Raw genomic sequence first — 138,353 nt, 5'->3', positions numbered from 1 at the left:
TGCCTCTGAGCAGGATGTGACGGTGCCAGTTCCACCACTGAGCACCTACTACGCGCCGGGCCCGAGCTGAGAGGTGACCCACAGCCCACAGAGGCAGGAAGCATCATCCCCAGTGTCATACAAGAACAGCCAGGCTCAGGACAGAAAGTGACTTGTCATGTCTCACAACAAGGAGACGTGAACTTGGGTCTGTCTGTCCAGACAGTGCAGGAACTTAACGAGCACACTCGATGGGCGGGTTGGAGGAGAAAGTCCTGGACTCCTGGGCGTGAGCCCAGACTCGGTGACCACCATGATGACCTCCACCCTCAGCCACCAGAGGGCAGTGTTGACTCAGAGGCCACCATGATGACCTCCACTCTCAGCCACCAGAGGGCAGTGTTGACTTGGTGGCCACCATGATGATCTTCACCCTCGGCCACCAGAGGGCAGTGTTGACTCGGTAGCCACCATGATGACTTCCACCTTCGGCCACCAGAGGGCAGTGTTGGACCAGCTGCGCCTCTGTGCACCTGTAGGAGCCTAGAGGCTCACTGAACACCCACTTCCTGGGTGGGTGCCGAGGTTGAGAAGCCAAGCTGGCCCAGGCCCAAGCTGTTGGTGGGACAGTGTGGAGAGGCAGACGGAGCAGCAGATGCAGCGTGGTGTGAGCTCAGTTCAAATCCTGACCATGCCACGTGGTGGGCTGCTTGCTGTGTCTGCGGTTTCTTCTCGCCGTTGCCACCACTCTCGTTGCAACCTCCATCATCTCTTGCTTGGATTATTGGAAGGGGTCCTCAGGTCTCCCTGTGTCCTTTCCTACCGCCTCGACTCCTGTCTCCAGAGAGTAGCTGGTAAAATCTGAAATGAACATCTGATCATGTCACTCCCTGTATAAGCCCTTCTCTGGCTCCCCATTTCCCTCTGGGTACAGTCAGTCTCGTTGGTGGCTCACGAGCCCCTCCACGTCCTGGCCACTGCACCCTCGTTCTAGCTTCCCCCACCTGCCTGAAATTCCACCAACTCCTTCCCACCTCCCTGCCTTTGCTCAGGCTGTGCCCTCAGCTTAGGACTCCCTCCCCGACCTCAAGGCCGCTAGAGCCCTCCTAAAGGAGGCCTCCCTGGGCCCCACCCGACCCGGCCCCGGACAGGGCTAGGGCTGCACAGGTGGCTCATGTCTGTCACCTACTCACCCAGCAGCTAGGCCAGGGCTAGCTCCAAACCCTCAAGAAAGGCTTGCAGGGAAGCAGATGTGGCTCAAGCAATTGGGCTCCCATCTACCATATAGGAGGCCCAGGGTTCGATACGAGGGCCTCCTGGTGAAGGCGAGCTGGCCCGTGTGGTGAGCTGGCCTGCGCAGGAGTGTCAGCCCACACGGAGAGCTGACGCAGCCAGATGATGCAACAAAAAGAGACACAGAGGAGAGACAATAAGAGACACAGCAGTCCAGAGAGCTGAGGTGGCACAAGAGAGTGATCGCCTCTCACTCTGGAAGATCCCAGGAGCGTTTTCCGGAAACTTCCAAATGAGAATACAAGCAGACACAGAAGAACATACAGCGAATGAACACAAAGAGCAGATGATGGGGGGCAGGAGGAGGGAGAAATAAATAAATAAATCTTTTTTAAAAAAAGGAAGGTTGCAAATGAGGATGCAATGCACCGAGCGCCCGTCATAGACCTTTCTACTCCACCTTGTTTAGCCTTCATGGCAGCTCTGCAAAATCAATAAGGTCATTCCCGTTTTGTAAGGGAGGAAAGCGAGGCCCAGGGACACAGAGCCTGGCTGGCGCCAGGACTGCAGCCTGCGCTAACTCTGGAGCCATGTGCCTCACCCCACCCCGTGCCCATCAGCCCCCAGTGGTTGGGTCGCAGTGGGGGTGCTGCCAAAGGGCAGAGCCAGCGGCATGACTCAGCACTTGGAGGAGACCCAAGGAGAGGGCCGGGCGGGGCAGCCACAGACCAGGGCGGAAGGAGCCAGAGAGGACGGGCTGGCGAGCGGCGGCCTCGTTCTGGAGCTGAGGGTGCCTGCCCGGGTGACCTGGTGACGATTATAACAATGATAGCCATAAGGGCCGGTGCTATTGATCATTTACCGTGTGCCTGGCGGCGGGCGAGGTACGTTATTGGCCTCTTCCAACCATCTCAGTAACCCCATAAAGAGTGAGAATGTGCAGTGAGATGCACAGTGAGAAAACTGAGGCTCAAGGTCACGCAGCCCATTAGAAGTGAAACCAGGAGTCAAACCCAGGCATCCTGGCCTGGGTCTCAGCACCTTCTGAACTATTTACAGATTATCCGCTCAGTGTTGGAAGAGGAATGACAGCTGCTTTGGGCTGCTTTGTTTGTGGTCACCCCAGTCCCAGCCCCACCCTCCTCATTAGCCTTGGGTACTCTGTGCTCCCCAAGGAGGCAATAAAAGCAGAAAGCAGTTTGGCATGAAGAACTTGGGACACTTGTTTTTTTGTTGTTATTTTATTTTATTTTATTATTTTTTTTTTTCTTGGGAACTTGGGACACTTGATGTCCTCGAGAAGCCAGGCACTGTGGGAGGGGACGGGCCAGTTCCAGCCCTGGACAGTGTCTGTATAAGGGGTCATCCACTTTGCAGCATCCTTTGTGATCCTCCCCCAGTCTCCTATCACCATAGCAACCACCTTCCTATGAAATGTTATATGAGAAAGGAAAGGAAGAGCCTTTGAACTTGACCAGGAGATTGTGTCTCCAACTCAGAGCTCTTTGGGGTCCCTTGAGTAAGAATCTTGATTTCTTCTTGGGAGGTCTTGGCACTGCTTGGCACACGTCATCATCCTCATCCTCATCATCATCATCATCATAGTTATAGACATCATCATTATTATCACACCTAATTTTATTTTCTGATCACAAAAGGAGATGAAACTGACTCCTAAAGAATCCACACACTTGCACGAAAAGCTATTATACATAATAAACAAGTTCAGCAAGGTTGCAAGATATAAGGTCGATATGCAAAAAAATCAGGTGTATTTTTATACCTTAACAATGAGTGATCTGAAAATGAAATTAAGAAAAGAATTCCAATTATATTAGCATTAGAAAGAATAAAGTACCTTGGAGTAAATTTTAAATGGCAGTACAAGGCTTGTATATTGAAAACAAAAGAAATTAAGAAAGACTTAAATAAATGGAAAGATATTCAGTTTTCATGGATTGAAAGATTTGATGTTGTTAAGATGGCAATATTATCTAAAACAATCTACGGATTCAGTGCTATCCCTACCAAAATTCCCCATTTCCTGGGGAGAAGGTTTAGCTCAGTGGTTGAGCACCTGCCTTATTTGTATGAGGTCCTGGGTTCAATCTCCGGTACCTCCTTAAATAAAGTTTTTTTTTTAATTCCCACCTCCTTTTTTCCCCCCAGAAATGGACCAGCTGAACTTAAAATATACACAGAAATGCAAAGAAACCACTATTGCCCAAACAGTTTTGAAAAAGAACAAAGCTGGAGGAGGTCTCAAGCTTCTCAATTTCAAAACTTAATAAAAAGCAACAAGGCAGAGTGGCACTGCCATAAGGATAGACATCTAGACCGGTGGAATAGTATTGAGAGTCCACAATAAAGCCACATCTATGATCAATTGATTTTTCAAAAAGGATACCAAGACCATTCGATGGTGAAAGAACAGTTTCTTCAACAAATAGTGCTGGGACAATTATATATCCATTACCTCACACCATATACAAAAACTAACTCAAAATGGATCAAAGATCTCTGGACTGACAATATGATAGCCAGGCCCTGAGCCTCAACAGACTTCAGCTCCTACAGTGATTTATTGGACTTACCCCACTCAGCTAACATGGAGTTGAAGAAGGGCAACCACCACACCATGGAGCCTAGAGTGCCTACAACTGAAAGCAGGAGGATTGCATCCAGTATCCATGCGGAATCTAAGCCTCCTCTTGACATAGATGTGCAATGGACACAACCAAGCCAAGGTCCACAGAGAAAATGTGGCATTGGTGTGGGAAATGTGGCCATGGTGGCTGCTGGGTGCGGGGAATGGGAGGAAGAGATGAGATGCGGAGGAGTTTTCGGGACTTGGAGTTGTCCTGGGTGGTGCTTCAGGGACAATTATTGGACATTGTAGATCCTCCCAGGGCCCACTGGATGGAACGTGGGAGAGTGTGGGCTATGATGTGGACCACTGACCATGAGGTGCAGCGATGCCCAGAGATATACTTACCAAATGCAATGGATGTGTCATGATGATGGGACAGAGTGTTGCTGTGGGGGCGGTGGGGTTGAATGGGACCTCATATTTTTTGAATGTAATATTTTTAAAAAATGAATAAAAAAAGTAAAAAAAAAAAGGATCAAAGGCTTAAATATAAGAGCTAAAACCATAAAACACTTAGAAGAAATTCTGCTTTCACTTTATGACCTTGGGTTTGGCAATGGATTCTGAAACATGAGGGGAAAAGCACAAGCAACCAAGAGAAAAAAGAGAGAAATTGGACTGCATTAAAAATTTTAAATTTTTATACTGAATGATTGTGTTACTATGAATATGAACCAAATGTATTGTGTAATATATTGTATGATTTAAAATTTTTTAATTAATTTTTGTGCATCAAAACACACTATTAGGGAAGCAGATTTGGCTCAACAGAGTGTCTGCCTACCACATGGGAGGTCCAGGGTTCAAACCCAGGGCCTCCTTGACCTGTGTGGAGCTGGCCCATGCGCAGTGCTGATGCACGCAAGGAGTGCCGTGCCATGCAGGGGTGTCCCCCACATAGGGGAGTCCCATGTGCAAGGAGTATGCCCCGTATGGAGAGCCACCCCATGTGAAAAAGCACAGCCTGCCCAGGAGTGGTACCGCATACACAGAGAGCTGACGCAGCAAGATGACGTAACAAAAAGTGACACAGATTCCCAGTGACAATGTCAAGAATACAAGCGGACACAGAAGAACACACAGTGAATGGACACAGAGAGCAGACAACGGGGGGGGGGAGGGGAGAGAAAGAAATAATAAAATCTTAAAAAAAAAACAAAAACACACACTATCAGGGCAGATGTGGCTTAAGCAGCTGGGCACCCATCTCCCACACTGGAGGTTCCAGGTTTAGTTACTGGTGCCTCCTAAAGAAGACAAGCAGATGCAACAAGCTGGTGCAATGAGCAGGGTGTGGGCATGGCTCAAGTGGTTGGGCACCCACCTCCCACATGGGAGGTCCTGGGTTCAGTTCATCGTGCCTCCTAAAAGAAGACATGTAGACAACAAGTGGACACAATGAGCAGACAGTGAGCAGACACAGCAAGCAGACCATGAGCAGAAACAACAAACAGACAGATGAAGGAGTCATCTCAGGGGTGGGGGGTGAGAAGGACACTATCAAGAAAAAGACAAACCATCGAATGGGAGAAAATATTTGCAAATCATATAAGGTCTAGTATGCAAAGCACCTATATAAAGAACTCTTGCAACTCAACAATAAACACCCAACTGAAAAGTAGACGAAGGATTTGAACAGACATTTCTCCAAAGAAGATAAGCACTTGAAAATATGCTCAGCATCATTAGTGATTAGAGAAATGCAAATCAAAACCACAATGAGACAACTTGACTATAAAAAATACTTTTTAAAAAAAAGAAAACAGAAAATAACAAGTGTGAGCAAGGATGAGGAGGAATTAGAACCTTCGTACATTGCTAATGGGAATTGTAAATGGTGCAGGCACCGTGGAAACCAGTTGGTGGCTCTTCAAAAAGTTAAACTGGGGAAGGCGGATGTGGCTCAACTGATAAGAGCGTTGCCTACCATATAGGAGGTCCAGGGTTCAAACCCAGGGCCTCCTGGCCTGTGTGGTGAGCTGGCCCATGCGCAGTGCTGCCGCACACAAGGAGTGCCATGCCATACAGGGGAGTCCCTGTGGAGGGGAGCCCCACATGCAAGAAGTGCGCCCCACAAGGAGAGCCGCCCATGTGAAAAAAGTGCAGCCCGCCCAGGAGAGGCACTGCACACACGGAGAGCTGACGCAGCAAGATGGCATAACAAAAAGAGATACAGATTCCCAGTGCCATCTGACAAGAATGCAAGCAGACGCAGAAGAACACACAGCGTATGGACACAGAGAGCAGACAACAGGGGGAAAGGGGAGAGAAATAAATAAATAAAATAAATCTTTTTAAAAAAGGAAAGTTAAACAGAAGAGCTTATAACCTAGCAATCCCACGCCTAAATATGTACCCAAGGGAACTGAAAACAGGAGTTTAAACAAAAATTTGTACACAAATGTTCACAGCAGCATTATTCTTTTTCTTTTATGTTTTTCCTTCATTTGCTTTTTTTCTTTTATTTATTTATTTTTGGGGGCAGCATTATTCTTAATAGCCCAAAAGTCGAAACAATCCAAATATACATCAACAGATGAATAGACAAACAAAATGTGGTATATACATACATTAGAATATTACTCCATTATAAATAGGAATGAAGCCCTGGGAGCGGGTGTAACTCAGCAGGTTGAGCTCCTGCTTTGCACGTACGAGGTCCTGGGTTCAATCCATGGTACTTCCTAAAGAAAAAGAAAGGAATGAAGCAAAAGTGATCAGTTGCAAAAGGTCACATATTGTATGGTTCGATTTATATGAAATATCCAGAATAGGCAAGCCATAGATATAGAAAACAGATTAGTAGTTACCAGGGGCTGGGGGAAGGGGGAAGTAGAATGACTGCTTAATGGTGTAGTTTCCTGTATCTTTTGGGGTGATGAAAAAGTTCTGGAATTAGATGGTGGTGATGGTTGCATGACATTGTGAATGTACTAAATGCCACTGAACTGTATTTTTTTTTAAAGATTTATTTATTTATTTCTCTCCCCTCCCCCCCCCCCCACCCTGGTTGTCTGTCCTCTGTGTCTATTTACTGCGTCTTCTTTGTCTGCTTCTGCTGTTGTCAGCGGCACGGGAATCTGTGTTTCTTTTTGTTGCGTCATCTTGTTGTGTCAGCTCTCCGTGTGTGCGGCACCATTTCTGGGCAGGCTGCACTTTCTTTCGTGCTGGGTGGCTCTCCTTACGGGGCGCATTCCTTGCGCGTGGGGCTCCCCTACGCAGGGGACACCCCTGGATGGCACGGCACTCCTTGCGCGCATCAGCACTGCGCATGGGCCAGCTCCACACAGGTCAAGGAGGCCCGGGGTTTGAACCGTGGACCTCCCGTGTGGTAGACGGACGCCCTAACCACTGGGCCAAGTCCGCCGCCCACTGAAGTGTATTGTATACTTAAATGGAAATGGTTTATGCTTGTTATATGTATTGTAACAAGTATAAATAATTATATGTAATTTTAAAAAATTAATAGATGGGAGAAAGCTGGGAGCTGATGTTTAATTTGTGCATATTTTCTGTTTAGGTGGACTGTAAAAGTTTGGAAATGGATGCTGGTGACGTTGACACATTTTTGTGAGTGTAACTAACTGCACTGAATTACACAGATAAAGAGGTTAAAAGGGGAAGTTTTGGGTCATATATGTTACTAGAATGAAAGGTAGAAGATAAAACATGGGACTGTATAACAACCCTGTTGTAGATGATGGACTGGGGTTAATTGTACAAATTAAAGAATGTTCTTTCATTAATTATAACAAATATACAACACTAAAACAAGGTGTTAATAATAGGGTGGTATATGGAAAAAATATACTTGGTGTAAACTATGGACTATAGTTAATTGCACTATTTTAATATTCTTTCATCAATTGTAACAAAGGTACCACACTAATGCAAAATGTCAACAATAGAATATACAGTAACACAGTATTTTTCACGTGACATTTCTGTAAACCTACAACTTCTCTAATTAAAAAAATAATAATAGCAGCAATGGAAGGAAGTAATGATAGATGCTACAACATGGATGAAACTTTAAAATAATATGTGCTAAGTGAAAGAAGTCAGGCACAAAAGGTTATAAATTGTATGATTCCACTTACATGAAATGTCCAGAACAGGCAAATAAATGTATAGAGTCCAAAAATAGATTAGCTGTTACCAGGGACTTGGAGAAGAGGGAGAATGGAGAGTGCCGCTAACAAGGTGTGGAGTTTCTTTGGGGGATAATGGAAATGTTCTGGAATTGGATAGTGATGATGGTTGCACAACCGAGTGAATATACTAAAAGCCACTGAATCATACCCTTTATAATGGTGGATTTTATGGGGTGTGAATTATATCTTAATAAAAATTTTTAATTAAAAAAGGAGATGAGATTTCCCCTCCCCTAAAATGGGCTATCCCAGATGTCACCCAGAACACCGCTAGGACTCTGATGATGTGCCCCAATTCCCTTCCTATCTCCCCTCTCTAGGACACCCCCACTTCACTTTCCCGCGGCCCCCTCTCCCCACTTGCCTCTTCCCAGCTCCCTCTGCGTCTCTTTTGTACTTACCAACTGGTTCTGGCAGGATCTGTAGGGGGAGGCAGAGAGGAATGTGCCTGGGCATTGGGGCCTGAGGCTCTGCCCCTCTAATTTCTTAGTAACGGCCTGGAAAGGAGAGAGGGGTGGGGGTGGCTCTCCAGGGTGGCGGGGCGGGGTGGTTTGCTTGCTTTCCTTGTGGTTGTCACCATGGTCCCCTGAGAGCTGGGCCCAGGAGAAGCTAAACACAAGCTGGGGCCACATTTGGAGAGGGTGTGTGCTGGGGGTGGGGGTGGAGGCTCTAGCAAGTGAATGCTGCTGCCCCCCAGATGCCCAAGCCTCCTACCACACGGACCGGACGGAGGGACAGGGGTGCTTTAGCTCTCATCATGCACGGTGTTAAGTTCTGCAAGGGGAGACTGGGCTGTGGTTGGGGTGCAGGTGCCAGAATCACACAGTCTGGGGTTCAAACCCCAGCTCCCCACTTATTGGTTGTGTGACCTCGGAAAACTTTCCTAACCTCTCTGAGTTTCCATTTCTTTATCTGTAAAATGAGGCTACTCATACTTGCTTCCAAATGATTTGGTAGTTCATGTAAAGATCTCAACACAGAGATGTTCCATAAGTGGGAGACTCTGAGCTCTGTGCAGGCGGGGAGAGAAGCCCCCTTGATTGTAATAGCCCCAGCATGGGGCCTGGTGTGTCATAAAATGTTCAAGCCACAGAGGTGGGGAAAATCCATGTATGAAATATTCTTCCAGCACTTTCAACCGTGATGGGTTTAATTAGCCTCGTTTTATAGCTACAGGGTCTGAGGCTAGGAGACGTTCTAAAGCAAGCTAGTTAGGAATAAAGAGATTAATCTGGAACCTAGCAGAAAAACCCTCTGCCATTAAACACGTGGCCGTGTCTACCCAACAAGATGACGGCTGGAAGGACCTTGAGAGAAACCCCATTCAGAATAGGATTTCCTCTGGAATCCAGGAGGAGCCCCGGATGTTCTCAAGGGGCCTTGCTGGGCCCTCCCAGGGACTGGGGGGTGGAATAATCAATCAAAAATGGTGCACCTGTTCTGGAAAACAATTTGGCTGTTCCTCAAAAAGTTAAACATAGCATTACCATATGACCCGGGAATTCTACTCTTAAATATATACCCCAAAGAATTGAAAAGAGGGACTCAGACAACTTGTACACCAAAGTTCATAGCAGCATGCTTCACAATTGTCAAAAGGTGGAAAAATACCAAATGATCACCAACAAATGGAGAGACAAAACACAGTCTACCCGGACAATGGAATGTTATTCAGCTGTAAAAAGGACTGAAGTGATGAATCTTGAAAACACTCTGCTGCTAAGTGAAATAAGCCAGGCACAAAAGGACAAACACCATATGATTCCACTTACTTGAAGTATCTAGAATAAGCAATTCCTAGAGACAGAAAGTGGATCAGAGGTTAGCAGAGCAGGGGGGAGGGGAGGAAAGAGAAGTTACAGCTTAATGGGAACAGTTTCTATTTGAGGTGATGAAAAAATATGGGGGAAGCGGACTTGGCCCAAGGGATAGGGCTTGGCCCAATGGATAGGCCACATGGCCACATGGGAAGTCCATGGTTCAAACCCCGGGCCTCCTTGACCCGTGTGGAGCTGGCCCATGCGCAGTGCTGATGCACGCAAGGAGTGCCCTGCCACGCAGGGGTGTCCCCCACGTAACGGAACCCCACGTGCAAGGAGTGCGCCCCGTAAGGAGAGCCGCCCAGCGCAAAAGAAAGCACAGCCTGCCCAAGAATGGCGCCACACACACGGAGAGCTGACATGACAAGATGACACGAGAGAGAGACACAGATTCCCAGTGCCACTGATGAGGACAGAAGCGGTCACAGAGGAACACACAGCGAATGGACACAGAGCAGACAACGGTGGGAGGAGGGGTTGGGAGAGAAATAAATTTAAAAATCTTTAAAAAAATTTTGGAAATTAAAAATTAAAAAATAAAATCAAGCTTTGGAAACAGATAGTGGCAATAGTTGCTCACTTTTGTCAATGTCATCAGTGCCGCTGAATGAAACTCTTAAAGATGGTTCAAAGGACAAATACTGTGTTATCTATATTTTGCCACAGTAAGTCTGTTTTTTTTTTCCCTGAGGTACCAGGGCCGGGGATTGAACTTGGGACCTCATATGTGGGAAGCCGGCGCTCCACCATTGAGCCACATTGGCTCCCCATTAAATCATTTTTACTTAAATTAAATTCCCGTCATTGCAGAACATTCTAATGGGCACATTAAATATGCACACATTATCTAGGCGTATCTGGGACCTGGGTCAGGAAAAGTGCTTGGGGTGCGTTTGAAGGTCCTGGGAGGACCCCCCCACCTCTGTCCAGCCTCTGCTTCCCCCGCCAGGAACTGGGATGCTTCACGTTAGAGGGATCAGGACTAGAAAGGGGACTGGGAGGGACAGGCAAGATTAGGGTTAACAGAGCACAAGGAACCCAATCTCCGAGCACCAGGAAGTGGGTGTGAGCGTCAGGCGGGGGCATTACAGAAATCAAGGCTGGAATGTCAAGTGCCCTGACACTGGGGCGTGGAGAGTTACCTAACTGCCCTCAGCTCGTGGGTCATTTCCCTCCCTCCTGGGTGGCTGCCCCCAACTCCATCTGGGTCCCAGAGCAAGGAGGGTGTTAAGCGCTACCCCACATCAACGAGTCCAAAGAGGCCCTGAGATAGCCCAAAATAGAGGCCCAGGATATCCCAGGGATGGGGCTCCACCCGAGATGGTCCAGTAGTAGGGGACCCAGGAGAGCCCTGGGTGGACCAGCTCGGGCTAGCCCAGCTCTTGGGGCCTAGGCTCATCCAGGGGTGGTTTCAAAGCTGTGGTCCCAAGCTGATGGGCCATCCTGGGTCACCTCGCCAATACCTTTTCAAGGCCCCTCCTCGGGTGTTCATTCGTCCATCAGCTACTGGTCCCCAGACCCTGCTCCATGGCCCTGTCCTCCCAGAGCTTCGACGGCTGGAGGAAAAGAATCCCTTAGACATGCACAACCGCTGACAGTCTGTGTCTTGTTAGAGCTCCCCGCCAACCAAGCGAGGCGGGCAGGGCAGGTGGCACTCAGAGATGCAGCCTCGAAGGGGACGTTTGATGGAGGAGAGGGGAGCACAACGGGGTCTTGCAGGCCCCCCAGGTGGTGGGAACGTCAGGCTTCTTGACAGAAGCCAGAGGACAGTGACCCTTCCGGGCTTGCCTCATCACCTGCACAGATGACCCAACACCCCTCCTCCCAGAGGGCCCCCCACCAGCTGGTCAGTTGTTTAAAATTCCATGACCTCAGCGATGGGAAAGGAGGCAGGAGGGTGGGGTGTTATGGGGGAGGACCCAAGCCCCCCAATCCCCTAATCATGGGAATTTACCAGGCAAATCCAAGCCCCCAGACTCTTTACTCTCAGAGGCAGGTGGGGGTGACTCTGGAAGATCCTTAGGTGTCGTTTATGGGGTGGGGAAACCGAGGCTCAGAGAGGGAGCAGGCTTCGCTCCCTCTCAAAATCCACCTCCCAGGAGGGTGGGCGCTGCAAGCCTGAGGGGACCGAAGGGGCTCCTGCAGGCACCCGTCCTGGGCACCCAGGCCATGGGACGCCAGCCCCAGTCCCTCCCAGGCTCTTCCTGCTGGCTGGGGGCCCCTGGCACGCCCTGCTGCGCCCGCCTGTCTCCCAGACCTTTCCCCGAGCCAAGCACGGGACCTCACTTAATCCCAATTATGTAATGTGCAATCCAAACAGTTGGCTGAGGAGGAGGCGCTAGGAGCCACACCCAGGAGGGGACGCAAAAGGCCTCGGCTGGGTCAGGGCTGGGAGACGAGGTCTGGCTTCCGCCTGCAGTGGCCACCACTCCTCGAGCCTCAGCCAACACCATGAGCGGCCGAGTCGGAGACCTGAGCCCCAAGCAGGCAGAGACCCTGGCCAAGGTGAGAGTCTCTCCCCTGCAGAACTCCAGGGCAAAGAGGCCAAGGGGCAGGCGGGTGTCTGGGGCTCTGCCCCACTCCATTGGCTCAGCAGGTCTTACCCCACCTTGGAGCATCCCCCTGACGATTCGTCTCTTGACTGTCACCTCCCTCAGAGTCAGGGGCCACAGAGCCTGGTGGTATCAGCCCTGTCCAGGGCAGAGGTGGGGTAGCAGCAGAGCGATCTGCCAGGCAATGCCCACCCAAGACCAAGCCTGACTTCTCACCCAGGAGCCAGGCTCGGAGCTTGTCTGGCAGCTGGACCCCTCTCCCTTGCTTCCATGCCCCTTAGTGGGAGATGAAGGATGCCGGTGGGTGCCTCTAGCTCTGCTCCTCCCTCCTCCCTGGGACACAAAACTGAAGTATACGAGCCAGAGAGACAGAGCAGGGTGCATTGGCCTCCTGTCAGGCAATGGGTAAGGGTACACATAGTCACTAACCATGTTTTTGTGGAAAATGGATATAAAAAGGCAGATGTTTTATGGGCTAACACATGGAGAGATGTAAGACTATATCCACACCCAACCACTTACCCTTTCTTCCGTGCACCCATCCAGCTATACATCTACCCATCTGTCCTCTCACCCACCTATCCTATATCTCTCCTACCTACTCATCCACCAATCGCTCCTTCCTTCCACTCACATATCTATCCATCCACCCATCTGTCCACCCAACCATCCATCCATTAATCTAGCCTTCTTTTCTTCCATGCACCTATCCAATCACCCATCTCTCCTTTTATCCATCCATCCACCCATTCATCCATTCTTCCTTCTATCCATTTGCTCACCCAGTTCTCCTTTCTCCCATCTACCCACCCATCTATTCATCCCCCATCTGCCCACCCACACATCCAATCATCCATCTGTCCTCCCACTGTTCAGCGTGGACCAGACTGCATGTGGGAGGGAAAGCTTGATGAAAACAATCATCGAGTCCAGGGCCAAGGCTCAGCATGTCAGAGCCGCTTTAACCAGCCTCTCTCTTCCCAGTTTCGAGAAAATGTCCAGGACGTGCTACCTGCCCTACCCAACCCTGATGACTATTTCCTTCTGCGCTGGCTCCGAGGTGAGGGCAGAGGTGGGGGAGATCAGGGGGTGAGACCTCAGTGACAGGGTCTCGGTCCCAGACAACTGCTCTGGGATGACCCATGATCTTTGGGATCTGACCGCACCATCTTCTTTCCCATGTTCAGGTCCAGAAGATGACGGTGGCAGGGAAGGGAGGTTCCCACTTGGGTACCCAGTGCCCTCCATAGCTCCTACTGCCCGGAAGTAGGGCAAGGTGGCTGCAAGGCAGTCTCTGTCCCCATCTCATGCATTCTTCTCATTGTCCCACAGCTCGGAACTTCGACCTGCAAAAATCAGAGGCCATGCTACGCAAGGTAAGACCTGCCCGCCTTGGGGATTTGAGGAAGGGTTTCCTGGAGCAATCTGTGGCCCAAGCCCCTACCTCCGCCCACTCCTCGGGAGTGCTGGGAGCCCAGCAGGTCTCACCACGCTTTCCTTTCAGTACATGGAGTTCCGGAAGACCATGGATATTGACCACATCCTTGATTGGCAGCCTCCAGAGGTGAGGCTACCACCCTACCCCCCCCCCCCAGTCTTTCAGCCTCTGGTCACTGGAGACCACAAGAGAAGGGCGGCAAGCCTCAGATACCTGCGGAACCCCCCTGAGCCTGTAATGATAATGAACTATACTAATGCCCATGGTAATAGAGTAAGAATGGACATTTACTGGCAGCTTGCATGATCTAGGGTTAAAGTTAAGAATGACCGACCTGAGCTCATTCAATCATCGCAGCACTATGAGCTGGCCACTATTGTCCCATTTTACAGATGAGGAGACTGAGGCTCCCTACAGGTTAAGCACTTTGCCCAAAGTCCCACAGTCCCAAGGTGGGGCTGGGGTTTCAGCTCAGACCTGTCTGGCCCTTGAGATCAGGCTCTTAATCACTGTACTTAGCCTGTTCATCTGAGCCTCTGCTCCTCCGGGCCTTGCTTGAAGCTTCCTGTCTGAGTGGGAAATAAGTTCATCCCACCGAGGCAAAGGTGAGGACAGTTCCACCACTGGCATCTTAGCAAAGTAACAAACACAGGTTCATTGGTGGCGCACGCGCTCTGGGCCAGGTGCTATACTTGACCAACATTGTCTCAAGGACTTTTCCCAGCATGAGGGAGGGATTACCCGAACCAGTTTACTGATGAGGAGGTGGAATGGGCTCGGGGCAGCCACGGAGTCTATATTTGAACCAAATCTGTTGCTCTTCAGAATTCATGGTCACTAAGCCCAATCCCAGTCCACGGCCAGGGGCATGGGGGCCGTCAGAACTGAGGAGGCCAGGGGCCTCCAGCCAGGTCTGGGCTGAGGCTCGGCTTTGCCACTCACCCGCTGGGAGCGAGCCCTTCCCCTGCGGGACCCTCAGGTGTCTCACCTAGGACAGGCATATGCTTTGTACTATGGCGCATGCAGGCTCACAGGCCCCACGTCAGCCAGGTTCCATGTGTCTTTTCTTGCCCAGGTGATCCAGAAGTACATGCCTGGGGGCCTGTGCGGCTATGACCGGGACGGCTGCCCCGTGTGGTATGACATCATCGGGCCACTCGACCCCAAGGGGCTGCTCTTCTCCGTCACCAAGCAGGACCTGCTCAAGACCAAGATGCGGGACTGCGAGCGCATCCTGCACGAGTGTGACCTGCAGACCGAGCGGGTGAGACCCAGGCCAAGGGGGGGGCGGGGTTTGGTGGGGGTTGGGGGGCATGGCCCAGGACACCCCTGTGCTCTCCACCAGTCAGAAAGCTCTGGGATAGAATCCAGATCTGCCATGTACCAGCTGGGTGGCCTTGGGAAGTCACTTCACCTCTGAGCCTCAGTTTCCTCACCTCTGAAATAAGGATAAGAAATATATAGGATTAAATGAGATCATATAAATCAGTGGCTTAGCAGAGGGCCCAACACATATTTCTCAACAATAGTAGTTAATGTGAATCCCTCTGAGCCTTTGCCCTTGTCATTCCTTCTGTCTGCACCACCCTACCCCCCACCACACACCCCTACCACTCACAATTTTACTTGGCTCTCTCCTATTTATCCCTCAGGTCTCAAACTACATGTCACCTTCTCCAAGTGCCCCGTCCGGGTTAAGTACCCTGATTCTGGGTTCCCGCAGCCCTGTGCTGTCTCATCATAGCACTTAACAGAGGACCATGATGACCTGGGTGTTTGTCAGTCTCCCCAACCCCACTGTGAACTCTTTAAGGACCACACCCATGTGTTGAGCTATATACACTATACTCTCAGTGTTTTGGGCAAAACTGGTGATTAATAAATATCAGATGGGCAAATGGAAGGAGGGATGGAAAGAGGGAGGATGGATGGATGGATGGATGGATGGGTAATGGATTGATAGGTAAATGGATGGATGGATGGATGGATGGATGGATGGATGGATAGGGAGATACATTCACTATTTTATCTACTCACTCCTCTGAGGATAGAGCGAGGGGCTGGGAGAAGCCCTGAGGGGTCATATGATTGGGTTACAAACCCCCAAATCCTGAGCCTGAACGCTGGAACTGCTCCTTGCTCTCACCTCACAGCTGGGGAAGAAGATTGAGACCATCGTGATGCTATTTGATTGCGAGGGCCTGGGCTTGAAACACTTCTGGAAACCTCTGGTGGAGGTATACCAGGAGGTAAGTAGGCACGTGGGAAATACCCGCCCACACACACACTTGCTTGAATGACCAACTTGGCCTGCTGTGACCTGGCCCACTCAGACCAAGGATTTTGTAAAAGATAGGTGCCTTCCTGGGTCCTTTCACTGTGACTCAAGGGCCAAAGGGACTTCATCTGTTTCCCAGAAGATCCCACTGAACAGGCCTCAAGGATAACATTGTCCTGAGACCATAGGTTGACTTCCAGCACTGTCACCCTTAACTCTGTGACTTGGGCAAATCACTCACCTCTCTCTGCCACTATTTCCTCACTCACAAAGTAGAGATAGTCATAGTCTGCTTCTCAGAGGGATACCAGGATACTTCAATGAGTTGGTATGTAAGCCATATACACAGTGCTTGGCAAGTAAAGAGCATTTAATAAACAGTAGTCATTATTATACTATTGTTTCTATGACATGGACTCTAAGAACCATAATTGCAATGTAATTACTATTAGAGTGTGGTTGTAATAGTCTAAGGGGGGGAAAGTCCCCTCCAGAACCAGTGGAGGTGACAGAAAAAGAGAACCCCTCCACAGCCCTCTGTAACCTCCAGAGGGGAGAGTGCAAAGGTGATGTGGTAGAAGATGATGTGTAGGTTCTGATGGGTCTCTTTCGGTTCTATAGTTCTTTGGCCTCCTTGAAGCGAATTACCCGGAGACCCTGAAGTTCATGCTCATCGTGAAAGGTGTGTAGCAAGTGATTTCACTTCCCTGAGCCTATTTCCTCATCTGTACAGTGGACATAATAATAGTCTCTTCTTCCCAGAGGTATTAGTCAGGGTTCTCTAGGGAAACAGAACTAACAGGAGATACCTGTAAATATTATGGAGTTTCTATAATTGTCTCACCCAACCATGGGGATGCAAGAGTCCAAATTCCATTGTAGGCTGCAAGCCGGGAACTCTGATGGAAGGTCTTCAGTGAGTTCCCCAGGAGAAGGAAGCTGTCTGAAGTAGAGATGGAATTTCTCTCTCTAACTGTTGAAATCATTTCTCCTTTTAAGGTCTTCAACTGATTGGATGAGACATCTCCCATTGCTGAAGGCAATCTCCTCACTTGATTGTAGATATAATCAGCATAGATGCAATCAACTCACAGATAATTTTAAGTCCACAAAATGTCCTCACGGTACAATTAGACCAGTGTTTGCTTAGCCAAACAACTGGGCACCATTTCCCGGCCAAGTTGACACATGAGCCTAAACATCATACCAGGGATGTTTTTGTGAGGCAGGTAGGTTGCTTGGCAGCATGCAAATCACTTAGAGCACCTGGCCTGGAATAAGCACTGGATAAATGGTAACTGCTATGGTCGGCCTTACTGCAAGTAGAGGCAGCTCCATCCTCAGCTCCTCCAGGAATCCCCCATCATTTCTCCTGCCTATGTTCTCTCCCTTTCCAGATTGCCTCTGGCACTGGCAGCCAGTGCAGCCCAATCTGGCCTTTCCTGACTGCTTGTACCTTATGGGGACCTCCAGTTGTGTTATTTGTGTTCATCCTATTTTCCTAGCTGAGTTGTGTTCTCTGATTCTCCACTTCCATTGTATACCCCACATTCCTGGGGCTATTGTGGGTGCTCAATAGTCACTTAAATATTTAAGTGGTTATTGTTTGGGTAGGTGAGTGGATGGATAAATGAACGGACAGATGTTTGATGTTTGGTTGATTGGTTGCTTGGCTGGTTTGCTAGTTGACTAGCCACTTGATTGGCTGGCTGGTTGGTTGACTGGTTGGTTGGTTGGTGGGTTGACTAGTTAATTGGCTTGTTGTTACTTTGATTGACTGATTGAGTGACTGGTTGACAGTTTTATTAATTGGTTGACTATTAGGAAGATTGGCTGCTTACTTATCTGGTTAGTTTGTTGTTTGCCTGGATCTTGGATAATTGGCTGGCTGGTTTTTGGAAGGTTGACTGACTGAAGAGAGCAGCTAGTTGACTAACTGGTTGTTTAGTTAGCTGATTGGTTGGCTTGTTGGAAGGTGATTTGGTTAGCTGTTTGACTACTTTATTGCATAGTTGGTTGGCTGTTTGGTAGGTTGCCTGGTTTGTTAGTTGGTTGAATGGGTGATTGATTAGCAGTTTGGTTGGTTAGCTGGTTGTTGGCTGGTTGAAGAGTTGGTTGGGTGGGTGGGTGGGTGCAGGGCATTGAAACTGGCCAGGGTTATTCATGACTCCTCCATATTTTTGGTTATGACTGGCATGATGAGCATGGCTCAATGGAATTATTTTTCCCCACTATCCTTGCTTGTGTCTCTCCAGCCACCAAACTGTTCCCCGTGGGCTACAACCTCATGAAGCCTTTCCTCAGTGAGGACACTCGCAGAAAAATCATAGTGCTGGGAAGTAAGTAGTCCGGGTCCATCCCCTGATCTCTGTGCCATGAGCTTCGGAGTGAGGTTTTTCCATCGCTCCGTTCACAGCTCCACACATCACCTAGAAACGAAGGCTCTCGTGAGGTGGATATTAAGCCTGTAGCATCTAGCCAGCTGCCCATGCCTTATTTTCTGCCATACCCCTTTGGTGACTAAAGCCTTCACCCTAACCTCCTTATCGGTTTCAGTTTGTTTGCTAAACAACCTCTGGCCTGTGGTCCTTGGTTTCCTTTTAACACTCGTCACCTCAGTACTTGTAAACTCATCCTGAACTGAGGAGGATAAGGAAGAAGAGTGGGAGAGGAGCTGTGACTCAGAGAAGGGAGGCCCAAGAGGGCCTGAACAGGAAGGGACTTGATAAGAAAATCATTATACACCCATTTGATAAATTAATGGGCAGCCATGAAAAACGATGCTGTGGGTGAATATTTAATGTCATGGGAAATGTTATTAAGTCAAAATTATATATATTATAAAGTGGTATATGAACATATGGTCTTATTTATTAAAAAATAGAAAGAGATATTTCCAGAAGGAAATTTTTCATTTAATTTTACTTTATTATTCATATTTTTCTACATTTTAAAAATTTTGTACAGTAAATTTGTATTACATTTGTAAGTAGGAAAATAGCTGTTTTTAAAAGTGAGAGAAATATGTGATTGTCCCAAATACCATTGATTGTACACTTTGTATGAATTACATGCTTCATTAATATGTACCAATAAAATTGATTTGCTTTTTTTTAAAGAAGAAAAATAATAAACACCTCAAGTAAAAAAAAAAAGGTGAGAAAGAGAGAAGAGAAATAGTTGAGTTTGCAGGGTAATTTCTCCCAATGAGAATAGTCAAATCACAGAATCAAGGCATCTAAGGATTGTGGGGAAAAGGAATCCTTACAAATCTCTGCTTTCTTTCCATTCCTGATACCTGGGTTTTCTGCTTCTGCTCAGTTCCACTGGGAGGAGAGCTTAATGGATCCCAGAGTAGCCTGGTTTGAGGGGCCCAGACCCTGTTTTCTAAAACCCCCCAAATCCTGGAGAAGTGTGGATTGCTACCATAGTTCAGACCCCAAGTCCAAGGCCTCTGTCCCATCTGATGTGCCAAGGGGCTCTGCACATTTGTTCCTGGCATGCCAAGCACTGTGGTCTTTGCCCAAACCCCCATCAAAGACAAGGACTGACTTGTGCCCATGGAGTGGGGGTAGGGATAGCCTGGATTAGCCACAGGGCCGGGGCCATATTGACACCCCAGACCCCAGAACTCCCAGAGCTTTGCACAGGACATGAGGAACAGCAGTGAGCCTTATGGCTGTGGTTATTAAGCTATAGATGAGGGGTCCTCGCAAAGGCCCAGGGCTACCTATCCCTTCCAAAAGATCTGACTTGGGGATGCAACTTACTTGCTATATGACAAAGCCCTTGACTTCACTGGACCTTAATGTCTCCTTGAGACAATTAGACAAGCTCTTGTCTTTACTACTTACAACTGGGAGACCCTCAACAATGTGCAAACCCATCATCCAGGGGGGTCCTTTTTCCATAGCAACACGATGCTAGAAAAGACATTTCCTGTTGCATCTTGAGGCCTAGGATGCTGGTAAATTGGCTTCCCCCCAAGCTTAGGCTCTCCTAGTGGGCTTGAGAGTTGATGAGTCCCTTCCATGCCTGGTAACCCCCTTTCATTTTCCCCCACCTCCAGGCAACTGGAAGGAAAGTTTGCAGAAACTCATCAGTCCAGAGGAACTGCCTGCCCAGTTTGGGGGGACCATGACCGACCCAGATGGGAACCCCAAATGTTTAACCAAGGTATGAAGAACCCCAGGATAGAGAAGCGGAGGGGAGTAGAGCAGGATTCCCTTAACATCCACTCGTTCATTCTACAAATATCTATGGAGAGACACCACGCGATGAACTAGACTGTCCCCGCCCAAACCTCACAAGACTCTTGGCAACTGTGCAGGCAAACAAGAAATGAGAGAATCCTGACACAAGGCTGAGCAGGAAGGAGAAGCTGTGTATCTGTGAAGACCTAGAGGAGGCCCTGACGCAACCTGGAGGGTCAGGGATTTCTTTCTAGAGGAAGTCAGAGAAGAAGGATGAGTAGGTTATTTCCAGGAGATAATGAAAGTTCCTCAGGCAGGAGAAACAGCATGATTGGTGGTTGGGAGAAAGGAGTAAGACCATCCTGTCCTATATCTGCAGATCAACTACGGCGGGGAGATCCCCAAGTCCATGTACGTGCGGGACCAGGTGAAGACTCAGTACGAGCACTCGGTGCAGATAAACCGCGGCTCCTCGCACCAGGTGGAATATGAGATCCTGTTTCCAGGCTGTGTCCTCAGGTAGGAATAGGTCATCGTCCCACTCCTGGATGGGCCCTAGCCCTTGTGGACCCATCGGGCTGAGCAGCAACCTGTCCCACAACCCCCTACAGGTGGCAGTTTGCCTCCGACGGGGGGGACCTCGGCTTCGGGGTGTTCCTGAAGACCAAGATGGGGGAGCGGCAGCGGGCGGGCGAGATGACAGAGGTGCTGCCCAGCCAGCGCTACAACGCGCACATGGTGCCCGAGGATGGGAGCCTCACCTGCGCAGAAGCTGGCGTCTGTAAGTCTGCCCCACCTGAGTCCTGGCACTGGAAGGCTGAAGCCAACAGTCCCTCGGTTTAGGGGAGGAACAGAGGGGCAGTGGCTCCCCAAGGGAGGCATGACCTAGGTTAGTGCCATTTGTTCACAGTCACTCATTCAGTTCATGCTGGTGAACACCTACTGTGCCCCAAGAGTCAGAGATGATGCAGCCCATGGGACTCAAAGGCCCATAGGGCAGGTGCAATTGTCCCCACAAGAAGTAAAGTGACTTGTCCAGAGCTGCACAGCTCAGAGTGGGGCTAGGGTCCTGCCTCAGCTTGGGGTAGCTGCATAACCTGGGCAAATGTCTTACCCATCTGGAGCCTTGCTTTGCTCACCTGTGAATAGGTCACTACCCCTGTTCCTGGGGTGGCTGTGAAGCAGGCAGAGGGCAGTGAAAGGCCTGGCTCAGCACACCACTTCATCCAAGGGGGCTGGGCCACCTCTGATGGTTCCCAGCTTGCCCGTCCCCCATCACGCAAACGTCCAGGTGCGGCGACAATGGAAGGCAGTTGCCATTGTTCTCAACTACCTGTTGGTGCAACTAAAGCCAGGCCTGGGCACGTGCCAGGAGGAGGCCAGTGTCTGTTTACAGGCCCTGCTCTTGGGTGGCAGTTCCCATGGGGAAGAAAACAGGAGTGGTGGGAACTTGGCCCAGATTGGCAAACAAAGCCCGTGGGAAGGGCAGGGACTCTGGTAGTGTGAAGTTGGACTCAACTGTCCATCTGTCCCCCAGACGTTCTGCGCTTCGACAACACCTATAGCTTCGTCCACGCCAAGAAGGTCAGCTTCACGGTGGAGGTGCTGCTTCCAGACGAGGGCATGCAGAAATATGACAAGGAGCTCACCCCTGTCTAGGTGGCTCCCTCAATTCTCAGACCTCTGCCCCTCTGCTTTCTCCCTATATATTCTCCCCTGCCCCACCCTCCTGAGTGATCATTAGTCCTCCAGATTCTGGGACATTAACATGGAGAAAAGTCTGCCTTGGGGAAGACCCATCTGCTGTGAACAGATCGGGAAAGGCATAAGATGTTACAGCCTTGGAGGTTGCCAAGGTTGCAGAAGAAGACACAGGGGTGAAAGAGACAGGATGTACCAAACCCCCCAAGAAATAGGAAAATCATTCCCCTAGGCTTGGTCCTCACCTCTCTTAAGGCATTTGAATTACCTTCCCTACAAGCTGTGAGCTCCTTGGCCTGGAGCTATATCTAAATTCTTTTTACTTTCCCTGCCTGTAGATGAGAAGCTCAGTGTATGCTTGTGGAGGTCAATGCAGGAGATAGGGAGCGGGCAATTTGTGGGAGGAACCCAGAGCAGATTTCAGCACCCTGGACAGGGGCAGATGCAGGTTGGGAAGGGACTCCTGGAGACCCAAGCCACCTAAGCCGTCCAGGCCCTAGATCTCCAGCAGTGGCTGCCCCTTGGGAGCCCCAGCCACAAGAGCCAAGCCCCTTGATAGGAGTTGCCCGCGTTAGGCTCGGTCTGGCTCGGGGCACACAGCTTCCGCCTTCCCCCATTCCTGCACCCTTCCCTCGGAGTGCACTGCTTATCTTTTAAGCAATTAAAGGAACTTTCCTGGAAGCAAAGGAAGTCATTTATGGCTTTAGGTGGCTGCCTGGCAATAGTAAAATAAAAAGTCGTGGCTGTCATTTGGCGAGTGCTCTCTATGTACCAAAAATGGGTTCATTTCATTCTCCCACCTGTCCCTGAGGACAAGGAAACAAAGACTCAAAGAGGTGAAATAACCCACCCAGTGTCACACAGCTCTTAAGTGGCAGACCCAGAGCCCAGTTTTTTCCCCTGTATTCCAAAGAGATTGCTCATAATTGCCCCATTATACCCCTTTCTACGAGCTGCCTTTTGCAAAAGAGAGAAGTCACTTACTGGTCCTAGATCACCCAGTAAAAGTGACTTGGTGACACCCCTCCAGTCCCTGGCTGTAGGAAGAGGAGATGTTAGGCCCATTCACCAGCTGAGGCAAATGTTCGAGCAGCTGGACAGGGCCTGTGCGTCTGAGCCCAGCATCTTGTCCACTGCTCATATGGGACACTGCCAGGACCCAGGGAGAAGCCAGGCCTCCAGAGCTTTCCTCCCAGCTTCCTGGTCTGAGATGGGGACACCGGGACTTTGGCCTAAGCCCCAGGTTCTGACAGTTCTTGCCAGAGGAGAGTCAGATTACACGAGAGAACATGGATGGGCAGGAACGAAATTCTTGGTGGAGGGCCACAAAGGGCTCGTTGGCAGGGAGCTATGGGCTGAGTGCCCTGGGTGTGAGCCCACGGGCAGAGAATGAGGCCTGACTCTGAGAACACTCAGCAGCTGCGAGCACTTTCCCACCTGTGCTGGTGGGCATGGGATCTTATCCCCATTATACAGTTGGGAAATTGAGCCCCTGAAGAAACTGCACCTGCTTCCTTCAGCCCATGGGTGGCACGAGGAGGCCTAAATCTAAGGCTGAGCCCCCCGCCCCCAACATACCTCCTCACTCCCATCACTAATTCACATTACCACAGCAACGTGCCAGAAAATAGGACAAGACTGATTTCTTCCTGAGCTAGAGGGCTGGGGTGGTGGGGTGGCGAGAGGAGGAAGGAGGAAAAGAGGAAGAAAAATGCTGTCAGATTTAGCAAACACACACACACAATGCAACATCCAGGACATACTTATGCTAAAGAATTATTGTTCATCTGAAATTCAAGTTCAGTTAGGAAGTCCTGTGTTTTACCTGGCAACCCCGCAAGCGAGGGTTGAGGTGGGAAAGACAGCCTCACCTTCTTGGAGGATGGTGGCAGCACCCACAGTTTGGGCCAAGTGTGTCATGGGACACTTGGGGCTGGACAGCTCAGCTGTCCTTGGGGCAGTGTGGAGGGACAGGGTGGCTCTCACTCTTGTGCACTGAGGGAAAGACACCCAAGCAAGACCTGAGGACGAGGTGGTGGACGCTTGGCGCTGTTAGGGCGAAGGATGCCGCGAGCAGTGCTGTCAGATACCTGTTCCTCATTGCAGCTAACAGAACCCAACTTTGAGCAGGAGAACTTTGAGTGGCTGGAGCCCAAGGTCAAGGCTGGAGCCGAGAACCTAAAGTGCTTCTCTACACCTACCAATTCCCAGCCCTGGCAGACCAGCTCCCGGGGTCAGTGGGAGGCAACCCCCCCATGGCTCCCAGTCGCCAGCTCCCATTCTGAATGCCCAGAGGGGAGGCATGGGAGAGGGAGAGAGAACAACTTTGTAGGCTTGGCTGACGAGCTACCCCCCTCCCACTCCAGCAGTGGGGTCACCAGGAGTATAGGGACAAGATGACCAAGGCCTACAGGCTCTCCAGGGGTGTGTGAAGGGAAGGGCTCAGCCGTTTCACCTCCAGCATTCTAGAAAAGCTGGGAAAGAGCCAGGGAAGGAATGCCTTGCAGCTTTGGCAGGTAAAGGCTGTCTCCCACAACAGAGGTCAAGTTTGGCAGCTGGGGTGCTAGGTAGTCAAAGGCCTCACAATGCCAAAAGGTCAGAGCTCCTACTGTGCAGGCCCCAGACCAGGGCAACCCATAGACCTCGAATGAATCAACACACAGCACAGACCCCACATTTACTTCTTTCCCGGGAGCCCCACAGCTGGGGGTGGGTGGGGGCTTCTCCAGCAAATACACGCTCAGACCACACAGTTACGAGGCCGGATGTGTCTTCTAACCCATAGCGCCAACACACTCAAGGGCCAGAGAAAAATTAAGACCAGACCAGGCAGCTAGAGAAATAGAAAGCTTTCTTATAGCTACATAAAAGGGGGTATTTAGTTGTTCTCTGGAGGGGGCAGGGTCTCCAAGCTAGATCGAGATGTAAGAGGGGCAGAGTGGGGGGACAAATGTTCCGTGTCTGTCTCGGCCACCCAGTCCATCTCCCAGGCCTCGTTCGGCATTCTGCACCAGCGGCGGAGACGGAAGGGGAGTAGGAAATCCTCGAGAACCCTCCTCAGGGGCAGGAGGAAGGAGCCCAGCAGCAGAACGAGGCCGGTGGCGGCCAGTGTGGCCACCAGCAGGTCCTGCAGCGTCTTGCAGGAGGCTGGGAGGGAGGGGGCAGGCAGCACCTCAGGACTGCCCAGACGTGTGGGGCAGGCCATGAGGGATGGCTGGAGCCAACCGGAAGGCCAGAGCTCTTCACCAGGGGAAGGAGAGGGGCCAGGAGCAGGTGGCGAAGCAGGGATGTGAGTGGAGATGGGGCCGGGGAGCAGTGGCAGGACCACAAACAAATGGACGGGTGTGCCTCTTCTAGGGCCCAGGCTGCCCCCCAACTCCCAGACTCACCTTGAAACCATGACACTGGTAGCTTCCTGACCTTCACCGGCCCCATGACCACCAGGTAGCTCTCGCCTTCCTCCGGGAACGTTGTGGGAAAGAAACTTCTAGTTCCGGGGTCTTCTTTCCTTCTCTCTAGGAAGAAGGACAATTTCTCCTCCCTGCCCCTAGCAGAGTCCCAGAGCCAGGTGTCTGCCCTAAGCAACTTTGTGTTCATCTGCTAAAAGGGGGCAGGGGAGCTGTCATCTAACAGGATTTAAGATAAAATAATGGGGGAAACGGACTTTGGCCCAGTGGTTAGGGCGTCCGTCTACCATATGGGAGGTCCGCGGTTCAAACCCCGGGCCTCCTTGACCCGTGTGGAGCTGGCCGTGCGCAGTGCTGATGCGCGCAAGGAGTGCCGTGCCACGCAAGGGTGTCCCCCGCGTGGGGGAGCCCCACGCGCAAGGAGTGCGCCTGTGAGGAGAGCCGCCCAGCGTGAAAGAAAGTGTAGCCTGCCCAGGAATGGCGCCACCCACACTTCCCGTGCCGCTGACAACAGAAGCGGACAAAGAAACAAGACGCAGCAAATAGACACCAAGAACAGACAACCAGGGGAGGGGGGGAAATTAAATAAATAAATAATTCTTTAAAAAAAAAAAAAGATAAAATAATGGAAGAACACAAATACCCATTAAGTCAGGACTGGTTAAATTCTAGCACCTCTATTCCGCGGATTTTTTTTTTTTTTTTAAGAATTTTTTTAAAGATTTATTTATTTCTCTCCCCTCCCCCCCCCCCACCCCGGTTGTCTGTTCGCTGCGTCTTCTTTGTCTGCTTCTGTTGTCAGCGGCACCGGAATCTGTGTTTCTCTTTGTTGCGTCATCTTGTTGTGTCAGCTCTCCGTGTGTGTGCAGCACCATTCCTGGGCAGGCTGCTCTTTCTGTTGAGCTGGGTGGCTCTCCTTACCGGGCGCACTCCTTGCGCGTGGGGCTCCCCTACGCGGGGGACACCCTGAGTGGCACGGCACCCCTTGAGCGCATCAGCACTGCGCATGGGCCAGCTCCACATGGGTCAAGGAGGCCCAGGGTTTGAACCGCGGACCTCCCATGTGGTAGACGGACGCCCTAACCACTGGGCCAAGTCCGCTTCCATATTCCACGGATTATTATACCACCATAGACGTAAACGATATGTGACCTACAGAGCTGTCCATAAAGCACTATACAAGAAATATTAGATTATCGTAAAAAACTGGTCCATTACACTCATGTGCATATCTAGCCAAGCCACTTGGAGGAGCCTGCACTAAGATACTAATTAACAATGATCTAGGTGACTGGATACATCTTTTTGAAGTATCTGAACTTTCTAGGATGATTATATAACTGATTTATTATGGGTCTTGGTGAAGGGAGGGGGAGAGGACAAGTTATTAGAAGACACATCATAAGACCTGACACACAACAGGACACAAATCACACGCGCTTCTTCCTCAAAGCACCGTAGGGCAGAAGAGGTAGCTAGAGGCCACCAGTTCAGCCTGCAGCCGACCCCAGCCCAGCCAGTCTCTACATGCCCCTCCTGCCTGGCCCCCCAACTCTTCATCTTGCAACCCCCCAACCCAGTGTCTGTCCCAGTGGTGGATTCAGCAACAAACATCTGCTCACACAAGGCAAAGCCCCCCCACAGCAGGACACCCCCTCCCCAGGCCTTTCTGACCTCTCCTGACCCCTCGCCCCCACCATACCTTTGTATGGCTCTTTCTTTGGGTTGGAGCATTCAGAGTCACAGCAGTTACAGACCCAGCTTTCCCATTCATCGTCTGCAAGTTGCCAGCTGCCGATGGCGCAGGCAGAAAGAAATGCCCAGTTAGGGCAGGGGAGGGGGCCTGCCCAGAATCCACGTTAGCTGTGACAGCAGGTGGTCACTTGGCCTCTCCGGACCTTCCTTTCCCTGGTTTGCCTGTACCAGGGAAAGGCCACCTACGTTTCCAGGATAGGGATGCCCCATGATGCAGGTGAAACAACCGAGCACAGGGCCAGCTGTGGTCTACTTCTCTCCCCATTGCTCAGCTTCCAGAACTCATGCCCCATGGCCAAAGCTTTCATGTCAGAAACGGGGCCCAGAAAGGGGAAGGGACCTGCCCGATGTGTCCCCTCCCTCCCCACTTGAAGCAGGGAAGGCTCACCTGTTGGAGGAAGTGTTGTAAAAACAAGATTTCCGGCCAGGCTCGAAGGGTCTCGCCCAACTCCAGATTCTTGCCCAGCAGATGATATAAACCTGGAAGGAAGGACCAAGGAAGAATTTGGGACATCTCAGCCCTGGGAGAAGGCTCCTCCTGGGCTCCCAAGGCCCCCAGTACAGCACATGCCACCCCATGTCGAACTCCATTATACCACATTCATTCCCCACCAGCTGAGTACCACCAGGGAGGCAGCCAGGCCAGCCTGTGACTGTCACAGCCCAGCCCATAACAGGTCCTTAGAGGTAGAGAAAATTCTGATTTTCTCTAACCCATGTGCTTACTCTCAGGTATAAGGAGTACTGCAGCGCTAGTTTAGAGTAGAGACAAATAAGACCCTTGGGGAATTTCTGCAAAAGGGGACTGGTTGAGTTGGCCAGATAGAGTGAGTTCTACATAACTATTACCTTTCATGGAGAATAAACTTACTTGATATAAAGTATGTGTGTGGAGAGGGGTTCTAAAATGGCACATATAATCCTCTTTTACAAAATAAAATCTAAAATGCAAATGCATAAAAGCAACAATAGATCCATGGTTTGGGATGCATGATATATATAATTTGTAACAAGTACAACAAAAAAGTAGGGTGATGGAGGAGTATAGGAACAGTATGTGTGTATGCTATTGTAGTTAAGTTGATATCAAATCAATTGTGATTGCTATAGATCTAGGATGTTAAACTTAGGACCCATGGTAACCACAAACAAACAAAAAATCTGACACTGTATCCAGAAAGAAATTAAAAGGGACACAAAATGACACAATACTAAAAAAAGTCAAATAAATAAGAAAGTAGGCATTAACAGAATTGCGGTACAAAAAAGGTATAGGACCTACAAAGACTAAAGGGGAAAATGGCAGAAGAAAGTCCTGCCATATCAGTAGTTACTTAATGTAAGTGGATTAAACTTTCCAGTCAAAAGGCAGAGATTGGCAGAATGGAAAACAGCTTGGTGATTCCTAAGAAAGTTAAGAATAGAATTATCATAGACCAGAAATCTTACTTTAAGGAATATACCCCAAAGAGTTGAAAACAAGGATTCACACAGATATTTGTACACTCATGTTCATAGAGGCATTATTCACAATTGCTCAAAGATAGGAGAAACCCAAGTATCCATCATTACATAAATAAATAATATATAATGATATATATAATGGAATATTATTCTGCCCTTAAAAAGGAATGAAATTCTGATACATGCAATATATCAGAACCTTGAAAGCATCACTCACAAGTTAGACACAAAAGGCAAATATTGTATCATCTCTCTGATATAGAATAGTTAGAATCAGCAGATTCATGGACTCAGAAACTAGAACATAATTTGCCAGGAATTGGTAGGTGGTAGTGAATAGAGAATTAATGCTTAATTGGTTCAGAGTTTTTGTTTGGGATGATGGAAATGTTTTGGTAATGAATGGTGTTGATGGAAACAACACTGAATGTAATTAGTACCACTGAATTATATATTTGAATGTGGCTAAAAAGGGAACATTTTAGGCTTTACATATTACTAGAATAAAGATTTCAAAAATAGGACTGTACAGTGAACCTTAAACTGTGAACTATAGTTAACAATATAATTATAATATCGTGTTACCAATTGTAATAAAGGCACCACACTAATGCTAATAGGGAAATCAAGGGTGGAGGAATGTATGAGAATTCTATATTATCTCCATGATTTTCTTCTCTAGTAAACATTTAATTTTTTTTAAAAAGAAAATCTCTTAAAAGGAAAAAGCAGAGCCAAGTGTAAATTATGGCTCTTACAGCGACAGAGACTTCATCTCAGGAAATTCCAGCATCATTTTGGGATGGTTTCCAAGGGTTTCAGTTGTCTTTTGTACAATTGCATTTCTGTGATGTCCGTATCATAGGAAGCTAAGCTTCAATGTAAGGAAGCTTCAGTACTTGGTCATATTTTCCATTTTAAAATTTAAAAACCCACAGGCACCAAATAAGCTGCCAAAAATGGTCTGTTCAAGATATTTTCTTGCAATGGAATATAACTAAGAAAGTTTTACACATCTAGAAGGTAAGAGGAAAAATGGTTTCAACCCTGAGTGTAGTAGACAGGAATCATTTAAGGATTCATGTATAGATAATTTGGGAAAGAACATTCAGTGGCACACTGTTCAAAAACTACAATGTCTGTCCCCAGAGGGACAAAGTCTACAGGACCAGGTTCCCCCACCCAGAGTCCCACCTACAGAGAACTCTGTAGTCCTTGCAGGTTCTCTGTGGGATGTGTGGTCATTGCCAACCCCTCTGCAAGATTCTCAGGCCAGGCCTGACCCCAGATTTGATCCCTCACAGGGGAAACTTCAGACCCTGAAGTGTGACCTCTCCATGAGCCACGAGCCAAAGCCAGGGCTGTGGTTTTCAAGTCCTACCTCGGGTTCCCTCATCCCCATGGTCTAACCCCATGGGGTTTGAGTTGCCTCATATAATATAGGACACCCAGTTAAGTTCTTTTAAAATTTATCATATGGGAAACGGACTTTGGCCCAGTGGTTAGGGCGTCCGTCTACCACATGGGAGGTCCGTGGTTCAAGCCCCGGGCCTCCTTGACCCGTGTGGAGCTGGCCCATGCGCAGTGCTGATGCGCGCAAGGAGTGCCCTGCCACACAGAGGTGTCCCCCGCGTAGGGGAGCCCCACGCGCAAGGAGTGCACCCATAAGGAGAGCCGCCCAGCGCAAAGGAGGGAGCAGCCTGCCGAGGAATGGTGCCGCCCAAACTTCCCGTGCCGCTGACGACAACAGAAGCGGACAAAGAAACAAGACGCAGCAACAAGACACGGAAAACAGACAACTGGGGGAGGGGAGGGGAATTAAATAAATAAAAATAAATCTTTAAAAAAAATAAATAAATAAAATAAAATAAAATTTAGCATAAGTATGTCCCATGCAATATTTGGGATATGCTTACACTAAACATCTATTCGTTGCTTATCTGAAATTTGAGTTTAATTGGGTATCCTGTATTTTTGTGAAATCAGGCAACCCTATCAGGGGACCCAGTATCCCAACCCCAGCCTGACTCCAACTTGGCCCAAGATATCCTTGGGAGGGGAAACAGAGCCCACAGATCTCCAGTGGGGCCTGGGGCATCCCCAGAGCACACTTACCTCATCCTCCTCCACATCATCGTTGAGCAGGAAGGCCTCCACGCTGAACTGCAATGTCTCATTATCCTGCCGGTACCAAGGGCCAGATGTGGGGCCTACTGAGAGGCACCTGCAGGAACAGCCAAGGGGACCACTGGTTAGGAGATGGGTGGGAGCAGGCTCTCTGGGAGGCCAGGAGAGTGTCACACTATGGCACCTCCTTACTCCTCTAGCATCTCCCCCTGGATAGAGTTTTGGGGGCCAACATGCTTAGCCTGAGCAGATGCCAGCAGTTGCAAAGGCAGCTTTGAGTGACAAGACTGAGGCCACAGCCCTGTCCTCTGCCAAGCCACTCTCACAACCGAGGTGGACAGGTTCAGATGCAGCTCAGACTGAGCAGCAGGCCAGACCTAAAAAAGAAAAAAAGGCTTGGTCACCTATGACCAACTTTCTAGCCACGGATTTTTTAATATCTTCATGAGTAAGCAAGGCAGAACTCTATGCATGATGCCACCAATGGCTCAGGCCAGCAAGACCCCAGGGTAGGGCTGGGTTTCAAGTTGTCCGCAGACCCCACCCCCCGCCCCCCACCTCCCTCCCCAGGCAGCCCCACTGACCCCCAGCTGAAGACAAGGGTGTATATCCTCTGGGAACGGTTCAGTAACTGGCTGTGGGCGCCCACACACTTGTCCACGTAGAGCTTCATGGCCCCTTTTGACGGTGACCGGATGTGAGCCTGTAGGGTCAGCCACGAGCCTTCCACATAGGAAGATGGCGAGGCATCTAAGGTTCAAAGAGGAAGGGTGCTTCCAGCAGTGGTCGTGGCTCTCCTCCAACAAGAACAGTCGATTATGTGTAGTGGTGATGTTCTGGACAGTCACTGCAAGTCCTGAACTAGTCAACACTGAACCGTTTGGTTTGCAGGATTAGGTTCCTGCAAGCCTCTGGGCACATTTGGGCAAGTGATCAATATATAGCCTTGTTTTACATGTGTAACATATAATAACATTATTTAATATATATTGTTGACTCATTAACATTGAACTCACAGCACGCTAACCAAATCCTGAACAAAGCTTCTCTAACACCCATATTCTCTCCATAAGGCGCAGCCCAGGCTTCTTGTATTTAGGAACACTGGGCGGCACCTCTGTGCTGCTTGTGGGGGCCATTTTAACTGGGGAAATCAACAGGAAGCACAAAAATGCCGAACTTGTTTACAGTTTGAGAGCTGAAAAAAGGAGGCAGAGCGTTGCCTGGTTCAAGCTCAAGCAGCAACTTGTATGCCAGGTAACTCAAGCCTTTCATGTTCTGCATGTCTTCAGACTGTGAAACCACTGACTATTGACCTTGGTTGCAAACAAAGCTTACGAGTAAGCAAATTCGTGAATACGGAATCCATGAATAACGAGGATCAGCTATACATACTGCATGCCAGGTAGGTGACGGCCACAGTTCCATTTAATCCTCAATGGTCCTTGAGGGGTTTGCTACACCCATTTTACAGATGGGAGAGGACGGAGGCACTGAGAGGTGTCAAATGGGCACAGACAGGTGCCACCATGAGTGGGAAACTGAGGCCAGTTTGCCTCCTTGGCAGGAAGCAGGGGATAGCACGGGCGCCTCGTGCTGCCCTCCTCCTTCTCTGGCAATCCTTGGGGGTGGGCAGGGGTCGCATTTCTTCTTCTCTGCACACACACATATTCCAGTCCAGGACTCACCACGCAGCACTTGGAGGACCACCGTCAGGGGCTGTGTGGTGGCGGGTGACGGTGCTTCTAAGGAGCATCTTGGAGGGCCAGGCGGGGCCCCTGGCCGGCCGGCCGCAGGGGAGCTGTTCGCCTCCTGCCAGAGGGGCAGCTCGGAGTGGGGGGCTGCAGGCAGGAGAGACGGCAGGTCAGGGGCGTCTTTTACCATTGGGCTCCTAAACCCCTTGCCATGCTGCCTCTAAGAGGGATGATCTCGGGCCACAGGGCCTGGGGCAGACCAAGGAAAGGAAAAGGGAAGGAATTCTGGTTTTCAAAAGGAGTCGGATTTAAGGCGTTCCTTCATTCGCTGTTTGCTAAGCACCTTCGGCATGCCTGCATTAGAGGCCAGGGGTGCAGGGTGGGAGTGGACCCCTTCACCCCAGAGTTCAGACTGCCTGGGAGGGACGGAATCACCAGCAGAGAGACTGCGCTGGACCCCGGGAGTGACAAGCCAGAAAGGGTCCCCAGAGGCGGTGGGAAGGTAGGGGAAGGGAGAACGACGACCCAGGGGCCTCGTGTCCTCGGCCCTTAAGAGGGCATGAGCAGGGGACCCCAGGAGTGGGCAGCCTTGGGAGGTGGGGCCGAGAGCTGAAGGGCACCCCCTAGAGTGACTCACAGGCCATCAGAAGGGATGTGCGCTCCTCCTCGGGGCCCCAGGGTGCCAAGGCCAGCTCCTGCTGCTGCCCAGGCTGGACGGGGTGGGACGAGTTAGCCTGCAGGGGGCTCACCAGGTACACGGCTGCCAGGGGGAAGAAGCTCAGCTCAGGGGCGGGGAGGGCAGGAGGAGAACCCCCACCCGGCCACCCCAACACCCAAGGAGCCCACATGCCCAGGCCTTACCAAGCAGCTCGGCTGAAACAACGAGCAGAAACCTCCCGGGGGCGGCCATAGTGAGCAGGTGAGCCCTTACCTGCCCCCTGAGAGCCTCTTCCTTAAATTGGCCTCAAGGAGACCAGGAAGCAACGAGCCTCACCTGCAGCCTCCAGGTGAGCCTGGCGCAGGGGGAGCTGGGCCCAGGTCAGATGCGGCCACAACGCCCCACCTGCCACGCCCCTCCCCTTCCTACGGTGTCTCCAGATTTTAGCAAAGACTCCAAAGCGCCCTTCGCTCCCGTCGGGTTTAGTACAGGCCGTGAGAGTGGGCGCTGCCCGGCGGCATTCTTTCTCTCCCTCGGCAGCCCTCGTGGCAGCTCCCGCTTAGCGACACTTAGCCCGTGCCTGGCGCACGGCGAGGGCTCCGTCCACGTCCACCATCGGGGTCGTTGGCTACACTGTCCAAGCGGAGGCATGAGCACAGTGATGAAAGCCGCCTCACGGCAGGATGGTCCCGACCGGGCGAAGGAGCGGAGAAGGAATCGTGGAGCTGGACCTTAAAGGCTAGGGGAGGGCTCAAGAGAGGGAAATGAGGCTGGGGGCGGGGCACTCCTGGCAGACGGCATGGCCTGCGCCGAGGCACCCCGGGGGCTGGATGTGCAGGCCACATGCAGAGAACCGCAAGTAGTGGGGGAGGCAAGAAGATGGGTCCAGGCATGTCTCATGTGAGAGATGAGCCTGCCAAGTCTGGAGGCTCTGCATACCGGCTGGAGCCTGAGGGCCATAGGGAGCCACGGAAGGTATCAGAATGAAGGAGGGACGCAGTCACCAGCATGATCAAACCAAAATGCCCCTTTATACACTAGGCACTTGAGGACAAAATGTCCCTTTATGCACTGGGCACTCAAGGAGCTCCTAAGTTTACTTTGTATAAATAAGACCACGATGATCACCCTCAGATATCTGTCTTTGAACAGTTATCCAATTTACGTCCTCAGAATAAATTCTTAGGAGTGGAATCACTGGACCACATGGTTGGTATATTTTATATTTGGGTTGATCATCAGATGGAACAATTCGATCATCTGCCCTTCAAGTGGATACCATTTGCTAAAGTAATAATGACTGGTATTTGTGGATCTCTATGAGCTCTGCCCTGGCCCGGTGCTTTTTGAGCAATTTCTCCTGTAATCATCCCGGAAGTTTCAGGAAGTCATCACTGAGAATAATCTTTATTTTACAGCGAGGAAACTAAGACTCAGAGAGGTTATGTAGCTAGCCCAAGCTAACACAGCCTGTGTGTAGAGGGCCACGGGCTGGAAGGCTTTAGGCATGGAAGCAGTCCAGGACCCTGATTCTACCCCAGCCTCCTGCTCACCCTCAGGGTCTCTGTGAGCTCCAGCCAGGTAACCCAGCTCTCAGAACCTGGGTGCCTCTTTAAGAAACAGGGACCTAGTAATACCTGTCTTGCAACATGGTTGCAAAGATTAAAGGTAACTCTTAGCTGAAGACCCGGCACTGGCACAACCCTCAAGACCTTGTGAGCATGTTGGAGACGTGCTGCCCCCTTGTGGGGGTGCTGAGCTTTGCATGGAGCTGGCTACTCCCAGCACCCAACTTCCAGCATGCTCCAGGGCAAAAGCCATAAGGCCTTAGGGTGGAAAAAGACTTCTTTTTTACCACATCCCAGCAGAGGTGGGCTCCACTCTCATGTGGGGGAGTGCCTAGGGAGGGAGGGAATAGCAATTTCCCATCACACCCAGCATCTGCTACCTTCTGTCTTGTTGCTCTCTCAGCACCTGTTTTCCACCCATCAAATGACTGATAGTTACCCAGGAAAGAGGCGGGCTGGAGAGAGGGCTCCTTCATCTATTTGATCGTTGTATCTACTCATTGTTTCTGCTCGTTGTGCTCCTTTAGGAGGCATTGGGAATGAACCCTGAACTTCCCATGTGGGAGGCGGTGCCCAACTCCTTGAACCACCTCCTCTGCCTTATATATTTTTTAAAAGTATGAGTTTTAGGGAAGCGGATTTGGACCAACGGATAGGGCATCCACCTACCACATGGGAGGTCCACGGTTCAAACCAAGGATCTCCTGACCCATGTGATGACCTAGCCCATGCACGGTGCTGATGTGCACAAGGAGCGCCGTGCCATGCAGGGGTGTCCCCCGCATAGGGGAGCCCCATGCGCAAGGAGGGCGCCCCGTAAGGAGAGCCACCCAGCATGAAAAAAGTGCAGCCTGCCCAGGAATGGTGCCGCACACACGGAGAGCTGACGCAGCAAGATGACGCAACAAAAAGAAACAGATCCCAGGTGCTGCTGACAAGAATGCAAGCGGACACAGAAGAACACACAGCGAATGGACACAGAGAGCAGACAACGGGGGTGGGGGGGAAGGGGAGAAAAATAAATCTTTTAAAAAAGGTATGAGTTTTGGGAAGCAGATTCGGCTCAACTGATAGAGTGTCCGTCCACCATATAGGAGGTCCAGGGTTCAAACCCAGGGCCTCCTGACCCATGTGGTGAGCTGGCCCATGTGCAGTGCTGACGCGTGCAAGGAATGCCGTGCCACACAGGGATGTCCCCTGTGTAGGGAAGCCCCACGTGCAAGGAGTGTGCCCCACAAAGAGAGCTGTCTCGCATGGAAAAAGCGCAGCCTGCCCAGGAGGGGCACCGTACACATGGAGAGCTGACTCAGCAAGATGATGCAACAGAAACACAGATTCCTGGTGCTGCTGACAAGAAAGCAAACAGACACAGAAAAACACACAGCAAATGGACACAGAGAGCAGACAATGGGGGGGAGTAAGGAGAGGAAGGGGAGAGAAATAAATAAATCTTTTTAAAATATAAAAGTTTTTTTTTTTAATCTGAAATACAAATTTAACTGGGTATCCTATCTCTTTATTTGCTAATCTGGCAACACTACCCCAGAGGACTCACGGTAGAGGCTGGGGCTGGGTTGCCTGGGAGGGGGAAAACTACCCACTCTGTGCCAGGGGCTTCTCATTCCAGCCCTCGCAAGCCAGTGGGGCGGGTCTCTGTCAGTACCCACACACACACACTCCATTCTCGGACGAGACCGCCGAAGCTCCCGCTCACTCGAAGTGAGTGCCCAGAGCAAATGTCAGTCCCCCAGGCAAGAGCTGGGGCTACAGCCTCCAGGACAGACACAGGCCGCCCTCAAGAGGCTCCACTAGGGAAAGAGGGAGACATCTCCGGGCCTTTACCACGGTGACGCAGGCAGCATTCCCCCCGAGAGCGGCAGAGGCAGGCGGCGGCCTGAGCCCAGCCTGCCCTAGGCAGGCCACAGGCTTGGAGGGAAGCACGTGCTGCCACCCCACTCCCCACTGTCCCCAGATGGCAGGCACGGGTCCAGCCCAAAACTCGTGGGGCATCAGCTCACAGGAGGCCCAACACGGCCTCTGCTCGGGGGGCCTGGTTTCCCCAGCCCTGCCTCAGGAAAACCACAAAAGCTGGGGCCGTTGGCAAATATCTCTTTACTGGAAAAGCCCGGGCGGGTGTGGGCAGCTCCAGGGCCTGCAGCCGGAGGCGCTCCCAGGCTCCCGACCCTGCTCCAGAGGCAGCGGGTGGAGACACAGAGGCCACGCCCAGGGCACACACCGCTGCCACCTCTGTGAGCAGGGTCCCTGCCCCCCGGCATCAGCAAGCTGGGGAGGCTTCCTGGCACGAAAGGAAGAGGCTGGTTAGGGCCTAGGGAGGCAGGAAGCACGCCAGCAGGGACAGGGAGGCAGCTGGGAAACAGCCTTGGGGGAGCAGTGGAACTGTGGGTCTACGCGGGAGCAGCAGTCCAGGGGTACTGGGCTCCTCCCGTGCCTCGATGGCCTCAATTTCCTCATCTCCAAAATGGGACTGATTACATCAGCTGCATAGGTAGGATGATAGGGAGGATGAAACAAGATCAGGCGCAGAAAAAATTGGAAGCCCTGGCCTGTTCCTGGGTGGGCGGGCAACGAAGGGGAGCGTTTATGAACAAGCTGGAGTGGAGGCGGTTGACCTTCTTCAGGATAAGGAACTCAGAGGGTTCCATGGCGGCCAAGCTCACGGCCAGCCTGCCTGAGGCCTCCGGTGGTGCCCTGGCAGGGCTGGAGGGGGGTAGACGAGGAGGCTCGGGGTCAGAGTGGAGGGGATCCCAAGGGGGGCCTGGCTCTGGGAGGAGGCCTCCCTCCCTCACCTCTGGCCCCCCTGGAGTCAGAAGCCGGACTCAAGTTGGAGGACAAGGCAGCCTCTTCTTCACCTGGTGGGAAGTCTCCTCCAGAGCCTGGTCAGAGGCTGGAAGACAAACACACCCTGCCCGAGGCAGTTTTAAGTCACCACCCACATCACAAGCACACATCTACCCTAGTATTTGCTCACTGATGTTGAAAGGTAAGAGGGAAAGAGAACAAGGGAAGCTATTTGTTCCAAGGAGAAAAAGAATAAAGTGTTGTTTATACTATGGTGTGAATGACTACAAGACCCTCTCTCTTCTCTAACAGTCTCAGAAGGGTCCATGTCAGGGGCGGTAAGAGCAGAGATGAGGGGGTCTCCAAGTACCTGTATGATAAAATTAGTCGAGAAATTCAAAAGTGGCAAACCAATCTAATGCTCTTATTTTACACATGGGGAAATGGAGACCTGGAAACAGAAGGGATTTGCCCAAGATCACACATAGTAGGCAGCTTTCCAGGCAGGGTCCAGGGACTGGATCCCTGGCTGATCAATGGGTTACCTCCAGGGGGTCTGTGTGGCTCAGGAGGCCAGTGTCAGTTCCAGTAACAAGGCGGTATACCTTCCGCAGCCATCTACTCAAGACAGTGATGGCTGCTGGGGCCAGCTGCCTCCCCTGCCCCAGAGCCCACCACCCCCAAACTGGGGGGCTCCTACCTGCCAGGGCCCTTCAATGGGCTGACAGGGGGGCTGGGCAGATCCCCCCACACCAATCACACATACTGCTCAAGGAGGCATCGTCCAGAAGTTTCCACCTATAAGAAAGATAGGGATGGAGCAGAGGGTCTGTTTAAATCAGCGCACCAGACACTGAGCGCCCCACAGGCCAGGCACGCATTCTCCAGGAAAAGAAACAGGCTCCGAAGGGTTCCCCGACTTGCCCACGAGGTCAGAGCCGCCAACGAGAGCTGGAGCTGGGATTCGAATCTGGGTCTAGGTTAGAGCCCAAAATCTGCATTCCCAACATACTCCCACTGCCCACGCTGGGTCGAGGCTGGTCTGACCGGCCGTGGGGAACTACGCAGGGCGACCAAGCTTTTTGGAAAGTTAATCTGAGCAAACCCAGCCGACCAAGTAAGTGAATGAGGTCACGGGCATCCAATGCCCATTGCAGGCATTTGATGGACCTTCGGTGAAAGCAACTCACCTGTTTGTGTTCCCATGGAAGGAACAGGCTTCCTTGGCAGCGCCAGGCAGAACCTTTGAGTCTGGCAGTGGGACATAAACCTATGGGGACAGAGACCCCGGGCTGAGGAATCTTGGGGAGGTGATGGTGGGAGTGGGCTGCAGACCCTGGAGTCACCTGCCTCCATTCACGTCGTCAGGACTGGCAGTAGAGCCAAAGGCCTGGAAGGAGGGCTCCAGTTTCTCAGGGACCTCTCAGGGCAGGAAGTGGGGACGAGCACCCTTGCCATCCCCCAGGCACCTGGAAGGCCCAGGTTGGGGGTTAACGCAGTTCAGAGGACAACCCTGCTAGGACACCATCACACAGCATCATTTGTTGAGAATTCTACAAATTCTCAAATGGGGCTAAGCATTGCCCCATTCAATCTACACAACATGCCCTGAAGATCCCGGCGCTATGCCCATTTCACAGAGTGGCAATCAGAGGCAACTGAGGTGAGAGAGCTGGAAAAGGCTCCTGGTCCCCATGCCTGGAGAGGGTCACCCCAAAACCCCAGAGGGCACCATCTGAGCGTCTGTCCCTTCCAGCCCTGGAGAGGGTCCCAGCCCTCCCAGCGATGCCACCCACTGGATAGTGCCCATCCTCCCCCAGGTCCAGGGCCCACGATGCCTGGCAAGGCTGCTGCTGCGCTCAAGGGCCACTTCAGATCCCGGCCGGAGCGGGTCACACACTCGTCCACACACAGCTGTGAAGGCTGATGGGAGCTGCTCACCACAGAAAATACCACGTGCAGCTCAGAGCCCAGGAAAAGTGCTGCCGTTGTGGGGTCTGGAGCTGCCAGCATGGCCCCATCCTGGGCTGGAATGAAAACAGAAAGCTCAGCGACGCTGAGGGGCTTTCCCAGGGCAACACAGCAAGGGAAAGCAGGCAAAACTGGGACAAGGCCACCTGCAGCCCAGTGCCCTGCCCACCCGGCCCCCTGCCTCAGAACTGGAGGCACAGGAACCCCTGAGCCTGGGGCCCTCCTCCTCGAGGCACTTAGCCCAGGGATCCCCCCACCACCACGTGTGGGAAGGGACGAACCAGGACAAAGCCTCACACCGAAGTCCAGACGTCCAACCCCAGCCAGCGAGCCAGTGACCAAGGAGGCTGGGGCTTCCGGGCTGGCAGAGAAACAAGAAGGGCTTACTGCAAGTCTGGCATTTCGGGGGACACAGAAAACAAACCCCGAAGGCTCCGAACAAGCCCCCAGGACATCCCAAGCCGGAGAAGAGAACAGAAGAGGAAAACCTGACCATTGCAAATTCAGATGATGAGCCTGCCCCGGCCTGAAGGGCTCCCACACCCGGGGCCAGTGCCACCTGCCCGCTGGCTGGAGGGGCAGCCCCCGTCCAGCCAGCCCTCCTGCGGAACCTCCGGGGCTGCAGGGCTGGAGACGGGCTAAGGCGCTGGGCGGTGCTCAGGATTGGCAAATGGGTGGCTGTTCCAGAGTCTAGGTAGGGGGACGTAGACAAGGCCGGCAAAGAATTCCACCATCTTCCCTGAGATCTGGGGGTGCATAGTGGCTCTTTAAGAGGGTGGAAGAGGCCACGCCAGGGGCATCCCCTGTTTGTGGCCTACTTTGTGCCCTTGAAGTCACTTGCCCTCTCTGGGCCTCAGTTTCCCACTTGCCCAAGGTCCTTTTCAGCCCAAAAGCCTGGTCTTTGGAGAATGATGTGCTAAACCTCCATCCAGTGGGACCTTCTCTTCTGTGAACCTCAGTTTCTTCATCTGGAAAATGGGGATGATGGTTCTACCTCCCTCAAAGGGTGACTGAAGATGCAAAGAACAAACACAAGCAAAGGGCATGTGGCAAATGCATGATAAGGATGATAAGTGGGGAGCCAAGGCATGGGAAAAAGCCTAAAAAAGATCTTCTAGGGCTTAGGACACCAGGCAAAGGCTGGACACCACCCAAAGAAGAAAGGGACCAAGGAGCGAAATCAGGATGACAGAACTGTGAATTGAAACTGATATGGGCTATGGGTGGGGGCTGTGCGTCTCTTCATGAACAACCTGGGCTGTGTGTGTCGAACAATAAGCACTGCAGCCCCACCTTTCGTAACCATGCCAACCGCTCCAGTCCCAGGAAGCCAACTAAGCGATACAGGCTCTACAGACTTTGACTGTTCAGGGAGGATGCAAACTAAATACGTTAATTCAAGCTTAGCTGGAATGTGGGAAATATATGTTAACTCAAGCTTATCTAGCACTCAAACAAAGCACCATTTAACTCTTCACTTCTACATCCTCCGTATAAAAGAAACCCAAAAACCTTATTTGGGGCTCCGGGTTTTCAACAAGAGTTCCCGAGCCGGGCTGGTTGTTAATAAATTTTCCTTCCCAAAATTTTTACCGAGTCCTGGCCTTTCATATGCAATCATTGAATTTCTCTGCTTCCACAACATTTCTGGGGATGCATCCAGGATCGCCATGAAGGCCAGAGATGGGGGCACTTCACTGCCCCTTTTGAATATCTCTGAGGAAGCTGGGAGGGCTCAGGTGAACCCCAAATCTGGGCACCCCTGGAACTCCTTTCAGCCCAAAAAAAGGATGTGGGCTTTCCCAGAGTCCTCCCGGGAACAATCGGACAAAACAGAAGGTCTAAAAAAAATTCTGGGAACAAAAAAACTCCAAACACCAAAAAAGGTAAGACTCCCCCGGGGGGGCATAATGTCAGGAAAACCTACCTTTAAACGTTAAATGGGAGCCTGATCACCCAAGAAGACCCCAGTACCTCCAGAATACCTCCTGGAGAAGAAGCTGTCTTCTCCAGGTCTGAAAGGAAAGAGGAAAAAAGCCTGATGTTCAGGTTAGCTAACTGCAGGTTGGCATCTGGTTCCACCTTCACTAAGATAGTGAAGTTTTGATTACAGTGGAAAAGGACGTTACTGGGGTTAAGTCCTAATGCATTCTGAAAAATTGGTCTGGATTTGGAAAATCTTCGTTACAGAAAAATGGATTGGTTTTTGTAATAAAAGCTTGGTCTGGATATAAGTTAAACAGTGAAAAGGTTTAGCCAGAAATCAGTCTTTGTTTTGGTGCTGGACGGCAAATGAGCTTGCTTTGTAAACAGCAAGGGTAAGCAAAAAGTCCTGCTCAGAGTTTGGTGTTGGAAGTTCCCTCTTCCTAAGGTTGCAATAGTTGCTCAGGGGCAGCCATGCCAGAGTGATAAGAATTATGAGTCAGATTGATGGACTTTGTGCTTCTATCTGTGTTTATTCAATGCAGGTGTGAGTTTTCATGCCTGCAGACAGTAATGTTAAATTGTGTGATTGTGTGAAATGGTGAACTTTGGTTAAGCTGGAGCCCTCCCTTGCCAATGGCAAAGGAGTGGAATGATTATAGTTTATAAAATAGACCCACAGAGTTGAACATGCGTGCATGCTCTCAGAAATTCTCCACATCCATGTCTGCGCCTCGCACCCAGGTTTATTAAATCTGGCCCAGCAGGATGGCTGGGGCATAGAACAATAGCTTAAATCATTACCCTGCCAAGACAGAGGTCCCCAGGAAAGCACGAGCCCTGGGAATTCCTTCGGCTGTTTTGGCAGCCTGGGGCTTGCCCGCCATTGCCTTCTCCCACCTCCTCCCCTGGGGGATGTGTGGCAATGGCAGAGAGCTGAGGGCTTACCCCTCAGGTGGGTCCACACCTTTGTAAACCTCATTCCTGTCTAACCACACCCAGCTACCTGAGAAGGAAAAAAAAAAAGGAAAATAGTGCAAGGCAGAGCCAAAATGAATGCAATGGAAGGGCCTTCCCAGGGCGGTCAGCAGGTCTGTGTTAAAATGTTTTGAAATGTTTTAAAAACTGTAAAACTGGTAAAGTGCCTTTATCTAAAAAAAAACTATTGCCTCAGAAACCCTGTTAGCTGAAACAATGAATCTCTGATCACTTAATAGCCTTTTAATGGCTGGTTTAACTGGGAAACTGTCAGACAATAAAGTCATAAAAAACTGCAGAGGAAAAAACAGTTCGACTTTGCAACTTCATGACAAATTTAGTCAGCCTGTCTCCCAGTGCCCTGGAAATGCAAAGGAATAAAAAGTTCACCTGTTACAAGTTGGATAACAGTAAAAGGTAACCTGAAAATGAATCTTTAAATGCCAATACTGTCTTGCTGGTAAGTTTAATGCATAACTCATGAGTAAAATTTATTTAGTTATTGAAAAAGGTGGAAAAACTGCACAGAATTGTTACTAATAAAATTATTTTAATTGCATAATTAATAAATAAAGATACAATTTTATTAATTTATTAATTTTAAGTAAATGCTTTCTAGAAACTATGAGTTTAAATCATTGTATAAATACATTTATATATATAAAAACTGATAACTGAAATTATTACAGCAAATTAAATGTAGCCTAAATTTCAGCTATTGTAGTAGTAATCTTAAACTAATTTACCTCTGTTTATGGCTACTCCAAGTTTATCTAGTGCTTACTATAATAATAATAATTATAACTTAAACTTAAAGTTATTTTATAACTAATTTCACCCCTAGACTTCAACTATTGTAATGGTATCTATAAACTGAATTTGCCTTTGCTTACAGTTACTGCAGGTCTGGCCCACCCCTTGCCTCTACTTATGGTTCTAAAGCAAAGAAAAAATGCACCATAGCATTAGAAACATTTTGGTTATAAGCCATTAATTAAAAGGAGCCACAAAGGGGGGAAAGCGAGAACCCCTAATCTGGAAAAGCCAGCAAAAGAAAGCCCTCAGAAAAATCTTTCATCTGTTGTTTCACAGTTAAACTTGTTTTATAAAAAAAAGGAAGGAAAGTTTTAAGTAACTAAGTTGTGTTTCCACGTGGGGCTATTCATAACATGGCCTGTGCATAAATTCAAACTTATTATATATCCAAGTATGTCTAGTTCCCTGAAAAGCTAATTGAGAAGTATAAACTCTATAGGCTTTGGATATTCAGGGAGGATGCAAGCCAAATGTGTTAATTAAAGCTTACCTGAAATGTGGGGTTCATGTTAAAAGCTTACCTGGAATGTGGGGGATATGTGTTAATTCAAGCTTACCTGGAGGATATAACCGATATGATACTCAGATGAAACACTTGAAGAAACTAACAAAAAGTCCTTTTGCATATAAGCACCGTTTGACTCCCCACTCCTACATCCTCTGTATAAAAGGGAACCAAAAATCCTATTTGGGGTTGGTTTTTATTAGGACAAGAGTTCGCCAAGTCCAGCCAGTCATAATAAATCTTACTTCTCAGAATTCTCATGTCCTGGCCTTCAATACCACGTACACCCGCCTTCTCTCTGCTACAACATTCATGTCTGCCTATTTGCTCAAATTGTTAAAATTAAATATGCAATTATACAGGTGATGAATGTTCCTAAAACCCAAATTAAACTAAGTGGTATGAAACTCATGTAAAAATCTGAATAAAAAACTATTGGGAAAGCTATTAAAAAATCCTTATTAAATTATAATTGGAACAAATTAAGTGATTGCTTTATATTCCAAAGACTAGAAGTCAGTATGCTCTTAAAATTATTCAGTTTTAAAATTTTAACAAAAACAAAAGGTTTTAAGCTCCCGTAAAGAAAAAAACAACATTCTTTGTTTAAACAATAACAATTTCAACTTATTTAGCTTAAGTGTTATCTTTTTGGTTTATACAATACCAGGTTAATAGGTTAACATTATATGTATTGAATCTTTAAAATGATAGAAGCTGTAAGTTCATGTTTAATAAAGCTAAGTTAAATGTAGGGCTGCCTGCTCTTAAATGCATAAAGTAAATTCCATTGGTTGTTAATTGTAATCTAAAGTAAATTTACCAGTCTGTGGTTGTGGTCAATTATAAAGAGTTTGTAAAAGCATCTTCCAAACTGAAGCATTTAAATGGCTCATTCTAAAAGGCCACTATTAATTAAAAATCTAAATTGGTATTAATGAAAAAAAATAACTTCATAACAATAAAACCTGTCTAATGGTCACCTCAATGTGAATATTCAAATGGTGGAATCACCTCGATTCCATTGGGAATCTTCAGTTTTCATTTTAAAAATAGGAAAAAGTTATTTTCCCCTCTATCGCTAAAGTAAAATACTTGCTAATTAACATCTTCATAATAAAAGTGTAGAAATAAAAAGCGAAGTACTAAAAAGTTAAGTTCATATGATATGTAACACATTGCATTGGAAATGTTTAAAAGGCATATAAAAATCAAGAGATAAACTTCAACATTGTCAAAATCTCTTGGGCATTCAAACCAGGTGTCCAGTACATGCAGAATACTTCTCCATGTGAGTTATTGGTTAGGTTGGTCACTGACCCCTAAAACTATAAAAGTATCTACGACATCTCTGGTCGTGCTCCTGTAGTGGATGGAAACTAATTTGCAGTTTCGAACTCCTGCAGCAGCCAGCAGTGGCTAAGTACAGCCAAATGTACAATAAATATTGTCTCCAAACTGGCACTGTTTCATAGTGCCAGAGAGCACTATGCACCAGGCCAGTAAAATCTACTCCCTAGTTTCTCTCTAGGGTCAACGGTGCTGCAGCTTCTGTGAAGAACATACGAAGCGGAGCAGTAAATACCAGAATACTGTAAGTAGAACTTGAATACAATTGGCACTATAGCGTGCTCCCATGGAAAAATAACCTGTATGGTATTTCAAACCTGAAGCTTGACGCTATTAATTACAGCTCAAAAAACTTATATATTAAGTAATACATTAAGTACTGTACCTTTATCCTCTTCTAGATATATGCCTGATGATATAGTGTTATCTTTTCTATTCTAAATCATGTGCAAAAGTACATTGAACGTGTTAAAAATCCTGGTAAGCTTCATTTTCTAAGTAGTTAATAAACATGTCTATAAGATAAAAAATAGCCATCTTGCCTGAGAGCAGTGAGGCCAACAGCCCTTTTAATCTAAAAAGCCACCAAACTAACTTGAGGGCAACCTCTCCAAGTCTTCACCCCATACCAGGTAAAGGATGTGCTTAAAGTCAGAGGCTACCAGTGCTTACAGGTAGCTGGTTAATTAAATACCAGACTCAATTACTAGAAACCCCTGAAGTGCAAATAAGAGTGTGTCAAACTCCTAACCCAGCCACATAACGACTGGTAGAGAGCCCAAAGTCAAATCCTGAGGGACCCCTTCTCCACTCCTGCCTCGAAACTCTTAACCAAACCTAGTCAAGCAGGCCAAATTTAAAAAGAATGAGCCTCTTATAAACCCAGATGTTAAATGGTTTACAGATGAAAACAGTTTTATTTAAAATTTTTAAAAAAACAAGCCATGCAGTGGTTTCTCAATTTGCAACCATAGAGGCCAAAGCTCTTCCCCCTTGTAGCAGTTTGATATGGTTATGAATTCCAAAAATAGATATTGGACTATATTTGTAATCTGATCTGTACCTGGGCATGACTGAGTTATGATTAGGGCATTGAGTCCCCACCCCTTGGTGGGTGGAGACTCACAAATGAAAGGCATGGTGAAGAAGAGAGATGAGGGTTTCTGATGTTGATTAAAAAATGTTGGAGCTGAAGACTTAAGCTGGAGCCCTAGGGAGAGAGAGTCTTTTGACTGATAGTCTACAGCTGACCTTGTGGAGTAACAAAGGAGCTGAGCCTAGAGGAACCCAGGAAGTCTGAACCCTCACAGACGTTGGCAGTCATCTTGCTCCAACACGTGAAAATAGACTTTGGTGAGGGAAGTAATTTACGCTTTATGACCAGGTATCTGTAAGCTTCTACCCCAAATAAATACCCTTTATAAAAACCAACCCGTTTCTGGTATTTTGCATCAGCACTCTTGGCTGACTAATACACCCCTGGAACTTCAGCCCAAAAAGCAGAGCTAATTGTCCTTACCCAAAATTTAAAACTAGCAGCTGGAAAATGGGCTAATATTTACACAGACTCTAAGTATGCTTTCCTTGTCCTTCATGCTCACTCTGCTGTGTGGTCAAAACGAGGCTTGCTTACTAACAGTGGGTCACCTATTAAGCATAAACAAGAAATCCTAGATTTAGTAAAAGCCATACTGTTACCTCAAAAATTAACAATTATGGGCGGTGGACTTGGCCCAGTGGTTACGGCGTCCGCCTACCACATGGGAGGTCCGCGGTTCAAACCCCGGGCCTCCTTAACCCGTATGGAGCTGGCCCATGCGCGGTGCTGAAGCGCACAAGGAGTGCCATGCCACACAGGGGTGTCCCCCGCGTAGGGGAGCCCCACGCGCGAGAAGTGCACCCCGTAAGGAGAGCCGCCCAGTGTGAAAGAAAGTACAGCCTGCCAAAGAATGGCACCGCCCACACGGAGAGCTGACACAACAAGATGATGCAACAAAAAGAAACACAGATTCCCATGCTGCTGACAACAACAGAAGCGGACAAAGAAGATGCAGCAAATAGACACAGAGAACAGACAATCGGGGTGGGGGGAAAGGGGAGAGAAATAAATAAATAAATAAATCTTAAAAAAAAAAATTAACAATAATGCATTGTCCAGGGCATCAGAAAACAAACACTGCTATAGCAAAGGGAAATGCTTGAGCTGATGCAGCTGCTAAAGCAGCAGCACAAGCGCAGGCCTCCCTCCTACACCTTATTCCAACACCTGTACAGTAGTTAAAGTTCCATAGTATACCCAGGATAAACAAACCAGGGCAGCTAGCCTGGATTTCGCCCTGGAGACTGATAGGTGGCTTGCTAAGGATACTCAGGTCTACCTGCCAGGAGCGGTGCAATGTAAAATCCTTCATAGACTTCACCAAGCCACTCATCTGGGGAAAAATACCCTGGCCAGCTTGACCAAATAGATTTTCAGGGAACAAAGCCTGGTAAAAACAGTTGGGAAATTTTTCAGGAGTTATTCAGTTAAAGCCAAAATGTAAAAAACTTTACTCTGTAGGTCTAATCACTCCCACAGCTATTAAAGTTAAAGGAATTTCCAACTTGGTGCACTAATCCTGAATGAAACCAGCTGCCCAAGAAAGTGCCAGTTCACCAGAAGCACCTGATGAAGCACATGAATACCAGTCATTGGACAGCCTAGAAAGCATCTTCAAAAACAAAGCTAAGGGAAGCGGACTTGGCCCAGTGGTTAGGGCATCCACCTACCACATGGGGGGTCTGTAGTTCAAACCCCGGGCTTCCTTGACCTGTGTGAAGCTGGCCCATGCACAGTGCTGATGCCCGCAAGGAGTGCCGTGCCACGCAGCGGTGGCCCCCACGTAAGGGAGCCCCACGTGCAAGGAGTGCGCCCCGTAAGGAGAGCTACCCAGCGCGAAAGAAAGTGCAGCCTGCCCAAGAATGGCCCAACAAAAAGAAACATAGATTCCCAGTGTCTCTGATGAGGATAGAAGCGGTCACAGAAGAACACACAGTGAATGGACACAGAGAGCAGACAACTGGGGGGGCGGGGAGGGGAGAGAAATAAATAAAAAATAAATCTTTAAAAAATAAATAAATAAATAAATAAATAAATAAAACAAAGCTAAGTACCTAATACCATTATCTACTACAATTTCTCTCTGGGGGTTAACCAAAAACATAAAATAACTTTAAAAAACTATATGTGTGTATATACATATATATATATACATATATATATATATACTGTTCCCCACCAACTTTAAAAAGGTGCCATCTTTGCAAGCACCTAACCTTTTCTACCTCTGTAATCCAGTGTCCTCTTAAAAAACCATGTATTCCCAAAATTCTAATTAAGTTTGTTTCTCTCAGAATAAGCATCTTGTTAACTGTGTGAAAACCTTATCCATATTCATACAGAATGCCAGATCCATCTTCCTTCAGTCAAAATAAAATAACAAAGTTTTTTCACCTTGTCAGGTAGGAACTATAGCACATGGCCAGCAGGCAGTAGCTACAGAAAACAGATCATCTCCCTTAAGCACCCCTTTAAGATTAAAGGTGTAAACTCTCAAAAGGGAAGATAAAAATTAATAAATGGATCTGAAGCCTGGCAAAAAAAATCCACATAAGCACCAGTAACCGCCAGTATGGCTGCTGGGCTGGCCCCACCCCCAGGATTCTGCTGTCCAGGACAAGGAGTTCTTCTGGAAACAGGAAAAAGCCCCAGATGTTACCCAGGGGCTTTGTCTTTGGGCCCTCACTGGAAAATTGATGAGTGGGGTAATCAATCAAAACAATAAACAGCCACTCACCTTGTAACTCCAACAACAGTAATGCCAAAGCTTAGCAAGTCAAGCCGGCATAAAGGGGGGAATGACATGGGCTATGGTGGGGGCTGTGCGTCTCTTCATGAATAACTGGGCTGTGTGGGTCAAACAGTGAAAAACTGCAGCCCCACCTTTCGTAATCATGCCAACCACTCCAGTCCCAGAAAGCTAATTAAGAGATATAAGCTCTATAGACTTTGACTGTTCAGGGAGGATGCAAACTAAATATGTTAACTGAAGCTTACCTGGAATGTGGGAAAGCTGTGTTAACTCAAGCAAAGCACTATTTAACTCTTCACTCCTACATCCTCTATATAAAAAGAACCCAAAAATCTTATTCAGGGCTCGGGATTTTCAACAAAAGTTCCCAAGCCCAGCTGGTCATTAATAAATTTTCCTTCCCAAAATTATTACTGAGTCCCTCCTTCCACACACAATCATTGAATCTCTCTGCTTCTACAATAAAACTAGCGGCTGCTGCTGCCGGCACCCTCCCCTACACTAAAGACACTTTAGAATTCTCAGGCCTCTGAGCCTGCAGCTACAGACAAAGGGGGCTCTGGGGACCCACCTGGAAAGGGGAGAGAGAGGGACACAGCCTAAGGCTAACTCAGTTTCTGACACACAAATTTGGTCTGTTGTGTCCCACCAGTCCTTCCAGACTGGGTAGGGCTGCGCCATTGTTTGCCTTGGAGCCAGCAAGAGGCTAAAAACATACAACCCTCCCAATCTCCTCTTCTAGTAACAGGGACTGATTGTTGAGGACTCAGAGGGGAGTGGGAATATTTCCGACCTGGGAAAAGGGAGGAGGCCACCAGACAAGACTGGAGAACTGTCACTGAGAAAGTTTGAATTACAAGGCTCTTAGCCTCCAGGTAGGAAGCTCTATCACATTGATTTGGTCTGTGTTGCAACAAATACACTCCGACCAGGCATTGAACTGAGAGCTGACAAAGCACGCCATCTGATGGCAGACCAAGGAAGTGCATGCAAGAAAATTAAAAATAAGTAGGAGAGGCTTTTCAGGCCTCTATAGCCTCCCCGCCAAGGCCCTAGGAAGTGACTCTACACCAATTACTGGGTCCAGTGCCCAGTTTTGAGCAACCAGCAGGGACAAGCCTAACAATCGAGGTCGAGCCAAGAATCAAAGAGCAGTGGTAACACACAGCCTCCTTCCACTAAATCCTTACAAAAGAGAAAGAAATTGAGCATCTGGGTAAATTACATTCTAAACAGATGCCTAGATATCAGCAAAAAGTTATGAGCCATACTAAGAAAACAGAAGACATGACCCAGGAAAAGGAATACATAAAGGCCCCAGAAGAGATGCAGAATTTGAGAGAACTAATCAGTGAGATGCCCACAAATTTCCAAAATCAAATTAATGAGTTGAAAGACAATATGGTCATAGAGATAAATGACATGAAGAAGACATTGAGTGAGGGAAGTGGATGTGGCTCAACTGATAGAGCATCTGCCTATGATGTAGGAGGTCCAGGGTTCAAATCCAGGGCCTCCTGGCCCATGTGGTGAGCTGACCCACACGCAGTGCTGCTGTGCACAAGGAGTGCCGTGCAAGGGTGTCCCCCACATAGGGGAGCCCCACGCACAAGGAGTGCACCCCAAAAGGAGAGCTGCCCTGTGCAAAAAAAGCATAGCCTGCCCCGGAGTGGTGCCACACACATGGAGAGCTGATGCAGCAAGATGATGCAACAAAAAGAAACACAGATTCCTGGTGCCGCCAAGAATGCAAGTGGACACAGAAGAATACACAGCAAATGGACACAAGAGAGCAGATAATGGAGGGGAGCCTGGGGAAGGGAGATAAATAAATAAACAAATAAATAAAGTTAATTAGAAAAAAAAAAGAAGATATTGAATGAGCACAAAGAAGAATTTGAAATCCTGAACAGAAAAGTAACAGAGCTCATGGTAGTGGAAAAGCACAATAGGTGAGATAAAAAACACACTAGAGGCATACACCAGCAGACTCTAAATAATAGAAGAAACAATAAGTGATACTGAAGACAGAATAGCTAAAATTGAAGAGAGAAAAGAAAGGAAAAAATTGAGCAGGGGCTCAGAGAGTTGAATGACAACACAAAACACAACAACATACATGTCATGGGAATTCCAGAAGGAGAAGAGAAGGGAAAAGGGGTAGAAAGAGTATTTGAGGAAATTATAGCAGAAAATTTCCCAACTCTTATGAAAGAAATGAACTTACATGTCCAAGAAGCTCACTGCACTCCAGTCAGAATAAATCCAAATAGACCTACTCCAAGACACATACTACTCAGAATGTCAAATGTCAAAGATAAAAGAGAAAATTCTCAGAGCAGGAAGGGAGAAAGAAACCATCATGTACAAGGAATGTCCAGTAAGACTTAGCACAGATTTCTCTTCAGAAACCATGGAGACAAGAAGACAGTGGTGATACAATTTTTTTTAAAGATTTATTTATTTATTCCTCCCCCTGCTCCCAATTGTCTGCTCTCTGTGTCCATTTGCTGTGTGTTCCTCTGTGTCTGCTTGTATTCTCAATGGGCAGCTCCAGAAAGCAATCCTGGGCCCTTCCTGAGTGGGAGAGAGGCAATTAGTGTCTTGCACCACCTCAAATCCCTGATCTGCTGCATCTCTTATTATCTCTTCTCTGTGTCTCTTTTTGTTGTGTCATCTTGCTGCGCCAGCTCTCTGAGTGGGCCAGCACTCCTTTGCAGGGCAGAACTCTGCGCAGGCCAGCACTCTGCATCGGCCCGCTCACCACACGGGCCAGCTTGCCTTTACCAGGAGACCCAGGCATTGAAGCCTGGACCTCCTATATGGTAAACAGGAGGCTAATTGCTTGAACCACATCTGCTTCCCTGGTAATACAATTTGGATATTGAAAGAGAAAAACTGCCAGTCGAGAATTCTTTATCCAGCAAAATTGTCCTTCGGATATGAAGGTGAGCATAAAATATTCACAAACAAACAGAAATTAAGGGAGTTTGCAAGAAAGAATCCACCTTTACAGGAAATATTAATGGAAGCCTTAGAACCTGAAAGAAAAAGATGGAAGAGACAGGCTTGAAGAAAAGTATAGAAGAATAGCAGAAAGTATAACCAAAAGAGTAGAAATCAGACAAAAAAAGTGGGGAGCCTACATCATGGCTTTGGCTACCAAACTATATAGGAACCCAGGCCTCTGCTTCTTTTAGAGAAGAAAACTTCTTTTAGGCTCAGAGAGGCTATGGTTTGCCCGAGGACACACAGCAAGTCAATACGATACCAGCTTTGTGCCTGCCCCTTCCCCACCCAAATTTCCCAGGTACCCCAAGGCTGGTAGCCTTGTCCCTCCAGACTCAACAGTTGGGTGAAGCCACAAGCCTTGAATGGGGCAGCAAAGGCCACATAGCCAGGTATGACGGGAACCAGGGAGGGCAGGCAGGTGCTGCGGCACTAGGGGTGGGCATTGAGCTGGGGCTCCATCCTCACGGCCAGGAAGACGTCTGTCTGATGACATTCCTGCAGGCTGGCATGGGCAGAGAAGAGCCCCAGTGAGGGCACGGCCTCACTCAACGTGCCCCCCACCCCCAGCTCCCATTCAATCCATTGCATTTCCAGAATGGAGCAAGAAGGCGGGTAACCAAGGGCCTGAGGGGCAACATTGGAAGGAACATGGGAGCCAATCCTGAGGATGCTCAGAGCAGGCCAAAAGGAAAAGAATTTCCAACAGAGGAGCAGCATGTAGGGAAGCTCAGAGATACAGGAGGGCTGATCCTGGGGAGGCTGGGGCCAGGCTGAGGCTTAGACTGGAGCCTGAGAGCACAAGAGCTAGAATCTGGCCTGGTCTGCTCCAGCTTTACGGAGGGCCCTCAGTGTGGATGCTGCAGAGGGAGTGAGCCGGGAATTGGTGGAGCCCCGAGGAGACCACCGCACCAGGACGCAGTAGGGGGTGTGGCTGGCCTCCAGCTAGGCTCATGGGGGTAGGAGGGAGGGTCTGGGAGAGCAGTGGACTGGAGAGAGACGTGGGAGTGAGGGAAGAGAGAAAAGGGGCGATGGGGAGAAGGGGATTTAAGGCAGCGGGGAGGGAGCAGCAGGAGACTGGGCGGGGGAGGTGAGGGGGTACTTCAGCTAATGTGGGGGTGAGGTGGGCAGCCTGGGAGGGGCCATCAGACTCACCCTGCAGCTGCAGACACCCCCAGAGCAGGAGCCACGACCCCAGCACCCCCAAAGGACTTCCGGACACTTACGGACCCCATAAGGGGCCGGCCCAGGTGCAGGTGGTCCCGTGGGGTGGGGTCAGCCCTCCTGGCTGCACCTGGGCAGAGGGGCAGGGCCCGGGGCCTGGCCAGGCCTGGTTGGTGGCTTGGGGCCAGGCTGAGTGAGAGGAGCCTCAGCCTGCCTCATACCAGCCCCACCCCCATACCTGACTGTTGTCTGGGGGACCCCCCGCCCCCCAGGCGGGAAGCACAGTGGCGGAATCCCAGGCACCTGCAGGGGGGTGCTGGTGGACTGGGAGGCACCAGCCAGGTCCAGGCCGAGGCCCTGTGAGTGACAGTGGCTGGAGAAGTCGGCCTCCCCAGTCCTGCGCCCCATTCCCACATCCCCACTCACCCCCAACAGAAAAGGAGATTGCAACTCAACTTCTCATGGCTTTATTGGGCCCCGGAGGAGGGCCTGGCCAGGCCTCAGCAGCCCCGGCACCAGCAGAGGCTGCCGGAGGACCCGCCCTCAGGCGTCCCCACCAAGGTGGCCCCACGCTAACGCCCACCCCGCTCCGTCCAGCCACCCTGCCATGGGCGACTCGGCTGAGCAGCTGGGAGTTTTGGGTCTTGGGCTTTGGCCTCTTCCTCTACCAGTTGGGAGGATGTTACTTTTCTGTCATGGAGTCCGTGGACCAATGCCACTTAGTATCTTGGATTCCGTGGACCACTGCCACTTAGTATCACGGATCCATGGAAGCAGACGGGAGTCAGGTCTTGCCTTTGCCTGTGACGTGCTGCAGCCGCTCTTCCTCTAAGCTTTGGTCTCGAAGCTTCTGTCCAGCTCAAACCCCCTTGGGTGCCAGGGCCCAGGACCCCAGGGAGCCAGGCATCCGCATCCCCGGGCAGGGGAAAGAACGTGGCATGGAGCAGGGAGTGGGCCAACGCACAGGGTGGGGTCAGGAGGAGCTGGACTTCACCGACGGGTACAGCTTGCGCAGGCTGGAGTCCAGGAGGAAGTCCACAGACCTGTGGGGAGGTTGAAGGTGGTAAGCAGGTGGCCGAGGGGGTGCCAACGGGAGGACGGGAAGCAGGAGGCCAGAGCTAGGGGAAGGGACAACTGCCTGCAAGCTACAAACGCCGTCCAGGTGGAGAAGGCCTGTCCCCTGCCCCCTCTCCTCTCACCTTGGGCTACCTAAGGAAGCCAGTAACGAATCCTCAGGGTGGCAGCCATTCTCCTCCTCTTTATTCAGTTGGGTAAACTGAGGCACAGAGAGGGTAAAGGACTTGCTCAGGACCTCAGGGTCAGCTCTGTTCCCCCTGAGGAACAACTCCTCCTCCCACTCTATGTTGGTCTGGTTGGGTTGACCCCGTCTCTGGTTCTAAGAGCAGGCACATGACCCAAGCCTGGCCAATCAGAAAAGAGAAACCAGCTCAGGGCTGGGCACCTGGTCCAGGATGGACCAATGACAGCCTTCCTTGGAATTTTTGCTGTCACAATTAAGACGCTTCCCATGGGTCTTGCTGAGCTGGCGGGATGTCAGCTGGGAGCTGCTGGGGGCCCTCCCTGCTACCACGAGGGGTGGATGAGTGAAGCCAACACGGAAAGGGACTGGGTAGGGAGAAGGGCAGCAGGAAGAGGAGACCGAGACTCCTAATGACATTTGGGTGCCTAGATCCAGCCATACCTGAAAGCAGCACAACCCTGGATTCCTCAGTTGATAAGACAATTAGTTCCTATTTTACTTAACCCAGTTTAGTTGAGCTTCTGTCACCAACACACCCCAATCCCTCCCCTCCAGGTGTGCCTCTCCTGCCTTGCCCTGGCGGTTTTGTAACCCTAGACTTTCTTGCTGGGAATGTATTCGTCCTATGTCCCATACCCTCAAGGCAACCCACTTCCTTACTGCCAAAGTACCTGCCAGATCATATGACAAGGGCACAGACTGTCCTTTATCCCCCCAGGGGCCCTGAGTGCCAGCCCCACCTCTGCTGCCACTGTTCCAGGCAAAGTGGGGGAGCCCCACACCTCTCCGAGCTTATCTCCCCCTCCACCGAAGTGGACGATCCCACCTGTCGATGGGATGGACAATGACAGGGATGACCAGCAGCCCCAGGGCGGTGGTGGTCCACTTGCGGACGGCCAGAGGCCAGCGGGTGGCGGTGCCCAGGACGTAGAGGGAGGCGGCACACACGCGGTTGATAGTAAAGCCCGGGATGGCCACAGAGGCCAGAGCCTGCCACACGAAGGTGTCCACCACGGCGATGGTCACTCTGGTGCTGTGGCCTGCCTCGGGGCCTGGTACCTGTGGGGACAGGGAGCACTGACGCCAGGTGGGGTGGGGGCAGGACACTCTGTGGACAAGGGACAGGAGGCTGGACCAGGGAGGGAGAGGGGGCCAGTGCCACACGCAGGAGGAAGGATAGCCGCAACTACCACCTGCAGGGCGGGGGTCTGGACCATGCCACATGCAGAGCTGGGGGCCCGACTACCCTGCAGGACTGCAGAGTGGACTGTACCACGGGCCAGGATGTGGGGCGTGGACTGTCCCCCGGGGTAGGGGTGGGGGGCTAACACTCACCGCTCCCGCCTTCTTGCCCTTGTGGATGGCATCGGCCACCACGTAGGAACTGGACACACCGTAGCTCAGCCACACCACAGCTGCCGGCACCAAGGAACGGAAAGCCTCCCCCACCTCATTGGCGTAGCCTGAGCCGGGGGGGGGGGGGGGGGGGGGGGGGGGGGGGGAGACAGCGTTTCATTGCCAGGCCCCTGGGCTGTCCCACGAGGGCGGATGGGAGTGAGCGCCTTCTAATCTTAGAGACGCGTGACCTTAGGCAAGTGTCTTTACCTCTCTGAGCTTCGGTCTCCTGGCCTGTAAAACGGGGCCAGTGACACCCCCCTCCACCCCAACTTATTGTTGGAAGGGCTGGACAGTCACTATTATCATCACTTATTGGTCAGATGTCCTGGCCTTCCTAGCCTGGGTGCCAGGAGCATCTGCAGGAAGGGGGTACAGCCAGCCAGAGAAACTGATCACTAGCAGCTTTGCGTGCCTTATCTCATTTTACTCTTACAACCACAGTCGAAGAAGGAGGTCCTCATCTTTGCCCCATTTTGCCTCGGTGGAAACTGAGGATCAGACACAGCCAGTGAGTGGCCTGGGGTAGCCTTGGGACCCGCATACCAGCAGCAGCAGCCCTCTCACTCCTCTTCCTAGTGACCCTGGCTTTGTGCCTCCCAGCCCTGGGAGGACTGACCTACAGTCCTGGAGGGCAACTCTGGGCCTACCAGTGCTGTGTAACCTTGGGCAAGTACCTAGTGCTCTCTGAATCCAATATCCGGCTACAGAAGAATGAGAACTAAGACTCTCTTCCAGGCCCAGCATCGATGTCTGGTGACCTCTGCTTCCCCAGGCACGAGGAAGGGAAGTCTCCGCGCCACCGGCGCCCCTGGCCCCGCACTCACCCAGGTACCTCACCCACGTGTCCCGGTAGAGATCGCGCTCGGCGCCCCGTGGCAGCGGCTCGGGCATGGCGCTCCACCGCTGTCCCGGCTCCTGCAACTACGCTGCCGCCGAGCCCTTCCCTGGCGCTTCTAACCTTAAGCGCCGCAGCGGGGCAGGCGGCCGAAGGTCTGGGCTGAAGGACTGAAGGACACGCGCTGTCCCTGCCCGCAGGGAGCGTCTGCAAATAGCCCCTCTCGCTCGGGTTTTTGCTCATTGATCTTTACGTTCTCCCCGGGGCTGAGTCGGAGGCGCGATGTCTCCACCCCTTTCCCAAAACTGCATTTTGGAGCCAAAGAGCGCCACACTTTCTTACTGCGTGACCTCAGGCCGGACTCTGTCTCTACTTTTCTAGGTCTCACTTTATTCATCTGTAAAATGAGAATCAAGACAGAGTCCACTCTCTAGAAATGTTGCAAGGATTAATTATACAACCATCGTGTATTGAGCTTACTACAGACCGGTTCTTGGCTAAGGACTCCAGGTAGATTACATCATCAAACCCTCCCACCAGCCTGGGACCCTCGTTTGACAGATGAGGAAATAGAGGCACAGAGAAGGAGGGTCAATTTCCCAGTGCTGCTGAGGGGGTAAGGACAGGATTTGAATCCAGGTCCTGAGCTCTTAAGGTGAGCTCAATAAATGAGGCTGGGGTGAGCCCGCTGGCCAGGCAGAAGCCGGGGCTCAGAAGTCTCTTCCAAGCACTCTCACTAACCCAAATAGGAATGGTCTGCCCCCAGACCTAACCTCTTAGCGGCAGAACTTTGAATGAATGAACGAATGAATGGGGCAAGGGAGGCAGGATTAGGTATGGACTCCAGGAAAATGAGCGGAACAGAATGAGGGGACCTGGGAGTGAAGTGATTACAGCAGGAGACCCTTCCCCTGCTGGACCTGTTTACCCATCTATCTAGGAATGGTGGAGTTGCCCTGGGTTGCATTTCACTGGAGCTGAAGTAGCCAAGGTTTACTGAACGCTTACTTTTGGCAGGCTGTCTTCTAAGGGCTTTGCACTTATTTCCTTGAATCTTTGCAACAACCCAAGACGGTAAACACCGGGTTGTTGTGTGGGAAGCAGATGGGGAAAAATGTAGATGACTGACTCCCTGCCGAGGGCCCCGTTTTCAGCCGCCGGGCGTCGCTGTCATTGTACGGTCTTGTAGGGCAGCTGGGGCAGCAGTGAACTCACCAGAAGCCTCCCCCGGCCCCTGCAAAACCTCAGTGCTGGAGCGGAATTAGGAGACGGTCCCTAACACCACGTGACCGCCGCTCTTCCACAACCCTCCCGTGCTCCGCTGAGCCCCCGGCAGACGAGGGGTAAGCTCGCCGGGTATTGCAGGGATCTGCTCCCACGAACCGCAGGTGCCTACCGTGAAGCCCCCACGGGGCGGGGCCTCCGCCCTCACCTTGAAGGTGGCGAAGAACACCCTCAGTGCCCTTAACAAAGATGGCGGAAGACAACCTACCGCTGGGCCAATCAGGAGGCAAGTTGGCCTTTAAGCCCCATGGGAAAGCACACGCGAGAGGAGAGCGGCGGGGAGATTTTGCGCATGCGCCTCGCCTATTGGAGGAAAGCTCTTGCTGGTCACCTGAGGCAGAAGTTTGGGCTCCTGACTGAGGAGCTGCGAGGAGTGAGGCGTTGGGCATTTAATTCCATTCCTTGAGCACTGAACGTTGCTTTATTCATTGGTTAATTTTCCTAACACAGCGTTGTAAACAAAGGCCGGACGTCCTCTTGAGGGGTCTGGCTGGGGCCTGCGAGTTCACGGCCCTCTCCAATCCGCGCCCCTCCTGCCTGTCCCCGGTGTGTAGCGTCCCGAGGCTGATCCAGGGCCTGAGAGAAAGAGCTTCCCACGCGGGCCCGAAGGCGCTTCCCCCTGTCCTGTGCAGCTCCTAAGCTGGCCTTTGTTCCCAGAATGACACGTGGGTTTGGGTTAAGTGCTTCAGTTCCCCACAGGTCGGTGCCCTCCAGTCCCCCCATCGCTGTGTGTCCCCACAGCTCGTCCCTGCTTGGAGTCACCGTGGACAGAGGGGCTGGGGACCTGCGAGGCTGCCTCTGGCAGCCCCCCGCCCCTGGCTCTGCAAGATGCCCGCCTGGCGTTTTCCTTCAGGCAGGAAGAACTCATTTGCCCCTGCCCTGCGCCTCCCAGAGCTGGGACTGCCAAGGCATTGCTCAGGTCAGTCAGGAAGCGGGTTGGCGGGCACCCGTGGGGATCACAGACTGGAAAATGCCCCCTCTATGTGCTGCTGGCTTCATCCCACTTGTCATTTCTGTCTGGGGTGCTCTACTGGAAGGCTACTTAGTGAGAGGCCGTAAGCATTGAAAAGTGGGGTGGGAGCCCCTGGACTCACTCCCACCCAGCCTCCCTGGCCCTTCATGTGGTTGTGATCCCGAGAGTAATTTCTCTTGTGCTTTGTTTGCATTGGAGGACAGCTGCTCTCCCAAGAAGCTCTGAGTCACTGACAATCACTAGTAATTAAGGAGGCAGCCAGTGGGACCCAGGAGATGCTGAGGTTCTCCGGGAGAGGGAGAGGATTCAGGCCAGCTCCTGAGGCCTCGGGAAAGCCAAAAGATACCCTGCCCTCAGTGATAGGAAGTTTGGAAGAACCTTTGACCCCCACCATAATTTTAGCACCTGGCTACCTTACTACTCCTCATTATGATTTAGATTTACAGGTTCATTTGGGATCAAGCTCTTCCCCTGCAGCCAGCTCCCCTGAAGTGTCAGGTTTCAGTCTCTTCCCTTTTTCTAGTTTCTTCCCTGCAGGCACCTCAAGGTACCTCCACCCCATCTTCACTGTCATCCAGTGATGGCACTGCTTACAGGACAGAGAGATCCTATCAAGGTGCCCAGCCCCCAGGGATTCCTTAGTTAATTTGAGAGGCAAGGAGACCCACCCCAGCCACTCCTACTCCCGGTTCCGAAATGAAAGCTCCTAGATCCAGCCTGAGGTCATTCCTTCAGCCCCGCTTCTTTGGGCCACAGGGAGCTGGGAAAATAACTGCTAATAAGGGTGGAAACTGACTGGGAGACGCTGAGGGGGCCAGGCCTGCTGTGGAAGGAGGCATTACATTGGAGTGACTGCCCCCAGCTGTTGCATCTTCTCTTCTGAGGCTTTGTCTGGCAGCAGGACCTCCACGGTGAAGCTGATCTTCTTGGCATGAATGAAGCTGTAGGTGTTGTCAAACCGCAGGACATCTGAGGGGAGGCAGAAAACCAGACATTCAGGCAGTTCTGACAAAGGGCTCAGGGACAGTGATTTAAATTGACTGAGCAGGGTAGTGTGTGTGTAGGTACTAGGAATGAAGGGTGCATAAACCATATTCCCTGACCTGAAACAGCCTGGCTGGGTTGACAAGATGTGAATGGAGAGGGAAAACACAAGACAAAACACATCAAGTGCCTAACGAGTAACAGTCACTTCGGTAGCAGCTTAGAATGAGTAGCAGCAGCAGTAAAAATGATAAAAACAGTAAGAATGGCTACTTAGGAGTCTCATCTCTGCCAGACTGGGTTGGTAAGCTGCATAATATTTCACTATTCCTCATAACAACTCTATGAATTGGGCATTACAGACAAGGAAAAAGAGGTCATGTGACCCCTGCATCACAGCGAGGAAGTGATGGAGCTAGAATTTCAGATTTGGAACCCCTGCTTTCCCCTCTGTTGTGTAGTTCCAGACTCAAAAGCCTGGCCCTGTGTGGTTTCTAACAAAGTACAATATGCAAACTGTTTGAACCAGGAATTTATCCCACAGAAAAATTAATGGACAAGAATGTTCATTGTAGCACTTTTTGTAAAAATAAAAGATTGGAAAAACTCAAATGTTCATAAAGGGAGAATCATTTAAGCAGATTATGTTGTACATCCATATGACGGGATACTATTTTGATGTAATAACAAAAAGGTTAGCTCTATAAGAAGTACTGAGAAACTGGCCATAAAATATCCTTAGTCCTAAAAGCAAGTTGCAGGACAGTTTATAAAATTGTTGTGTGTGTGTGTATGTGTATTTTTTACTTTGGCTACCTGATCTACCTACTCTCCAGAGTTTTCTTTGATACCACTGAGGTATTTGTACTAAAAGGAAAGTTTTCTTTCCTCCTATGATGAATTTTATAATTTCAAAATGCCTTCCTGAATGACAGATGTAATTCCTGTGATTGTATATAGGTGTGTACATGTCCTGTATACTGTGGAAACAGGCTGTGCTTTTCAAGGCATAGAAAATATTTGGTAGGATAATAAATAAGACCTGTCTGTAGCGGTTTCCTCTGGGAAGAGAAAATGGGCATGTAGTTGGCCAAGAAAGCTTGCCAAATCTTGGTGATAGAACAGACTACTTTTAATCTAACTCCATTTCTTTGAGAAATTGATCCATTTCAGTGAAGTATCCCTTCAAGCAATGGAGTGGAAAAACGAAAACACTAGTTCTTCCCCTTCCCTATCCTGGACTTCTCTCACTTAGGAAAAAAAAAGAAAAGCAAAACTCTGTATTTCCTCCCCTTTCCTCCCCTTGAATAAAAGGCGTAGTTTACACTGAGGGTAGACACGCCACCCACTCTTTCTTCACAGTATGAATTGAGTATTAGTCATCTATTTTCCCTCTGCACCAGAGGTCTTTCAGGAGCAACAGTCCCGAGAAAGGAGCCTCTAGAAAGACGGAAGCTTCCTTTCTGCCCTGGATGATGGGTCCTTAGCAACCAGAGTCAAGTATGCTGGAGAAGAGGTCATAGAGCAACTTGGACCAAGCATCAGGACTGAGTTGGCTCTGCCTTGGCTGATATTCTGCCCTCAGAAATAAGGAAAGGGCTGTTCTAAGGGACAGGCCCCAGGGAAACAGAGGCACTGCAGTACCAGAATCTGTATTGCTCATTTCAATACAAATCATGTACTCACAGATGCATAGAGCCCCCAGAGACCCTCCAGTCTAGCGTACCCTAACCTTTTTTGGGTTAAGCTCTTAGAGAATCTGATGACAGCCCACAATTTCAGATTCCCTGGAACCCATCATGGACCCTCTGGGTAGTTGTTCCCAGTGGTAGAGGGACCACTCTGAAGAGGGTGGAGAGGATGCGATATAATCTTGCCCTGTCATTTATGTATTGAAAAAACATTTTATTGTTAGCTTTTTATTTCTCTTATATTATAAATAGGACAATACATTATTTTTTCTGTAAATTATGTGTGTGGATGGGTTATATTACTATGAATTTCACTGCAGAATAGTATATGTGATATTAGAAGCTATTTGTTATAAAGGGGAGATGTGGTCTTTAGGATTTAGAACCACTGTTGTGGGGGGCAGTCTGTGGACTCCAGATTAAGATCTCCTGCTCTAGACCATTCCTCATTTTAAGGAGGAATCTAATTATTTAGAGACACTTGCTGAAAATACTCAGGTTAGTGGCTGAACTGGGCTCAGAACCCAGGCCCCTGTGTCCTGCAGAGGCTCTCTGCACCCTCAGCACTGCCTGGAGGTTCTGTTTAACCTTCATACAGTGCTTCTGGACTTCAGGACCACATGGTACACTCCTGGTAGACCAAGTCCAGGTCTCTCTCCTGAATTCTTTTCCCTGCCATATTAGAGTACTCTACACTCAGTAGGCCTTTCAGAAAATATTATTTGAGTAAAAAAGAGTAAATTCCATTCAGACTTCGCTTCTCTCCCTCCCTAAGTTAGTAGACTTGGACAAGGGCCAGAGAGCCCTGCTGTGGTCCCAGAGGCTGGCAAAGAGTTTTGGTTTCTCCACTATGTGATTATGTTCTACTTGGCAGGGGGCCACCTGATTCTCCCAGGGCATCGTCCCTCCCCAGGTAGGCTATAACCTAACACTGGATCCTCCCTGGGCTCTGTTCTAACCTGAGCCATGCCTCCAGACAATTAGCTGATCCCACCTCACTGTCTCTATACTTAGGAAGGGTGAATGGATGCCTAGCTCCTCTTGGAAATGGGCAATAAGATCCTAGGCAAGACGCTGCAAGCAGATCAACATAGCTGTTGGGAATGTATCTAGAGGAGACGGGCTTAAATAAATTCATCGTTTACAAATCTAAGCTTGATTAAGTTAAAAGGCTCATAATCCTTTCTCGGGCCATGCCTTCAGATACAGTCGAGGCCATAGAGAGGTAGTGGGCAGTGGTGGCAAATGGGCTAAGTTCTGTTACTGGCTTTGTGACCTTGGGGACATCTCTTCCCTAGCCTGAACTCCAGTTCCTTCTCTATCAGATCAAGAGATGGACCTGATAAGAGCCTATGGCCATGAGATCTTGGACCAGGACTGGAGGATTCTCTGGCATCTTTTGTCTTTTGGTCTTTTGGTATCTATGCAAGCTTCTTATAGGAGAGATGCCTTCTCTATTCCTCAGTTTCCCCAGCCATTAAAAAGAAATAAATTCAGGCTTATGTATACGAAGGGCTTTAATCTCTGTGGATGACAGGAATGGAGCTGGTGGATGCCTTATTTTTGCAGAAGCCCATAGTATATGCCTTCTTTCCCCAGGACCTGGCTGCTCACTAACAGAACACCCCCCTCCCCGGGGAGCCATACTGTTCCACAGAACAGCTGCGAGGAGGGGGCGGGAGAGACTGAAGGTTGCCTGGAATGTGGGCGAGGAGGCAGAATCTGTGTTTGGGGTGATGCACAGAGGTCCAGATATCTGTGGGGCTAGTTCAGACCGCCTGGTGACTCTGCCATGGAAACAGGGCACAGGGCTTCTGCCATCTCCCAGACTAACTTCGATGACTGTTCTCCCCCAGGTCTTGCCCTGATAATAATAATGGTGGCTACAATGTATTGAGTGCTTACTCCATGCCAAGCATTATGCTAAGTGCTGCAAAGATCTTATCACATGTAAAGATCATCACATCCTGTGAGACAGAAAATTCGATCTGCATTTTAGCAGGCAGGAAACTGAGGCTCACGGATGTTAAGTCGCTTGCCTAAGGCCATGCAGCTAGTGAGTGGTGAAGTCCAACTCAGGACTTACGATAAAGCCTGGTACTCATTGATTTTCCACCCAGCCCCCTGGCTCTGACAGAGGAAACTGAAAGTTTGATGAGGGGTTTTTGTGTATATGTTTTCTGCTAATAAAATAGTACATGGTCATTGTAAAATATATTTGTAGGAATAGTATAAAATATGAAAACCATCTACAAACTTCATACTGCTCTAGAGATAACCACTGTTAGAGTTAGCGTAGGTTCCCCAGAATTCTTTATAATGTACACTTTTTTTAAAACCAAATTGAGAGCATACCTTACATGCTTTTTTCATACTTTGTTTAACCTCTACCAGACATCTTACACGTCCATTAATTTTGTTTAGTGAGGACATATATGGGGTTCCATTGAATGGCTGGACCAAGCTTTATTTAAGAAGACCTCATTATAGCTATGTGATTTATTGCCATTTTCCCACACTGCTAGGAATATTCTCTATGTCTTTGTGTATTTGTGTAAATATTTTTGTAGGATACATTTCCAGAAGTAGAATTGCTGAGTCAAAGAGAATTTTAGTAGATATTGAAAATCTGATGAGGTTAAACATCTTTTCAGATGCCTATTTTCCATTCTTACTCCTGTTATATGAAGTGCCTGTTCACATCCTGTGCTGATGTTTTGGTCATCCAAAATATCCTAGGGTGAGTGCGGCTCAGAGGGGTCAAAGCTGGGCTTTTCAGCACTCTGCTCACCCTGTGGTCCTTAGACCCGCCCAGCCACTTCTGCCTCTCTGACCTCTGGGGAAGGAGCATCCCCCAAAAATTTCTGGCCACAGTCACAGACCCAGCTAGTCCTGGCCAGAGAGCAGGTGATCTAATCCCTGTGATCACAAAGGACTGTGACTGACCTCTACCTGGGAGCATCAGCTCAAAGTCCCATCCTGCTTCCTGCCATTAACCAGCGGGGTCACCAGGAACAAGCCATTTCACCCCCCAAGCCTTGGTTTCTTCATCTGTGCAAGGACAGAGTTCACCTGATAGAGCGTCGCTTCTGGTTCTGACAGTCTGAGATCCTAAATCCACGAAGGAAGAGGGACCTCACAGGCAGAAAGTTACGGCAGGGGCTCTAAGGCACTGCCAAGTCAGAGATACTTACAGATGCCAGGCTCGCTGCAGGTGAGCGTCCCATCTTCAGGCACCAAATGTGCGTTGTACCTCTGGCTGGCTAGCACCTCTGTCATCTCGCCCGCCCGCTGCCGCTCCCCCATCTTGGTCTTGAGGAAGATCCCAAAGCCGATGTCCGCCCCATCTGACATGAACTGCCACCTGCAGGGGACAGCCACGCTTTAAGACATGTATGCCCTCGCTGAGTTCCTGGCATAAGTGCTTCTCCTACCCCAGCCCACACCTGGTGTCTACAGGTGTGAGCCTCAGGTCTCCTGGAAGAGCCCAGGCCCCTACCTGAGGACACAGCCGGGAAAGAGGATCTCATACTCCATTTGGTGTGAGGAACCGCGGGCAATCTGCACACTGTGTTCATACTGCTGTTTCACCTGGTCTCGCACATAGTACTTCTTGGGGATGTCGCCCCCATAATTGATCTGAAGGCAGAGCATGGAGTAAGATGGAGTGTGGATTTGAACCAGGCGACCCTTTCATCTCCAGTCCCTGGTGGCCCATACCTTGGATTTGCACTTGGGATTTCCATCAGGGTCAGTCATTTTGCCCCCATACTCCACAGGCAGCTGGTCAGGGCTGATATGTTTCAGTAAAATCTCCTTCCAGTTTGCTGGAAGGGGAGGGAAGGAAGGAGAAAGACCTGTCACTACTAGGCAAATGTGCCCTGGCAATCCATGCAAAGAGGCAGCGAAAGTCCCCCTGTTCCCGGTAGCAGGAGGGATGTGATGCATACACAGTATTGCAGGAGGTTCAGTAGGAGCCATCCCCAGAGGACTGCCCTGCCCTGAACCAGGAATCAGGAGACCAGCTTTCCTGCCCTCATTGCCTCTGAGCAGCTGCGTGAGGCACATCACTTCAGCCTGAATCCAGTGTCAGAGGACAGCCCCTGTTCCTCCTGCCCTGCAGGATGTTGGTGGGAATGGAGTGAACCACGTACTTGAGAGGGCTTTGTAAACTGTAAAGTGCTCTATATGTATAATAAGCGTGTGTTATCACCCCTAGGAAGGTGATACAAACATTTGAGGGCATTCCATGCAGAGGGAACAGCATGTGCATGGGCAGGAGCGCCTGAGTCAACCTGACCTGTTCTGGGTAGGCCGAACTCCACGAGGACGGGACCCTGTGTGCCTTGTTCCCCACATTAGCCTGCACACCATAGTGCTTGGTCATGACATACTACTGAATGCATCATTACAGAAAGAGCCCTTAAATGGGTTCCCTTGGCTTTAACCCTAGCCTCAGTTTCACTGCTGCGTCTGTTGTTTTGGGGCTATTTAGCTGCCAGTGATTTGGCGCAGTGTTTTCTAACCCAGGCATTTCCTGACTAGGGGAAGCCAGTGCCGAGAACCACTTCTGCTAAATGAATACCAGCCAAGTACCATCTTTTGATACTGGAAACCTTTCCATGCTGCCTATATAAACTACATAATAGGCATCAGCTCCAGGCCATGGGGTACAACCCAGTGTCCTCTGCCTTGGTGCTAGCTGGAAACCCAGAGACTGCCATGGTTTCCAGTCCTCCAATTTTCTAGGGACCTAAGATCATGCAACTTCTGGGAACACAATGTCTTGTGACCATGGTGTGATTTAATCTCCAGGGCTCAGCTCCATTGGCCATCCCAGTGTGAATTCATTCCCTCCTATACCTTCTCAGCCTAAGGCAGGTTTGGTTGAAAGAATTTCAGGTGTGGGTGGGAGAACAGACTGAACCTCCTACACAGCTCTGCTGCCAGGAAACCAAACCGTCTCATGCACATGGTGGGTGGTAGCCCCAGAAAAACCAAAAATCATGAAAGCATTTTGCTTAGATTTTATATTTCTTCCAGCAGCCCAGCTGGAGAATTGGGATAAAGCCAGGAAGATTTTCCCCATCTTACAGAGAGAATAACTAAGGCAACAAGAAGTAGAACTTGTTGCCAGAGCTAGGACTAGAATCGAGAAGTCCTGTACTTTCTAGACTCTTCACTCTCCACTTCAGTTGTCTCTCCTAGCACACATTTTAAAAACTTCCACTTTTGAAGTATCATCTAGGCTAAGCACTAAAGCTCTGTTGACCACTCTCCCCTAGTCAGAATCCTTCAGACTGCCCATTACCTACCCCCCAGTTCAGGTCCTTAGGCAGGAACAAGCCTTCCATGAGGCCCGCCCCACTCTACCTCTCCAGCCTTTTCTCCCACCATGCCACTCCACGCCCCAGCCAAACAGAACTGCTGTCTGTCCCTGGCTGACTTGATTCCTGTGCGTCCTCCTTGCTGAGTTTTGGGTCACACATTCCCTTGTGCCCTGGCGTTCTACCCTCTTTCCTGCATATCCAGTCCCTGCCGACCTGCCTCTCTGCCAACCTCATTAATCACCATTTCTCAGTCTCCCTGGTGGGCTCCTCTTGCTCTGCCTGGTCGTGAGCTTGGATGTTCCCTGGGGTCCCATTGCCAGCCTCTGCTCTTCCATGGCCACTCTTATCCTCGCTCAAGGTTTTAGCTACTGCCTCTATCTGATGACTCCCAAATCTCCAGACTGGAGTTCTCTCTGAAGCTTCAGGCTCATTTGTTCCCAGCATCTCTATATCTCACAGACTCCTCACATTCAACTTGCAACTTACTCTTCCATTTGTATTCCCCCGTTGAACTAATGCATCACCATCTCTTCAGTCACTTACACCAAACACCAGGAAGTCAATCTAGATTCCTCTTTCTCCTGTACTTCCCACATCTAAATCCGTCCCCTCCTATCGCCTACTGCCTCGGCCTGGTTCGGGTTTGCAGCACCTCCTTGCATGGACCATGGCAATAGTCTGCAGGCTGGCACCTGTGGCTCTGAGAAGCTGTTCTTCACAGTCTTGCTGGCATGATGATATCTCTAATTAGAACTGATCGTGATACTCCCCTGCTCTGAACTCTTCTCTGGCTCCCAGTGGCCTGCAGTGGCGTGTCTCAACTTGTTAGCATGGCACCCTGGATTCCCTCTGCCTGGCTCCTTCTCCAGCCTCATCTCCTGCCATGCCTCACCCCTACCCCCTGAAAACCACGCCATGCAGTGTGAGGTCTTTGCTCGGTGCTGTTTGTTGCACCTAATCAGATTCCTGCCTTTCTTCAACTCATTGACTCTTGCTCCTTCTGCCTCACTCAGTGTAGGCATCACTCCTCCCCCGACGCGGTGACACGAGTGCCCTGCTCAGCACTCCCAGCGCTTTGTGGTGTCACCTCTTTTACCATGTCAGGCTGATAGCTGTCTGTTTCCCAAGAGACTGTCCTATTCATCCTTGTAGCCTCGGCTCCTGGTCCAGGGCCTGGCCCGCGTAGGTGCTTGTTAAATGAAGCCACATCTAGCCTCCCCCAGCTGAAAGCGTCTTCTGCTCCTCTGCCCTCCCCTGCTCTGCATCCTCTTCTCTAGGCCTTTCTAGTGTCTTTTCTAGTTGGTATCATAGCTTTCTCTCTGCAGGTCTTCTCTGTCTTATTACACTGTAAGCTCCCTAAGGCAAGGACTGGGGTTCCATTCATCTTTGAATCTATAATGATGAGCACAGTGCCTCATTCCAGAGTGCCTGAGAGAACGAGTTCTAATGAGAGCAAATGAGGGGGTCCTGGCTCCCCCAGCTTGCTGCCGGGGCTCAGTGCTGCCTGACCACCAGAGGCGCCTCCGCCCTGTTTGCTAGGGCCACACCTCCAAAGCCAGCCCCAGTTAGGGCCACAGACCGTCCTCTGGAGCTGAGAAGAGTCTGAGCCACTCACCTCCCAGGACCATGATCTTCTTCCGCGTGTCCTCACTCAGGAAGGGTTTGATGAGGTTATAGGCCACGGGAAACAGCTTGGGGGCTGGAATAGAGGTCAGGGGACGTGAGGCCAGGCGCAGTGCCCAGTCTGTCCCTAACAGTGTCCTCCAACACCCCCTTTTTCCAGCCCCCAGTGCCAGGGGCTAGTGCTGTGGAGCCCCAAGAGGCAGCCCAGGGTCCGAGGCCCCGCATGCCTCTTACCAGAGTGGCAGCTTCCCCATCTGTACAGTGGCCAGAGTCCAACTGTCACTATCCCACCAAGCCAGGTGGCTCAAAGGAGGTGATAAACGTTAAAAGCTTGGTGAGTTGTAAACTGTTCTGAAGATGTAAAGGTCCGACTTGCGAGCGTGTCCTTACACCACCCTCTCTTGTCTCATTCTATTTTACTCTTCTTAATCCACCCCAGGAATATTTTAACCCTCTTTCCCATTTTGCGTCATCCCTGGAAATTCCCAACTTACCTTTAACAATAAAAAGCCGCTTCAGTGTTTCAGGATAATTTTCCTCAAACATGCAGAGAAACTGCGGAAACAAAATCACCCTGATTCCAACAGGCTCAGCTCTCTGTGCAGCGAGGTGCCCTGCTTCCTCCAGGCTAGAGTCTGTTCTTACTGCTTCACCCAGCCCTCGGGGCATCCCAGCGAGGGGCCCAACTGCCCCCCCATCCTGCCACCTGGCCTCTGGGGGCCAAGCCCGCCTCCTCCCCCACCTGCCCCTCACCTCTCCGTAGGCCTCCACAGCAGGCTTCCAGAGATGCTTGAGGCCGAGCCCCTCGCAGTCGTAAACCATGGTGATGGTCTCCACCTTCCTCCCCACCTGCAGGGAACGGAGGAGCCAGCTGTCTCACCAGGCTGCTCCCCCGCACACGCCCACCCCCGGCTAGGACAAATGCTGACTGCTCCACGTGCCCAAAGAGCCGCTAGCTCCCGGCCCGGGCTGGACCCGGGGTCCTCCAAATGGAGATCACTACCCAAGGCCGCATCTGTGGCCCAGGCAAGCCACTCTTCCTGCCTGGGTCTCCGTACTCTCATCTAGTAAGCAACTGGCTGGCCCGAGATGACACCTGAGGCTCCTTCTGTTCTGCAGTCTGACCTGGCCTCCCGCTTTTCCCTGAACCAGTGTGCTCTGCCCGTACCACCTGTGTAGAGCTCAGCCGTGGGGCCTTGGGCGGCCTCATGTCTTAGATCCTCTCTGTCCACACCTAAGGCTTCTCTGCATCCCCAGCCGTGCACATAGTGGACTCTCAGTAAATGTCTGTGGATGACAGTGTTAATGTTGCAACATCCCCAGACCTATCACATCATCTCAGTGGGTCTTTACAACTGCTGAGAAGGACAGATCATGGTAGCTGCTCCCAGCTGCTCTTCAGTCTTTTTCTCAATCAAATGTCCTTATCTTTTTTTTTTTTTTTTGAGCACAGAGTTAGAAAAGCATTGAATCTGAGAGCATCTATACCAGTGGTACCCAAATACTTGTCCAAGGATAGGTTTGTCCATTACAAGATATTGCTAATCCCCCAGAGAAATAAGAAAAATCAAAGATAAGTGTAATGTAATTTTTACCAAGCTAAATTTATTCCATTCAAAGGATTGTCCTTTTTTCTGGGATTATGCCATTCCTATAGTCTTTGGTGTTATTTATAGCAATAAGAGATGGTAATTTTTTTTTAAGTCCTTCTTTGGCAAAATAAAAATTTGGTAACATTATATCCATCCCTAAAATTTTGAAATTTCCAGCAGTGGACACAAACAAACCATCAAGCAACCAAAATTTGTGAGATTTTGCTCATTGTCTTGAAGGTGGTATTATCAGCTATTTTAACCACTCTGCTATAGAGCTCAGAGGCCGAGCCTCAATGAGGCAACTTGCCAGTTTCCATAACTGGTAAATGCTTCCTAGAGGCCCATGTTTTGAGCGAAATCTGCAGTATTTGTGAAGCACTTTGCTCCAGCAGTACTTTGATAGCCTGTATTCCAGTCATTTTATTTCATTTATTTATTTTTTTTTTAAAGATTTATTTATTTATTTAATTTCCCCCCCCTCCCCTGGTTGTCTGTTCTTGGTGTCTATTTGCTGCGTCTTGTTTCTTTGTTCGCTTCCGTTGCCGTCAGCGGCACGGGAAGTGTGGGCGGCGCCATTCCTGGGCAGGCTGCTCTTTCTTTTCACGCTGGGCGGCTTTCCTCACAGGTGCACTCCTTGCGCGTGGGGCTCCCCTACGCGGGGGACACCCTTGTGTGGCAGGGCACTCCTTGCGCGCATCAGCACTGCGCATGGCCAGCTCCACACGGGTCAAGGAGGCCCGGGGTTTGAACCTCGGACCTCCCATATGGTAGACGGACGCCCTAACCACTGGGCCAAAGTCCGTTTCCCTCCAGTCATTTTAAATGACAAATTTCAGGGCAGAGTTGACGCAAAATTACCATTAGGTATTTTATTACCACGTGCATGAACAAATAGTCTGTTTTTTTAAATCACACTATCAATATGTGGTCAATTAAGGATTTCCCCACCAGCATTTCCCTGATGTTCCCAGAGTTCCTTCTGGGAGGGGGTGGGGGGGCGGGGATTAAAAACCTTAACGTGTGGGACGATTTAGCATTAAAAAGTTCTAACACCCTAAGCAAGTTATCATTTGTACACAGGGTTAGAAACTGGTCTCAATTTTTATTAAATTCTTACGATATACAATTAAAGAGTGCTTGCTTAGACTATTGTCAATACATAGGATTGCACCTTAGCCCACAGTACTTCAAGTTCATCATTTTAAATAAAGGCAAATTAAAGTAAAAAAAAAAAAAAACCTTTGAAATTTCACTGGTCTAGGAAATCCAGAAGTCTGGGCCAAAGCTTTGAGGCTGTGCTTATATCCCCACGTGACACCCCTGCTGCTTCTGCTTGAATGCCTCCACTGATGGTTGACTCATCCTCAACCCTGGTCGTCCACTCACCTTTGTGGTCTGGTTGACACACTCCCGCAGAAGCAACTCACAATCGCGCATCTTGGACCTGAGCAGATCCTGTTTGGTGGCTGAGAACAACAGCCCCTTGGCATCCAGGGGTCCAATGACATCGTACCAGACTGGGCAGCCATCCAGGTCATAACCACACATGCCCCCTGACAGATACTGTTGGATCACCTGGGCAAAGACAGAGGAGGCACCTGGTCAGCCGGCCCTGGGGCGTTCTTACCTTCCCTATATCGGAAGCCTACCCTGGGTCAGTCTCTCCCTCCACACTCCTCCCCACGCTCAGCCTTGGCAGACCTTTCCTCTGAGAGTCCCACGCCGATAGCCCCAGGACACATACTGTGGGTCTGGTAGGCCAAGAGTAGGGGTGGGAGCGGGATAATTTGTCCTCACCTCTGGAGGCTGCCAGCTAAGGATGTTGTCGATATCCTTTTGCTTTCGGAACTCCACATGCTGCAAACACAGAGAGACATGCAGTCAGGGATTAAAAAAAACAGTCGGGGTGGGGGGGTACCCCTTAATAGACATCAAGCAATCGGTGACAGCAGGAACAATCGGTGACAGCAGGTGGGTCATGGGAAGGCAATAGGTAGGAATGGAAAAGAAAGCACTACCCGTTTTTTTGCCAGCACACATAGTATTCTTGGCTGGCCCGGAACTATAAAAGCTCTCTATCCCAGAGCGATAAGGCAGTGGTGACCGGCTAATATTCAGATAGGTCACATAAGCCAAAGGCTGTGATTGGGGTGGGTGGGGTGAGCAAAAGAAGTCCCAGCAGGGTGTGGTTGTGAGGGGGAGGAATTGAGGCAACAGTGGGATGTGTGGAACCAAATGGATCTCACCTTCCGGAGCATGGCCTCCGACTTCTGCAGGTCAAAGCTTCTTGCTGGAATAGGGAAAGGTGGTCAGGGACAGGCCAGCAGACAGGACGTCCAAGGGCGGAGAGATGTCCCCATTGCTGGGCCAGCTCCTCTCAGGCATCTCCCCAGCTCACTCTCAAACCATCCCCCACACAGAAGCTAATACGCTGACCTTCAAAAGGGCTTGTGGAGAACCACAGCCTCCCAGCTCACGGGGAGAGCAGGACAAGGTTCGGGGCAGGTGGGGACAGCATTGCAACTAGAGGGTCAAAAGTTTTACCTTGGTGGATGTAATCAGGTAAAGGGTCTTATCTCCTTTCAGGGAAAGTGAACCCTGGACTCCCTTATCATTTGTCCCCCACCCCTCCCCCCATGGACAGAGCTTATCTCCTCCACCGTCTAACATCCAGTCCTGAGAACTTGGCCTACAGTTCAAAGATGAACATAGCTGCCGCAGACCGAGGTGGAGCTGCGAGAACATCCCAGTGGGGTAGAGGGGCCGAGCCTCCCAGTCGCTCTCGTCACGTGCTCCAGGGACCCATGCACTCATACTCTGAAGGGGCATTCAGGCCCTCTCCCAGGGTCCCTGCGGGGTTTCAGAATTAAAGTTCACTTGGGTCAAACCTTTATTTTATGCATGAAGGCTAACAAATGGTCCTGTCCAACCTTCAGCAAAGACCTCCCAGCCCCCCAAGGCCTCCAGCTCCCAGATAATCATTGCTACCAGTTACAGTCTGTACTCAGAATAGCACTGCTTCCTTAGCCATGTAGCAACCCTTCCTGTACTGGCAATTTCTGGGCTGACACCCGAGCCTTCCCTACTATCTCACTCCCCACCCTAGCATCCTTTAACCATTCCCCACAGCTTGGTGTCAGATCCATCCAAATAACTTCCTTTTGGATGCTTTCCAGTTTGCCAAGGCCCCCCTGAAAATGTGCGGTGTAGAGCTGAGCACAGCACCCAGGTGTTGTCCGCCCTTCTCCAATAAAGACAATGCACTTCCTTGGCACCAGTGTCACACATTTAACTCAGTTGAAGCTTATGGTCAACCGAAACCCTCAAATCCTTTTCACCTGTGCTGCTCCTAAGCCTCTATCCCATTTGTGGAGAGGTGGTTTTTCTGGGCCTTGTATGCACCCCTATCAAGTTTCATCTTGTTATAGTCAGCTTCATCTCATCTTTTAAAGACTTTTCAAGAGGCAGATTCTGGCCAGTTTTGCCATCTGTCCTATGAGCTGTCTCTCCCCAGCTCTGTGTCCCTGTGGATTTGATCTAGATCTGCTGACAGCCCTGGAAGTTTGGCCAGTCAGCCTGCCCTCTGGACTGTCCCTGGTCCCTTAATCAGTGCTTCCCGGGAGTGGCCGAGCACATTCCCTGGCTCTCCTGTGTGAAATCCAGTCCTCTCCCCATGGCCTAGAGAGTGCATCCAGAGACTCTGTCCACTCGCATGCGTGTCATCAGAGCTGGAAACACATTGGCAGAACTGGACAGCCTTTGCTATGGGGACGTTCTTCCTACCAGCACCCTTCACCTGCCATCGTGGCAGCATGGGGCAGGGTCAGAGCAATCTAATCTGCTGCACCCCGGCACCTCTACCTTCGCTATTTGACCTCAGACAAGATCCTGAGCATCTTTGCCAAAATCATCTAATGTGCTAGAAACACTTGCAAGATGCAAGGCAACATCCTCTCATGGTAGGGGACCTGGCTGGACTGTGAAAGGGGTTCTTCCATGGGAAGGACACCCCTAGGGAACAGAAGTGGTGGCGAACAGAAGTGGTGGAGTCCCATTCTCTGCCAGGGGCCAACATCCAGGGGCTTCTGTGAGGGCCCTCCCCAAGTTGCCACTTGCTCCAGCAGTACCCTACCTGGGGCCTCCCCATACCTCCTGAGTCAGGCCTCTCCCAGACACCTGTAGCCCTGGAAGGGGCCAGCTCCAGGTATGGTCTGCACAGGAAATCAACTTGGGGCACTGCAAGAGCTTGGGAGCAGCCATCCCAGGTGCTTTTTTGTCCACTTCCTAGTCTTGTAAAATGGAGAGACTTCAGACCTACTTTGCCTCCCTCACAGGGCTTCCAGGAAATGATGGAAGTAAAAAGCATTTGGAAACAGGATCATTTTGGTGGTATGTTTCCACCACCTCCTTGTTTTATCTTGCCACCTGGATCCTCCCTCCTGGGATGCCCAGAGCTCAGCCCCAGTTAGGGGGAGACTAGGGACTTGGTACCTGCTCTCCAGCCTGGCAGCCAGCAGAAAACTGAGCCTCACATGGATGAAAAGGGGAAAGAATGGAACCGCAAACTCACACCTAGGCTAGAAAAAGATATTCTGCAGCATGAAGCTTGCAAATGTTCCCTTTAGAATCAAAGGGAAAATGAGAAAAGGTTTCTGGAGGAAAAAAAAAAAAAGAAAGAAGAAAGAACAAAAACCCTAATTGAAATTCATAGTCGGTCTGAGCAGCCATAGACCAGGCCTGAGCTCCTGCCCAGGATATGTGAGGCCCAAGTAAAATGCAGAGGAGGTACTTCCTGTTTTAAGAGGCAGAGCTGCGCTTCAGCGGGCACTGTGGCTGACAGCGACCGGGTTGGCCTCGGCTTGTGGGGCCCTAGGTTTCTGCCCTCATTCTGCTTATTAACTGTGTGGCCCCAAGGCAAAACCTCCTCCCCTCTCAGAAACTCAGTTTTCTTATCTGGCAAATGAGGATGAAAGCACTCTCAAAATTCCCGTGAGGGGGAAGGTTGTGCCTGGTTAAGTGTACTTGGTGAAATGTCAAGCATCATGCAGGGAGGGGTTTTCACAGAACTGGGGCGTGGGGGTGCCCAGGAGACCAGCTGCCTGGGCTCAGGCCTGGCCTCTTCCTAGAGGAGACAGCTACATTGCTGTGCACGGGCTGTGAAGCCACATTTCTCCACCCCGCCAGCAGCTCTGAGGTTTGTTCAATCATCTTGCAGCTGGCCCTTTAAGGAGGCCACGCCGCGTTCCCACTCTCTCCGCCCACCCCCTTCTAGCTACTGCCCTTTAGCAAATGCTGGGCTGAAAATTTCCTCCAATTCTGGACCTGCTCCACTGCCATCCCCACGCTGGCCCTCCACCCTCCCTGGGTGGGTGGGTTCGCAGTTTTTTTGGGGGAAAAAGAACAAGTGGCATTTTTCAGAGGCACACCAGGCCCCCCACGCGGCTCGCCCGCTGCACCTGTGCTGTGGTGCTTGCTAGTCCCACCAGAGGTCTGGGCTCTCTTAAATTCCTGGGAAGAAAAAGAAAATGCATCTCCTCACCTGTCCCATGACTCCTAGGGTATGTATGTGTGTGTTTAAGTGGATGTGGGCATAAGTAAAGTGTCAGGCATGATTTATACTTCAATATGTGGGGCTACGATTCTACATCATAACTGCATCTCTGCTAATCTAGCAATGGGATTTTCTTTATTACTTTTATGCCTGGTAATAAAGTTGCTGTATGTATTATTTTTTAAGTGTCAGAAGAACCAGAGAGGGTGGCACATGGCTTGAATTACAGGAGAGGAGAAGAGGGTAAAGAACAGAAAGATTTCAGGGGTTTGGGGGCCAGGGTTGGGTTTGGCACTGGCTGTAACACCCCTAATGCCAGCAGAAACATATGTGTTTCATTACCACCACCAGAACTCTGTTGTGACACATCTTGCAGAGGGCAGGGCACCCCCTCTGCCATCCCAGCCCAGCTCAGAGGGGCCAGCTTCACCCAAAGGCCAGGACTGCTGGTTCTAAACTCAACTCTGCCTCCAGCTTCCCACATGCCTGGGGACTGTTTTGGCTTTTCCTCCACTCTTTTCCTCAAGTCCTGCAAGGAGTGGATTTATCAAGTGGCATGGGAAGAGCACTGAACTCAGGCCAGGATCTAGTCTCTCTGCCCGCAGCTTGCTCACTCTGTGGCTTGGGGTGAGTCACGTCACCCCTCAAAGCATACGGGAATTTAGTTAATTGCCCCTTCTGGCTCTAAAGGTTAACATTCCAGATTCTGATTGCCAGGAGCAGGGTTTCCAGAGGGTACCATTCTGTTACCCAGAACAAGCCCCTGCCCCAGCTTCCCGCAGTCCCTCTTTCCTCACCTCGGAGCCAGCGCAGGAGAAAGTAGTCGTCTGGATTCGGCAGGGTGGGCAGCACATCCTGGACATTCTCCCGAAACTGTGGGGAGACACAGCTGAGTGAGCGGCAGGCACAGGTCCCACCCTGAGCACCCTCTGCCCGGAACTCTGACTAGGGCCCCCCCCAGCATGATTCCACTCCACAGACACTGGCTGAACACTCGTGCTGCATGGGCACTTCGTTGGTCGGTGCCAGGTAACAGGGGAAGAGGTGGGAAGGGAGTAAGACATTGCCCCTGCCTCGCTGCACACACTCGCACACTCTGGTCTAGTGGGGAGGCAGACATAGTCGCAACTAACTGTGCTAGCAGGCACAGTAAAAGTCTGTTCACCAAGCCTGCGCTGTGTGCCCAGCACTGATCTTGGCATAGTATCTTTTGCACTCCTCACTCAGAATCCCTAGAGATATTACTGTCCCCATTTAACAGGTGAAGGAATTAAAGCTCAGAGAAGTTAAGTAATATGCCCAAGGTCAAACAGCTAGTAATTAGCAGAGCTGGGATGCAAACTCAGGCCTGACCGAGTCCAGAGCACACAAGTCTTTTTGCAGAGATCAGAATTCTGCCCCTTAGTGAAGGAATGGGGATCAGTATGCTGGGGTGGGGTGGGGTGGGAGAGGGAAGGAATAGGTGGGCTCATATGGCTTCACATAAAACGTGACATTTGAGCTGGCCTTGAAGGACTTCAGAGGCGGCAGCAGGTGGAGGAGGGCACTCCAGGAATGGGGATCGGTATGCTGATCCCCACTGTATCTTGCCGGGTTCAGTATGCTGAACCCGGCAAGGTACAAATATTTGGGAAGCATCAAATGTTCAGGGGTTGGACAGTGACCCCATGGCATGACCACACCACCCTCCACACCTTTCACTGCTCGGGAGCCAGCAGGCCCCCCACTCTCCCGCTCCTAGCCACTCACCTTCCTCTGGTCACTGACACACAGGGCAGTCCCAGAGGGGACCAATGAGGACTGGCCACCTCTGCCCCTCACCTTGGCCGGCCAGGGATTGAGGTCACCCACTCTCCAAACAGCTCCCAGCCAGCCAGGGGAAGTGTTCATCCATGGCCCACGCATGAAGCTACCCTCACTAAGGACCCGCCCCCACCCCCCCAGCCCCTGGTTTCCAGTCTAATCGCTACCTAATCCCTTCTCCTGCAGGACAGCAGTAAAATCTGAAGCCTCCCTGGGATGGGGGGGGCAGCCTGGGACAAAGCCTGCATAGTGCCCATGGAGTCTGGGCCCTCCTGCCAGAGTAGGCACTCTCCACCCCCCACCCCCCACCCCACCCCTCACCCCCGCCTCCCCAAGGGAAACGGCCCAGCTGTGGAGCCTGCTGTGGAGCCGGTGGGCTGGACCCACCGGGCTCTGGTCCCAGAGGGGACAGGCGAGGAGATTCTGTTGGGGAAGGGGCCGTCCCTCTTGCTGTCCCCCTCCTCTGCTGGGGCCTCCTGAGGAGCATCAGCCCCAAGGACCCGGCCAGGGAGAGGCCTGACCCCAGTGAGTCACCAGTCGAATCCTAGACTTCCTCATCCAGTCCAACCTCCTCGTTTCATCAAGGCACAAGCAGAGCCAGAGAAGGACAGGGGTTTGCCCAAGGTCGCACAGCGTCTTGGTGCGGGAGGAGCTGCCAGGGCCCTTTCCACCCCCCACCCCGGGGCCCTGCAAGAAGGAAAACCTCCCGGAAGTGGGAGGAAACCTGGGGCCATCCCCCTGCCCCCAGGGCCCAGCTGCCAGTCCCGAGAATGAATGTCGCCTTTGTGCCCTCGGCTGCCTCAGGGCTTCCAGGCAACCACTTCTTCCCAGGTGGCGCCGCCGGCGCTCGCTCGCGGCGGGGTCGGGGGCGGCGAAACTTGCCGGGGCCGGGGCGGCGGGAGGGAGGGGGCGTCCCGGGGGCGCGGGCGGCGGGGGGCGCCGGCTGCCCACCCGCCCCGCGGGCCCAGCCCCGGCCGCAGCCCCTGCCCATCGCCCCCGGGGCCCGGGCCCGCCGCGGGGCTCACCTTGGCCAGCGCCTCCTTCTGTTTGGGGCTCAGGTCGCCGACCCTGCCGCTCATCGCGCTCGGGCTCGGGCCGCGGCGGTTGCGGCAGCCGATGGGGACTCGTTGGCCGCCGCCCGAGAAAGTCCCAGCCTCCGGCCGGGCCGCGGGCTGCCGGCGAAGCCCCGCCTCTTAAAGGCTCCGGGGGCGGGGCCAGGCGGGGGCGGGGCCAGGCGGGGGCGGGGCCAGGCGGGGGCGGGGCCAAGCCCCACCCCTGCCAGGAGGGAGGTCGAGGCAGGTCGAGGCCGGCGGGCAGGAGCGGGAACGCTGGGTGCCGGTCCCAAATTTACCCTTAGCTCACTGTCGTGACCTTAGGTCTTTGGACCTCAGATTCCCCATTGGAACCGTCAGGAGACTGGACTAGGTGCTAAGGTCGGCCCCCAATAATGCTACTCAGTACCCAAACTGTGGCACTGTGGCCTTTCCCCTCCCGGGCCCCTGCCCTTCTCCTGTCCTGGTTTACAACCACCGCTGCCACCGGTTTGGTGGCTTTCAGCGTTGACAGCGGGCGAGCCGGGCAGAGAAGAGGTCCCTGCTGAGGAGACAAGAAACCGTGCAAACCCCTGGCTCCCCACCCAGGACCCCATCCTCTGCTTCTGACCTTCCTCACTCAGCGCTGCTCCTAAAGTGCTCGCATCCTCAGCTGGCGTGGAGGGGTGGTTCCTCTCCCTGGGAATCGGAAGACCTGGGTTTGAATCCCAGGTCCTCCACTTCTTTCCGTGAAATTTCAGCAAGCAACTTCACCTCTCTGAATCCCTGCCCCCGCATCCCCTAAAAAGGGGATGGAGTGAGTTAATGTACACAGTTCGCTTAGAGCACGGAGTTAGCCTCCTGTAACCACTTCCCAGGCCACCCTGCAGCCTCCCTTTGCTGCCTGCCTTGCGGAGCTTGGGCCTCTGGGTGGGGATGGAGAGTGGACTTTGAGGAAGCCACAGTGAAAGTGAAGGCCCAGTGAAAACAGGCCTTGGGCCTCTGGGTGGGGATGGAGAGTGGACTTTGAGGAAGCCACAGTGAAAGTGAAGGCCCAGTGAAAACAGGCCTGCCATCGGCTTATCTGCTCCCCAGGCTCAGGTCGCTGTAGCTGTAAGTCTGACCCGTGGAGCAGATACTCCCTCAGTATCCGGCAGCCTCCAACACACCCAGGTCACTGTCCCTTCTCCCTACAATAAAGCTCTTTGCTCCTTGCATTGCTCGCGGCTGTCCCCTTCCACCTGGCCCCCCAGAGCCCCCATCATTTTTCTCCTACCCCCGTGGTAGCCGCCATCACACTGGGCTTTGGGTCACTCTTTCTCCAACAGCATGCTGTGCCCTAGGCACTGTTCCAGAGACCCAGAAGTGAATCAGAAACCACCCTGCCCTCCCAGAGATAAGAACCAGGCACCATTAACTAGAAGACAAGAGCTAGATCCCAAGCTCCTCCACTCATAGTGCCAAGGAGAGGCAGCAAATGCCCTGGGAGTTGAAAGGGGCAGAGTTGGAGATGGAAGAATTGTAGTAGGCTTTGTGGAAGGAGTGACATTTGAGCTGGGCCTTAAAATATGGGATGGAAAGGAGACTCATTCATTCCAGGCCAGTAGAATGGCATAAGCAAAAGTTTGGGGGTTAGTGGGAAATGTGGCTATGGACGGGGTGGAGGCAGAGCAGGAGTAGGCAAGAAGAACCCAGAAAGCCTTGACGTGGCCCTTCTTAGTAGCATCTGCCCTTCTAGACCTGGAGGTCCTTGCACACAGGGCCCTGGTTTAGCCACCTCTGAACAAGCTCCCTGCCCCCAGCCCAGCATCCCGAATCCGGGGCTGTTCAATAAATATATGCTGAGTGAACACATGCAAGAAATGTTTCAGTTGAGGTGCAAAGCCAGGTTCTGGGGAGCCCTGAGAGGAAGAGATGAACAGAGAACCCAGAGATCCTGCAGCTCACCGCGTTTAACAGCCAGGGATAACTGAGGTCCAAGAGGGCATGACTTGCCTAAAGTTGATAGTGGCATGACAGATGTGAAGATGCCCAATGCCTGGCAAGTGGAAGGTCTCAGTTACATCTTTCCTCTATATCTGGGAATTAATGCAGAGCTAGGCCCAGGAACCTGGGGGTCTCCCAGAGGCGTGTCCTGGCCGCTCAACACTTGGGTCTCCAGGAGAAGAGAAAGCAGAAGGCCTCCCGCCTCTCCTTAGGTGGGGGGCAGAGGCAGGCCTGTTCAAGACACTTCGGAGGATTCCCTCTGTCCCTGGTGGTCCCCACCGTAGAGGTCTACTGCAGGATGCAGAGCAGGGGTCGTGGGTCACAGTCCTGTGGCTGGGAGGCTCCAACCCCCACCTCTGAAGAGTTTTCCGGAAGTCTCAGCAGTCCTGCCCTAGTTAAAGAATCACTGGTTTCTGGCTCTTTCCTGTTTCGTCCTGCCAGAGCCTCCCCAGCCCTCATGGTTCTGATCAAATGCTTTTTCCAGGATCTTCTCCCCGATCTCCTCAATCCAATGTAATTGCCATTGCCAGCAACCAGGAGCCCGCCTTTCCTGATCTTGAACTTTCTACCTTGCATCAGAGTGGTGAGTGAGCGTGTGTGTGCGTGTTCTCTCTACCGGGTGACAGGCAGGCCCAGGCCCTGCCACTTGTCACCTCTGTGACAGACGTGTTGTTCTGGGTACACCTTGCTGGGGACTGTGGCCGGAAGAATGGAAAGTGCGGATGACTGAAAAAGGGCTGCTGGAGCACAGAGATCTAGGAAGAGCATGGGGAGTGCTCCTTATCTCGGGAGTCAGGATCCTGGGACTAGATTCTTAGGGAGTAGCTGCAAATGTGGGAAGGAGCCCTGGACTGTGTCCTTGCCTTAACGTGCTACACTGTGGATTTTTGGAGATTCCGCTGGAGATGCCTGCCCTTGCCCTCTGGACTTGGGTTACCTCCTCTCTAAAATGCGACTGTTGGCACCAAGGTCACAGTACTGGGTGCCAGCAAGACAGGAGTGGTGCCAAGACTGGCACGGTGATTTGAGAGTCGGAGAGAATGGTCTTTTAAACTCTTCAACAAATATTTGGGGAACACTCTGCTTGCTTCCAGGGGCCAATGCAGTGGCGCTTCCTGGCAGGCCAGGCTCTTGAGCCAGTGGGCAGCTGAGCAGACAGAGATATCCGTGCAACAAAAAATCTCTGACCTGAGCAGCATCCCCCCAGCCCCAGCCTTGCCATGTGCAGCTGCCCCAAGGTGGGAAAGGAATGAAAACATCTTACTCCCTGGGATTATAAGGCCCTAACAGAGAGCTCAGAGCGGCCAATGGAGGAAGCAGTGGGGATAGACATGCACCTTGAACCTGACCCCTGCCTCCTCCAGATGGCCCAGGCTTTAGCCTCTGGCTGGAGCCTGGAATCAAAGCACCTTCCATGCCTTTTCTTAACAAGGGTTTAGGCAGCGAGGTGTGATGCCATGTGTGGGGACACCCCAGTGAATGGGGCTGACCCGGGTCCTGCCCTTGAGGGGCTCCCAGTCTGCAGGGGAGAGAGCCAAGGTAGCAGGTCATCCAGTACACTGTGGCCACTGCCGCCACGGGGGTGGGGTGCAGGTAGGAGGAGCCCACCCAGATGGGCTGGGGCAGAGTGGGCGGCCATCCACATTTCCCCGGAGGCCTGATGGCTGAGCAGGAGTCCTCCAGGACCTGGAGAAGGGCGGCAGCTTGCTTTCCCGAAGATGGGAGGGTGTAGCCCACATGAGGACTGGTTAGTGCACCGGAGTGTGGAGGCAGGAGTGGGCAGAAGAGCCAGGAAGCTTTCTAGGCTGGGCCCAGAAGTATGGCCAGGGAGGGGTGGAGGCAGCCAGCAAAGGGCAGTGGCTGGCCAGGGCTGCTTCATTTTTCATTTTCTGGGTTTGCAGAAATTCATTAAAACAATTCAGAGGCTGTTTAATCTTGTAGCGTGAGTTATTACATGAAATTGAAACAGACTCCAAATGGGTTTGCAGAAATTAAAACAATTCAGAAATTGTTTAATCTCGTAGCGTGCGTATCTATCCAGCTGTCTTTCAAATGGTCAGAGCTGCGTGGCAGCTGTCATGAAAGTCCTTGAAGTCTCTAGGTAAATGAAAAGACTACCTGTGTTCTCTGCAAAGGTGAGTTCCCAATCCTTGTGCTTTCTCCACTGGCCCATGCATTGCAGCCAAGTTGTCTCTACACCCAAGCAAGCCATAGGTAGATAAAAACATGTACCATGGACTGATACAAAGATCGCCCAGACAGGTCAGGCACGGGTCCACCCTTCCAACTTCAGGCTAAATTAGTGCCCGTTTGCTCAGGCCTAGGCTGGAGTGAAGCTTGTTTTTAGGCCAGTCTGGAGGGGGAGTTTAGAGACCATTTATTCATTTATGCACACATTCGTTCATTCCTCTATTCACTCAACAAATACTTAACTGAGCGCTCTGCTAGCCATGGAGTAAAACAAACAAAGAAACCAAAAAAAACAACCAACCAACCAACAACAACAAAAAACCTGCCTTCAAGGAACTTAGAGTATGGGGGTTTGAGGGATGGAGAATGTTCCAAGAAAGGAGGGCCTTGCCTAGACTAAGACTGGGCCGTGGAGAAGTGAGGTGGAAAACAGTCCAGCTGAATGATCAGGGCCTGGGGGTGGCCAGGTGTAGAGGGGACGGTGTCAAGAAGGACCTTTGAGTGCTCGCTTCGGCAGCACGTGTACTAAAATTGGAACAACGCAGAGAAGATGAGCATGGCCCCAGCACAAGGATGACACGTAAATTCGTGATGCATTCCATATTAAAACTGAGCCGTGGGGAGAGGCTATTTTTATTGTCCCTTGAGTTGGGGGTGCTCTGCAGGGGCTGGGTGGGGTCTTTGTCCTGTTGCGGGCCTCAGCATCCTCCGTGTTGAACGAGAATATTAATAGCACGCCTTCTGGGGTAAATTCAGCCTGTGCATGGAAGGGCCACAAACAGATCTCACCTGGGTGCACGCTGGTTGTGTGTGGGGAGGGCAGGGATGAGGAGCTCTCCTTTACAGGCCCCTTGGGCAGAGCAGGGAGAGCTACCCAGTGCATGGAAAGTGAGCCCTCTGCTCGTTGTTCTCTCTCCTCCCCCCACAAATGAAGAAGGCCAAGGCCTTCAGAGACTTCAGGCCAGTAGGCTGGCGGCCCCGGGCACCTGAAGACATCTGCCCGGCTTCCCGGCCTTTCCCTCTGTGCTAAGGCCAGGAGGAGCCCCAGAGGGGGGCCAGACCCCAGCTCAAAGTCACCCGCCTTCCCTGGGGTGTCCGTAACCTGGGGAGAAAAACAATCCTTGCCCACCCCCCACTAGGGCTGAAGTGAGAATTCCAGGTGAAATAATGGCTGGACAAGCAAGGTGCACAAAAATGTAAGGGATTATTCTTCCTGTTTTGTGTTGTTTCTGAAGGCACAACAGAAACGGAGAAACCGATCCAGTCTCGCTCCTCCCCAGGAACCCTGCTTCCTTCTCACTTCCGCAGTCTCTCCCAGCTTTGCTAAGACACAGATCCTCTCCCCGCCCCGCTTCCCACACCTGAAGTCGCCTGATTAAGGCCCTTGCCTTCCAGGGTGTCACTGTCTAATCCCTAAGCCCTTTCTCACCAGTCTCCAGTTGTCTTGGAGAGCCAAATCCCTTTAGAATGAGGCGGCCCAGTTAGCCGTGAAAGGAGAGGCTGGGGGTAGGGAGCAGGGTCCTCGGGCTCTGCTAGGGGTGAGAGGAGGGTGGCAGGGGTGCTGTAGACCCTGCTCCAGCTCTGGCACTAGCTGGCACGTTCCTGGAGACTCTCTGGGCCTCCCTGCCGTCTCTACCCACACCCGTTGCGTTAACCTGGAGTGCAGATTCTCTAACCAGGCTTGTTCCTCCCCAGGCCAGTGCCCTTGAGAAGCGATATGGCCTTGGGGTGAGTCCACTGAGTCCAGGTTAAGTCTCCAGTTCTGTCACCTACCAAAGCTACTTGACCTCTATGCCTCAGTTTCCCGTCTATAAAATGGCAGGGTGTGATGAGATTAGAACAACCTGGAGGTATATAGTACCTTAAAACGTGCCTGGTACCTAGTAACCGTATTAGCCCTTTTGACTTGCACCTCCCATTCCTTCCCCCAGACATTTTCCCCACTCAACAGACAGGCCACCTCTTCAGAGGGGCCTTTCCTTCCCCCGGACTGAAGCTGAAGCAGCCGCCAGCCCCCAGTCCTGCCTGATGCTGTTTAATCTCCTTCGCCTGGCACCTGCCACGTTCTGTCACTATCCTGCATGTGTATGTGGTTATGGGTTACTCTCTGTCCTCAAGCGCAAGGGCTGCGCTGGTCTTGGTCACAGTCCCTAGGACACTGGAGGCATTCAGCCACCATTTCTGGGCACGACCCAACACTTGCCGTGCTCCCTGAGGGACCCGGGGAAGGAGGCAGGTCCCCAGCCACCCCCAGCGTCCCAGCCCCTCTTCTCCACTGCGCTACGGCTATGGCCCCTGCTTCTCTGCCCCTGCCGTGTGTGATCATCACCCTTCTGTGGACTTCCAGGGGGAGTAGAGGGGGAGGTGGAGATGGAACTACACAAGCAAGGGACAGTCTAAGGCTTTCTTCTCTTTTGTTTGTTGTTTGGTATTTACTTTCTTTTTTCTTCTTCTTTATTTTAAAGGCACTTTAGATTACATAAATGTTACATCGAAAATACAGGGGATTCCCATATATCCCCCTCCCCCATTAACAACATCTTTCACAACATTGTGGTTATACTAAAAGCCACTGATTCTACACTTTGGATAGATTGTATGGTATATGAATATATCTCAATAAAACTGCTTAATGTATAAATAAGTAATTGTGCAAGAATAGCCAGAGATAGCAGCTATGTACAGCAGGGGAAGCATAGAGAGATTGAGAGGTGAAGAATTTTCTTCTTTGTTTGTCTGTTTTTTTGTTTATGATTATTATTGAAATAATGAAAATGCTCTAATAATGATTGAAGTGATGACTGCACAACTATTTGATTATACCAAATACCATTGATTGTACACTTTAGGTGAATTGTATGCTTTCTTAATATGTATCAATAAAATTGATTTTGTTTAAAAAAAACTTTCATTAGTTTGGTATATTCATTACAATTGAACACATACAGAAGCATTGCTACTCACCATGGTCTCTGGTTTACATTATGATTTACACTTTGCACCGCACAATTTTATACATTTTGACAAAATGTAAAATGGCTTGTATCCATCATTGCAATAACATGCAGAACAATTCCAATGTCTCAAAAATGCCCCATGCTACATCTATTCTTCCTTCTCCCTCCCCTCAGAACTTCTGGTGACCACTGTCTTTGTATCAGTGTTACAAGTTCTTCCATCACTAGAATAATAAGTCTACTTTAGTCCATAATTGCATTATGTTTCTTCATTCCTCAATCTTGAGGATTTTTTAAAAAGATTTATTTTATTTATTTATTTCTCCCCACCCCCTCATTGTTTGCACTTGCTATGTCGTTTGTCCTCCTTGTTTTTTTTAGGAGGCACCAGGAACCGACTCTGGCCCTCCGATGTGGGAGGGAGGCGCCTAATTAATTGAGCCACCTCTGTCCTCCCGCTTTGCTGTGTCTCTCGTGTTTTTTCTTCTTGTGTTTCTTGTCGTGTCGCCTTGTTGCGTCAGCTTGCTGCACCTGCCCATCGCATCAGCTCGCTGTCTTGCTCATCTTCTTTAGGAGGCATTGGGAACCTCTGCTCCCTGCTTTGTTGTGTCTCTCATTATGTTTTTTTCCTTCTTGTGCCTCTTGATGTGTCATCTTGTTGTGTCAGCTTGCCACACCTGCCCATCACGCCAGTTTGCTGTCTTCTTTAGGAGGCACCGGGAATTGACCCAGGGACCTTCCATGCAGTAGGTGGGAGCTCAATCACTTGAGTCACATCCACTTCCACCACATCTGCTCCCAAGGCTTTTTACTAAGATGTGCCTCTAAGGCAGGGGTTCTTAACAAGGGGTCCGTGAGCTTGAATTGAAATTCAGAGAAACATTATTCTTGTGGGGACATGTTGGTGCGGGTGTGATATATTTATTGAATAATACACAGTATAGTGTTGACTTAGTAAGGGGTCCGTGGTTTTCACCTGACTGGCAAAGGGGTCTGTGGAACAAAAAAGGTTAAGAATGTCTGCTCTAAGGTGAAGGGATCTCAAGGACTTCTGGATTCCAAAATTTCCCCCACCCCAAGCTTAGCTCTTTCCTGGTATCACTGGGCCTAAAGCTCCACAGGTGGTGTTCCTATGAGTTAGATATTGCCTTCCTCAAGCCCTTTTCTCTTTTTTTATTTTATTTTATTTTATTTATTCATTTTTTTAAAAATATTACATTCAAAAAATATGAGGTCCCCATTCACCCCCACCACTCCCACCCCACCACTCCCCCAACAGTAACACTCTCCCCAATCATCATGACACATCCATTGTATCTGGTGAGTACATCTCTGGGCATCGCTGCACCCCATGGCCTGTGGTCCACACCATAGCCCACACTCTCCCACGTTCCATCCAGTGGGCCATGGGAGGACATACAATGTCCGGCAATTGTCCCTGCGGCACAACCCAGGACAACTCCAAGTCCCGAAAATGCCTCCACATCTCATCTCTTCCTCCCATTCCCCGCACCCAGCAGCCACCATGGCCACTTTTTCCACACCAATGCCACATTTTCTCGATTATTAACTACAATAGTTCATGAATAGAATATCATTAAGTCCACTCTAATCCTTACTGTATTCCTCCTTCCTGTGGACCTTGGCTTGGTTGTGTCCATTGCACATCTATGTCAAGAGGGGGCTTAGATTCCACATGGATACTGGATGCAATCCTCCTGCTTTCAGTTGTAGGCACTCTAGGCTCCATGGTGTGGTGGTTGACATTCTTCAACTCCATGTTAGCTGAGTGGGGTAAGTCCAATAAATCAGAGTGTAGGAGCTGAAGTCTGTTGAGGCTCAGGGCCTGGCTATCATATTGTCAGTCCAGGCCTTTTCTCTTTCAGCAGAGTCTAACACTGAGCCCCTAATATGGCGCCGTTACCCAAGGCCCAGCCTGCCACCTAGTGGCAGATCCAGTCCAATGACCTTTTCCACCCTCTGGGCGGCTGAGGTTCTCCACTGCAGTAGACACATATCCCAGATATGGATTTGCCTTCTCTGCCCATAATACTTCTTCCAGCACCCTTGGACTCACAGAATGCTTTATCCCCTTTTTTCTTTTAAGTTTTTATTATGGTAACACTGTATATCCATTTTAACCATTTTCAAGTATACAATTAGTGCTGTTAATTACATTCACGATGACATGCCATCACCACCATCCATTACCAAAATTGTTGCATTGCCCCAGACAGAAACACTAAGTACCCATTACACATTATTTCCCCATTCTCCACCCCAGCCCTTTGCCTCTGGTACCCTGTACTCTTTCTGTCTCTATGAATTTGCATGTACTAGTTATATCATATAAGTGAAATTATACAACATCTATCCATTTGTATCTGGCTTATTTCAGCCAGCATGATGTCTTCAAGGCCCACGCGTATTGTAGCATGTATCAGAACTTCATTCCTTTGTATGGCTGAATAGTATTCCATTATATGGATATGCTGTATTTTGTTTATCCAGTCATTTGTCCATGGACAGTTAGGTTGTTTCCATCTTTCAGCTATTTTGAATAATGCTACTATGAACATTGGTGTACAGATATCTGTCCAAGTCACTCAGTTCTTTTGCAGATATACCTAGGAATGGGATTGTCACAACATAAAGTAATTTTATTATTAACTTTCTGAGGAACTGCCAAACTGTTTTCCATAGTGGCTGCACCATTTTACATCCCAACACAATACGTGAGGGTTCTTGTTTCTCCAGATCCTCACCAATACTTCTTACTTTCTGTTTTTTTAAATAGTAACCATTCTAATAGGTTTGAACTGGTATCTTATTATGGTTTTGATTTGCATTTCCCTAATGGTTAATGATGTTGCGCATCTTTTCATGTGTTTGTTAGCTATCTGTAAATCTCCTATGGAGAAATGTCTACTGGTCCTTTGCTCATTTTTAAAATTGGGTTGTTTGGTTGTAGTTGTTTTTTTTAAGATTTATTTTTTATTTCTTTTTCTCCCCTTCCCCGCCCCCCAGTTGTCTGCTCTCTGTGTCCATTTGCTGTGTGTTCTTCTGTGTCTGCTTGTATTCTTGTCGGCAGCGCCTGGAATCTGTGTCTCTTTTTCATGCACCATCTTGCTGCGTCAGCTCTCCGTGTGTGCTGCCCTACTTCTGGGCAGGCTGCACTTTTTTCGCACTGGGCGGCTCTCCTTACGGGCGCACTCCTTGTGCATGGGGCTCCCCTACGGGGGGAACACCCCTGCGTGGCACAGCACTCCTTGCACGCATCAGCACTGCCTGTGGGCCAGCTCATCACACGGGTCAGGAGGCCCTGGTTTGAACCTGGGACCTCCCATGTGGTAGGCAGATGCTTTATCCGTTGAGCCACACCTGCTTCCCATGTTTTTTGTTGTTGTTGTTGAGTTGTAGGCGTTCTTTATATATTCTGGATCTTAAACTCCTGTAAGATACATGGTTTACAAATATTTTCTCCCACTCTGTAGGTTGTCTTTTCGCTTTCTTGACAGAGTCCTTTGATGTACAAATTTTTAAATTTTGGTAAATTCCAGTTTATCTATTTTTCCTTTTCATGCTCATGTTTTTGGAGTAAAGTCTAAGAATCCATTGCCTAATGCAAGGTTCTGAAGATATTCCCCTATGTTTTCTTCTAGAGATTTATATTTTTAGTTCTTATATTTAGGTTTTTTGATACATTTTGAGTTAATTTTGTATACAGTATGAGGTAGGGGTCGGCTTTCATTACTTTGCATGAGGATGATATCCAGTTTTCCTAGCACCATTTGTTGAAGAGACTATTCTTTCTCCATTGAGTGAACTTGGCAAATTTGTCAAAAATCAGTTGGCCATGTATGTGAGGGTTTATTTTTGAACTCTGGATTCTGACCCATTGGTCTCTGGATCTGTCCTTGTGCCAGTACCACAAGGCTTTATAATATGTTTTGAAATTTGGGAGTGTGAGTCCTGTGACTTTATTCTACTTTTCCAGGATGGTTTTGGCTATTTGAGGGCCCCTTGCCCTTCCAAGTGATTTTTTTTTTTTTTTTTTTGAGGTACTAAGGCCAGGGATTGAACCCCAGACCTCACATGTGGGAAGCTGGCACTTAACCACTGAGCCGCATCGGCTCCCCTGAGTTGGTTTTTTCGTTTATTTGCTTGTTGTTTTTGTCCTTGTCTCTAGGAGGTACTGGGGACCAAACCCAGGACCTCCCATATGGCAGCAGGGGCTTAACCATTTGAGCCACATCCACTCCCCTCCATGTGATTTTTTTTTTAAGATTTATTTTATTTATTTATTTCTCCCCACCCCCTCGTTGTTTGCACTTGCTGTGTGCTGTGTCTTTGGGAGGCACTGGGAGCTGAACCCAGGACCTCCAATGTGGGAGGGAGGTGCCTAATTGCTTGAGCCACCTCCGTTCCCTGCTTGTGTCTCTCGCTGTGTTTTTCCTCTTGTGTCTTTTGTTGCATCATCTTGTTGTGTCAGCTTGCTGTGCCTGCCTGTCAAGCCAGCTCGCTGTCTTCTTTAGGAGGCACCAGGAACCAATCCACAGACCTCCCATGTGGTAGGTGGGAGCTCAGTCACCTGAGCCACATCCACTTCCCTCCATGTAATTTTTTTTCACTTTTTTTTTTAAATGGAAGTATATCATTCATACGTGAACACACATAAACAGTAAGTGTATAGTAAAGATTGCAAACTTACAAAATAAGCATTCATAACATCACACAGGGGTCTCATGTTCTACCAGGGCGTGGAGTTGCATGGGAAATCTACACATCTGTATGATTGTTTTGCAAGTTCACAATATCTTTAACAAAAATATATTTTTAAAAAATAGTATGGGTTGGGGGGAAAATACCCCAGATATAAGATCAGGAATATAGTTGGTAGAAATATTTTGATGATGCTCCTCCATGTAATTTTAATGACTGACTTTTCCAGTTCTGTGAAGAAAGCTATTGGAATTTTTATTGGGATTGTGTTGAATCTGTAAATTACTTTGGGCAGAATTGACATCTTTACAATATCTAGTTTTCCAAGAGACAAGTAGGTTGAAAGTGAAAGGATGGAAAAATACATACCATGCAAGTAGTAACCTAAAGATAGCTGGGGTAGCTACGCTAATATCAGATAAGGTAGACTTCGAGTCAAAAACTGTTACAAGGAACAAAGGATATTATATACTGATAAAGGGGTCAATTCAACAAGAAGATATAACTATTATAAACAATATGCATCTAATGGCAGAGCCCCAAAATATATGAACCAAATATTGACAGATTTGAAGGGAGAAATAGATGGTTCTGCATTAATACCAGGAGACTTCAATTCAACACTTTCAATAATAGATAGGGCATTAGACAAAAGATCAATAAGGAAAAAAGGAGACCTGGATAATACTATAAACCAACTAGACCTAACAGATCTATATAGAACACTTCCCCCAACAAAGCAGAATATACATTCTTCTCAAGTGCACATGGATCAATCTCTAGGATAGACTATATATTAGGTCACAAAACAATTTCAAAAGATTGAAATCATGCCAAGTATCTTCTCCAACCATAATGGAATGAACCTAGATCAATAACAGAGGGAGAAATGGAAACCGCAAATATATGGACATGAAACAATATGCTCTTAACTTGAGGGTCAGAGAAAAACTCGGAAACCAGGCAATATCTTGAGACAAATGAAAATGGAAACAAAATATACCACAATTATCAGCTGTCGCAAAGGCAGTGCTGAGAGGGAAAATTATAGCTGTAAATGTTTAAATTAAAAATGAAGAAGGATCTCAAATCAGTAACTTAACCTCACATCTGGAGGAACTATAAAAAAGAAGAGCAAACCAAAAGTGAGGAGAAGGAAACAGTAAAGATTTGAGTGGAGATAAATGAAAATAGAGAACAGAAAAATAATAGAGATAATCAAAGAAACCAAAAGTTGGTTCTTTAAAAAGATCAATAAAATTGACAAAACTTAAGCTAGAATGACAAAGAAAAAAAGAGAGGATGCAAATAACTAAAATCAGAAATGAAAAAGGGGACCATACCACCAAACTCACAGACATAAAAAGGATTGTAAGAGGCTACTATGAACAGTGGCACGCCAACAGGTTACATAACCTAGATGAAATAGACAAATTCCTAGAAATACTATTTACCTACACTGTAGGTCGCAACAGACCAATAACAAGAAAAGAGATTGACTTAGGAGTGACAGCCCCTGCCCACGCCAACTCCCACCCAGATCCAGAAGCGAAGCATGCTGGGCTTTGTGGGTTTGGCTCTTCTGGAGAGCCCGGCAGAGCTGAACATCCCGCCTGTCCATTCCTGGAAGTGGAGGTGCCCAAGGGTCGGCACCAGGCCCAGTGCCCTGCCTCCTCTCCCAGCTGCCATCCCTTCTACCCCTTTGGGGTCCTCCAGGCCCCTCCTTCTCAGATGCTCTGCTCCAAGGCAGAGACTTGCAGGCTCACTCACCTCCCTGCAGTAAATCTCTCCATCTCTCTACTTTCCTTCCCGGGCCCACACTCCCTCCAGTGGCAGCTCCAAAATCATCGCTCCTTCACCCCACCCTGGGAGGGAGGGTCCCAGCACACACAATAGCCCAAGGGCTGAACTAGGTGGGGTGGGCTGGGCTATACCCTCCCACCTTGAGAGTACATCCTCAAGCTCTTGTCTATTACAGGATAACCAGCAATGCATCCCACCAAGTTTACAGGGGGAGCTCCAGCTCCTGCTGATGGAAGACTAGAATGTGCGGTTTTGTAGGAAAAGGGAAATGCAAAATGCATTCTAGATGGGGGGCAAGTCTGGTTGGTGTGTGAGTGTTGGGAGAAGAGTAAGAATCTCCAGGCTGGATGAGCAGGGGTGGGGAAGGGAGCATATAGTGGGATGAGAATAAGGATAAACAGACTGTGGTGCCAACAGTCTGGCTGATTACAGGGTGTGTCCTTGCAGCCCTGTCATTGTGGCTAACGGATGGGCTAGGACAGTCACAGCTTCAGAGAAGCAAGACAGTCTGTGGGCACCAAGGGCCTCCACGGTGCCGTTGACAACTTGTAAAGAGTGATCTCATACATACAACAGGATGTTAGTAACCGACACAAAGAATAAAGAATGATGGAATGAGCACTCCTGCAGCTGAGAAAGCAGAACGGCCCCCAAGACTATTGGGGACCCCTGGGTGCCCCTCCCAGTTACATCCCACTCTGGCTGAAATGAATTTTGTGTTTCTCATTCCCTTGGTTTTCTTCATAGTTTTGTTACATCCAAATGTATCCCTGAAGAATATATTCAGTCCTTGAGCTTCAATAGCATGTATTATTTGGTGACTTGCTTTTGTGCTCTGCATTCTGTGAGAAGCAGCCATCGTAACGCACAGTACTAGTTTGTTGTTTTGGTTTTTTTTTTTCGTTTTTTCCTGTTGCTTATTTTCCACCAAAGGAGATACCACAATTTCTTTCCTCTTCTAATGATGGAGAGTTGGATTGTTTGCAGTCTTTTGCTATTCAAATAGTACATTCACTTCATGCCACCGGGTTCACAGCCACGCTCTAGCATTAGAAACATCTGGGGTGCAAGCTTTTTACTATTACCAGATACCAGGACTCAACGCCAGAGTGAATCCTTTGGCTAATTTGGAGTGTTGGGGACTATTTTTAAAAGCGTCTTTAAATGATTCTAATGTGCAATCTGTGGAGAGAACCACTGTTCTAGAGTATATACGAGTATATACCCAGGTATGGAATTCCTAGGAATGTGCATCAGCTTTATTTGATATAATGACAAAAAAAAAATTTTTTCCAAAGTAGCTGCACCTCTTTACACTCCCACCAAGAGTGTATACAGATTCTTTTGCTCCCCATTCCACCAACACTTGGTACTGTCAGACGTCTTCATTTTTGCCAGTTTGGCTTTCATTATGATTTTAATTTGTAATTCCCCTATTAATAATTAGGTTGAGCATCTTTTCATATGTATTGACCATTCTTGTTTCCTCTTAAATCAGATGCCTCCTTTGAATCTTTCATCCATATTTATATATTCCGCATATGAATCAATTGGTTGCAAATCTCTTCTCCCATTTTGTGGCTTTTCATGCCGCTTTCTTTTTTTTTTTTTTTTAAAGATTTATTTATTTATTTAATTTCCCCCCCTCCCCTGGTTGTCTGTTCTTGGTGTCTATTTGCTGCGTCTTGTTTCTTTGTCCGCTTCTGTTGTCGTCAGCGGCACTGGGAAGTGTGGGCGGCACCATTCCTCGGCAGGCTGCTCTTTCTTTTCACGCTGGGCGGCTCTCCTTATGGGTGCACTCCTTGTGCATGGGGTTCCCCTACGCGGGGGACACCCTTGCGTGGCACGGCACTCCTTGCGCGCATCAGCACTGCGCATGGCCAGCTCCACACGGGTCAAGGAGGCCTGGGGCTTGAACCGCGGACCTCCCATGTGGTAGACGGACGCCCTAACCACTGGGCCAAAGTCCGTTTCCCCATGCCGCTTTCTTATGATGTCTTGATTAACAGAAGTTTTTCATTTTAGGAGGATGGATTTCTCAGTCTTTTCCTTTACAATCTGCTTTTCTGTCTTAAGAAATCTCTCCAGACCCTGAGGTAATCAAGACATTGTCCTTTGTTTCCTCCTAAAAATGTTTTAGTTTTATTTCACACGTTTAGGTTGTTAATCCAGATGGAATTAATTTTTTATATATGGTGTGAAGTAGGGGTCTAATTTCATTTCATCTTGGTTAACCAGTGTTTCTAACATGATTCTTCAACTACTCCATCAAACCGCCCCACCCCAGCCCTGCAATGTTTCCTCTGACAGCACGAGGTTCCTAGGCGAGTCAGTTTCTCACCTTTCTGTTTCCATGCCCTATTTGTCTATATTTGGACCAGTATTAGTTGTCTCATTCCCTCCATCTTCACGAGATCCTTGGCAAATCATGGTGGTGGTTATACCAATGTTCGCTGTAAAATTTCTTTCAACCTTTCTGTATATTTGAAAATTTTCATAATGAAATATTGAGAAAACGAGTGTCTTGACGTATCTGGCCTTTGCCCTGCTATCACAGTGCAATTTTAAAGTCTCAGGTTTCAGACTGAGCCAGCTCCCAGCGGCCCCAACCCTTGGAGAAAAGGCTGAGATTTTAGGATAGTGTACGGATCTCTCACATTCTGGTAGGCATTAGAGATTGTTGGAAGAGGGGCAGTCCCATGTCACAGCGAGGACAGCGGCTTGCCCGCTGCACTGCCCCGCTGAGACGCCGTGTCCGTCCTGCTCCGTCCAGCCTCTGCCACCAGCCCGGCTCCCCGCCCCTCCGGGATGCCTGCCTCAGTCTCTCCATGTGCTTCCCACGCCCATCTCTGGAACTCTGACTCCCGGAGTTTGGGGGCTGGAAGACCCCGTGGAGAATCCCGGACCCACGCCCTACTCGGGCCGGCAAAGGGAGGCCCCCCGGGGAGAGTGGGCCCGACTTGGCCCAGACCACGGTCAGTCCCCAGGCCCCCGACCTCCCACCAGAAACTCGTTCCTGTCCTCCTCGGGTCCTGGTCGCGCCTCCGCGTCCCCAGGTCGCCCTTTCCAGCTCTCTCCCTCGGCCTCTCCTCGCATTTCCGCGGTCGGACCACCGGGACGGCCAGCAGCACCGCCTTCCTGGGACTTCCCGCCTCCGCCTCCCAGGCCTGGCCCCACCCCCTTGCAGCCCCGCCCCGGCCGCCGGCGCCGCGCTTCTCGGCACCCGCCAGGGGGCGCGCGCGGCCCGGCCTGGGCGCGGAGCCCCCGCGGCCCCGCCCCGCCCCGTCCGGCCGTGGCCCCGCCCCCGGCGCCCCGCCCCGTCCGGCCGCGGCCCCGCTCCCTGCGCTGCCCCCGCGCCCCGGGCCCCGGACCCCCGGCTCGCCCGCGCCCCGGGTCCGGCCATGGGCCCAGCGTCTCGCCCCGCGCCGAGGTCGCCGCCGCCGCCGCCGCCGCCTCCGCCGCCGCTGCTGCTGCTGCTGCCGCTGCTGCCGCTGTGGCTGGGCCTGGCGGGGCCCGGGGCCGCGGCGGACGGCGGCGAGCCCGCGGCCGGGGCGGGGCGGGGCGGGGCCCGCGCCGTGCGGGTGGACGTGCGGCTGCCGCGGCAGGACGCGCTGGTCCTGGAGGGCGTCAGGATCGGTCCCGAGGCCGGCCCCGCGCCCCCCCTGGGCGGCCGCCTGCTGCTGGTGAGCGCCACCCTGCCTCCGGGGTCCAGCAGGGCCCCGACCGCGCTTCCGGACGCCCCGCCTAAACCCCCCTTCCCACCCCCGCCGGAGCCCCGCACCCAGAGCTGGCCTTCACCCTGATCTGTCCTGACCACCCGGCGCCTCCTCCCCAGGATGACCGGGCCCCCAGCGTTCAGACTTCCAAAACCTCAGGCCGGCTGCCCTCCCCTCCAAACTCGTCCCCAAACCCTGGCCCTGGGTTCCCTGTGTGTCACACCGGCTCCCTCTTCCCGTGCCTCCCTCTGCCCACGGCTCCTCACCCCACAGATGGACATCGTGGATGCAGAGCAGGAGGTGCCTGGACAAGGCTGGATTGCAGTGACTTATGTGGGCAAGGAGCAGGAGGCTCAGTTCCACCAGGAGAACCAGGGCGGCGGCGCTCAGGCCTATCCCAAGGCCCTGGTCCAGCAGGTGCAGGGGATGTGTAAGGGGTGGGGGGCTGGAAGGAGGGGTGTGAGGACATCTGCCAGATCCTGGCTACCAGGTGGGCCCCTGAGAACCTACCAGAGAAGTTTAGAGAATCAATTCAGCATCGCGTTGATGCAAGGAGGTGGGAGGAGGCCAGAGAGAGACCGGGAAACTCGACCAGGCCCTGAGGGCATCAGATGGGGCAGTTCCTGCTGGGCCCCTAGGTGACAGCCCTGCTCTTACCAGGGAAGGAGCAGCATTGTATTGGGTCCCACAGAGCATCTGTGGATGAGTTTTTCTGTTGGCTTCTGTCCAGGGGAAACTGACTCACTGCAGAGCCAGGAGCTAAGGGTGACTCTGGCTGCAGGAGGCAGGACAGGTGTATGCTAGTCTCTGCCCTCTGCCCTCCTGCAGATGCGCCGGGCCCTCTTCCTGGGAGCTTCTGCCCTTCTCCTGCTCATCCTGAACCACAACGTGGTCCGAGAGGTAAACCGGAGCAGGCTGGGGGCAGGAGGTGCAGGCTGGGGCCCAGGGCTCCAAGGCCTGCTGACTTCCCCGTCCCCCGCAGCTGGACATATCCCAGCTTCTTCTCAGGCCGGTGGTCGTGCTCCATTATTCTGCCAATGTCACCAAGCTGTTGGAGGCACTGCTGCAGTGAGTTGGGGCTTGGGCTCCAGAGAGACTAGGAGCCTCAGTGCTCGGGTGCTCTGTTTCTGCTGTGTGCTCAGGGGTCTCCCTGTTAGCCTTAAGTCTGTTAAGTCTTCCAGTCTGGAAAAATGGGAGAGGGGACTGGAAGCAGGAGCTAGGTAGAGCCTAAACGAGAAGAGGATTGGGCCAAGGGGATTGTCCTTGGCAAAGAGGAAGCCAGATACTTGACTGAGAGGCCATCCACTGAGCTTGCGTGAGAATTAGGAAAACCAATGGCCAGGAAAGGAAATACCTGGCGGCCAATACAGAAGTGGGGGATATTCTGGGCTGTTCTTTCCCTGGGAGTGAATGGGCCTGGCCTTCGCCTCCCAAGAGCCCTTGCACCTGGCCTCTTTGTGGCTCTCCCTCCCAGGAGGACCCAGGCCACAGCTGAGATCACCAGCGGGGAGTCCCTGTCAGCCAACATCGAGTGGAAGTTGACACTGTGGACCACCTGCGGCCTCTCCAAGGACGGCTATGGTGGCTGGCAGGACCTGGTGTGCCTGGGAGGCAGCCGTTCCCAGGAGCAGGTGGGTGTCAGGGATCAGGGGGCTAAGAGATAGTTGGGGCTATACTCATAGCCTTGTCTTGCAACTCCTGTGGTCTCTCCCCGACTTGGTGGTGATGACTGATGCGCCCACCTTAGCGTCAGTAAATGTGCAGGCTATTACAAATGATGCGTATCATGATCACCATGGGATGCCACACTCAGACGTAGCTACTCTTGCCATTTGTTACTCCCGCTCAGAAGCTGCCTTTGGCTCTCCCCTGCCTGCAGAATAAAGTTCAGCCTACTTTGCCTGCCTCTCCAGGCTGTCCTGATCTGACCCTGACTTAGTTTGCCAGGGCTGCTGTAACAGAGTACCACGGACTAGTTGGCGTAAACGACAGGAATTTAGTATCTCACAGTTTTTGGAGGCTGGCAGTCTAAACCCAAGATTTGGCAGGTCATGCTTTCTCTGAAGTCCGTAGCATTCCGGCAGTGGCTGGCCAGCCAGCCAAAACTCAATCTCTGCCTCCGTCACGTGGCTTTCTCTCCCTGCCTGCCTCCTCCTGTGTCTTGCAGTTTCCTCCGCTTCTAAGGATTCTAGTCCTACTGGACGAAGGCCCACCCTGATTCAATTTGGTCTCACCTTCACCGCCATCTTCAAAAATCTTATTTACGAGTGGGTTCACGTCCACAGGACAGAGCATGTCTTTGTGGAGGACTTGATTCAATCCGTAACAGATCCACTCATCCTCTTTTTCTAGTCTTCTCTCCCTCCCACTGCTCCTCTTTGCCCTACAGCCCAGCCACCCTGTGCCATTTGCAGCCACAGGGCATTGCCCATGCTTGGATATACACATGGATCCCCTTTCTGCTCCATCTCCACGTGTCCTGGTCTAGCCAGAGCCTTGCCACCTCATCCCACCTTAGTTCTTTGGAAAGCCTTCTTCATGCCCTCTCTCCTTTTCCTTTGTAGGACCTGTAGGGCAGCCATGCTGAATGAGTTTTGGGGTGTGTGACTTTGTCTCTTGACGACAAGGACTGTGCCTTTTTTTGTCCTGGGATTTCCCAGGGCTCGGCACCCAAGGGGTTCAGTGGTGTTCGGGCCACCGACATTGAGCCCCTACTCTGCCGGGCAGGCATGCTGCGTCTCCTGTGAGTGGATGTGGGCAGTATGAGGCAGCTTCAGGTCAGGCGGCCTCAAGGGTCACACCCTGGCTTTCAGAACCTTAGCTGGGTGATCGTAGGCTGAGTGTTGGATGCCTCTGGTCTCACGTTTTCCTCCATGGAACAGGGACAGGACTGCCAGGGGAGAGTGTACATAAAGCACCGAGGTCACCCTGGGTGCTAAGGACGTGGACAGCTGTTGCTCCTCGGAATATCTTTATTGTTATAAGCACTTGAATGAATCAGCAGTCACCAAATGGGTTTTGAGATCCTAGGACACTTGGGGCTCAATACAAAGGGCTGGGGAGGATACAAAAGGCCGATGAGACCCAGTCTGTGCGCTCAAAGAGCTCAGAACAAGTGGGGAAGAAGGAATTCGTCCTTGGAGGAGACCTCTCTGACTCAGTGCAGACAGCACGTGCTCATGAGTACCTGTTTGAGCAGCACGAGCTGCGGAAGCTCTGAGGAAGCAAGCACAGGGGCTGGGGGCAGGGAAGAGCTTTCTGGAAGAGAAGGGTGCACAGCTATATATCCTCCCTAGGGGGCAGCCCACACAGTGGGCGAAGGACCCTCAGATGAGAGGCTGGGAGGAGGTGCTGGCAGAAAGGCTAAGCAAGGGGGCGAGGGGCAGGCAGGGAGACAGGAAGGCCTGCAGGGAGGGATGTGCAGAGGGCAACGCTAACGAGCCTTTGGTGAACCCCTACAGAAGTGAGGTGTCTGCATGGTGGCTGGGACAGGCGTGGCAGCTAGCAGACCTGATGGGCATCCAGCATTCGACCCTGACCCCAGGGCCCAGTCACTGTTCCTCCAGCCTCTGATGGACGGTCCCCTGGCCCCACCCTCTCTGCTTAGCTGGGGGACCCCAAGGCATGGTGCACTGATCCTGGGGAGGCTGGGTCTCCGGCCTGCAGCAGAGCTCTGGGCCAGCCACACCCTCAGCCCCATTCACTGGCTGTCCCAAAGAACAGGGGTCTAGAGCAGGGCTGGCCCCTGGGTGCTTCCTCTGTGATGGCCATTCCGCGTCTGGCATGTGTCAGCCTGCCTCGGCACCCACGGGGCCCAGTCTGGGGAGGATAGAACCCAGTTACTGTCCTGCAAGGATGGGTGCTGGGCTGGGGGTGGGCACAGGGCACTTGGGACAGAATGAAGCTCAGCCTGGGGGCTGAGGGAGTGCCTCCTGGAGTGGGTGCCACTACCCCACTGTGACTGGAGGCGACAGAGCAGGGAGCTAGGACTCAGGTACCTCTAAATCATGGCCCTCAAGTGCCTCTGTTGCAAGTAAGAGCCATGACCTGTGTCAATGGCAGTGCCCAGCCTCATCCAGAGTGGTGACCTCTTTTACAATCAAATAATTTGTCAGTCTCCTTTGCCCCCATTGCTTTGCAGCATTGGCTGGGGGAAAACATCATGGCAAAAGGTTTGAGAACTGCAGCAAGCTTTGAAAGGAACGTGTTTATTAGTGAGAGCTGCATGTACAGACCTCTTTAGGAGACTCTGCTTACTCTGCCACCTCATTACCTGAGCTAGCTGCTCAGTGGCCAATCCTCACAGCCACACTGCACAAGGTGGGAGGGAGCTAAACCAGGGTCAGGCCCCAGGGGTCCAGCTCCCTTGGGTTTTAAAGTCTCCTCTCCGTGAGTCCTTTCCAAACTCATTCATTCCACAGACAGACCTGGGGCTCTAGGCTGCTTGGGGCACCTGGGCCACAGTGGTGACCTCAGCGGATGTGGTTTCTGCCCACGAGCGCTCACAGACCCCCGAGGGGTGGCAGCAAGGAAACAGGAGTAAGAAAGCAAGGGGGAGCGTTCGCCCAGCCTGTGGTAGTCAAGGAACAAGGGGTGTCCAAGGGCAGTAGTCAAGAGTGAGTTCCCAAGGCAGGGAACTGTGCAGGAAGGCGTGGAGGTGAAAGGACACAAGGAGCACGGGACACTGGGGGGGGGAGGGGTGCAGTGGGGTGGGGGAGTGAGGTGGAGGTGGCGGGATCTTCAGCAGGGGCTTGTGGGCTGGTGGGAGGGACGGAGGGAAGGGTGTGGCACAGGGAAGTTGCTATGGAGATGCCTCTGGCTACTGGGTGGGAAATGGGCAGGGGGCCAGAAGAGCAGGGGAGGGGTCTTGGGATGGAGACAAGGAGGCTGAGGGATCTGGGAGAAAGGAGCAATCAAGCATGGGGACCAGCAGGCTCCAAGAGGGAGGGCAAGGGGCAGGACGGGTTCCTGAGAAAGCAGAGCAGGAAGAAATGCAGGATGGGGGTGGGAGTTGGGTGGCGTCCGGGGCTGGGGTCTGTGAGGCTTTCATGAGTTTATTGCTCAGGGGAGGTGCCTGGGCTGGGGAAGATGTGGGTCTCCTGGGCTTTGGGCTGGGAGCTGTGTAGCATGGAGAGAAGGCAGCTGGGGGCAGTCCCTGAGGGACATGGGCGCGGAGGAGGCCTGGAGCAATCAGACCAGCAGCCCTTAGCCACCTAGCCTGCTGGGTCCCCTGGGGCTCAACATCGCCGAGGGAAGAGGGTGGATAACCCCAGCAGGCCCTGACCCCTGCTCCCCTTCCCAGAAGCCCCTGCAGCAGCTGTGGAATGCCATCCTCCTGGTGGCCATGCTCCTGTGCACAGGCCTGGTGGTCCAGGCCCAGCGGCAGGCGTCACGGCAGAGCCTGCGAGAGCCCGGAGCCCAGGTGGGAGCCCAGGTGGGCGCCTGTGGGAGCCCCAGCACCCCCCCCCAGCCCTCTGTCCTGCAAGACTGTGCCCCCTCCCCACAGGTGGACCTGTTCAAGCGCCGTGTGGTGCAGAGACTGGCATCACTCAAGACCCGGCGCTGCCGCCTGGGCAGGGCAGCACAGGGCCCCCCGGCGCCCAGCGCTGAGACCTGCGCTGTGTGCCTGGACCACTTCTGCCACAAGCAGGTAGGCACCCTGGGCAGAGACCGGCCAGGGTGGCCCGGGGCCCTCCTTCCCCTGCCCCACTCCTGAGACCACCAGAACCACCCAGAGCCAGCTCTCTTCCTGGTGCTGCCCCTCCCCCTGCCACCACGGCATACCAGGGCCAGGGGAGCTCAGGCTGCAGGGGCTAGGGTTGCTCAGCTCAGCTGAGGGGCGCGGGCCAGGAGTCCTGCCCCTCTGGCCTGAACGCGCCCTTCCTCTGCTCACAGTGGCTCCGGGTGCTGCCCTGTAAGCACGAGTTTCACAGAGACTGTGTGGACCCCTGGCTGATGCTCCAGCAGACCTGCCCGCTGTGCAAATTCAACGTCCTGGGTGAGCACCGGGACGTGGCAGGCAGCCTTGGCTGACTCTTCCTGGCCCCTGCCTGACGCCTCTCCCTGCTTTTTTTCTTCTGGCTACTCAGATGACTAGCCCTGCCCTGTGGAGCCTCTGCAGGTGAGGACGGACCCTCCTGCTGCACTCTGGCCCCTGGCCTGGGCTCCTGGAACAGGACAGCCGGATGGACAGGAGCGGGAAGAAGGATGAAGGGCCTCCCTGGCTGGGGGTCAGGCGCCCCTCTGCATCTCCCCTGCTGGGGGTCAGGCACCCCTCTGCATCTCCCCAGCTGAGGGTCAGGCAGCCCTCTGCATCCACCGTGGGAAGGTCAGGTTGGAAGCCCTGAGGCTAAGGATGCAGGGCCGGGACCGCCAGGCAAGGGAAAGAGGCTTCTTCTGGGCCCGGTCAGGGGCCTGGGAAAGGAGGGTGTCAGATGGTGCTTTGCCCAGGGCTCGGGCGCTCCCTCTGGCCTCTCACAGCATCCCTAGAGGCTGCAGCTGCAGTGTTTTATTTATTGGAGGGTGGGGTGAGGGGCAAGCTATCTGGTCTTGGACACCCTGGCCTGAGCCTCTTTCAGGACACAGCTAGGTCAAGGTTGTGATGTTAAGCCCAGAGACCCCACCACTGCCTGCTGCTCTTGGTCCTTGGGCTCTGCCCACCCAGCTGGGCTCCCCCAGCCGGGCTGGGACCAGAGGCCTTAGAGACCATCCAGTCCTGTGCTTCTCGGTCAGGGTGATGTGTCACTGACGAGGATACTTGAAGCCACAGGATAAACGTGGTGCATCTTCCCGGGCATTGGGTTTTTTAGAGATTGTTTGGGATGGGGAGGTTTAATATTAAAATAAACATGGATATATTTTAACATAAGATGTAAACTTTGCATGGCTTTTTTAAGATAAGTCGTCTTGGGCTCTATTGCTTGTGGTGGGAAGAATTCTAGTCTAAGGTGGGCCCAAGATTCTCCCATCCCACCCCCAGATTCACACCCAGCAAAATGCCTGGAACTGTGAACATCACCGGTTTTGCCCCTGATTAGGTTGTGTTGTGTTATGTGGCAAAGTTGATCCTAAGACAGGGCAAGTATCCAGGGAGGCCTAGCCTTGACACAAGCAGGGTTTTCTCTGGCTGACGGAAGAAGAGAGAAACAGAGACTGGAAGCATGATGGGGTTTTGACATGCGAGAAACGGTGCTGACTTAAAGAACTTGTTATGGAGCAGAACACTCTCACACTGGCAGGCAGTCTCATCACTTCTGGGGAAGTACCTGAGAAGCCCGTGTCTCACGTCACTGCTGAGCAGGTGGAGGCCCAAGAGATGTTCTTCACTCAGACTTGGGCACAGCCTCCTGCCCCGGGGAGCTGCTCTGGGGCCTGGCCCTCCCCTGGGCGGGGGGCTGCACCAGGGCACCACAGCCTTCCCCAGGAACCCCCCGGGCCCCACGGGAGCAGGAGCAGGGCAGCCCCCGGCTGTGCCAGCTTAGCTCCACACAGCCTCCCTTGGCCCTTCTCTGTAAGCTGAGGAGCTGTACTGGATGGGCATTTCACCGAGAGAAATTTCACAGGAAGCTGGGCACGCCCATCCCAAGAACTCGGCAAGGCCTCCAAGCCTGCCCTGCACAGACAAGGTGACTCGGGGCAGACTTGGAGGCTTCAGGAGGAAAACGACCACTGTGGGCGTGGTGTGCCTGGTGGCATCCTGAGAGCCACCTCTCTGGTCAGATGAGACCCAGTGGCCTCCTGGGGATCTGACTGCCTGGATTTAGAGGAACTCTCTTGATGCTCATCATTTCTTAAAGGTGAGGCATTCCTCTGTGAGAGACGGGCTGACTTTCTTGGGCCTTTCATGACTCCAGAGCCTGGGCAGGAGGCCCTAGTCCACACCTGGGCTGGGGAAGGCATTGCTGCCCTGCCTGCCTGGGCGAGCCCAAGGCCAGGTGCCAGCCTCAGTGTTCTCCCTGGGCACACCTCGGTGCTGCTCTCTACCCCTCACCTGACTCTCTCCTAGTTGGGATGGGTCGCTGAGTCCATGTTTACCCCAGGGCCCTTGCTATGGGAAGAGAAAGACTGTCTTCCACCTGGCCCAAGTGCCAGAAGCTTCCTGCCGTCTGTGTGCTCTCCCATCTCCAATGTCTGGAGGGAGGCAAGGAGCTCTGGGGCCCATAGCATGCCAGGGCTCTCTGGCTGGGCACTGCATGTCCTGCCTGGGGCTGGAGAAAGGCTCTCCCTGGCTTATCCAGGGTTGTGAGGCCAAGATCACGGCGGGCAGATGGCTGGAGCTTTATTAGACTTGGTGGGTTGCCAGCCACCTGCCCTTCAGTCCCACCACTGCCGCTGCAGGCTATGTGGGCCGCTCCTGGGGCTGGTGTGCAGAGCTGGCCTGGCCCCGGCCCGGGGAGATTCTCCTCCTCAGCCTTGCCAAGGCCCGGATGGGGTTCTGGACACAGATGGCCGAGTGGGTCACGTCCTCCAGGGAGGGCCGGCTGCAGGGCTGCTGAGGCGGGGAGGCTCGCAGCTGGCCTGGCAGGCTCCTGCCCGCGCTGCCCGTCCTGCTGCCTGGCAGGGGCCGCCTGCCCAGGGGCCTGAGGGAGGATCAGAACATGGATTCCCTCTTAGCCAGGGGCCTTCCCACCCCCTGCCCACCTCCAGCGAACGTCTCGCTCACCTCGGGGATACTTTCTGGGCCTGGGCTGGGCGTGCTGTGCCTTGGCTTCCCCTGGTGGGAGGGATCCAGAGCTGGTCCTGGGGGATCAGCTGCAAAGAAAGCCAGGCTCAGAAAGGCCGCGGAGCCCGTCCCTTCTTTACAGAGAAGGTGTCATACCAGGAAGGGCGGAGAGAGCTAGAGCCTGTACCCGGGCTCCTCCACTGAGGGACAGGGGCATGGGAAGCCTTCTGGGGCCCGTTCCTCAGCTGCAAACCCTTGGGCAGGAAGTCAGTAGGAAGGTTCGCTTTCTGATGAGGGTCCTGACTACACTTGGAATAAAGGTGTGCAGGTCTTTTGGAGCTAGAAGGCGCTAGAGCCGTAACATCTGCACGCCTCTTTGAAATGCAGGAGGCGTGATGGGTTTCATAAAACCTGGTTTAAAGCCACCGGCCGTGAGGCGGGCTCCCGACGCGTTTCCAGGACCGGGACTGAGGTCCTCCTCCAGGTCCCCAAGGGCCCGCCTCTGAGGGGGGGAGGCCAGGCTGCCCACCTTGAGCCCCCCCTGCTCGGCCACCTCGTGGATTTTGCCCAGCATGGCCCGAAGCCGCCCGTTCTCCTCCTGCAGGACGCGGATGCGGATGTCGTTGGCCTGCACCTGCCTCTCCATGTCATCCGTGACGTTGCCGGAGCCTGCAGGGACACGGTGTCTGGGACCCACCCTGCCAGGGCTGCCTCTTGCCCGCAGAGGGGCAGGGCCTCAGAGAGCAGGGGAGCTGGGGGGCCCATCTGACATGCCTGCTCTTGAGGCCTTGCCCTCCGCCCCCTGGGAAGGTGACCACAGCATCCTGCGATTTAAGCTGGGACCTAGAGCTCGTTGAAGACGTAAGCAGATGAGCAAGGGAAGGAAGCTCTTCCAATGCCTTCTGGTTTGCCGGGGGGCAGGGGAGCACAAAGTGAGTTGTCCGAGGGCACACAGCCAGCTCTGGGGTAGGAGCCACAGGAATTCAGTAAGGATGCTTTCTCCCCGGCTGCTTCGACTTGTGACGGATGCATCCTTGCAGCTCATGGCCCCTTGAGCCTGGGCAAGTTGCCACCCGCTCGGATCTCGGTTTCTGTCTTGTGAAAGGGGCCACCGCCCGCCTGGCAGGGCAGCTAAGAGGGCGGCAGAGGGCCTGGCAGCAGGAGTAGCAGAGCCAGGGAGTTGCAGCCATCTTCCTGATGGCGCTGCAAATGGACTTGGCCCCATCTGACCCGAGGGTGCAGCTTTAGGGGGTTGAAGGGATGAGACCCAGGGTGCCTGGCACAGCATCCCTGTGTCGTGTAGGCCCCTGGAGCTGGTCCCACAGTATGGTTTGGGGGGACACCAGGAAGGGGACACGGGGAAGTTCAGTGAGGACTGGCAGGTGAGAGGGTAACAGCAGGGGCTACTGAGGCAGCGGACCTGCAGTTGAGCTGTGCTGTGTGACTTTGGGTAGCTACCTAGCCTCTCTGGGCTCCCGTTCCCATCAACACAGAGGAGCTGGCATGTGGAGCACCTGCATGTCCTGGGGAGCTCTGTAGAGTCAGCCCCACCTCCCCTGGCCAGGGGGCCACTCTGCAGAACCCTTCCTCCAGCCTTCGCCAGAGGCTGGGGAGTGGCAGGCCCCTTCCCTACCCAGGGAGCCCTCTGTACCAACCCCGGGCCCCTACTTTGCATCTGGGCCTTGCTGGGCCTGTGCAGGTCCGGGAAGGCCACGAGCAGCCGCTCGCGCTCCCGCAGCTCCAGGAGCTCCCGTTCCAACTCGGAGATGGTCAGCTGCAGGTCCGTCGTCGCCTGTTCCAGGCCTTGCTTCTCCCGCTGCAGGCTCTGCAGCAGCTCCTGGGGTGGAGGGAGGCTCAGGCCGGGCTGGAGGCTCAGCCCCGCACCCTCTGCCCACTCCGGCCCGTGCTCGCCCCCACCTGCTGGGCCCGGAGCTGGCACAGGCCCTGCTCCCTCTCGCTCTGCAGGCCCTGCAGCTGCTCCTCCGCCTGGGCCCGCTGGGCCTCGGCCTCATCCAGGCGGCCCCGCAGCTCCTCGCGCTCCTGGTCCAGGCTGTCGAGCTGCTGCAGCAGGCCTCGCTGTTTGACCTGCAGGGACTGAGTGGGGCGGGCCAGGCCCAGCCCTGTGGGACTAAGGCCGCAGCCTCTCGGGCCCTCCAGGCCCTTCCCTGGCCGCATCTGCCTGCCGCTGAGGCTGGGGGCACATGTGGAGGGGAAGGGACAGATGGGGGCTGGCACCGTCAAGGCCAGGCCTCCAGGCCTCTTGGAAAGCAGTTGGCTGACTGTCCACCTCACTCCCCACTTCCTTCCAGTCACACCCAGTCCCTACTGGGAAAGGAAGTCTGGGAGATACGCTTTCCTTCTCCTCCTCAGATTTCCACTGTCCTTTCAGCCCAGTTTCCCAACGCCCACTGGGAACAAAGCAAGAAGATCCAAGGCTGGTCTGCTCTGAGTCCTGCTCCACCTCTTGCTAGCCATGCGGCCTCAGGCAACTTCCTTAACCTGACCAAGCCTCAGCTGCCTTATCCTTAAAATGGGGGTGATAACAGTATCTGCTCGCACTGTTGTGGCAGGGATTAAGAAAGACAGGGTTGCAGAGGCCAGCGCCCCGTGCCTCGTGGCCACGAAGGGGTGTGGGACACGAGAAAAGCACCTGCTCTTGGGTCAAAAGGCTTTCTATTCCGGGCCCATGGCTGGCCCCAGGGACACCTGCCTGGGGTCCTGGCTCCCCACACCCAGCCAGGATGACCCCCAGACCTGCCCCTCTTCTCTGGACAGAGCTCCAGTGAGGGCCCCTCATTCAGATCACAGCTGTGCCCTTGGCCCGAGATCCTGATTGAACTCTGCCCCACATACCTCCCCTGGCTCACAGCTCGGCCACCAGCCTTTGGCGGCTAGCACGAAGGCCACCTCCTCCCAGAAGCCTTTCTGGATTCCCACAAGCTGACATGACCATCCCTCCCTGGCTCCTGCAGCCCCTTCCCTGCCCCTTTCAACCATCTGGCAGGAGAGCTGTTGGTGGCACAGCTGCTCCTCCTTGCCAGGTGGGGAGCCCCTCCAGAGCAAGGCCTCGGTGCCCAGCTCGGGGCAGACCCTCTGTAAAGGCAAGTCAAGCCAAACTTCAGGTACACGCTAGGGAGTGGGTGCCCTCCACAGATGGAATCCCTCCCTCCTCCAGCCAGCGGTGCCCTCTCTCCCGGCACCCCAAGCTGCAGGGGCCCAGGGAGCTGGCAGGGCCCCTGGCCTCACCTCCTGGTGGCGGACCATGCTGTCCACGCGGGCCTTCTCCTTGTCCAGCTCGGTGCTGGCCCAGCGGATCTGCTGGCTGGCCCCGTCCAGCCGCCCAGCCAGCAGCTGCACCTGCTCCTCCAGCTGCCGCACCTGCTTCTCCGCCACCGCCCCGCGCTCTGCCTCCTCCTGCCGCTGCTTGGCCTTTGCCTCTGCGGGGGCGGGTGTGCACGGGAGGGGTGGGGCAGAGAGCCCTGGGAACCAGGGGACTCCCTGCACTGCCCCCGACGTGGGACAGGACTTGAGGGTCTCACATCCCATCTCTGGGCCTCAGCGTCCTCACCCACGTTAAGGGGGCTCTGAGCCCTGCCTGGGGAGGGTTTAGAAAATACAAGGCGCTCTCGTGGCAGGAGGTGGCACCCGAGAGTGAGGGGGGGGTGCTCCTTTGTGGGTCCCTTCATCTTTGCCCTGGAAGCCCAGCGAACAGAGATAGGATTGCGGGTCCAACAGGGCCACCAGCCCCAGAGTCGGCATGGGGACACACAGTGGGGCTCCTTACCTGCAGCCTGTGTGGACTCCTGCTGCTGCTTCAGCTCCTCCTCCAGGGCGGCCACCTTCCTCTTGAGGCCACTGGTTTCTGTGACGGCCAAGAAAGAGGCCCTTCAGAGGCTCCCTGGGACCTGCGCAGGCTGCCTCCGTGCCCAGCGCACCCTGCAGACGAGGCAGCCGCCGCGGTGTGGAGGGGACGCCCGGGGCTGCGGGAGAAGTTCTGGAACCCCAGGCCCTGTCCTGTCCCACTGGCTGTCATGCCTCTACCCGTCTGAGGCTCGGTGTCCTCCGTGGAGAAAGGGGGTGTGGCGCAGAGAGAGGCAGCGACTCACCCGATTCCCTCAGCCTTACAACACCAGTGGGTGCTGGCCGACTCCCAGTGCCAGTAGCTGTGTCTCTTTGCCTAAGTCACAGAGGCCGCTCTGCTCGGCTGGAAGTGCCAGGTGAATGAACCTCCCTCAGGAGTGACCCTCAGTGACTGACAGGAGCGGGTGGATAAATACCCAGCTCCCTCACCCCTCTGATGGGATGAGGCCCGTGCTCCACTCGGTCTCCCAGGGTTCCCCAACGGGATTAGGCTCTGGATGCCCCTAATGTAACCGGCCTGACGAATGCATCCTTCTTTGCTGCCTTCCCTTCCCTGTCTCTCCTCCCCATGCTCCAGTTCCCTGGTCCTCCTGCACATACTACTTGCACTCAAAGCCCTGTCTTGGGGTCAGCTTCTGGAAGAGCCCACCCTAAAGACTGTGGCAAGGTCCTGGGGCACTTGGGGTCCAGCCTCTGGGGTACAGACCTGCGAGCAGTTGTTCCTTGTCACGCTGCCGCTCAGCCAGGCGCTGCTCAGCCTCCTCCGCCTGCCGCCGCCGCCCCCCCTGCTCCTGCTGCAGGGCCTGCTCCAGGTCGCCCACCTGCTTCCTCAGGCCATCCTTCTGCCCCTCAGCCTCCTCCAGCTGGGCCCGGAGAGGCCCAATGAGCTGGGTGAGGGCCCCCACATGTTTACTGAAGCGCAGCAGGTCTTTGCTCTGCTCGGCTGCCCAGTGGCCCACGGTGGCGGCCGGCAGCGGCTTGAGCCCCATGCTGTCCTGGACCAGCTGCTGGAATGGGCCGAGTGATGAGGGCAAGTTCTGGGCCTGACACAGGCTGATGACCACCTTGCCCACCTCCCGCAGGCTGCCCTGGACGCTGGCGCATGCGTCACAGGGCACCAGGGCCGTCTCCACCGTCTGGGAGTGGGTGCTCCTGGTGCTCTCGGCAGTCCTGGCTGGACTCGGGGGGGGACCTCGGATGGGGACAGTGTCTGGCTCCTGGCAGGTCTGGGGCAAGCCTGGCACTGGGGAGAGGGGCTTGATAAACTTGGCAGGCACAAACTCAGGGCTCCTGGCTGGCTCGCCCTTGGCAGTGGGCTTGGAGGTGAGGGTTTCTCCTTGGTTCGCCCTTTTCTGTGGTCAGGAAAAGATAAGAGAAGGCAGATGTGACAGATGGACCTGGGAGGTGACCGGTTCCCAGTTCCCTGGGGATGTTCCACTTATCCTCAGACATTATCTGATACCAACGTGAATGAGAGAACCTTTTCCTCCTTCCTGCAGCCTCGACTTACCCAGCAGGGCCTGCTCCTTGCTGCCAGCCCCGCCCAGGCTCGATGCAATCGTCCCCATGGTATTGGGAGGGTAATGCTCATGGCTACAGCTGTTGGTCACTGGGCTCCCCTGCCATGGGCTTGCCTGCTCTCTGTCACCATAGCACCCCCTCGGCTTTAATGTCCTTCCTCATTGTGGCAAAATGGTTCTTCCCCAGCCGGTGACTGTGAGGATTATGGGATTACCCATAACAAATGGGGTTTTAGATTAGCCCTATTACCCAACAGCATGCTAAGAGGTAGGGAGTTGTGGCCACACCCATTACACAGAGGAGCAAACTGAGGTTCAGGGTGGGTAGGAATTTCAACAAAGTCCTGCAGCATAAATGGCATGGCGGAGCCAGAGAGCCCAGACATGACCCCAGGGCCTGCCCCAGGGTGGGTCTTGTGAGGCTCTGGAGTCCACATTGCACCCTTTGGGCCAGTGAAGGTTGTGGGTGCACACCTAGGGTGCTGGGAAGCTGGGGCTGGGGCAGGAGAATTGAGCACAGTAGGCTGCCCGGGCGGGACTGGGGAGAGGGCCAACCCACCTGAGGGGCGGCTTGCTGGTAGAGCACACCCAGCTTCAGCAGGCTGTTCCAGAAGCGGCGCACAGTGAGCCCCACGGACATGCAGGGCCCCGTGGCCTGGGCGGGGGGTATCATCTGCTCTGAGTCAAGGTTCTCCAGGTAGCTCGCACAGCTCTGGAGCAGCAGCAGAAGCCTGCAGGCCGAGAGGCCAGGGAGGGCTGGGGCCAGGGCCAGTGCCAGGGTGCCCTCCTGGCACAGACCTGGGAGGCCTCCAGCTTGAGGAACTGGCCCGGGCATCAGGGACTGGGGTGGTCTCGGAACGTGCTCTGCCGGGCCAGGGGCAAGCCCAGCCTGGGGGGTCTTTTCTTCCCTGGCCCCCAGGCTCAGTTCAGGGGCCTCCTCTGGGCCTCCTGGGTGGCAGCATTTCTATTTGGCTTTTCCCCCAATGGGCTGGGGATTTCTACGGAGCCCCAGAAGGCTGAGCCTGCTCTTGATTTTGTTGGGCCCTTAGTGTTCATGTGGCAGTTTGATATTATTTATGAATTCCAAAAAGGAGATATTGATTATGTTTGTAAACTGGTCTGTTCCTCTGGGTGTGATCTCCTTTGATTGTATTAGATTCAGCAGAGATGGCTTTGATTAAATTAAGATTAGGGTTTTAATTCAACCACATCATTAGGGGGTATAGGGTTGAATTCCTACCCCCTTAGTGGGCTGATAAGGCAGACTCTCACACAGAAGTAGATACACAGAGATGATACACAGAGGTTCCTGCAGCCTCAAGAAGAGAGATGAACCTGATAGTTTACAGTTGACCTTGTGAAGTGAACAGAGCAGCTGAGCCCAGAAAGAAACGAGCCCTGGGAAGAGAGACTAGCCTCGTTCCAGCCTACAGCTGAGACCAGAAGCGGGACCCACAGTGCTTTAAGAGGAAGAGGAAGGCTGAACACTCATAGATGTCACCCGCCATCTTGCTTCAACGTGGCAAAAGAATTTGGTAAAGAAGTAACTTGAGTTAGACTCTCTAGGGCTTTGTGACTATAAGGTTTTACCCCAAATGAATACCCTTAATAAAAGCCAGCAGATTTCTGACACTTTGTATCAGCACCCCTTTGGCTGACTAATACAGCTTGGAAAGTGCTGGGTGAATGGCTGCCATTTGCCACATGCCCCAGGGACCTCACCTTACAGATGGCAGAGCTGAGACCTCGATAGGGGGAATCGGCCACAGTTACAGGGTGAGGAGGACAGGGCAGCCTCCAGGCTGTAACCCAGGGCCGCTTCTACAGGGCAGCTGCTTCTGTGACAATGGACAGGTCATGTGAAGAGAGATAGGTCTCTATCCTAATCTTGGAGTTCCAAACTAGGGACCAGGGTTAATTTTAAGGAAAGAGGCTATTGGAAAGATAAAAGTGCCATGTGCACGGGAACTTAACCACTATAGAGGAAGAGGTGTTGTGTTTATGAGGCAGACCAGGGGGTAAGTGGCCTGATCTTGTTGCAGGTGCAGGGGGACCTTCCCAAACCCCTGGGGCCTTGGGCAGAGAGGGTGGGAGAGCATGCCCCACCCCTGCCTCCCAGGCCCTGCTTCTCTCTGGGCCACAGTTCCTCATCTGTGAATGGGGACAACAGAGCCCAGCAGCACTGGAGAACAAGAGGACACCAGGAAAGAAGACAGAGCGGGGCCCTGACAGCACAATCTTTCTGCTCAGATGTGTGCCTTCCCTCCTTAGCCTTCATTCCACCCTGATGTGAACTGAGCAGAGTGGCTCTCATTGCTACACCATGGGCTGGACTCTGGACTTGAGAACCTCCTTGGCCATGGGCCCTGTCCTCCAGGGCTCCCAGGCTGGTCTTGGCCCAAGCACGCCTTTGCTGGGAGGTCTGTGAACCCATGGGTTCCCAGAAGAGATGCCAGTAAACTCAGCCAGAGGTGGGGAGAGGGGCCAGGTTGGGGAGGCCAGTTGGTGACAGCTTCACTGGACCTTGAAGGAAGAGCGGGATTTGACTGGGGCAAGGAGGGGGCAGTGAGGGCTTTCCTAGCAGAGAGCATGACATATGCAAAGTCATGGCAGAAGGGAAGTATGGTCTGGGCTTTCCCAGCAAGGGCCTCCTGGTAGGAAATCTGGCTGCTCTGTCCCCAGGCAGGTCACTGGGGTCCTTCCCAAGTCTTGGCTCCCTGGATGGCCATGACTTACATTAAGTTTTATGAGTACAGGAAGTGTGTTAACTGTGACAATAACGGAGACAGACTGGAGGGGCTGCAGGAGGGTCCACTGGCCTCTTCCCAGCAGGGCCAGGATTTGGGACACTATTGCCACCTCTTGAGGGGGCGCCCTAGGTGGCTGCTCGTGCAAAGAGGTGCCCCAGGCACCCGGGTTCAGCGGCGGCCCTCACCTGTCGATGACCAGTTCGAGCAGCACAGTGTGGGACAGCTGTGTGAACTCAGGGTCGCCCGGCACGTGGTCGTAGTGCTCCAGCAGGGATACCATGTCCAGGTCGCAGGCCACGCGGTCGGGGAACTTCCAGGAGGGTGAGTGCACGGGCCCGGCGCGAGAGAACACGTCGACGATGGCGCCCTGCAGGTCGGTGAGGTCCTGGCGCAGGCTGTCCATGCAGGCCTGGCTGCCCAGCAGGTGAGCCATCCTCACGGCCCCCGGGCGGGCAGAGGGGCCCTGTCAGCCAGAGCTGAGTGGCTGCTGCTGGGGGAGCGAGCCTGAGGCCCCAATCTGGAGAGAGAGGAGACGAGAGGTTACCAGGGCCTAGAGGAGTGACGGCTTCGGGAATACAGACAGTTTCTGTCTGGGGTGATGAAAAATTTTTGGTCGTGGATGGTAATGATGGTAGCATGACACTGTGGATGAATTTACAGTACACTTAAAACTGGTAAAAATGGCACACTTTATGGTGTATATATGGTAACATAATTATAAAAACAAGAGCAACACAATCAGCCAGGTCGCTTCTAGGTCAAATGGCCCCCAGCCCTGGTCCTAAGACCCGAATCCTGGTTCTGACCAACCTCCCCTCCCCACCACGCGCCATGCCCTACACTGGCAGCTCCATCGTCTCGGGCCCATCGCCCCCTGGCATACGGCTCTTTAGTGGTTTTCTATGGCACTAAAGCCTGGAATGCTTCCCACGAGCTCCCAGGCCCATGCGGTCTGTTCCCACCTCGGCATCTCACCACCAAGGATGTGCTCCATCCTCATGCTTAGTCTCTGGAAGCACCCCTCAAGTTTCAGCCCAGGTCTTTCCTCCTCAGGCAAGCTCTCCCAGTCCCATGGCCAGGTCAGTTCCCCTGTTATATACATTCTCAGAGCAGCCTCTTTTCCTTCCCAGCACATACCACCAATGAGGCTAAATCATTATTTGAGGAAACGGAAGTGGCTCAAGTGACTGAGCATCCGCCTACCGCATGGGAAGTCCTGGGTTTGGTTCTCAGTACCTCGTGGAGAAGATGAGCAAGACAGCGAGTTGGCGAAAACAGGTAGGTGTGGCAAGCTGATGCAACAAGACGACACAACAAGGAGATGCAAAGAGGAACGAGAGACACAACAAAGCAGGGAGCTAAGATGGCTCAAGCGACTGAGCGCTTCTCTCCCAATGGGAGGTCCCAGGTTCAGTTCCTGGTACCTCCTAAAGAGAAGATGAGTAGACACAGAGCGCACAGAGAGAATGAACACAGAGAGCAGACAGCAAGTGCAAACAATGAAGGCAAGGAGAGGGAATAAATAAATAAAGTAAAATCTTTAAAAAAAAATTATCATCTAAATAATTATTTGTGGTTGTCAGTCTATCTCCCCTGCAAGCACATCAACCATTTCTTCTGAATTCACTGAGGCATGATCTGGCTGCCTGGACTGATGTGCCTGAGGGTCAGCTAGGCCCATGGCTGCTGAGCAGCTCAGAGGCTCCTGGGGTGGTTTCCAAGGGCTGAGCTGGCCTCTCTACTTCCCATAGCATGGGGCCTGCCCTCACCTCTGCACAGGGGCCTGCTGCAGGGCTGGAGCTGGAGTGTCTGAGTGTGTCCAGCCCTTGGGCTGGCCTGTGGGCTCTGTGGCTCAGGTCCAGAGGCTCACCTAGATGCTGGCTTCCTGTCTCCGCTGCAGGGTCTGGACCGAAGCAGCTGTTCACTGCTGGGAATGGACAGTGAGTGACAGGGCAGTCAGGGAGGGCTTCCTGGGGCCTGGAAGGGGCTCTGTGGAAAGGAGAAAGGGGAGGGTGTGCCAGGTAGAGGAATGGAGAGAGGGGAGGGCCAGCAGGGATCCTAGCCTTGAGCCTGAGCACAGAGGGCGTGCGCTTCAGCAGTGCTGGCTCTGACTGAAGGACCCTGGAATCTTTACAAGCCGAAGAGGGCTCCCTTTAGACAGATGAGGAAACTGAGGATCCAGGAAGTTAGGGGCTAGCCCAAAGTCACTCAAGGAGCTGGCATTCTGAGTCCAATATCTTTGCTCTGTCCTCAGGCCGTGCTGCTTCTAGAGCAGCACTGTCCAAAAGAAATAGAATGTGAGCTATAGGTAGGATTTTCGGTTTTCTACTAGCCACATTAAAAAATGTAAAAGCAAGCAGGTAAGTTAATCGCGATAGTATATTCTAGTTACCCCAATAACTAAAAATATGTCATTTCAACGTAAGCCAAAAAAAATTATTAAGGAGATAATTTACATCCTTTTTTTGTATTAAATCTCGCTGACAGCACATCTCAATTCAATCAGCCACCATTTCAAATGCCCAACAGCCATGTGGGTCCATGGCAAACGTACTGGACAATGCAGGTATAGGCCAGACATGTGTGTTCATTCGGCAAGCAATGGCTGGGTACCTACAACATGCACGGCTCTAGGTCAGGAACTAGGGGTGGAGCAGGTATATGGAGCTCTGGCCTCAAGGAACCACCGCCTCCTTCTGAGGGTCTCTGCTGTGGTAAGTCTTGAGGCTGCAAGCTCTGTGAGCTCCACCACCAAGGAGGGGAAGGTCATGCGTGTCCCCCCTGCAGCACGTACTTACATGGTCTCCTCCAGATGGCCCCACGCCCCACACACGTGTTGACTTGGTGACAGTCTCTTGTGAGCTACTGCTGCCCACGAGATTTTATATCCCCAAGGAGTGAAGCATGAGGAGTGAACAGGAAAAAATAAAACAAGACTGGAACATTCTGGGTTTCTTCCTCAGAATGTGGGGGTAGGGAGAGCGGTAAATGAAGCAAGCTAGAAGGCCCAACCTGGGTGGAGGCGTATTCAGGCACAAAGCAGCTGGAATTCATGGAGCTCACTTGTGGAAGACACTGTCAAACAGGGACCTGTTCACCTTCAAATAACTCCCGCTGCCTTCTGGGGCCATCTGAGATACCAACTCCTGTTAAGAGTTCAGTTCTGAAAAGCAGCAGCAAATGCAAAGCATCAAGAAAACACAAAGGGAAAATATAGCATTGAAAAATACCCACGGTTACCTTTTGTGGTTTCTTCCTAATATGGGGCTATGCAAAAATAAACCTGGTTTGAGAACCACTTAGGTGTGTGTCAAGTGAAGAAGCATCTGACATGGGCTTTCTCTATAACTCCTGGCCTTAGTGGAACCCTCAGCTGGAAGCTGTCAACCCTGCACCAAGAATGTAATCACACAGGGGATGATGGCTAATGGAGCCAACACTGCCATTGGATTGGTAGAGCAGCTGATTCTGTCTCTCCTCAAGCTCAAGGTTAGCTTTTGCCTCCAGAGAAGGGTAGGAGCCCTCCCCTCTCTGAGCCTACCCCACTGGTAAAGATTATGCCTACCTCCTGGTCAGTGTGCACACTGAGATTCAAGATCACCATCTTGAACACACTTTGGAAACCTGAAAACCATCTAACTGGCAGTTAATCAGGCTCTGAGGGAAGTGGACTTGGCCCAATGGATAGGGCTTCCGCCTACCACATGGGAGGTCCGAGGTTCAAATCCCGGACCTCCTTGACCGGTGTGGAGCTGGCCCATGAGCAGTGCTAATGCGCACAAGGAGTGCCGTGCCACGCAGGGGTGTCCCCCGCATAGGGGAGCCCCATGCGCAAGGAGTGCGCCCCGTAAGGAGAGCCACCCAGAGCAAAATAAAGCGCAGCCTGCCCAAGAATGGCACCACACCACACACGGAGAGCTGACACAACAAGATTATGCAACAAAAAGAAACAAAGATTCCCGGTGCCACTGATAAGGATAGAAGTGATCACAGAACACACAGTGAATGGACACAGAGAGCAGACAACTGGAGGGGAGAGAAATAAATAAAAATCTATTAAAAAAAAATTCAGGCTCTGACCTGGGGAATGCTAAATGCCTGGATCCCTGGGGACAGTAAAGGGACCATATGGAGACAAAGGAATATCCAACTATTCTAGATAACCAGGAGTAAGACTGGCCTGGGTTTCCCACTCTGTCAACTCTGAACCTCACCATTCTCATCTGTAAACAGACCGCTATATGGAATAAATGGCATAATGCATGGAGTGTTTGCCACAAGATCAGCTCATGGTAAATGCTCAATAAATCCTATCCACAGTTATTGTTCTACATCAACAGCAACATCGAAGACATAAACCAGCAGAGTGTGTGTGTGCAGGAGTAGGAGCAGGAGTAGGAGAGCATCTCTTCCTATCCATAGACGAGGAAACTGAAGCCCAGGTGCTGTCTCAGAATCGCCTCCCAACACTCAGGAGCTAGGAGGGAGGGGAGAGGGGACCGGGATGAGGGGACCTCAGGAAAGGAAGCCAAGGGGGCGGGATTTGAGTGCGCCTCTAGGAACCGAGGGACAAGGTCTGCAGGGACACGCCAGTAGTTGAGAGAAGGGGAGCCTAACAAAGCCTGAGAGACAGTCCAGTGGGACTGAAGGGCGGGACTATGGAAGGAAGGGGGTGGGACCTAGGAAAGACAGGTCCCCGGGGAAAGGCACCGGCGGGAATTAAAGGTGATGGGACTTGAAAGGGTGGGGGTGGCTGGAGGGGACGGGCCTAAAGCGAATGAGAAGGTTAAGGGAGGTGGGGCTGTGAGGAGCTGTGCCTGCGGAGAAGCGGGGAGACTCTCCAAAGTGAGAGGCCAATGGGAGGGAACTGGGGTCCGGGTCTAAGGGAGCGGAGAACTGTTTTGGGGAATAAAGGACTGGGCCAGGGCCCCTGGGTCCCGGTGGGCGTTCGGCGGGGTGATGAAGAATGTCTCACCTGTCTCCGGCGTCGCGGCCTCAGCCTCCAGTGTCCAGCCCGCTCTTGAAACTGCCGCCTGCGCGCCTGCGGCTCCGGGAATCCCCAGCTAGGCGCCGGGACTGCTGCCATGGCAACGGCGTGGCGCCCGGCCGTGGCGGCGAGGGAGGGGCAGGAAGTTTGGGGGCGGGCCCGGAAGTGCGTCAGCCTCGCCTTCTCCGAGAAGACCCGCTTAGCCGCCGCCATCTTACGAATTTGCCGTCCGGTCTGTGCCGGGAGGCCTTCTTGACGCAGTACTGTTCATCCACACGGAGGCGGGCTGGCAGCCCTGAGCGTCGCAGTCATGCCGGCCGGACCCGTGCCGGCGGTGCCCCCGCCGCCGCCCGCGCCCGCCGAGCCCAAACAGGTATCGCCCCCCCCCTCCTCGCATCTTGACCGGCAGCCCGTTCCCCTGTGCCTGAGCCCTCCCCTCCAGCGCGGGTGTCCTCACTCGTGCTGGACGAAGCGGCCGCTTTGGATGGCTTGGAGGGACTGCAAGTCCCAGGCGGCAGCGCGCTTCCCGGGTCGCGCTGCCTTCTGGTTACGAAGAGGTCTTTCCTGTACGGCCGTTCTCAAAGTGTGGTCCGCGGACTAGCGGTCTCAACATCACCTGGGAGCTTGTTAGACATTTGCCATCTCCGGCCCCTCCCCAGATCTTCTAAATAGGAATCTGCATTTTAACGAGATCCCAAGGTGATTCATATGCACATTAAAGTTTGAGAGGCACTAATCCAACCCATCCACCTGTTTTCTACCCCCACCTTTTGCCCGGTAATCCCTAATTCCCCAAGCTGCACGGCCCACTTTTGGGTGCTAATTCTAAGCATCTTACTTGGTGCTTACCCTGAGCCAGACACCAGGCCAAGCTCTGAAGTTACCGGAATGAAGGAATCACAACCCCTACCTTAGAAAGCTCACGGACTAATGGGGAAGACAGGCATGAATACTCAGCAAATATTTATTGTCCTCATCACCAAAAATGATACAGGTCCGGCTGATCTTTAAAAGGCTCTAAGTCAGCTGAGAGGGTAAGATGTGTGTAAATTGTTGTAGTATGGTGTAATGTACCTGTAGTGAAACTATACAGCGGGTAAGTGGAGAAAGTTAATCTCTTGGCATTTCTTTCGGTAAAACCCACCACAATGGTGAGGGAGGAGTTGCATTTGAAAGGACGAGTAGAAATTCACTATATAGGCTTTTGGGGAAGGGAATAGAATGCTTCTTTCAGCTAACATTTATCGAGCACATACTAGATGCTTTGGGTTGCAAATACAGCAGGAACGTGACAGAAGAGGCCCATGCCCTTGTCACAAATATTTAAGTGCCTCTTCCCCAAGCCCTTTGGAAGTGGGGTAAGAAGCAGATGCTGATGCCTCCAATCAAGAGTAAACAGAGAAGTGTGGTTGAATCATAGGGTAGGGAAGGCAGTGGCAGGAGATGGGATTCTGATGATTTGACTTTTTTTTTTTTTTTTTAGGCAAGGGGGAGAGAGAACAGGAAGGGTTTTAAGCAGGATAGTGACAGATTCACGTTTTAGATATTCCAGTATGCAGTGATATGGAGAATCACTAGGAGGGCAGAAGACCCGTCAGTCAGTCCATTCAGAGGATGCTGAGAGGAAAGTGGATGTGGCTCAAGTATTTGGGCACCCACCTACCACATGGGAGGTCCTGGGTTCAGTTCCCAGTGCCTCCTCAGGAAAACAAGCAGGAAAGCAAGTTGACCCGACAGGCTGGTGTGGCGAAGAGACACAAAGAGAAAACACAATGAGAGACACAACAAAGCAGGGAGTGGAGGTGGCTCAGCGATTGAGCACCTTCCTCCCACATGGGAGGTCCTGGGTTTGGTTCTTGGTGCCTCCTAAAGACAAGATAAGCAGACACAGAGAGCACACAACAAATGGACACAGCAGACAGCGCAAACAATGAGTGTGTGGGGGGAATAAATAAAATCCTTTTTAAAAAATACAGGATGCTGAGGGCCTGCTTAGATTGTGGCAGGGGAGTGGGAAGAAGGAATGGGCCATCCCTTGTCACAGACTCCTCTTTTGGAGTCCTGGCTTTGCCATTTGGGTCATTTAAGTTCTCCATATGCTTCAGTTTTGTCACCTGTAAATAGTAGTCATCAGAACATCTTCCTCACAGGGCTTTTGTATATATAAAGCTGATATATTTAAAGTACTTGGAAAAATATTTGGGACCTAGTATGTGCTAATAAATGTTAGGAGTTGTTAACATTAGTAATTAGATGGGAAGGCTGAGGAAGGGAAAGGAGGCCCAAGTTTCAAGCTCAGGAGTGTGATGTATCAAAACTCTGTGGCCTAAAACTGTGATCTGGGCTAGGACATAGCTTTGGAAGAGATTGTTCAGCTCAGAGGTAGTAGGGGAAGCAGAGGATGTGGTTTCACTGAGGATACCATGAATTCCGTGAAGAGAACCAAGAACAGAATTTTGGGAGTCTTTAAAATTTAGAGGGCAGGAGGTGAAACAGGAGCCAGGAAGGAAACTTGCATGGAATGGTCAGAGTAAGAAGGAAAGATGGGCAAGAAGGGGGTTGGGGGCTGAGGATTGGAGTTTTGTGGAGGTGCTGTCACTGGTCAGACACTCAGAACCACTGTGGTTGGATGTAGGCAGTTGTTTTTTTACTTTGGCAAGAGTTGTTTTGAAGTAGAGGGGGAGACCAAATGTTGGGTCAGGAAGTGGGAATGGCAAGACTGAGAGAACTCAGGATGTTTAGCTGCGGTCAGAAGGCCAGGGAGAAGGTGGTAGCAGAAAGGAACCCGAGGGCAGGGGAGAAACTAATAAGTTTCTAAGAGATAAGACTTGACCCTTTGTTTACTAAGAGAAGAAGCTGGTGGGGAAAGAATATAGGAATTTATGGGGCAGTTAATATTGAATATTCCAGTAGAGTCTCAAAAAACATTTGAGCATTGTATGGTGGTTAAAACTGGAATGGATACAGAGGGAAAGGATATTCAATGCAGGAGCTGCTGGCAAAGAGTTTCATATTCCTTTTCTTAGAAAACTATCAAATATACCATGCCAAGTGCTGCGCTGCATGTTGGGATACCCTTCTAGATTCTGGAGCACAGTTTCTGAGAAAGTAGTCCAAGCCCCCCGGGCTCTGAATTGTTGGGCACTTGGTAAAAATACAAATGCAGATTCCAGGTCCCACTGAGACAATCCAGCTGGGGTAGAACCAGGGAGGCTGCTCTTCACTGTTCCCAGCATAATCCCAGACAGACAGTGCAGTGAATAGTTCCTTCTCTAAAGTGGAGAGCATCCTAACGTGAGGGAGGCATGTGGGATTTCTCTAGTGAGAAAGTCTGCTTGCAGCAATATCCTAGTGGAGGGTCCAGCCCCAAATCAGGAACTTCAAGACTTTGTTTCCTTTTCCTGTTTTCACAGCCAACAGAGGAAGAAGCATCCTCAAAGGAGGATTCTACCCCTTCCAAGCCAGTGGTGGGGATTATTTACCCTCCTCCAGAGGTCAGAAACATCGTTGACAAGACTGCCAGCTTTGTGGCCAGGTAATAACACAGCTACTTGTGAGCGTGTGGGTCAGAGGTGGATTTTATCACCAGGAGCCCCTGAATCAGCACAAGTGGGTAATACCTGCAGTTTTAGAGAAGAGTTATCTACTCAAACCTGTTGGTTCATTTAACACCACAGAGTTGCAGGAACTGGCATTTCTACCAGCACGGATGTAGCAGAGTAAGAGGCAGGCCCAGTCCCAGAGTCACCAGGAACCCGTGCTTCCAAAACTGGCCTAAGGAAATGCCTGAAAACCTGTTTTGTTGGGGACCATAAGTCTGTCTGTGTGGGAGTCTGTCTGAGCCACTGGCCCAAGGAAGGGAAAAAAGGGAATTGACTGTTCTCATTAGAGCCCGAAGTAGCCCTACTGGCAAAATGGAATAAAATGTCTTCTCAGGGTTATTGCGATGCAGGAGTGAGGTGGTGCAGTTCAGTTACGTTGTCATACATTATAGCTGCTGCTCCCTTCTCAGGTGGCTTGGAAATCAGTCCAAGTTCCCCCTTTCCCTCCCCATCATACTGTACACAATCACATCCTCAGTTAGAATCTTCTTGATGGCCACTTGTCAATTCCTAAGATACAAAGGGTTCTGTTGACAGCCAGCAGGTCACATCCATCCTATAGGTGTGTTGTTTGTCCTACAATGTTTGCTAAAAACTCAAATTAGTTGCCACTATTTAAAAATCAGGAGTTTTCACATATAAATCTGAATTTCTGGCTTTTCTCAACAAACTGGATGTCTCCTCCTCATATAGAAGAAAGAGTAGGTTGGCCCTGGGCAGGGAGGGCGGATGCTCTCCAGGAACCAGACCTCAGCAGAGTCCTGAGGTGACATCTCCATCACTCTGCACCATTTAACACGTGTTTTCTTCTTTTCCCAAACACTAGATAAAACTAATGTAGAAAGATATCACACTGGTTGATAGCTAATGGTGTCAGGCTCTGTGCCTCATCCCATCTCATTTCTAGAACTTGGATTAACCTGGATATCATTAAGAACTGGGCTGTGATTGGTTGGACATGGAGCCATGTCTGATTTGGGGCACCATGTGATGTGTTTAAGATAAACTGTTAATGCTTCATAGCAACTCTCATGCTTCCCCTTTTCCTCTGATAATTTAAAAACAGAATAAGTTAGCAAAGGGTGTTGGGTGAAGAATCACCCACAATCTTGCGACCAGAATAGTTCAGTTGTTTTCACTTTTCCTGTTTTCTTCTGGCCCTTGTCATTTTTTTTTTTTTTTTTTAGGGTATTGTAACACCAGCAGAGATACTTTCACATCCTGCTTTTCCCCTTTCTCATCATGTAAGCATGTTCCTGCCCTGTTGCCCTGTGATCTTCCTGATCTCACGTGGTCCTCTGTTGAGAGGTGGTGCCACGTTGAGAGGATGGGCCGCCTTTTATTTCATCATCTCCTGTCTTTTCCTTTTAGGTTGTTTCCAGCATTTGAATTTTGCAAACAGGGCTATATCTCAAGGAAATCCCTGAGCATTTTTTTCCCTTTTAGATTGTTTTCATAGGAGAAAATTCTGGGTGGTGTATTCCTGGCTCAGAGAGCATTTTGCAAGGTTTCTTAAACATTTTCCCAATTAGCTTTCCAACAATTTTGTGCCAAGCCCTGCTGCCACAGAAATGAATTTATTTAAGTTCTTTTAAAAATAAATATACATCACATCTACAGGTGGATTTATGGCTACTGTTACTATTTATGTCACTTTTGTAGTACTCTCTGAAATCTGTGAAATCACATTTGAAGCATGTTTTGAAATGCGGGGAACAGACCAACTTCTCTCCCTAGGGTAAAGCAAGTATGCAGGGAGCCTGTGCCTCCCGCCTGCTGGGTTCACTTGCTTTGATGTCATGAGCTGTAGACATCCCCAGTGACCAAGGAAGGTGTTTTTCCGAAAGGAGGTTTTTCTCTTGGTTGCCTTCCCTCCCCTGCATTTTCCTGTCAAGATACTGAAGTGAGAAGTACCCCTAAGTCCACCAGTTGGGTTGAATCAGAATTCTCTCTTTTTCTGTTGAAATCTGCTCCTTGTGCTAGAGTATAAAATCCTAAAATCGACACTGAGCTATTCTAAAGCAACAGAATAGCTTGGAATGAACATGCCTGTCTTGTTTTATCTTTCAGATTATTCCCAGGTGTGAGGTTCTGGCTTAGGAGGCAGTGGTGTAGGACACACCCAGAGCCCCTCCTTCTACCAGCCCTTCACCTGCCCTGGGTGTTTTCTGGGCACGTTGGCCTAGTTTAGCAGCATTTAAGTGTGCATTCCCCCTCCTTCCTGTGTGTGGTTTGCATTATTTCAGGAGGGGGAAGAAGCACGATATCTCAGTTGGACTGAAGCACTGTCAAACTGAGATCTCCTGCTACTAGTCAGCACCACAGCGTGCGACCAGAACGTGCTCAGCAGCCCGCCTGGATGTTGATGACTACCACATGGCACAGATTGTTGTGGTGGCTAACTGGGGACCCAGCATTTCCTGCCCTCTCTTGACTGACTGCCAGGGCCAGGGGAGTGAAAGTCTGAAAACACAGATGATCCAGCTGGTGCTGGCCCTCAGAGCTGTGTTTTCATGGGGGTGTTGGGGTGGTCTCTGAGTGCAGGGCTATGGCTAGAGGAGCCGTGGAAGACCCACAGACCTCTCAATACCCAAATCCTCCCAGACAGTTATGGAGCAGCCCTCAAGCCTTAGAGGAGTACCAGCCCCTTGCATTTACAGGCCACCGCAGTTCAGAAAGACATGGGTGTTTCCTTGACTCGTTTGATCTCAAGAATACTTCAAGGTAGAGAGAGCAGGTGGTGTTAGCCACACTTTACATATGGGGGAATTGAAGTTGAGATGTTCAGTGAAGTACTCTGTATCCCAGAGTGAGTCGGGAGTGAACCCAACACTCGGATGTGTCCTTCTTATCTTGTGTCTTTAAGGCCATTGCTGTTCCTGCCGACACAGGTTTTGCATGAAAGTGTGGTGCCTTGGAATTTTACCACTGGGGCTCTTTATCAGGGTTCTCTACGCATCATGAGAGGGAAGCAGATTTGGCCCAATGGACAGGGTGTCCGTCTACCACATGAGAGGTTTGCGGTTCAAACCCTGGGCCTCCTTGACCCATGTGGAGCTGGCCCGTGCGCAGTGCTGATGCGCGCAAGGAGTGCTGTGTCATGCAGGGGTGCCCCCTGCGTAGGGGAGCCCCATGCGCAAGGAGTTCGTCCCATAAGGAGAGCCGCCCAGCGCGAAAGAAAGTTCATCCTGCCCAAGAATGGCACTGCACACACGGAGAGCTGACACAACAAGATGACAAAACAAAAAGAAACACAGATTCCCATGCCGCTGACAACAACAGAAGCGGACAAAGAAGAACATGCAGCAAATAGACACAGAGAACAGACAACTGGGGCGGGGGGGGGAGAGGGGAGAGAAAAAAAAATATCATGAGAGGGGAATTTTTCCATTTTCTTGCGTCTTTGAAGGCATGTCTGACTGGTAGACATGGGGATAAATTTAGGGAACCTTCCCAGGGACATGGGTCCTTGCAGATTGGTATGTCCTGTGTGGGTCTCACCAGTAGTCAGTGAAGCGATTGGAACAGAACTTGGACAAGGCACTGAAACAGCCTAAATTCTCAAGCTTTTTACAATCTTCACTTCCCAAAGTCTCTTTGAGGCTAGTATATCTTTACTGCCTCTCCAGCAAATCCTACTCTTTAACTAAGAGAACTGGCCTCAGTCTTGGCCATCTTTTGGCTGAAATTTGACAACATTGCTTTGTTTTCATTGCATTTAAGACTATCTTCTACTTGTAAAATACTGAATTTTTCTGGAAGTTGTAGAGTAAACTTTTCTTTAAAAAAAAAAAATAACAGAAAAAAGAAGCATTAAAAGAAAAAACCACAGTCCAGATGATTTGGGAAATGGCAAAACTGGCAGAGTCGTCCAGGAATGACTACAGTCTGGAGACTCCATGGAAAAGGAGCCCTGGTCCTGGCCAAGCGAGGAGATGGTGCTGACCCTGGAGGCTCAGGGAGGCCCTCTGCTGCTGAGCCACAGGCGCCTTTGAGCAGTGGGTGGAGGCAAGAAGGCAGTTTGAGTGTGGGTTATTGAGGGTCTCAGCGTTCACAAGCATTGTTGTATTGATTCTTTTTTGCTCCTTTCAGAAACGGGCCTGAATTTGAGGCTAGGATACGACAGAACGAGATCAACAACCCCAAATTCAACTTCCTGAACCCCAACGACCCTTACCATGCCTACTACCGCCACAAGGTCAGCGAGTTCAAGGAGGGGAAGGCTCAGGAGCCCTCAGCCGCCATCCCCAAGGTCATGCAGCAACAGCAGCAAGCCACCCAGCAGCAGTTGCCCCAGAAGGTTTGTCCAGCACCGCCCCTTCCCCAGTCCAAGAGGGGGGGACTGTCTTACATGAACCTCAGGACCACACAGGGGAGAGAAGTAAGGTGATGACTGAGCACTGCCTGTCAAGCTCTGCTCAGGGATTTAGGTGCCTTGTCTCACTGCATCCTCATAGTGGCTGCACGAGGAGGCCAGCTGAGTGACCATTTTACAGATTAGGAATATGAGGCTTGCGGGAAGTGGGATTTTCACAAGGCCACAGGGTCAGGATTGTAAAGTCCATGCTCTTAGCCTCTGCTCTCTGCCTTGACCTTGGAATGAAGACAGTGCCCTGGCATGTGAAAGATGCAGTATGGCCTGTGTGCCCCTTGAGCCATCCCTTCATTTCTGTCTGCGCTTCCCAGGACCCCTCCATCTGGTGTGCTCTAATGCCACTCTCCCGGCTCTGGGCTCAGAGTTGGCAAGGCTCAGCACCAGGGACAATGAGGGCTGTGAATAAGGCAGGAAAGGACCAGCACATTTAGCCTCTTGTGCAGACCTGAACTGGTCCCTTCACTTTTCCCCTCTCCTGAAAAGAGGTGGGAATGCTGCATTTTGCAGTGATAAGTAAGATGAGTAGTTGAGGTTGGGTTCTGAGACCTTGCATTGCAGTTTACTGCTCCCAGGTTCCTTTGGTTTCCTTACCTATAAATAGGATTCACAGTACTTGTGGTTCATGAAGAGAGCACATGACGTGATAAATGTGAAAGTACTCTGTACAGTGGGATCCTTTGCATGCATATAAGGGTTTGCTGCATCCCCCATCCCCTTGGAGGGATTTATTAGGCTGGGATGCTGACCACAAATACAGAGGGGCATGGGTCTCGCTCAAGGCTGTTCAAGAAGTTTAGGCCACAATTGGCCAAGGAATTGGAACAGTTTTCTTAAACCAGTTGGCAGCGTGATGTGTATATAATTAATAGGAGTGTAGAGGTCAGCACCATCCTGCCAGAGGGTGCCTTCCGTCCTCCTCTCTCTGCAACCAGTCCATCCCTCACCTCTTTCCCACCCTTCCTCTGCTTCTTAGGTCCAAGCCCAGGTGATTCAGGAGACCATCGTGCCCAAAGAGCCCCCTCCCGAATTTGAGTTCATTGCAGACCCCCCTTCCATCTCAGCCTTTGACCTGGATGTGGTGAAGTTGACGGCTCAGTTTGTGGCCCGGAATGGGCGCCAGTTTCTGACCCAGCTGATGCAGAAAGAACAGCGCAATTACCAATTTGACTTTCTCCGCCCGCAGCACAGCCTCTTCAACTACTTCACGAAGCTGGTGGAGCAGTATACCAAGGTGCCTGGGCGGGGCGGGGGCCTGGGCGCTGGGCCCCGGGAAGGAAGGCACTTCGTGGCAAGGGCTCCTTCCACTTAACTGCTTATCAGGGTACTGCTTCTCTGGGAAAATGTTTATAATCCCAGTTTAATGTGAAATCTTGATTTCTCTTCAATTACTCTTTTTTAAAGGCAACACAGGCTGCTTGTTTCTAAAGAGAAATGAAGCACATGATTAGTAACTGCCATTAGGTGAGTGTCCTCCATGTGATGAGGCCAGGTGGTGCTAGCTGCTTTTAAGTACATTTACATTTCCAGTTACTCAGCATAGAGCCTGAGAAGAAACAAACCTAAAATAATTGGTTTCTTTTCCCTAACTTAAGCCTCACGAGAATCCATGAGGTCAGTTTTGTACCGTCTTCCAGAGGAATAAACTGAAGTAAAAGAGGTGAAGTCACTTACAGTCTCTCATGCTACCATGTAGCTGCATTGAGATTGAAACCCATGATTGACTCTAAAACCTTTGTCACTCTACAAAATACCTTTAAAGCAAAAATATTTAAATAGGTGACAGAAAACATTAATATAGTATAATTAACATTTATGGAATACTTACACATGCAGTACTGTCTCATTTATTTCCCAGAACCTGTGAGGAAGCCACTGTTACCATGCTTATTTTACAGAAGAGGACTCTGAGGCACAGAGAAGTTAAATAATTTGACCAGAGTCACACAGCAAGGAGTTGCAGAGCTGGGCCTTATGCTCTGGCAGTTTTACTCTAGACCCTAAGATCTTAATTACCATGCTACATTGCTGCGATTAAGAATCTATGGACAAGTCAATAATGGAACTTAAAGCAATCAAATTAACTTATTGCAAAGTACACTGGCAAAGATTTGCCTGTGGCATACTTTCTTGTATCACGTGTACCTGGTGTTGTCTTCCTTCTACTTTTAGTGTGTCAGTCTGCACATCTGTTCTTTTTTTTCCTCCTTTTTTTTTTACAATCCACAAATCTTTTGTTATTTATTTTTTAACATCGCTTATGCCATGAATTCATAGGGAATAGGTTCCAGTAGCTCAGGCTCTTTTCCATTAGTTCTCACAAAGTGTGTTTCCCTGGGTGGAGTAGGCTGGCGTTTCAGTTGGACCCAGGTACCTTTCTCTTTAGCTTCCTTCTTTTTCTGATCATTTTCCTTCACACTTTTTAGGAAGCTATCTTGGCTCTTAGAGTGCTTAATATGCTCAATGCATACATTAATTCGTTTACCACTATGCCAGCAGCATGCTAGGTAATGTTGTAGACTCTTCTGTTTTGCCATGGTAACATTTGTGGGGCATTCCTTTTTAAACAGTGCCCATTCCCTTTATGTCTACAATATCACCATTCTTGTAGATTTGCATATATGTGACCAAAGGAACAACTCCATGTTTTCTAAAAGGCCTAGAAAACATATAGCGGGTCTCTCTCCTCTTTCCCTTTGTGTTCGTCGTTTTGGCGAATTACTGCAAGATGGTGGTTCCAGCCAAAAGGAAAAGACTGCACATCTGTTCTTGATGCCTAGAGGCAGTGCATTAAAGGTCTGCTTGAAAGAATTCGTAGTGATTTCCTCTGACTTAACTCATCCTAAGTGTACAACTGGAAAGAATTGTTAAAAATGTGCGTGTTTAGAAAATAACCAAATCCAGAAGCCAGTAGAATAGTCAATAATCATTCAAGGCCCAAGGCTAAGGGTTATTTTAAGTACACAGTATGAATTTTAAGTGAGCTTCCAGGATTAAAGGTCTCTGGATCCCTTTTTATTTATTTTCCCATTCCCTTCTTCCTCTGAACCTGGGTATTGCCATTTACTCTTCTAATTTCCAGGCATTGGTGTTCTGCTGCTGTGGGAAACCCTCAGAGCAGGTAGTCTTTGGGGTGGAGGCGTGAGGGCCAGGCTGGAATTAAGCCACTTTGCCAATGGCAGTAGATACTGTTAGGGCAGCTACAATGGATGGTTAGAACAAAGCCACCTTTGTTGCTGCATAAATACACCTTGAGTGCCAGCCATTCTTCAGGTGCTGGAAGTAGGATATTGAGTAGAAGAGACAAATCCCTGTTTTCATGGAGTGGTGTGGAGAGGGGACCCCGGCAAGTGCAGTGTTAGTGTATATCAGGTGGTGATAAATACTATGGAGAAAAAGGGGGCAGGGCAGAAGTCTAGGGAGGTGGGCCACAGTCTTATGTAGGGAGGCCTGAGTATCAGGTGTAAAAGGATCAGAGCAGATCAGTCTCACAGACGCACTGACCATGTGCTCGGTACTAGGGGCCTTGCAGACCTTTCTGTTAATCCCTGCAGCAGTCTTTTAAGTTGGTGACATCAACTTTAAGCAATGGTGTCACCATTTTGTAGAAGAAATCCAAGTTTCAGAGATTAAAGATCTTGGGTGAAGTCATGTAGCCTAGTAGAACTGGGCCTAGTGCCCAGAATCCCATGCTTTATCTCATTTTGTGAGCCTTTCCACAGGCCCAGGCAGGTATCTTCTTTAGCCTCATGTCGTACCAGGAGGTGATGCCGTACTAACCATTGTTTTCGATTTCAGATCTTGATTCCACCCAAAGGCTTATTTACAAAGCTCAAGAAAGAGGCTGAAAATCCCCGAGAAGTTTTGGATCAGGTAAACCGAACAGGATTTCTCCTAACCACTTACTCTGCTGGTGAAGGTTAGACTGTGTGGGCTCTGCTTTGTGTTTGGAAACAGTCTCTAAGGCAGTACATTGTTATGTTCTAGGCACAGTAGTGGTGGGAAGAACAACCTTATGGCTACGAAAGCCAGAGGAACCTGGATTCCATGTGCTTCCCAAATTTAACGCCACCTTCTACTTTGTTGCTCAGCTTTAACAGGTCTCCCTCATCTCTATTCTAGCTAAAGCAAACTCTTGAGCAGGTCTGGTGATAGATTTTTTTTTCCAGTCCCTCAGGGTTTCAGAGCTGAGAAGAGAAGGCATATCCGTACTGGCTGGTTTGGGTGGCTACATGAAGGCTTTGGTTTCTGAGGCTCTTGGGCTGCTGCCTCTCTTGTGGGCACTGGGTTATGACGCAGACTTCCTGGAGGGGGTTGGGACCCTGAGCACAGAGCCCCTTGCCAACTCAAGCAGAAAACTTTAAGGTTTTAACAAACAGCTGTCTTTGGGTCTCAGGGTTTCTGCAGCCTTGAGGATTTTCATCCTCTCCAAACTCTAGGCCTAGCTGAAACCAAATACAAACACCAGAGTTGGCTCCAGGAGGTTCCCCTTATGGGCAGAGCAGCATCCTGTGTTGAAGGAGGTGAAGGCACTGGCGGGGGACTGCTTCATGGGGAGCAGACCCTGATTCAGCTCGGCGCCATGCTCATCCCTGCAGGTGTGTTACCGAGTGGAGTGGGCCAAGTTCCAGGAGCGTGAGAGGAAGAAGGAAGAGGAGGAGAAGGAGAAAGAGCGGGTGGCCTATGCACAGATTGACTGGCACGATTTTGTGGTGGTAGAAACTGTGGACTTCCAGCCCAATGAGCAAGGTAGGTCAGGTCTGCAAAAGGAATGACTTCAGGTGTGGAGCCAGGGACTCGGGGCCCTCTGGCAGACTGGAAGCAGCAGGCTCTCAGAGGGCTTTACCAGTGTCTCTTTCATCTCTGCTCACAGAAAACTTCAGTTCTCTCCACCGTCAGGAATTAAATCCAGCTCAACCAGTGACTCACTGTGCCAGACCCTGAGTGGGCCTCTCTGGAGATACACAGATGAGCACAACCCCTGCCATTGGAGAGCTCACAGTCTTGAAAGGGGAGACAGGCAAACCGATGGGGCTTGGAGAAAAAGTGTCTGTGGGGGAATCTCTCTGACTCTGGCTCATTCTCTGCCAGGGAACTTCCCTCCTCCCACTACCCCGGAAGAGCTGGGGGCTCGAATCCTCATTCAGGAGCGCTATGAGAAGTTTGGAGAGAGTGAGGAGGTCGAGATGGAGGTCGAGTCTGATGAAGAGGACGAGAAACAGGAGAAGGCAGAGGAGCCTCCTTCCCAGCTGGATCAGGACACCCAAGTGCAAGACATGGATGAGGTAGAGCCTGGGTGGACCCACAGGTGACCTTTTCCCAGGGGCCAGAGGAAAATTTGGTGCTGTCCACCAGTCAAATCCAGCTCCCCTCTGAGCCTCAAGAGGAGGCCTGGGCTCTGAATAAGGATGTACTGGATGTGCAGTTGCCAGGCTGAGGCCACAGTTCAGGCCACAAAGATTGTTTGGCAGGCAAGGATCTAAAAGCTTTGCCAGCCCTCTTGTTCTGTGGCCTTTCCCCTTTGCCCAGAGCCCTTGCTCCCACCCATTCTTTTCCATCCCTTGGTTTGGGAACCCTTTGTGCATCACCTTACGCTTTCCCGGCATTTTGCGCTCTTAAGCCCAAACAGTCCAGCAGTTCCCAAAGCTTTTCTAAATGTAGCCTGTGCTTCCTTTTGGCCACTCCTGCCCACTTCAAGCCAGTCACTCCAAACAGGCACTGGCACAGAATCTGCAGAGCCAAGCTGCTCTCCTCCCCTTAGAAAGAATTTTTGTGCAGCCTAAGAAGAAAGGGCCCCTGTGTCTGTGGGAATTGACTTCTTCTCTCCCTCCCAGCATTGCTCTGTGTAAGCAGCTACCACTGAGCGCCTACTCGCCCCCTGTGCCCCTCCCCAGCATGCTAAGTGCCTTTGGCCTCTTGGGACTGCCTGGTGCCAGCTGCTGGAAATGCCTGGGAGGAGTGTTAGCACCACAGCCTCTGCACTCCCATTCATGCTGTGAGGAAACAGCTTGGCCTGTTGCCGGCTGGCCTCAGTCGATCTGGGAGGCTTAACTCTGGATGCTGGCTGCCAGGCGTGACCTCTCATCCACTCTCTGAGTCCTGCCACTGCTTTCATTTTCAGGGTTCAGACGATGAAGAAGAAGGGCAGAAAGTGCCGCCACCCCCAGAGACACCCATGCCTCCACCTCTGCCCCCGACTCCAGACCAAGTTATTGTCCGCAAGGACTATGACCCGAAAGGTAGGCCCAATGAGAAGGGCTTGGGACAGCTTGTGTAAACCTTGGTAATCCTCTATTGAGGACCTCTCGATGAGGGGCAGGTCTTAGTTGTGTCTGGTGCCCCAGTGCCTTGCACAGTGTCAGCTACAAGGCTGGCACTGAATGGAAGTATCTTGAATGAATGATTCTTGAAACACCAGCCTCTTAACCCAGGGTGCCCCCCAGTGCACTCTCTAACATCTCTATTTCCTTTTAGCTTCCAAGCCGCTGCCTCCAGCTCCTGCTCCTGATGAGTATCTTGTGTCTCCCATCACGGGGGAAAAGATTCCTGCCAGCAAAATGCAGGAACACATGCGGATCGGGCTTCTCGACCCACGCTGGCTGGAGCAGCGGGATCGCTCCATCCGTGAGAAGCAGAGTGATGATGAGGTGTACGCGCCAGGTGAGCTCCCCAGTCTACACCCCTTCTCTGACTCAGTCCTGACTCTCTGGCCTGTGGGTATCTCAAAATGACAGCTTACTTTACGCAAACAGAAAGCAGTCAAAGTCAATAAAAACTACTGAGGATAGGCACAATCTTTGGTGTTACTAAGAAACACTTTATTTTCCAGAAGGACTCCTCCAAAGGCAGGCGCACTGTGGGTGACATGTGCCTGCTGGCATCCCAGAGGAAGATCCAGCTGAAGCCAGGATGCTCATTCCTAAGACTCTTATGAGGCTAAGGCTGGGGTTTGCTGAGTTCCTTAGATGAGCTCCTTCTGAAATGTAACATGGCACTGATACTACTATGTGTGAGTCAGCCCAACAGGGAAGAAACTCCCAGGAGGCCAGAGCCCGGGGTTTTAGTCCAGACTCTGCTTCTTGTGACTCACTTGGCCTTGTCCTCTCAGGTGCCCTTTCAGATCCACCATTCTTCTATAAGCCAGAGAGGTCAGGCATGCACTTGGCCCTGTCCTGTGGAATCATCCTCTACCGTGTACTCTAGGAAAGTTGCCTTGTTAGAAGGGCATGTGGTTTAGCTTGCTTTTATATTCCCTATCTCTGTTGTGTGATTTTATACAGGTCTGGATATCGAGAGCAGCTTGAAACAGTTGGCTGAGCGGCGTACTGACATCTTTGGTGTAGAGGAAACTGCCATCGGTAAGAAGATTGGTGAGGAAGAGATCCAGAAGCCAGAGGAAAAGGTGCAGTTAAAAAGGATTCTAGTGCCTTCCCTGCCCTCAGTCTCCCACACTTAAGCCTTGTTCCAGGAAGTCTAACAAGCTATGGTTTTACTCTCCTTGCAGGTGACCTGGGATGGCCACTCGGGCAGCATGGCCCGGACCCAGCAGGCTGCCCAGGCCAATATCACCCTCCAGGAGCAGATTGAAGCCATCCACAAGGCCAAGGGCCTGGTGCCGGAAGACGACACCAAAGAAAAGATTGGCCCCAGCAAGCCCAATGAAATCCCCCAGCAGCCACCGCCTCCCTCTTCAGCTACCAATATTCCCAGCTCAGCACCCCCCATCACCTCGGTGCCCCGACCACCCGCGGTAAGCCAGCAGCCACCCTGTGACTGTCCTTCTAGAGGCTGGTTCTTGGGGTGGGCTGTTGACTGAGAAGGACAACAACTGCCTTATATGGTAGGGCTGGAGTGCTGACAAGGAACCCTTTAAATGAAGTGGGATCCTCTAGCCTGCTCTGCGTAGGAGGCTTGAAGCAGGGAGGGAGGCAAGTGACAAATGTGAGAAGCATGTCTGAGGCAGAGAGTGCTGCAGGGCTTAACTGGTCTTTGAGCACTGCTGGCCTGCCTCCAAGAGCCCGAGCCAAGGTCGGCCTCTGTAGTGGATCTCTCAGTGTCTGCCACTAGTAGCTGGTTGAGCTTGACCCGCCGTGTCCCAAGTGGGAGAGCGTCGTCCCAGCTCTCAGCAGTCTAGTTTTTGTCACACTCTGGGTGTGAGGCTGCAGCCTCTTGGCCCCAGAGGGACTGTGTGGAGCCGTCCAGTTTCCCATCCTCAGAGGCTGCTGATGGCGAGTTGCCCACTGTGTGTGCCCTTGGAGTCCAGCCTTGGCTTCCTGTGACCTGTGATTTCCCCCAAACACAGATGCCGCCTCCTGTCCGCACCACAGTTGTGTCCGCAGTGCCTGTCATGCCCCGGCCCCCGATGGCGTCCGTGGTCCGCCTGCCCCCAGGCTCAGTGATCGCCCCCATGCCGCCCATCATTCATGCGCCCAGGATCAACGTGGTGCCCATGCCTCCCTCGGCCCCTCCTATCATGGCACCCCGCCCACCCCCCATGATCGTGCCAACAGGTCAGTGTCTCTTACATTGCTTTCCAGGCTGTTGGGTTGGGGACTTCAGGCCAAAGACTGGCCGCGGAGCAGTGGTCAGTGTTAGTGTCAGCCCTTCCAGCTGAGGCCCAGCCCAGAGGAGAACCGAACTTCTCCACATGAAAGATCCCAAGCCAGCAGCTTATTGTCTTTGGGACGATAAGAGGCTGAACTGGTGTAGCTTGTCTGTGCACGCAGAGAGGCGCGAATGTGGCCTGGAGGGATCAGGATCTGGACAGGCAGAGAGACCTAGACAGATGCCTGTTGTCAACTGGCACCTGCTCCGTCTGTCAGCCCCGCTCCTTCTTCATTGCCTTGCTGCTCACTTTGGGTGGCCTCCCAGGTGCCCCTGCCGAGGAACTTGCTGGCTGCGAGACTCAGCAAAGAGTGACCACGCACACCTCAGACTGGTGGAAGTGGGACACATTTGCAATCTCCTCTCTCACCTCTCCCCAGCCCAGCATCCTGCACCCTGTCCTCCACCTCACCGGTCTCCTTATTTCTGTCCTATAGCTTTTGTGCCCGCTCCACCTGTGGCACCTGTCCCAGCTCCTGCACCAATGCCCCCCGTTCACCCGCCACCTCCCATGGAAGATGAGCCCACCTCCAAGAAACTGAAGACAGAAGACAGCCTCATGCCAGAGGAGGAGTTCCTGCGCAGAAACAAGGTCTGTGATCCCAGAGTGCGGTCTGTGAGCCTGGGGTGTCTGGCTTGGTGGGGAGAGGGGCTTCTGGTCCTGCCCATTCTCCTGGGGTGAGTCCGCTGCTGGAGGCCTTTGAGGGCGTCTGAGCAAACACAAAAATGTGGGGTCAAGAGTCAGAGGAATGTGTCAATGGTGGTGGTCTCCGGGGTGAACCGTTGTTGTAGAGGCCCAGTGAGACCTGGCTGACCAGGCAGCAGGCCTCAGGTGCAAACGGGCTCTGGAAATCTGCAAGAAATATTGGGCGCAGTTTTTAATTTGTGTGTGGCTGGGGAGTTAAACACAAATTCCATTTATAGGATAAATTCTCCACGGCCCGGAGTCCAATGACATGACCTTTCTTCCCAGCGCCAGCCCTTGGGAGGTCTGCCGAATGGGGGGTCCTGTTGGGGAACCTCTGCACTGCTGGGCTCTAGGAAAGCTGTTGGGCTCCAGTGAGAAGGCAGGGGCAAGATTTGACCGAAGTTTTTTTTCTTTGTAGTAATAATTCTGTTTCTTGAGGGCTTACTTAGCATGCGGCTAGAACTGAGTGTTGTTTTTTCTAGGAGGTACTGGGGATTGAACCCAGGACCTTGTATATGGGAATCAGGTGCTCAACCACTCTTCAGAGCTAACTGTATTTCCTGCACTTTTCCATTTCATGCTCACAACAGTGAAGTGTAGGAGTAGGATCCACCCTGTGCCCCGATGATGACATTGAGGCCCAGAGGGACCAAGTTCACAGGGAAGCCCTTTGGAACTCCAATCTTCTGACTTAACAGTTCCTATCCGTTCTGTATATGGTGCTCCTTGGGGTTTGCAGAGCATTTTCATGTAACTTCCTCACTTTAGTTCCAGTCTTATCAGGAGGCAGGGCAGGAATCGTTTTAAAAAAGAAGCCAAAATCTTAGAAAAGGGAAGTGATCTGTACAGTGTCATAAGTGGCATCAGTAGTGAACCAGGGGTCAGAATCCAGGAGCCCAGGTGGGCAGGTGACACTGTCAACCAGCCCAAGGCTTCCTCCCACATAACAGCTACATCCTGTTTTGCAGGGTCCAGTGTCCATCAAAGTGCAGGTGCCCAACATGCAGGATAAGACGGAATGGAAACTGAATGGACAGGTGCTGGTGTTTACCCTCCCACTCACAGACCAGGTATTGGTTGCTGCCACTAGTTGGCACCAGATGCATGGGGACCAAGGGGGCAGGGGACGGCTTCCTCCTGCAGGCCTGAACAAGGGGATGAAGGTCCTCTTCTCGATCCCACAGGTCTCTGTCATCAAGGTGAAGATTCACGAAGCCACAGGCATGCCGGCAGGGAAACAGAAGCTGCAGTATGAGGTGAGTCATGGTGTCCATGGTGCTTCTCAAGATCCCAGTGTCTCTGGGCCCCAGAAACTTTAAGTCCCTCCTAAAACAGAAAGGAGTGGGGTGACACTTGGGTTTGGACACCTGAGTCCATCCTAGAAGCAGTCCTGTTGCCTTAGGAACACTTGGGCATATTAGCGTGACAGGATGAGGCCTTGACAGAGTTGTAGGGGGTCCAGCCATACCCCTGCCTCAATCACTGTGGTGGAGATCTGGGGACAAGATTTGGGTGAGCTCTGGCAGGTTTGGGCCCAGCATTAGGAGGCATTCCAACTAGTGTGATCTCAGGCAGCTTGGCTTTGTGAGTGGACATGGAGGTGGCAATCCAGCTCAGCCTAATACCTGTTCGGTCACACAAGGGCACTAGGTGCCTCAGTTTCCCGCTCAATAAAATGAGGACATCGGACTCAGAGGTCCCTAAAGATCCTGTGATTTGAGAGTCAAAATTCCTTGGGATTAGTTGGGGCGATCTTGAGGATTTGAGCTTTGAGCCAGATGTTGACAAATGTGAAGCACACGGATTGGTGGGGAGGAAGGAAAAAGCATTCTGGGAGGAACCAGGGACACTTCAGGAGCCTCCCTCCTCCTGTCAGTTCTGAGGCTGCCACACTGTGCTCTGGCGGGGTTGCCCAGCACTTAAGGGCCACCATCTCTCTTTCAGGGCATTTTCATCAAGGATTCCAACTCACTGGCTTACTACAACATGGCAAATGGCGCTGTGATCCACCTGGCCCTCAAGGAGAGAGGCGGGAGGAAGAAGTAGAAGAGAGATCCATTGTTAGGTCCCACCCGCGGCTGTTTTGTCACCCCTGTCTCCCTCTTAGTGTGTTTGAAAATGCAGCTTGATCCTTCAGCGTCTCGTCCCCCACCTCTTCCCCACATTGCTAAGTGTAGCAGGGCTTTCTCAGCCACTCTTCTTCCTAGCGGTCTCTGGAATCCCTCTTCATTAGAATATTGATTTGAGAGACTTTGTTTCTTCGGGCTGCCGGTTAGGAAATGAGAGCCCAGAGATGTCCCGGGGAGGCAGTCTTGTAATGCCAAGTGACACTTGGCTGATGGAATGTGATTTTATTGTCATTAATCATTTCATATCTTGCCACAGGCTAGCTGTCTAATAAACCTCTTGGACCTTTCTTGTGAAATCACTATAGTAAGACTTGTCACAGGCCACCTGTGCCCTGACCAGACCTAAGCAGTGGCAGCACTGCATAGCTACTTGGACAGCTCTGAGGAGTGCTGAGGCCTGTTCACTAAAATCTTGCTGCCATCAGATTTTTTTTTTTTTTTTTAGGATTCTAACGCATAAAAGGTTTTTTAAAAAGCATTACCTTTTTATTTCCCCTTTAAAACACTCTCATCTTGTAAAGGCAAAGCCACAGATATTTAACAAACTAATTTAGCTAATTTTCCTACACCACAGAACAAGGACGGATGAGATGCAGTATCAGGTTCAGCAGGCAGCAGAGACACTGTGCAGATAGGTCTCTGCTGTTAGTGATTTCCTGCAATCACAATCACTTGATCGGCTCTGTGACCTCGGACAGGTGGCTTACCCTGTGCGAGCGCAGGGATATGGTGAGGTTTCTGTAAGTGTATTTACTAAATGTGCATTTATTTAATTAAATAGGTACAAGACCATGCACTGTTTGAAGGGCTATATGAAATTTAATTCATTTAATCCTCACTGTTAGAACCTGTGGGCCTATTTTGCACTTGAGTAAACCGAGGCAGAGAGCAGGTGAGTTGCAGGCCTGCAGTCACACAGAAGATGAATAGAGGGAATGGGTATAGCTCAGTGGTTGAGCATGTGCTTTGCATGTACAAGGTCCCAGGTTCAATCCCTGGTACCTCTTAAAAAAGAAAATTGTGCAAAGCACTTGCCACAATTCCTACCCACTTGTAAGGGCCAGACACTGGCTGTTATTTTGGGGATTGTGCTGTCATGGGGAGATAGGTGCTACTATGGCCATTCAGAGGGAGGAAGGTAATAGCCTGGTGAAAACCAGTTCTGGTTTTAAACCTAAAGCAGATTTCAACCGGAAGATCTCAAGTGTTTCACTGCTGAGCATTCCCTGTGCCTTTCATTTGCAGTCCCTCCATTTGATCCTCCTGGCTTCCCTAGGAGGTTGTCCCCAGGCCTCAGAGGGGTTAAACTGTTCACCCAGGGTCCCAGAACCAATAATCCAGTCACCACCCTACTTCCTCCATTCTGAACTGAGCTTAGGCAGCTCCTCCAGGTGCCAGTCACAGAGCT

At 51.4% G+C, this 138,353-nt stretch overlaps 6 protein-coding genes and 2 non-coding genes across 14 annotated transcripts; 5 read left to right on the top strand and 3 right to left on the bottom strand.

Annotated features, from left to right (window-relative positions):
• The first annotated feature begins 12,153 nt into the window (after positions 1–12,153).
• Positions 12,154–22,765, top strand: SEC14L3 (SEC14 like lipid binding 3). The gene is made up of 12 exons (XM_058281662.2): positions 12,154–12,341; positions 13,373–13,448; positions 13,721–13,764; positions 13,893–13,952; positions 14,902–15,090; positions 15,980–16,075; positions 16,726–16,786; positions 18,360–18,443; positions 20,174–20,280; positions 20,677–20,816; positions 20,909–21,078; positions 21,835–22,765. Exons 1-12 carry the CDS (start codon positions 12,288–12,290, stop codon positions 21,954–21,956), a joined length of 1,203 nt encoding a protein of 400 aa, XP_058137645.1. The 5' UTR covers positions 12,154–12,287; the 3' UTR covers positions 21,957–22,765.
• A 30,723-nt stretch (positions 22,766–53,488) lies between these two features.
• MTFP1 (mitochondrial fission process 1) lies at positions 53,489–56,721 on the bottom strand. Of its 3 annotated transcripts, XR_009181880.2 has the most exons (5): positions 56,521–56,721; positions 55,634–55,761; positions 55,125–55,357; positions 54,237–54,313; positions 53,489–54,080 (listed from the first exon to the last, which is right to left on the bottom strand). XR_009181880.2 is itself a non-coding variant. In XM_058281660.2 (4 exons), exons 1-4 carry the CDS (start codon positions 56,585–56,587, stop codon positions 54,011–54,013), a joined length of 498 nt encoding a protein of 165 aa, XP_058137643.1. In that variant the 5' UTR covers positions 56,588–56,721; the 3' UTR covers positions 53,489–54,010. The 3 variants fall into 3 exon arrangements, 2 of the variants coding, with proteins under 2 accessions (XP_058137643.1, XP_058137644.1); XM_058281660.2 differs by lacking the exon at positions 54,237–54,313; XM_058281661.2 differs by lacking the exon at positions 54,237–54,313 and having other exon boundaries at positions 53,942–54,080; positions 55,081–55,357.
• Positions 56,722–58,217: 1,496 nt separating this feature from the next.
• SEC14L2 (SEC14 like lipid binding 2) lies at positions 58,218–78,578 on the bottom strand. Its single transcript, XM_004481361.4, has 12 exons — positions 78,391–78,578; positions 76,360–76,435; positions 72,258–72,301; positions 71,809–71,868; positions 71,398–71,586; positions 69,170–69,265; positions 68,911–68,971; positions 68,409–68,492; positions 65,184–65,290; positions 64,963–65,102; positions 64,658–64,827; positions 58,218–59,757 (listed from the first exon to the last, which is right to left on the bottom strand). The coding sequence occupies exons 1-12, from the start codon at positions 78,442–78,444 to the stop codon at positions 59,627–59,629; spliced, it is 1,212 nt and encodes a 403-aa protein (XP_004481418.1). The 5' UTR covers positions 78,445–78,578; the 3' UTR covers positions 58,218–59,626.
• A 4,495-nt stretch (positions 78,579–83,073) lies between these two features.
• LOC111761354 (U6 spliceosomal RNA) lies at positions 83,074–83,180 on the top strand. Its single transcript, XR_002794748.1, has one exon. It is a non-coding gene; the product is annotated as a U6 spliceosomal RNA (small nuclear RNA).
• Positions 83,181–95,384: 12,204 nt separating this feature from the next.
• On the top strand, positions 95,385–102,638 carry RNF215 (ring finger protein 215). Its single transcript, XM_004481366.3, has 9 exons — positions 95,385–95,737; positions 96,044–96,187; positions 96,599–96,670; positions 96,753–96,838; positions 97,245–97,401; positions 101,073–101,192; positions 101,277–101,420; positions 101,666–101,768; positions 101,860–102,638. Exons 1-9 carry the CDS (start codon positions 95,456–95,458, stop codon positions 101,865–101,867), a joined length of 1,116 nt encoding a protein of 371 aa, XP_004481423.2. The 5' UTR covers positions 95,385–95,455; the 3' UTR covers positions 101,868–102,638.
• Positions 102,639–104,035: 1,397 nt separating this feature from the next.
• Positions 104,036–117,732, bottom strand: CCDC157 (coiled-coil domain containing 157). 5 transcript variants are annotated; one of them, XM_058281645.2, is made up of 14 exons: positions 117,539–117,732; positions 115,576–115,726; positions 115,362–115,428; positions 114,434–114,552; positions 112,749–113,080; positions 110,373–110,544; positions 109,000–109,645; positions 108,217–108,294; positions 107,679–107,869; positions 106,350–106,526; positions 106,101–106,269; positions 104,962–105,101; positions 104,433–104,521; positions 104,036–104,349 (listed from the first exon to the last, which is right to left on the bottom strand). In XM_058281645.2, exons 5-14 carry the CDS (start codon positions 112,994–112,996, stop codon positions 104,109–104,111), a joined length of 2,151 nt encoding a protein of 716 aa, XP_058137628.1. In that variant the 5' UTR covers positions 112,997–113,080; positions 114,434–114,552; positions 115,362–115,428; positions 115,576–115,726; positions 117,539–117,732; the 3' UTR covers positions 104,036–104,108. The 5 variants fall into 5 exon arrangements, with proteins under 5 accessions (XP_058137628.1, XP_058137630.1, XP_058137627.1 ...); XM_058281647.2 differs by having other exon boundaries at positions 114,434–114,490; XM_058281644.2 differs by having other exon boundaries at positions 114,333–114,490; positions 115,358–115,726.
• SF3A1 (splicing factor 3a subunit 1) lies at positions 117,729–137,232 on the top strand. The gene is made up of 16 exons (XM_004481367.5): positions 117,729–117,923; positions 120,964–121,085; positions 125,245–125,452; positions 126,501–126,758; positions 129,323–129,397; positions 130,123–130,273; positions 130,616–130,809; positions 131,646–131,763; positions 131,999–132,184; positions 132,805–132,926; positions 133,029–133,274; positions 133,827–134,034; positions 134,566–134,720; positions 135,785–135,886; positions 136,001–136,072; positions 136,761–137,232. The coding sequence occupies exons 1-16, from the start codon at positions 117,861–117,863 to the stop codon at positions 136,860–136,862; spliced, it is 2,382 nt and encodes a 793-aa protein (XP_004481424.1). The 5' UTR covers positions 117,729–117,860; the 3' UTR covers positions 136,863–137,232.
• Positions 137,233–137,877: 645 nt separating this feature from the next.
• TRNAA-UGC (transfer RNA alanine (anticodon UGC)) lies at positions 137,878–137,952 on the top strand. Its single transcript has one exon. It is a non-coding gene; the product is annotated as a tRNA-Ala (tRNA).
• Positions 137,953–138,353: the final 401 nt, after the last annotated feature.

This window comes from Dasypus novemcinctus, chromosome 19 (assembly GCF_030445035.2).
Source record: "Dasypus novemcinctus isolate mDasNov1 chromosome 19, mDasNov1.1.hap2, whole genome shotgun sequence".
NCBI lineage: Eukaryota > Metazoa > Chordata > Mammalia > Cingulata > Dasypodidae > Dasypus > Dasypus novemcinctus.
Note: the sequence above shows the minus strand (reverse complement) of the source record. Positions and strands in the feature narration are given on the sequence as shown.

Bases quoted from the DNA above. Each gene is read 5' to 3' on its own strand.
- RNF215 (XM_004481366.3), top strand. From the start codon at position 95,456: ATGGGCCCAGCGTCTCGCCCCGCGCCGAGGTCGCCGCCGCCGCCGCCG. The intron at 96,839-97,244 runs GTGAGTTGGGGC...TCTCCCTCCCAG, and splicing joins CTGTTGGAGGCACTGCTGCA to GAGGACCCAGGCCACAGCTG. The intron at 101,421-101,665 runs GTAGGCACCCTG...CTCTGCTCACAG, and splicing joins ACCACTTCTGCCACAAGCAG to TGGCTCCGGGTGCTGCCCTG.
- CCDC157 (XM_058281644.2), bottom strand. From the start codon at position 112,996: ATGGCTCACCTGCTGGGCAGCCAGGCCTGCATGGACAGCCTGCGCCAG. The intron at 110,545-112,748 runs GTGAGGGCCGCC...CTCGGCCTGCAG, and splicing joins CTCGAACTGGTCATCGACAG to GCTTCTGCTGCTGCTCCAGA. The intron at 104,522-104,961 runs GTGGGCAGCCTG...CTTTCTTTGCAG, and splicing joins CCGAGCAGGGGGGGCTCAAG to CTGATCCCCCAGGACCAGCT.
- SF3A1 (XM_004481367.5), top strand. From the start codon at position 117,861: ATGCCGGCCGGACCCGTGCCGGCGGTGCCCCCGCCGCCGCCCGCGCCC. The intron at 129,398-130,122 runs GTAAACCGAACA...TCATCCCTGCAG, and splicing joins CCCGAGAAGTTTTGGATCAG to GTGTGTTACCGAGTGGAGTG. The intron at 131,764-131,998 runs GTAGGCCCAATG...ATTTCCTTTTAG, and splicing joins CAAGGACTATGACCCGAAAG to CTTCCAAGCCGCTGCCTCCA.
- MTFP1 (XM_058281660.2), bottom strand. From the start codon at position 56,587: ATGCCCGAGCCGCTGCCACGGGGCGCCGAGCGCGATCTCTACCGGGAC. The intron at 55,762-56,520 runs GTGAGTGCGGGG...CCCCCGGCTCAG, and splicing joins CACGTGGGTGAGGTACCTGG to GCTACGCCAATGAGGTGGGG. The intron at 55,358-55,633 runs GTGAGTGTTAGC...CTGTCCCCACAG, and splicing joins AGGGCAAGAAGGCGGGAGCG to GTACCAGGCCCCGAGGCAGG.
- SEC14L3 (XM_058281662.2), top strand. From the start codon at position 12,288: ATGAGCGGCCGAGTCGGAGACCTGAGCCCCAAGCAGGCAGAGACCCTG. The intron at 13,765-13,892 runs GTAAGACCTGCC...CTTTCCTTTCAG, and splicing joins CAGAGGCCATGCTACGCAAG to TACATGGAGTTCCGGAAGAC. The intron at 20,817-20,908 runs GTAGGAATAGGT...AACCCCCTACAG, and splicing joins TTTCCAGGCTGTGTCCTCAG to GTGGCAGTTTGCCTCCGACG.
- SEC14L2 (XM_004481361.4), bottom strand. From the start codon at position 78,444: ATGAGCGGCAGGGTCGGCGACCTGAGCCCCAAACAGAAGGAGGCGCTG. The intron at 76,436-78,390 runs GTGAGCCCCGCG...GTCTCCCCACAG, and splicing joins AGAAGGAGGCGCTGGCCAAG to TTTCGGGAGAATGTCCAGGA. The intron at 65,291-68,408 runs GTGAGTGGCTCA...CTCCCCTTCCAG, and splicing joins GAAGATCATGGTCCTGGGAG to CAAACTGGAAGGAGATTTTA.